The sequence below is a fragment of the Pelophylax lessonae genome (assembly GCF_965119305.1).
Source record: "Pelophylax lessonae genome assembly, chromosome: 12".
Lineage (NCBI taxonomy): Eukaryota > Metazoa > Chordata > Amphibia > Anura > Ranidae > Pelophylax > Pelophylax lessonae.
The window spans coordinates 139,888,220-140,032,398 of NC_138779.1; the positions used below are offsets into that span (position 1 = coordinate 139,888,220).

The following is a 144,179-nucleotide window of genomic DNA, read 5'->3' on the forward strand; positions in this document are numbered from 1 at the left end:
AGGATAGGCCAATGTTTGCTGAGGATCCTCCGTAAGAGATTGTCATGTGCAGAAAAGGTGGTAATAAATCTGACATTTTGATTGACCTGTTGGTTCTTGACTTTGTAGAGAAGTTGAGTTCTCGACCAGGACATAGCTCGATTATATGCTTTTCTAAGCAATTTTCTGGAGTAGCCCCTCACAAGTAGGCGCTCTTGCAAATGTTTAGCTTGTATTTTAAATTTGTGTTCCGTGGAAAAATTCCTGCGGAGTCTTAAATATTGGGCATAAGGAATGCTATTTATCAGGGGGGTGGGATGGGCACTTGCTGCGCATAGGATCGTATTGCCAGCACTAGGCTTGCAATAGAGATCGGTATCAATAGATCCATCTGGCAAAAGACTGATCTTCACGTCCAGAAAGGGAATTTCAAATTTATTGAAAGAATGGGTGAATTTTAGGTTCATGTTATTGTGATTTAGAGCTGCAAAAAAGAGCATCAGATCCTCTTGAGTTCCCGTCCAAATAATGAGCAGGTCATCAATGAATCTGTGCCAGATAAGTATATATGACAGCCATCTGTCCATATTTTCATCAGAGAAGACCAGTCTTTCCCAAGCGCCAAGGTAGAGATTGGCGTACGAGGGTGCGCAGCAAGTGCCCATCGCAACCCCCTGAATTTGCAGGTATATTTGATCAAGGAAGGTGAAATAATTTCTGGTGAGTATAAACCTAAGGAGTTTGAGAACAAACTCCATTAGGGGCCAGGTAGTGTGGTCCTGCTCTTTTAGGAAGGACTCCGCCATCCGGATGCCCTGGTCGTGCGGGATACTTGAGTACAAGGCCTCAATATCTATGGCAACGAGCAGGGCATCCGGAGGGACGTGAATCTCTTCCAGATGTTTGAGCAAGTCCGTGGTATCTCGAATATAAGACGGAAGTCTCAGAACATGTGGTAACAGAAAAGAGTCCACATACCTACTGGCATTCTCAGTGAGTGATTGATTTCCCGAAACAATTGGCCTACCGGGGGGGCGCTCAAGGTTCTTGTGTACCTTAGGCAAGGTATAAAAGATCGGGGTCTTGGGATGTTTGGTATTCAAAAAATTATAAGTGTCTCTGTCAATCAAACCATCGGTGAAGGCATTTGAACATATCAATTTAAATTCATGGATGAAGTCCTGAATGTTATCGGGGGAGATAGGAAGGTACCAATCTCGATTATTCAAGACCTCAAGGCACATGGTTTCATACTGAGAAGGGGACAGAACAACAATGTTACCACCCTTGTCAGCTGGTTTTATCAGAATATCTTTATTGGCTTGAAGTTGTTTAAGAGCCTCTGTCTGCTCAGAACTTAAATTGCTGGGTATGGAGGGCCACGTCGTTTGTTTGATTTCTGATGATACTCTTTGGACAAATGCCCAAATATTAGGGTTGGTCGTCAAGTCGGGGAATTTCTCCGACTTGGGCTTGAACTTACCGATCTTGGAAGAATGAACCAAGGTCGATGAGTTCGTTACCTGAGAATCGATGGAATCTATAAAGGAGCAAACTTCGGTGTTGCCCTCTTCATAAAGGAGAACCAAGTCTCTAAGTACTCGGCTTTCTGCCATAGTGAGGTGCTTGGTCTGCTCCGCTAGCTGTTTCTCCAGCATTTTTTGTTTTCTGTCATCGTCATAAAGGTATTTGAAGGTTAGATTGCAAGCAAATAAATGCAAATCTTTAATGGTTTCAGATGAATCCAAAGGCCTGGAGGGACAGAACCCTAGACCGAGGCCAAGCACCTCCCTATGAGCAGTAGATAATGCAAAGTCAGTCAAGTTGATGATATTGAAATCATTGGAAGCAGTGGACTGGTTGTTCAATGAGTTATGGGCTTTATATAGATGTCCAAATTTCCCTGTTTTACATTTCTCGGAGTTTGAGGGTTGGGTAGCCCTAAAAAACCGTCATCTGTGGATGTGGATGCCGAATCATCAGAGGGTGTAGTGGGTGTCAAACCTTTGTTTAAGATTTTTTGTAAAGTGGGTGCTAAATTGGTCATGTGAGTAGGTGTTTTTAATTGTACGTTAGTGTCCGGTTTTTTCTTGCTATTGCCCTGAGATTGTGTAGGTGAAGGGCCTGTACTACCTCGACCTCTTTTTTGTGATTTAGTGCGTTTATTTGGGATAGACTGACCTTGTCTAGAGAGTTGTGAAATATGTGAAGTGGAACTGGAAAGTGAAGAATCGGATTCCAAAACTTCATCTGTGCGGTTAGAGTGGTGTTTCGTGTGTGTTTTGGCATTCCGTGAAGTGCGTATTTTACTGTTCCATCTGTAAGCATAGCCTTCAGCGAAGGCTTGCTTGTCCTTTTGGAACTTGTTTTGCTTTTTCACAATAATTTCCTTATTCATAACTTCCAATTTATTTTTCACTTCCAACCAATTGGTGGAAAAGGTTGGCAGTTCAAAAATATGTTCAAACTGGGTATTCATTGCATCAACTTCCTTATCCAATGATGTCATATCCAACTTGTACTGGACCACGAGTGATTTCATTAGATCTGTACTGCATTTATTGAGAATTTCTTCCCACTCCTTTTTGAAACTTTCAGAGGGATCTCTGAGGGTAGGGAGGGTATGGATTCTCAAGCCTTGAGGGCTAATATTTTCATCTATATATTTTTGGAAATACTCGATGTGCCAGTACAAGTGTGATTTACGCTTGAGCAGACTTTGCATTTTGTTCAAATATATTCGGAGGTCTTCCTCCGCTTTGGTCCAAGATCCACATGTGGATTGAATACCTGACATAAACCCCGTCCAAGCCACACCAAGCAGGTCCATGATTCCCAACAGCACTAGGTCCAGAGACACCCGCGGACAAGAGATGGCAACGACTCAAAAAAATTGAGAAAAAAGAAGGGAAAAGATTATGGGTAGTTAGATAACCGCTACATAGGAGAGTTCATGAGAAGAGAGACCAATAACCTTAACAATTTAGACTCTAAATAGAACAAATATTGCACAATATGTTATTTCAAACACTTCTGGCACTGGGCCAGAGAAAAGAAAACGCCCTCGGGTGTGTTATCCACCCTGAATTAACAATAAAGGATTAAAGTGTTTGATATACAAAAAATTAATTAACAAAGTACCGACATCCCAGTTGAATAATCAATTTGTGGTAGACAAAGACTACCATAAAAGATGGATGAGGGCTCGAGGTGTCCGAGCCTTCATCCAGAAAACGCATGGAAAACCATGAGTGAGCTTAGAGGGAAAAAAAGATATAGAGAAGAGGAAAAACAAAAAATGGGTAGGAAAAAAGGGGAAAAAAGAAATGGAAAGGAAGGGAAGGGGAGGGGGAGGGAGGGGGGACAGAAGGAGAGGAAGGAAGGAATAAAGAAAAAAGGGGAGAAAAAAAGAAGGGAGAGGAAAACAAGGAAGCAAGAAGAGAAAAAAAGAAAAAAAGAACAGAATAAAGATCAAAGGAAAAATAGTGAGGGCTGGTGGGATTTTAATGGTACCGTAGAAAAAATCATAGAAAAAGTGATAAAATCAAGTATTATATTTATACATCATTAAAAACCAGGTAGGGGGAAACATTTGTATATGTATAAAAACATATCATTGAGTACATACAATACAGTATCAGAGGTACAGATAATAAGCGATGATAATTATACAGCTCATCCGATGTGCAGGACCTCGGAGAATTAACCCAACATGTTTCGCAGCCTATTAGGGGCTGCTTCTTCAGGGGTCTGTAACATGCTATATAAGAAGAGAGTCATAATAGACCTATGTAGAAAAAAACAGGTAATAAACAAACAAACAAGGTACAACTTAATGGTTAAACATGCACATGCGGCTCCTGTGTATTCTTGCTTCCTTGTTTTCCTCTCCCTTCTTTTTTTCTCCCCTTTTTTCTTTATTCCTTCCTTCCTCTCCTTCTGTCCCCCCTCCCTCCCCCTCCCTCCCCCTCCCCTTCCCTTCCTTTCCATTTCTTTTTTCCCCTTTTTTCCTACCCATTTTTTGTTTTTCCTCTTCTCTATATCTTTTTTTCCCTCTAAGCTCACTCATGGTTTTCCATGCGTTTTCTGGATGAAGGCTCGGACACCTCGAGCCCTCATCCATCTTTTATGGTAGTCTTTGTCTACCACAGATTGATTATTCAACTGGGATGTCGGTACTTTGTTAATTAATTTTTTGTATATCAAACACTTTAATCCTTTATAGGTAAAAGAAGAATACACATGCATTGTATGTCATTGCTATATTATCCTAAACAAAATAGTAAGAATAGGTTGAAGAATAAAAGTGCAGAGATCAGTTTTCCAGGAGATGCCTAATTGTTGTAAGGATTATTAAGATGGACTAACTTTGAAGTTATCACTTCATCAACATTTTGGGGAAATCTGCATCCTTTCAATAACATGTTTCTTAGTTTTCTTATTAGGTTGAATGTATTGAAGTCAATATGTAAGGCAAAATCAAGGTTTTGGTTATCTGCTGTGGCAGCACAGTGAATGATCAGTGCAAAACCCACCCATAACATTAAGTATATGTTCTCCCAATGCTTGTGTGGGTTTACTCCCACGTTCCATAGACACATTGGTCATTTATTTGCTCCTGATTAAAATGGCCCTAGAACGTATGCATGTTGAACTGGATGGACCGGATGGTGTCTTTTTCGAACCAAATTAACTATGTAACTATGTGACGTAGTTACTTTTCATTGTAAGCTTTATGAGAACAGAGACTGATGTGAATGTACAATACATATAAGTTGTCTGTGCTATATAAATAAAAAAAACATTTGGTTGAATGTTAAAATGACAATTTTTCCTCTAAATCAAGTGCAATAAAATCCTCACCAGTAAGAATCACACTATTGCAATTTTTCTTAGTTTTTCCTATTTTCTTCTCTTAAAAGGCTACTGATACAAACATGTGTTTTAAGGGAAAATATAATGGTTAAGGGACAATTTTGAGTTATTCTTTACCCAACAAACATTTAAACATTTAGGTACTGTGTGCATTTATGTATATTTGCTATATACAAATTCTATGTTTTATGAAAACATTTAATATATAACAAGCATTATGGGTTAGTTAAAGAGACAAAGCAAAAAGGCAGCTGAACACTCAAATATGTTCTGATCATCTTCCAGGTTGTCTCTGCGGTTCATTTTTTTATGCTATGTGGAGTGGAAACAACTGTAAAACATTTCTTGCATCTCTGCTCATCAAAGGGGAGACACAATAGATTGTTGCAGCAGGAATGGACATCATTTCCCATGGAAATTCTCTAAGGGTTTGCTTGGAACTGCCCATGGAGAGGGTATTGCCATCTGATTCAACCAAAAACATCTGGATAGGGTGACTGTCATCTCTTGTCTATAGGAACTTTTAATGTCTCTAAGTAACTTTGGTAAATAATCTTCATAGCTTGTTCATGCACATCTTGCAGAGACATCTGGTGTTAATAATCATTTAATTGCTGTTAAATAGAATCAAATTGCTTTGAGAACCTCTTCTTGTTTGTCCTTTCCTAAGTGATGTGCTTTAGCATATGTCAAGAAGATGTACCTCTGTGCCTCTTTGAGAATATATAAATTACATACATACAGGAAACACAATTTCAGTATTTTCATTTGCAGCTAATAGTTACTTTTCATGTAACTATATCTATAAGCCATATATTGTATTTTAACCACTTGCTGACCAGTCACCGTAGTTTTACTGCAGCAGGTCGGCTCCATTACGCGAAATGATGTGCCTGATTTTTGCTTTGTGCAACAGATAGTGGGCCGCTGCCGGCTCACACACGCGCCGATTGGCCAGAGGGGGAGCCAATCAGCAGGTATGGCAGACGTGATATCCACTGGCTACCCACGATCACTCCCCATGGAGACAGAGCGGCAGTCTGCCTATGTAAACAAGGCAGACCGCTGTTTTGTCAGAGATAAACACAGGGTTCCAGTGTTCCTCCTATTTAGGTGTTCATCCAGTGAGTACAACCCCCATACAGTTAGAAAGCACTCCATAGGAGCACACTTAACCCTTTGGTCACCCCTGAGGTTAACCCCTTCCCTGCCAGTGTCATTAGTACAGTAACAGTGCATATTTTTAGCACGGATTACTGTATTAGTGTCACTGGTCCCCTAAAAGTGTCAAAAGTGTCAGGTGTCCGATCAGTCAGCCGCACTGTTGCAGTCCCTCTAAAAATCTCTGATCACCGCCGCCATTACTAGTAAAAAATAAATAAAAATGACATAAATCTATCCCCTAGTTTGTAGACGTGATAACTTTTGCGCAAATCAATCAATATACACTTATTGGGATTTCTTTTACCAAAAAAATGTGGCAGAATACATATTGGCCTAAATTTATGAAAAAAAAATGATTTTTGAATTATTTTTATTAGGTATTTTTTATGGCAGAAAGTAAAAAATATTGTTTTTTTTCGAAATTGTCGCTCTTTTTTTGCTTATAGCGCAAAATCTAAAAACCGCAGAGGTGATCAAATACCACCAAGAGAAAGCTCTATCTGTGGGAAAAAAAGACATCAATTTTATTTTGGTACAGCACTGTACGACCGCACAATTGTCATGGCAATGCAACATTGTTTGTACCTGTAGGAGGGCTGGGAAGCAACAGTGCACATTTTGCTTTTTTCTTCTACATACACTGACACTAGCTAAAAAAAAGATTGTGACCTTTGACACTGATCTTGACCTTTGACCCTAATCATGATCCTGACGCTTCAACTCATATCATGGCCTGATCTAACCATTTTATGTATCTTTGATGTTTTTTTTATGATTACTTTATTTATTTGGTTATTTTACGCACACATTTTTTTGTTTACACTCTTCTCCTTTGACTCTTAGTAAATGATACATCATATAATTTTTCTCAAAAACAGCACTGTCAGGGCACATCTCAGCACAGAGGTACACGTGCGTGTTCCAAGAAGTGAGCAGCCATGAGAGGTTGCTGGTTCATCTTTAGCTCCAATGTGCTCCTTGTCTCTTTGATCTTTGCCCTAATTCCTGTCACCAACTTAGCGGTGTTTTGGATTTCCTTTCTGCTTGACTTCCCATTGTGACCCCAGCTTGTTTTAGGGACTCTGCTTCACCAGTCACCTGTGTATACCGTTGGCCTGCCTTCTGACTATGCTTCTGCTTTGTCCTCCTGACTTCAATGTATGGCCTTGGCTCTGACTCCTGACCTCCCTTCTTTCTTTTTCTCTGTGTATGACCTCAGTTTGAACCTAGACCACGCTCTCCTGCTTCCAGTACCTCCATACCCACGTGATCCTGCACCTGCCACAGATGTCAACACACTGCTGCTGTTGTATATCACCTGCTCCTCCGCTTGGCTCTCCTGTTTATCTGATATCTGATTGGCATACCTACCGGTCAAGCGCTACCAGAAGCTTCACCAGCAAACCAGCCTAACCAGCACTAGTGCTTCTTTGGTTCTTGCACCCCCTATCACCAACTGAGGTGCTTGGACCTCAGCCCCAAGGAAGCCCCTACCATTACTCTGGTTTCCAACCAATCTATGTAACAAGCACAGGGCAGGGTTTATTTTAATCAAAGGCTATCATGTGATGATTTGATCAAAAGCCGGTTCCCCCAGAAGAATGCTAACTTTTGCCAATAAATTTGGCACCTCATAAGAAGTCCAACTTCCATGATGCCACATATATGTGTGAGCTCAGTGTAAACAAGTTAAACTGAGCTAACATTTTTACAAACAAACATTACATACACTGTTTACTGGTTTAACAAAGTGTGCTGGGTTTTCTAAAGAGCAAGTAAAAGAAGTAAATTCTATAATTGAATCTTGATGTGAGCAGTATTGAGCTTGAAGTGAAGTCGGCCGCTCCCGTTATCATTCAGTTGTATATATGTTTTGTTTATATGATGCAGGAAGGACTAAAAACAACTATTCAGCCTGCTAACTATGTATTTCTACAATAGAGACCTCTGTAGTTCTCCCAATACAAGAAGTACATTTATGACCTGATCTTTTGATTGTTCCTACAAAGGGTTTTAGGTCTACTGCCACGTTTTATCCCAAGATTCCCACTCTACCAAGTCTATTTTCTTCCATTAACGCCAGGCTGTGATTGGCATTTGAGGTTTTTTTTCCAATTTTCTCAGACCAGTATAAAGCATGGAATCAGGATCACTCTTGGTACACATTCAACCTTGTGTAATTTTACCTTCAGCTATTTGGCTATGTAACAGGCTTTTTTGAGCAGATGCCAACCTAAACATGTAAAAAAAGAGGTTGCCCCTTCTGTCTGGAAATGTTCATATGCATTATTACATATTTTTTTAAACTTAAAAATAGCAATGCAAGTAAAGAAAATAAATATAAAAGTTTACATTCTCTTCACCCAAAAACTATACAGAGAGAGAGAGATCAAGGCTGACATTAGTAACCTCTTTTTGATATATTAGTTGCCTGACTGTTTCTGAGTTTTGTAAGTATTTTATGAGTCACAAATCAGGATGCAATAAGTGATGTAAGAGCAAAATCAGAGCTGTACAGTATGTATGTTTTGTTTATGTGAATCAGAAAGTACTGAAAACAACTATTGTGAAAATGAACTAGGTCTACTCCGGAGACCACGATAGTTCTCCCAGTAGAAGCAGTACATTTATGCCCTCATCTTTGAAGTGTTCCCACAAAGGGCTGCAGCTCTACTGATTGACTTTATACCAAGATCCCCACTCTAACAATTTTATTTTCTTGATTTTCTTGATAATGATAGATTTTTTTTCCATCTTCTCACTTTCTTTTGAATAATAAACATACTGTACAATATTTTTTGAAAGTATGCTACCAGGCAACATAGTGTAAACACACAAGCAAACATTATTAGTAGGGTTGAGCGAACACGGACTGTTTTATTCGTGTTCGTACCGAATAATTGGATTTTTGTTACCCGAACACGGACCCGAAAACTTTACTGTATGTTCGGGTAAAAATCCGTGTTCGGTCATTTTATTTCCGGGTTTTGCATGCATTGGCGCGCTTTTCATGGCGGGCTTTCAACAGCCAATCAACAAGCGTTTAACTGGTGTGCCTAAGCCATCCCAGCCATGCCTACAAATGTATTAGTAGCTGTGATTGGCCGTCTGAAGCATGTGACCAAGTCTTTATAAGTTCGAGGCAGCGCCGCTGCAGCGTCATTCTGCTGTGTACTAGTTCAGGGACAGAGCACACATATACGTGCTGGCTGCTGATTAGGGACAGACAGGCAGGCAAAACTCATTTGTGTCCGCATAGAATTGAGGGACAGGTGGGAGTGTGTTAGGCAGGGCGAGTTGTAGGCATTTTAGGGAGAGAGTCTGCTGATTTTTAGGGTCAGTTTTCTACGATCGATTTTGCTGTGTGGGAGGGGTTTGCAGTGACCGATCTACGATCTTATCAATCCTTTTAGGGAGAGAGTCTGCTGATTTTTAGGGTCAGTGTGTTCTACAAACTACAATCGATATTGCTGTGTGGGGTGGGGTTTGCAGTGACCGATCTACGATCTTATCAATCCTTTTAGGGAGAGAGTCTGCTGATTTTTAGGGTCAGTGTGTTCTACAAACTACAATCGATATTGCTGTGTGGGGTGGGGTTTGCAGTGACCGATCTACGATCTTATCAATCCTTTAAGGGAGAGAGTCTGCTGATTTTTAGGGTCAGTGTGTTCTACAAACTACAATCAATATTGCTGTGTGGGGTGGGGTTTGCAGTGATCGATCTACGATCTTATCAATCCTTTTAGGGAGAGAGTCTGCTGATTTTTAGGGTCAGTGTGTTCTACAAACTACAATCGATATTGCTGTGTGGGGTTTGCAGTGACCGATCTACGATCTTATCAATCCTTTTAGGGAGAGAGTCTGCTGATTTTTAGGGTCAGTGTGTTCTACAAACTACAATCGATATGGCTGTGTGGGGTGGGATTTGCAGTCACCCGATCTACGATCTTATCAATCCTTTTAGGGAGAGAGTCTGCTGATTTTTAGGGTCAGTGTGTTCTACAAACTACAATCGATATTGCTGTGTGGGGTGGGGTTTGCAGTGACCGATCTACGATCTTATCAATCCTTTTAGGGAGAGAGTCTGCTGATTTTTAGGGTCAGTGTGTTCTACAAACTACAATCGATATTGCTGTGTGGGGTGGGGTTTGCAGTGACCTATCTACGATCTTATCAATCCTTTTAGGGAGAGAGTCTGCTGATTTTTAGGGTCAGTGTGTTCTACAAACTACAATCGATATTGCTGTGTGGGGTGGCATAGGAGATAGGCAGGTGTCAGTGGTCCACATCCATTTTGCTGTTTGTGGGGTGCAGTGAACACAATCTTTTTGGGGTGCAGTGAACACAATCTTTTTGGGGTGCAGTGAACACAATCTTTTTTGCCCACTGAGGAGGAGGGAGAAAAGTATTTTTCTATCAGGCACTGTGTGCAGCCTTTTTCCTTCAGCTGTGCTGTGCTGACTGATCATACACTGCTGTGTTCAGTTCACATGTGCTATTATTGAGTGGTTTCAAAAATCATACACTTTTTTTCTATTCCACTATTCAATATACAGCCTTGGGTTAAAAAAAATTAAATTGTGGCCTGCAGCAGTGCTGAATGATATTTGGGGTTTTTGGGGTTCATCTCATACTTCTGAAGATTTGAGGGTGCTGCCTGTTCCAAACTCCTCCTACTCCTCATCAAGCCTTTTAGGGGTACAAACAATAGTAATTGGGGCCTAGTGTGCTTCTGTACGTGTGAGATACATACACTTTTTTTGATCATATTTTCTATTCCGCTATTCAATAAAAACCTTTGGGGATCAGTTAAATTGCGGGATAGTCTGTGTTGGTACGTGTGAGATCCACCTTTCCAAGTTTTTGGGGTTCATCTCATACTTCTTAAGATTTGAGGGTGCTGCCTGTTCCATACTCCTCCTACTCCTCATCCAGCCTTTTAGGGGTACAAAAAATAGTAATTGGGGCCTAGTGTGCTTCTGTACGTGTGAGATAAATACACTTTTTTGGATCATATTTCCTATTCCGCTATTCAATAAAAACCTTTGGGGATCAATTAAATTGCGGGATAGTCTGTGTTGGTACGTGTGAGATCCACCTTTCCACGTTTTTGGGGTTCATCTCATACTTCTGAAGATTTGAGGGTGCTGCCTGGTCCATACTCCTCCTACTCCTCATCCAGCCTTTTAGGGGTACAAACAATAGTGATTGGGGCCTAGTGTGCTTCTGTACGTATTGAGATACATACACTTTTTTGATCATATTTTCTATTCCGCTATTCAATAAAAACCTTTGGGGATCAGTTAAATTGCGGGATAGTCTGCGTTGGTACGTGTGAGATCCACCTTTCCAAGTTTTTGGGGTTCATCTCATACTTCTGAAGATTTGAGGGTGCTGCCTGTTCCATACTCCTCCTACTCCTCATCCAGCCTTTTAGGGGTACAAACAATAGTAATTGGGGCCTAGTGTGCTTCTGTACGTGTGAGATACATACACTTTTTTTGATCATATTTTCTATTCCGCTATTCAATAAAAACCTTTGGGGATCAGTTAAATTGTGGGATAGTCTGTGTTGGTACGTGTAAGATCCACCTTTCCAAGTTTTTGGGGTTCATCTCATACTTCTGAAGATTTGAGAGTGCTGCCTGTTCCATACTCCTCCTACTCCTCATCCAGCCTTTTAGAGGTACAAACAATAGTAATTGGGGCCTAGTGTGCTTCTGTACGTGTGAGATACATACACTTTTTTTGATCATATTTTCTATTCCGCTATTCAATAAAAACCTTTGGGGATCAGTTAAATTGCGGGATAGTCTGTGTTGGTACGTGTGAGATCCACCTTTCCAAGTTTTTGGGGTTCATCTCATACTTCTGAAGATTTGAGGGTGCTGCCTGTTCCATACTCCTCCTACTCCTCATCCAGCCTTTTAGGGGTACAAACAATAGTAATTGGGGCCTAGTGTGCTTCTGTACGTGTGAGATACATACACTTTTTTGGATCATATTTCCTATTCCGCTATTCAATAAAAACCTTTGGGGATCAGTTAAATTGCGGGATAGTCTGCGTTGGTACGTGTGAGATCCACCTTTCCAAGTTTTTGGGGTTCATCTCATACTTCTGAAGATTTGAGGGTGCTGCCTGTTCCATACTCCTCCTACTCCTCATCCAGCCTTTTAGGGGTACAAACAATAGTAATTGGGGCCTAGTGTGCTTCTGTACGTGTGAGATACATACACTTTTTTTGATCATATTTTCTATTCCGCTATTCAATAAAAACCTTTGGGGATCAGTTAAATTGTGGGATAGTCTGTGTTGGTACGTGTAAGATCCACCTTTCCAAGTTTTTGGGGTTCATCTCATACTTCTGAAGATTTGAGGGTGCTGCATGTTCCATACTCCTCCTACTCCTCATCCAGCCTTTTAGGGGTACAAACAATAGTAATTAAGGCCTAGTGTGCTTCTGTACGTGTGAGATACATACACTTTTTTTGATCATATTTCCTATTCCGCTATTCAATAAAAACCTTTGGGGATCAATTAAATTGTGGGATAGTCTGTGTTGGTACGTGTGAGATCCACCTTTCCAGGTTTTTGGGGTTCATCTCATACTTCTGAAGATTTGAGGGTGCTGCCTGTTCCATACTCCTCCTACTCCTCATCCAGCCTTTTAGGTGTACAAACAATAGTAATTGGGGCCTAGTGTGCTTCTGTACGTGTAAGATACATACACTTTTTTGGATCATATTTCCTATTCTGCTATTCAATAAAAACCTTTGGGGATCAATTCCATTGCGGCATAGTCTGTGTTGGTACGTGTGAGATCCACCTTTCCAAGTTTTTGGGGTTCAACTCATACTTCTGAAGATTTGAGGGTGCTGCCTTTTCCATACTCCTCCTACTCCTTATCCAGCCTTTTAGGGGTACAAACAATAGTAATTGGGGCCTAGTGTGCTTCTGTACGTGTGAGATACATACACTTTTTTTGTTCTTATTTTCTATTCCGCTATTCAATAAAAACCTTTGGGGATCAGTTAAATTGTGGGATAGTCTGTGCTGGTACGTGTGAGATCCACCTTTCCAAGTTTTTGGGGTTCATCTCATACTTTTGAAGATTTGAGAGTGCTGCCTGTTCCATACTCCTCCTACTCCTCATCCAGCCTTTTAGGGGTACAAACAATAGTAATTGGGGCCTAGTGTGCTTCTGTACGTGTGAGATACATACACTTTTTTTGATCATATTTTCTATTCCGCTATTCAATAAAAACCTTTGGGGATAAGTTAAATTGCGGGATAGTCTGCGTTGGTACGTGTGAGATCCACCTTTCCAAGTTTTTGGGGTTCATCTCATACTTCTGAAGATTTGAGGGTGCTGCCTGTTCCAAACTCCTCCTACTCCTCATCCTGCCTTTAGGGGTACAAACAATAGTAATTGGGGCCTAGTGTTCTTCTGTACGTGTGAGATACATACACTTTTTTTGATCATATTTCCTATTCCGCTATTCAATAAAAACCTTTGGGGATCAATTAAATTGCGGGATAGTCTGTGTTGGTACGTGTGAGATCCAACTTTCCAAGTTTTTGGGGTTCATCTCATACTTCTGAAGATTTGAGGGTGCTGCCTGTTCCATACTCCTCCTACTCCTCATCCAGCCTTTTAGGGGTACACACAATAGTAATTGGGGCCTAGTGTGCTTCTGAACGTGTGAGATACATACACTTTTTTTGATCATATTTCCTATTCCGCTATTCAATAAAAACGTTTGGGGATCAATTAAATTGCAGGATAGTCTGTGTTGGTACGTGTGAGATCCACCTTTCCAAGTTTTTGGGGTTCATCTCATACTTCTGAAGATTTGAGGGTGCTGCCTGTTCCATACTCCTCCTACTCCTCATCCAGCCTTTTAGGGGTACAAACAATAGTAATTGGGGCCTAGTGTGCTTCCGTACGTGTGAGATACATACACTTTTTTATCATATTTTCTATTCCGCTATTCAATAAAAACCTTTGGGGATAAGTTAAATTGCGGGATAGTCTGCGTTGGTACGTGTGAGATCCACCTTTCCAAGTTTTTGGGGTTCATCTCATACTTCTGAAGATTTGAGGGTGCTGCCTGTTCCATACTCCTCCTACTCCTCATCCAGCCTTTTAGGGGTACAAACAATAGTAATTGGGGCCTAGTGTGCTTCCGTACGTGTGAGATACATACACTTTTTTTATCATATTTTCTATTCCGCTATTCAATAAAAACCTTTGGGGATCAGTTAAATTATGGGATAGTCTGCTTTGGTACGTGTGAGATCCACCTTTCCAAGTTTTTGGGGTTCATCTCATACTTCTGAAGATTTGAGGGTGCTGCCTGTTCCAAACTCCTCCTACTCCTCATCCAGCCTTTTAGGGGTACAAACAATAGTAATTGGGGCCTAGTGTGCTTCTGTACGTGTGAGATACATACACTTTTTTGGATCATATTTCCTATTCCGCTATTCAATAAAAACCTTTGGGGATCAATTAAATTGCGGGATAGTCTGTGTTGGTACGTGTGAGATCCACCTTTCCAAGTTTTTGGGGTTCATCTCATACTTCTGAAGATTTGAGGGTGCTGCCTGTTCCATACTCCTCCTACTTCTCATCCAGCCTTTTAGGGGTACAAACAATAGTAATTGGGGCCTAGTGTGCTTCTGTACGTGTGAGATACATACACTTTTTTGGATCATATTTTCTATTCCGCTATTCAATAAAAACCTTTGGGGATCAGTTAAATTATGGGATAGTCTGCTTTGGTACGTGTGAGATCCACCTTTCCAAGTTTTTGGGGTTCATCTCATACTTCTGAAGATTTGAGAGTGCTGCCTGTTCCAAACTCCTCCTACTCCTCATCCAGCCTTTTAGGGGTACAAACAATAGTAATTGGGGCCTAGTGTGCTTCTGTACGTGTGAGATACATACACTTTTTTGGATCATATTTCCTATTCCGCTATTCAATAAAAACCTTTGGGGATCAATTAAATTGCGGGATAGTCTGTGTTGGTACGTATGAGATCCACCTTTCCAAGTTTTTGGGGTTCATCTCATACTTCTGAAGATTTGAGGGTGCTGCCTGTTCCATACTCCTCCTACTTCTCATCCAGCCTTTTAGGGGTACAAACAATAGTAATTGGGGCCTAGTGTGCTTCTGTACGTGTGAGATACATACACTTTTTTGGATCATATTTCCTATTCCGCTATTCAATAAAAACCTTGGGGGATCAATTAAATTGCGGGATAGTCTGTGTTGGTACGTGTGAGATCCACCTTTCCAAGTTTTTGGGGTTCATCTCATACTTCTGAAGATTTGAGGGTGCTGCCTGTTCCATACTCCTCCTACTCCTCATCCAGCCTTTTAGGGGTACAAACAATAGTAATTGGGACCTAGTATGCTTCTGTACGTGTGAGATACATACACTTTTTGGATCATATTTCCTATTTCGCTATTCAATAAAAACCTTTGGGGATCAAATAAATTGCGGGATAGTCTGTGTTGGTACGTGTGAGATACACTTTTCCAATTTTTGGGGCGCATCTCATACTGCCAAGGATTTGAGGGTGCTTCAGTCTGCCTCCTGCCTGTTCCGAACTCCTCCTACTCCTCATCCTGCCTTTAGGGTACAAAAAATTGTAATCGGGGCCTAGATTGTGTTTGTACGTTTGAGGTACACCGTTTTGTAAAATTTCTCCTATTTCGCTATTCAATATACACCCTGTTTGAGTGTAAAAAATAAATTGCGGGATAGTCTGTACCGGTACATGTGAGATACACCCTTTTAAATTTGTTTGGCCCATCTCCTTCTACCGCCGAAGATTGCAGGGCGCTTCAGTTTTTGCCCCTGTTCCCAACTCCTCCTACTCCTCTTCCTCATCCTGCCTTTAGGGTACAAAAAATTGTAATCGGGGCCTAGATTGTGTTTGTACGAGTGAGATACACCGTTTTGTAAAATTTCTCCTATTCCGCTATTCAATATACACCCTGTTTGAGTGTAAAAAATTAAATTGCGGGATAGTCTGTACCGGTACATGTGAGACACACCTTTTTAAATTTGTTTGGCACATCTCCTTCTACCGCCGAGGATTGCAGGGCGCTTCAGTTTTTGCTCCTGTTCCCAACTCCTCCTACTCCTCTTCCTAATCCTGCCTTTAGGGTACAAAAAATTGTAATCGGGGCCTAGTCTGTGTTTGTACGTGTGAGATACACCGTATTATAACATTTTTCCTATTCCGCTATTCAATATACACCCTTTTGGAGTGTAAGAAAATTAAATTACGGCATAGTCTGTATCGGTACGTGTGAGATACACCTTTTAAATTTGTTTGGCGCATCTCCTTCCACCGCCAAGGATTGCAGGGCGCTTCAGTTTGCCTCCTGTTCCCAACTCCTCCTACTCCTCTTCCTCATGCTCCCTTTAGGGTACAAAAAATTTTAGTCGGGGCCTAGTCTGTGTTTGTACGTGTGAGATACACCGTTTTTTTTATCCTTTTTCCTATTCCGCTATTCAATATACACCCTTTTGGGGTAAAAAACATTAAATTGCGGCATAGTTTGCATATTTGACTGTCAGATACACCCGTGCGATACTGTTGTTGTTTTGTTCCGCTATTCAATAAACACCTTTCTAGGGCAAGATCATAAATTACAGAAATATGAGGAGACCGCCAAATAGGGGCCGTGGCCTGGGTCGTGGTGCTTCTGGTAGAGCTCCTTTTGCAAGGAGAGGACGTGGTCGATCTGTGCCAGCTACACGCACAAGTGAAACACCTTCCACAAGTGTGAGTAGGCGACAGAACCTGCAGCAGTATTTGGTAGGGCATAATGCGCCTCTAGACGTGATGAGGCTTAAAGAAGTACAGGCGATAGTAGATTGGGTTGCTGACAGTTCCTCCAGTTCCTTCACATTGTCTCCCACCCAGTCTACTGCAGAAAGGTCAGAGTTGGCACCTGCAGCCAATGTCCAACCGTCTTTCACCTCACCCCCTTGGAAATCAGGCAAGCAGTCTGAGCCCCAATCCATACAGCAGTCTCTTGTTCTTTTTGAGGACTCTGTCAGCAGGGTTTCCCAGGGCCATCCACCTAGCCCTGCCCCAGAAGTGGAAGAGATTGAGTGCAGCGATGCCCAACCACTTATTTCTCAAGATGAGTACATGCAAGGACCATCGCAGCACGTCTCTGATGATGACGAAACGCAGGTGCCAACTGCTGCGGCGTTCAGAATTGTGGAGACCGACAAGGAGGGCAGGGGTGAAGACTGGGTGGAAGATGATGTGGAGGACGATGAGGTCCTCGACCCCACATGGAATGAACGTCATGCAGGTGACCTGAGTAGTTTGGAGGAAGAGGCGGTGGTCGCACAGAGCCACCAGCACAGCAGAAGAGGGAGCAGGGTGCAGAAGCGGAGCGGCCGTGCCCTAGACACTACGCCCGCTACTGCCCAACGCAGCAAGGGAACGAGCGCACCAAAGTCCGCTCTAAGGAGTTCTCTAGCGTGGAAGTTCTTTATAAAATGTGCTGATGACAGGACACGAGTGGTTTGCACCCTGTGCAATCAGAGCCTGAAGCGAGGTATAAACCTTCTCAACCTGAGCACAACCTGCATGATCAGGCATCTAAGTGCAAAGCATTAGCTGCAGTGGAGTAGACACCTTCAAAACCAAGAAACGTCTCTGGCTCATCCTGCTTCCTCTTCTGCTGCAGTCTCGGCCACTCCAGCCACATCTGTAGTGATACCGGCACCTGCCACCCCGCAAACAGAGGATCTGTCAGCAACACCACCACCTGGGTCACCAACCGTCTCCACAATGTCTCGTGGAAGCGTTCAGCTTTCCATCTCCCAAACACTTGAGAGGAAGAGGAAGTACCCCCCTACCCACCCGCGATCCCTGGCTCTGAATGCCAGCATTTCAAAATTCTTGGCCTTTGAAATGCTGTCATTCCGTCTGGTGGAGACGCACAGTTTTAAAAACCTTATGTCGGTGGCTGTCCCACAGTACGTCGTGCAAAGCCGCCACTGCTTTTCCAGGCAAGCCATCCCTTCCCTGCACAACCAAGTGGGGGAAAAAATCAGGTGTGCACTGCGCAACGCCATCTGTGGCAAGGTCCACCTAACTAACGATATGTGGACCAGTAAGCACGGTCAGGGGCGTTATATCTCCCTAACGGCACACTGGGTAAATGCAGTGGCGGATGGGCCTGAGGCGGATAGCAATTTGGTGCATGTCCTTCCACCACCGAGGATTGCAGGGCGCTTCAGTTTGCCTCCTGTTCCTAACTCCTCCTACTCCGCTTCCTCATCCTCTACCGCCTCCTCATCCGGACAGCGTAACACCTTCACCACCAACTTCAGCACGGCCAGGGGTAAACGACAGCAGGCAGTTTTAAAACTTGCCTGTTTGGGGGACAAACCACACACCGCACAGGAGTTGTGGAGGAGCATGGAACAGCAGACAAATGAGTGGTTGCTGCCAGTGAGCCTCAAGCCCGGCCTGGTGGTGTGCGATAACGGGCGAAATCTCATAGCAGCTCTGGGCCTAGCCAGTTTGACGCACATCCCTTGCCTGGCGCATGTGCTGAATTTGGTGGTGCAGAGGTTCCTTAAAAACGACCCCGATATGTCAGAGCTGCTGCAGAAAGTGTGGGCCGTCTGTGCGCACTTTTGGCGTTCTCACCCTGCTGCTGCTCGCCTGTCAGCGCTGCAGCGTAACTTCGGCCTTCCCGCTCACCGCCTCATATGTGACGTGCCCACAAGGTGGAACTCTACCTTGCACATGCTGCAAAGACTGTGCGAGCAGCAGCAGGCCATAGTGGAGTTTCAGCTGCAGCACGCACGCGTGAGTCGCTCTGCGGAACAGCACCACTTCACCACCAATAACTGGGCCTCCATGCGAGACCTGTGTGCCTTGTTGCGCTGTTTTGAGTACTCCACCAACATGGCCAGTGCCGATGACGCCGTTCTCAGCTTAACTATCCCACTTCTATGCCCCCTTGAAAAAACAATTCGGGCGATGATGGAAGAGGATGTGGCACAGGATAAGGAGGAGGAGGAGGAGGATGAGGATGAGGAGGTAACATTTCCAAGGCTTTCAGGGCAGTCATTCGCAAGGGGCTCCGAGGGTGGGTTCCTGCACACACAAACGCCACGGACACAATTGTCCAGCAGGGGCACAGTTCTGGAGGATGAGGAGGAGGAGCTTGAGGAGGCGATGGAACCATGTTCACAGCAGGGTGGCACCCAGGCCAGCTCATGGCCATCACTGGTGCGTGGCTGGGGGGATACAGAGGACATGGACAATACACCTCCCACAGAGGACAGCCTTTCGTTGCCTCTGGGCAGCCTGGCACACATGAGCGATTACATGCTGGAGTGTCTCCACAACGACCGCCGAGTTGCCCACATTCTAACTTGTGCTGATTACTGGGTGGCCACGCTGCTGGATCCCCGTTACAAGGACAACGTACCGTCCTTAATTCACTCACTGGAGCGCGATCGCAAGATGCGCGAGTACAAGCGCACGCTGGTAGACGCGATGCTGTTGGCATTCCCACCTGACAGCGGGGCCACAGTGGAAGCACAAGGCAGAGGAGGAGGAGGAGGAAGAGGTCGCCAACGCAACCAGGGCACCGCCAGCACCTCAGAAGGCAGGGTTAGCATGGCCGAAATGTGGAAAAGCTTTGTCAGCACGCCACAACAAACAGCAGCACCAGCAGCTCATATGGAACGTCTTAGCAGGAGGCAGCATTTCACCAACATGGTGGAGCAGTATGTGTGCACACGCCTAGACGTACTGAATGAGGGGTCTGCCCCCTTCAACTTCTGGGTCTCCAAGTTGGGCACATGGCCTGAGCTTGCCCTTTACGCCTTGGAGGTGCTGGCGTGCCCAGCAGCCAGTGTATTATCTGAACGGGTATTTAGCACGGCTGGGGGCGTTATCACAGACAAGCGCAGCCGCCTGTCCAGAGACAATGTGGACAAGCTCACGTTCATTAAAATGAACCAGGCATGGATCCCACGGGACTTTTCCGTACCTTGTGCAGAATAGCGATGGATACCGACCTTACCCAGCCATTGTTCCATTTTTGCTCTTTCTCACTCTTTTGGGGTGTACCCTCATTTAAAATTTGTGAAAGAAGCAGTGTTGGCTACCTCGTCCTCCTCAGGGCCAGATTAACGTAGGGGCTATTGGAGCTGCAGCTACCTTTATATAGGCCCCGGGTTGGCCATATTCACTGTTACCGCTCTTCTGTCACTTGTAAACACAGAAGTCTGGCTTCTATGCTCGCTTCCCCAGGCAGCTCCCTCAGAACCTCCCCACACAGCACGAAGGCCAGACAAGGAGGGACAGTTGCCGATGCATGGATGTGTTTATGGGCTTCAGAGACAGCATCCCATGTGGAATTAGGCATGCATGGCTGCACCCTTCCTCCTCTGGGCGCATGCCAAGGCACGGCCCTTAAGGCCCTTCAAAATCCTCAGCACCAAGCCCATGATGCTCTTAATCCGGCCCTGGTCCTCCTCCACCGCCGCTTCCACCTACACCGCCCATAGGTGTGCGCAGCCTATTGCATTATATTATAATAAATACACATGCATGTGTTTGCCTACATGTACATGGCCCCGATACATTACTCTCCCTGCTGGCAAAGAGAAATAGAGCAGAGCAGGTCCGAGGAAGATCTTTCCCATCTCCTCACTGGCAAAAAGAGTGATAATGCTATGTGCCCTAGGTGATTAGGGTGTGCCCAGGTACACCCCCGGCACACCCTGTGCACACGCCTATGACACCGCCACATCCACCACTACCTCAACCTCCCTCCTACTCCATATGGGCCTCGTCCTTCAGAGATGAAGAACATTGTTTTATTTTTCTGTTTTTTTTTGTTGTTCTAAGTTATTTCCCTATCTATATTTGTTTGCAGAGCACTTGCCATGCTCTTAACTACGTTTTGCTGCCATTTGCAGCAGTCTAGCCCTTTCCATTGGTGTTTTAGAGCAATTTTAGTGCCTGAAAGTTCGGGTCCCCATTGACTTCAATGGGGTTCGGTGTCCGGGAAAAGTTCGGCAAAAGTCCGGGAAAAGTTCAGCGAAAGTCCGAACCCGCCGAACACGGAGATCCAGGTGTCTGCTCAACTCTAATTATTAGTAATTGAATAAAAGAAGAAGTATCACTTTCTTACAGTATTCACTTCCAAATAGGCCAAAGTACATATAGTGTTTTGTCCCATCTTGCTAGGTGTCTTGTGATGAAAGCGTGATGAAAGCAGTAATGTCATACAGGACACATCCCTTAGTGCATAGCCACCCAACACCACAGCTAGCAAGTAGGGATGATCGAACGGTTCGGGTCGACCATCGGTTCGACCCGAACATTGGGTGTTCGAAATTGGCCGAATTCCGAACTTTTTGCTGAAAAAGTTTGGAATTCGGCAACCAGAACCGACCAAAATGCAATGGGACAGGAAATGGGCTTTAAAAGCCCGTGATTGGACCAGAACCATCAGTAAAAGCCAATTGAGGGGGCAGGAGAATGCTAGGAATGTGATTGGAGTGACTAGGGGGTCCAGAGGCCAATCATTAGTGAATACGCCCCCCAGTATATAAGATAGCCCCGCCAAATTCCTAGCATTGTAATACAGGGACGTGGAAGAGAGTGGAAGCAGTTTTGTTACTCCTGCTTCAAAGTGTCATTTAGCAATTATTAGTGTGAGGAAAGGGATATCTAGTGTAGTTAGGGTGCTATTTTTCGCTTTAGTTAGATTCAAAAATCTAGTTTCTGTAGGGAAAGTGTTAAGGGCCAGGGTGACCGTAGTGTAGTGTAGGGTGAACTGACTCTGACTGCTATGGCAGGGTGACCAAACCCTTCCATTTCAGGGTGATCGCTATAGAGAAAAGATTGTTTCTCTTAGGTCACTTATAGAACAGCGATATGGCTTCTCGCCTGTCACCCTGCTTTTTGCTGCAGGCGTTTATAGGGCTTTTTTGAGGACATGTTTGGAGTCAGGCATGACATCTGAACTTCTGTATAGGGGTATATATATATACACACACATGTATGTATATATACACATACACATATATAGGTGTGAAAGTAGCAGAAACCTATGCTTGCGCTAATGAAATAATTAACAGGCATATGGCTCCGCTCCTATCACACCTATATATGTGTATGTGTATAAATACATATAAGTGTGTGTGTATATATACCCCTATACAGAAGTTCAGATGTTTTGCCTTCCTCCAAAGACCCCAAAAAAATGCCCCAAAAAAACGCCTGCTGCAAAAACACACCTGGGCGTTTTTGTAGCTGGCGTTTTTTTTGGCATTTTTTTGGGGTCTTTGGAGGCAGGCAAAACATCTGAACTTCTGTATAGGGGTATATATAAACACACACTTATATGTATTTATACACATACACACATATAGGTGTGAAAGGAGAGAAGCCATACGGGTGTTAATTATTTCATTAGCGCAAGCATAGTGTTCTGCTACTTTCACACCTATATATGTGTATGTGTATATATACATATATGTGTATGTGTATATATACATATAAGTGTGTGTGTGTATATATACCCCTACACAGAAGTTCTGATGTTATGCCTGCCTCCAATAACCCCCAAAAAATGCCCAAAAAATCGCTTGCTACAAAACCGGCAAGGTGTGAAAATAGCGGAGCCACATCCCTGTTCTATATTAATTCTAATACAAACAATCTTTTTTTTTCTGGTTCTGGACATGCTACGGAGCTGAAACTTCACAGGTACACTTTTTAGACCTCCCCAGACACTAAATCCAATTTTTTCAATAATTTTTTCAATAATTGGCTCTCTATCAAAAATGACAATTTTTAAGAACTTTTTTTTGTGCGATTAATAGTCTCTGGGGCATGACCCAGAACCCTAGGCACTTTTTAGGGGCATTTATTGGGTTTTAGGGTTTCAAAATGGGGTTTTTTGATTACCGAAGTTCGGGTCCCATTGATTTCAATGGGGTTCTGAAATCCGGGCCGAACTTTCTGGAAATTCGGGTGTTCTGGTCGAACCAAACTTTTCAAAAGTTCGATCATCCCTACTAGCAAGGAGACAATGACTTTGTTGGCAAGCACCTGTCTCTGGCTCCCAACACTTGCCTGAGGCAGGGCCGTTACAAGGGTTGGGCAGGAGGGGCGGTTGCCCTGGGTGCAATGGCTTATTGCAGGGATGGGGGGGCGCCTTGACCCTAACCCTAAGGGAAGAGGGGCGCAGTTTGGCATCCTTGCCCTGGGCGCTGGATGACCTTGTCCCGGCACTGGCCTGAGGTAAGCACCAAAAAGAGGAAGCAAAGGGGTGAGACTGCCTGTCGCTGGTTCTCAGTAAAAAAAATAATTATAATGCAAAACATAGTATTATAATAGAATTTAAATAATTGTATACAAAATTTATTGAACAAAAGTAATACCCATGCCCTCTGTGGTGTAATATGATGTAGCATTTTGGAGAAAAGATACAAAAATCCCTTAGTGTATAGTATAAATTTTTATGTACAGTATACATAGGAAACAAAAAAAAAAAAAGAAAAACACTTTTTTTCCACACAACACAGACACTAAACATAAGAACAAAAGAACGCATGCGGATCACAGGAATGACCCACTTTCTCAAGAATGATACACATTAACAAAATGCATGAGTCACATAGGCAGCCCTGTTACCTGGGCTTGTGATCAATGGGTTGTCTCACTCTCATGCCCTAAAAGTGGCCATACGTGGATCAAAATTCAGCTGGTTCAGCAGGGAACTGGACGAATTTCGATCCATGCTTGGGCATGCTGATTGCCCAGTTAATGCCGATTAACAAAAGTTAATCTACCGATCGGATTCTGTACGACCAGCCTGTTGGGTTTTTCCCAAACAATAAGTGCCACCAGCTATAGCCAACACTGATCAGTGTGTTCTGATGGAGGGGAAGGCTGTCCACTTTGAGAATGCAATAGAACAGCAGGAGTGATTCCCCCACCCACCTCCAAGGTGTGGATGGGGAAATCAGATCTTTTTTTTTTTTCATTCAACCTGCTGGTTGAACAAAAAAAGAAAAATGATTAATACATGGGCAGCTTTAGGGTAGGACCATACTATATATAAAGGCATACATTATATGGCAAAATGTTTGCAGACACCAGACCATCAGCTTGATGGACATCCCTTTAAAATACCAAGGGCATTTTAAAGCTATACCAGCTATACACTTTTGATAAGGCTTTTCACAAGATTTGGGAGTGTGTCTTTTGGATTTCTGTGCATGTGCATAAATGCTGCCAGCTTCTGGCAGATTCTAACTTTACCATACGGCAGCGTTTTTTTGTGCACGTGCACAAATGCACCATGTAGGAATGTGTTCCTTAAGGCCTACCTAAGGCAGTTTAAAGAAAATTCACTGACTTGAGTAAACCAGAATCTGGAGCATCTGTGCATGGCAACCAAGCAGCTTCTATCCTTCATATTCAAAGCTTAAAGAGGAAGTAAACTTCCTCTGCAAGCATTTACCTATAGGTAAGCCTATAATAAGGCTTACCTATAGGTAGTGTAAATATCTCCTAAACGTGTATCGTTTAGGAGATATTTACATGAAATGCAGCCGGTGACATCACTGGCGCATGCGTTCTGAAGGAACAGCCACGGGTACCGTTTCTTTCGAGCTCCGTACAATGAATGACAGCTGTGACAGTGGGAGTGACGTCATTGCGGCTCTGGCAAATCACAGCGGCAGAGCCCGCGAACCCAGATAAAACTCCAGAGGAAATTTCAGCGCTGACACCGGTGTGTGGGCGCCGCTGTGGGGGCTTTGTTCTAAGGTAAATATTACATAATGAGCTAGTATTCTATGCATACTAGCTCATTATGCCTTTGTCTTACAGGGTTTTACTTATTTTTTTTTTTCAGTCATTTACAACCTCTTTAACTAAACAAGCTGAAACTTTTTACATAGGTACATAGTTGGTGAGGTTGAATAAAGACACCATTACACAAGTTTGACCTGTGTTAGTGTTTTGTGTGTGTGCGCGCGTGTGCTTGTTTTACTACTGTTTCCTATATCCCTTTATATTGTGTTCACTGAGATACTCTTCTAAAAGTTTTTTTTTTTTTTAAGATTTATGACACTCCTTGCTGATACCACCAGGTGAGGAAGGGGGTGCTACATCTTTGTTATTCTAACAGTAAAAAACCCATTATGCAGTTTAAGATTAGACTGCTTCCCAACCAACTTCATTGAGTGACCACGTGTCTTCTCAAGAGACACAAAACTGAATTTCTTTATCTCTATGCTAGAATCATTGTTTAGATATTTGCATTTTGTGATCATATCGCCTCCAGTCCTCTTTATTCATTTTTTGTACTTCTCTAGACTCTCTTCAGTTTCACCACATCCTTCCTGAGAACTGGAGACCAGAAATGTATGGCATACTTGAGATGTGACCTGACCAGAGTTGTGTAAAATGGTAGAATTATAATCCTAGCTTTTGATTAGATACTGTACCCATTTGATGCATGCTAAAAATCTACTAGCCTTGTTTGCTGCAGCTTTACATGCATGCTATTGCTGAGCCTGTGATCTACTAGGACAAGGACTAGCCTATTTGGTTGTCATGCACAGCTGATACAGATTCTGGCTGCTTCAGTCTTAGTAAATTTCAGTATTCTGTGCTAGGTGTGTGGAATACTGAATTTGAATCTGCCTAATCACTGAGAACTCTTATCCCAGTGGGATGGGCCATGTTTCAATATAAAATATTTGGATCATGCTTCTGAAAGGGTGTTTGACTTTGTCTTTAGGCTTTTGCTTAAGTTGCTTAAGTTTGGAGTCCTGGGTAGCAACCCAGACGTTGAGGGTATTATCTGATTCTAACCCAAGCTGGAAACAATGGAGCATACATGGGAGTCCCCACTGGTCTGAATCCTGCAGTTATCTGCCTAGTGCACAGAGAACACTGGATTCTTTGTTTTGTGTGAAGCTACTACCAGTCTGCTTTGTTTCCACTTAGTACGTTAGAGCACCCACCCATTCATTCTGAGAAGCTGTTTTACCTTTTGGGTTTTCCACTGAGTTTCCAAGTTTCACAATAAAGCCTTGACATGTATTAAGGATTTGGGCTGTCTATCTTTCCTGGAACTAGGTGAATGCAATGTCTAAGGATAAAGTTATCTCAATTAAGGGATCCGCTTTACCATTTAAGACCCAGCTAAATGGAGGCAGTGCCACAGGAATGTATATGGTTAAGGTTCAGTTGCTATACAGAAAATGAGTAGTAAAAAAAAGGTTAAGGTTCAGTTGCTATACAGAAAATGAGTAGTAAAAAAAGGTATTATACCCATTTACCTAATATTGGGGCTTAAGTAAGTATTAGGAAGAATAGATCAAGTTAATGCCAATGTTTAGCATTTACTCTTATCCCAGTTCTATATCTTGCTCGTATTCAAAGATGTCTTCCATGTCTTCAACTAACAGCATATTTAGTTCAGTTAAAATAACATCCAAAGCCTGGAAAAAAATGCATAAATATTAATTTCAGTAAATATTAGAATTCTAGTAAGTAAAAGCTTTTTCTGCTAGAAGTCTGAAAGTAGGAATTGTGTAGTAGATGGTGAAATTTAGGAGGACATGAGAAGCATTTCCTAGTACCTCTCAGCCTTCAGCTACACCTGTTTCTGCACACTATGATAAGCAGTGCAGTGATAAGGATTGCTTCCGTGCTGTTTACAGAGTATTACTAAAGCTGTAACGGGCTAGAAGATGGCAACAAAAAAAGCTACCCTTAGCAAAAGAAATCTTGTGTACATTTCTAACATGGCAATTGGATTTCTACTTTGATTTTTTTCAAATGTCTATAAACTATACAGAGGCAATGGTTACTAAGCTACTGGAGTAATAAGCATTTTTTTTTTTTTAGATGTCGCAATAAATGTAAAGCATAACTTATATAGAATAATGTAGAGTATGTGTTCCCCTTGTTTCACAATAGAATAATTCTTTAAGCTCTGATAATATTTATAATTATGTGTAATATCTACAAATGTACAATACCTGACATACGTATGTTTATTATCAACCTCACTCATCATTCATCTTAAACTGACCAGTGGAACTAAACGAAAAAAACAACAAAACAAATAGATTACTTCATTCACACAAATTATGTGGATAGAAGAATTCCCCCTACTGGGATATTGTATTCTGACAGTGACACCCGCTAGTTGTATAGTTCAGGTCTGGTGTCCTGGTGTTTATTGTTCTAACAATTTTTGTTCTTCTTTAAGGTAGGTTCAGATGAAATAACAGTTTTCTGTGTGCAAAAAAGTATATGTAATGGAAAAGGTTATTCTTTAAAATATGATCCTTTGTCCTGAAGTTTATGTTTGCTTGTGAGACCTGTGGCATAACAATTAGGAATATTTTGTGGGTATAAGTAACGTAACACATGTGTGTAGCTTTACAGCATTAAGTCACAGGTTTTATTTAATCATCTCCTTTAAACGATTCCCACTATAGGGTTTTGCATATGGGGTTGGTGCCTCAGTTCAAAATTGGGACTTTATGGGCTTAATATGTGTGAGTTCATAAGAAAATATTCATTTTACTTAAAAGATAATTTATTATATGTTAACCATATAATGTAACAATATTCAATAAGGTTTTTCAAAGAATTCATGTATATTATATATACTGTGTGGGTTACAGACCCATAGGTGATTGTGAGTAGAAGAGAAAGAAGGAAGTAGTGACAATGTGCTTAGGGTGACAATCACTAGCTCTCTATTGTTCCACGCTTGGGTGAAGCGTCGGATCCATAGGGAGGATGTTTCAAAGTCCTACGCGTTTCGGCCGTTAGGCCTTTATCAAGGGAGGTGTGTCACCACATCTGGAATATATTAAATGAAATATTTAAGTATGTATTTTTTAAGCCAGTCGGAATATTTTTCCTTTGGTCATATAATAAAAAAAAAAAAAAAAAAAAAAAAAGGACGTACTTTGTTAGGAAAAAGATTCTGCCTCTGGTTTCTGTCTCAGGTCCTTATCTATCACATATGAATCGTGTAGTCACTGCTGCTAGAGTATAATTTGAAGAGTGTAAGTTTGTTTTCAAGATATATATTTTGATAAATTTTAAATTTTGGTATCTGTTTAGGTACTCACTTGGTTGGTTCATATATTTATTTTTGGCCAGGGAGCATCTAATAATGTCCTTGTTCTGATCCAATCTGGATTAAGATGTGAATATGTTAACATTTTAGTAATATGATTATTTTGGCATTATGTATCTTTGGTTTTGTACTTACTTGTATTTCCTAAAAGGAATCACTAGGTGGCACTGTGGTGTTTACAAAGTCCCCTCCTATTCTATCTGTATAGATAGAAGGGGGAAAGTATAATTATACTTGCATATATTTTAAGAACCATCAATGCTTAAAATAGCATTGTGGTTACTTACTTTTCGTGTTTTCCAAGGAAGGTTTTTCTCTTGAGCAGCAGGTCCGGGCGTCCTCACTCTCCCTCTGGTCCGAGGGAAGTGGCGCCCTATTCGATTCCCGGCCTATTTATGTCCGCTGTGCGCATGCGCAGATAGGCGCAATGACGTTGCTTCCGGGTTTTGTATGACGCGGCGCGGGTGCGCGCGCATCCTGTCATAGAGATTGCGGGTCTGATCTCAGAGCGGCCGCCGACACAGGAGAGAAGGCTAAAACCCTGGAGAGGGATTTTGCAGTTTGATGGAATATACTGCTAGCCTCTTGTAGCCCCGATTATTAGCAATATCGGGGTTACCTGTGCCGGATGTGATCGATAAGGAGTCGGAGATTGCCAGAGTATCTAAATTTTCTGAACAAAGGCGTGATGCAATATTTTAAGTGCAATATAGTATCTTAAATATATAAATAATAAACAATTATTTACAACAACTTTTTTTTGACAAATCCAATGATTGTCTTAACAGTGGTACATGTTATTTGTTTTTTTACACAGCAATTAGATATTTAAGACAGGTCAGTATTGGATCAATTAGGGGGGGCCTGGTATGGCATATATGTGGGGCCCAGATTTTAATTGGGTATTATGTGCCAGCATAAAGGATTGTCACCTTTAGAAAAAAATCGCACAAATTCCCACCATTAAATACAAACCCCACAATTGCCTTATTTGTTAGACAAACATCCAAAGAAATCGAGCAAATATCGAAAAAAACCAAAACCAACAATATAAATCAACAACAAAGAAAGGCCCTGAGGGAACTCCAAGAGAACAATGAAATCACAATAAAACCCTCGGATAAAGGGGGTAATGTCGTAATAATGAATACAGAACATTACAAACAAATGTGTCTAAAGATACTGGAGAACAAAAAATGTTACCAGATCATCTCACCTGTAATGATAGAAAAATACAACCAGGAATTCTACCGGCTTGTAGACAGAGCATTCAACCAGAAGATAATATCTCAAACATTATGGGAATTCATTAGAACACAGCACCCCAGGACCCCCACGTTCTACTCATTACCAAAGATCCATAAAAACGCAATTGATCCACCAGGACGTCCAATAATCTCTGGCAATGGTAACATCACAGAGAAAGTAAGCCAGGTCATTGATGCCTACCTTAAACCATATGTGACACAACTGACCTCCCACACTAAAGATACACTTCACTTATTACAAATATTGGAAGGTCTAACAGTACCAAAAGATGCCTTACTTGTTACAATTGATGTGGAGAGCCTATATAACAACATACCCCACTCCAAGGGGTTAAAGGCGGTAGAAAAGATACTCACCCAACAAAGCGATTACGATAGAAACTTCAGTGAATTTATCCTCAACATGCTGTCATTTATTCTAAGACATAATACATTCTCTTTTTGTGGAACATACTATGTACAGGTCTGCGGGGTTGCGATGGGTACAAGCTGTGCACCCTCGTATGCCAACCTATACCTGGGCGACTGGGAACACGAATTCCTAACGTCAGAGGAAAACATAACGTATACCCAGAATATCATGCTATGGCAGAGATACCTGGACGATGTCTTCATGATATGGAATGGACCAGAAAATCAAATCAAAAAATGCCTAGATCAAATGAACAGGAACAGCCACAATATGTATTTCACCATGACACAGGATAAAAACAAAATCGCATTCCTCGATACATACATTTACAAAGATGACAGAGGAAACATAATGACCACATTATACAGGAAAGAAACCGCCGGCAACACCATACTCCACGCCAGTAGCTTTCATCCAGAACCATTAAAAAACTCTATTCCATTCAGCCAATTTCTCTGATTAAAAAGGAATTGTACAAAAGAATTTGAATTCCAACAAGAAGCGAACAAACTAAACCAAAGACTACGAGATCGAGGCTATACCAAAACCTGCCTGAGAAAAGCCTTCAATAAAGTCAAAAAAATGGACAGACAAGAGATCCTATACAAAAAAGATTCCTCGAAGACTGACACCACCACCCAACCAACGAGAATAATCATGAGATATTCAAACGAACATCAATCCATCAGAAAAATCTTACAAAAAAATTGGTCGATCCTTACCGAGGATCCTACAATAAAAGACCTAATCTCAGAAAACCCCATGATTACCTATAGAAAAACTCAGTCGCTACAACAATCCTTGGTACACAGTGAACTAAAGAACAGAAGAGACCCATGTAAAACTAAGGGTACTTACCCATGTGGATCATGCGCACAGTGTAGCGTCATAAAAAAATCCACACATAAAATATTACCCAATGGTGAACTCTTCAACCCCAAACATTACGCCAACTGTAAAACCAAAGGCGTAGTGTACCTGATGGAATGCGAATGCGGCAGCTTTTATGTCGGTAAAACGCGACAAGAATTTGGCCTCAGGGTGAATCAGCACATGCATAGCATGCAAATAAGTAATTTTTACCTCCCATTAGGTCGTCATGTGGCTAATATCCACAAAAACAGGATGCCAAAAGTGACTTTTTCCACATTAGATAGAATACATATTCCAATAAGAGGGGGGGACTGGAATAAGACCCTCCTCCAGATGGAATTAAGATGGATTAAAAAATTGAACGCCGCTCAACCACCAGGATTAAACGAAAATACAAGCTATCGCCCATTCCTGGAAGGATTCTCATCCGGCAAAACAGATTAAAAAGGAAAAGGACAAAAAACTCTACGAAACCACTCCCCCCAATCCAATAAAATACAAAAAACCACAACAAAAAATCTGACTATCTCCAACTCTAAAATTGGCCCCCCATGGTCGCACATAATACCCAATTAAAATCTGGGCCCCACATATATGCCATACCAGGCCCCCCCTAATTGATCCAATACTGACCTGTCTTAAATATCTAATTGCTGTGTAAAAAAACAAATAACATGTACCACTGTTAAGACAATCATTGGATTTGTCAAAAAAAAGTTGTTGTAAATAATTGTTTATTATTTATATATTTAAGATACTATATTGCACTTAAAATATTGCATCACGCCTTTGTTCAGAAAATTTAGATACTCTGGCAATCTCCGACTCCTTATCGATCACATCCGGCACAGGTAACCCCGATATTGCTAATAATCGGGGCTACAAGAGGCTAGCAGTATATTCCATCAAACTGCAAAATCCCTCTCCAGGGTTTTAGCCTTCTCTCCTGTGTCGGCGGCCGCTCTGAGATCAGACCCGCAATCTCTATGACAGGATGCGCGCGCACCCGCGCCGCGTCATACAAAACCCGGAAGCAACGTCATTGCGCCTATCTGCGCATGCGCACAGCGGACATAAATAGGCCGGGAATCGAATAGGGCGCCACTTCCCTCGGACCAGAGGGAGAGTGAGGACGCCCGGACCTGCTGCTCAAGAGAAAAACCTTCCTTGGAAAACACGAAAAGTAAGTAACCACAATGCTATTTTAAGCATTGATGGTTCTTAAAATATATGCAAGTATAATTATACTTTCCCCCTTCTATCTATACAGATAGAATAGGAGGGGACTTTGTAAACACCACAGTGCCACCTAGTGATTCCTTTTAGGAAATACAAGTAAGTACAAAACCAAAGATACATAATGCCAAAATAATCATATTACTAAAATGTTAACATATTCACATCTTAATCCAGATTGGATCAGAACAAGGACATTATTAGATGCTCCCTGGCCAAAAATAAATATATGAACCAACCAAGTGAGTACCTAAACAGATACCAAAATTTAAAATTTATCAAAATATATATCTTGAAAACAAACTTACACTCTTCAAATTATACTCTAGCAGCAGTGACTACACGATTCATATGTGATAGATAAGGACCTGAGACAGAAACCAGAGGCAGAATCTTTTTCCTAACAAAGTACGTCTTTTTTTTTTTTTTTTTTTTTTTTATTATATGACCAAAGGAAAAATATTCCGACTGGCTTAAAAAATACATACTTAAATATTTCATTTAATATATTCCAGATGTGGTGACACACCTCCCTTGATAAAGGCCTAACGGCCGAAACGCGTAGGACTTTGAAACATCCTCCCTATGGATCCGACGCTTCACCCAAGCGTGGAACAATAGAGAGCTAGTGATTGTCACCCTAAGCACATTGTCACTACTTCCTTCTTTCTCTTCTACTCACAATCACCTATGGGTCTGTAACCCACACAGTATATATAATATACATGAATTCTTTGAAAAACCTTATTGAATATTGTTACATTATATGGTTAACATATAATAAATTATCTTTTAAGTAAAATGAATATTTTCTTATGAACTCACACATATTAAGCCCATAAAGTCCCAATTTTGAACTGAGGCACCAACCCCATATGCAAAATTTTACCCGGGATGATGGCTAAACCCAACTAAAAAGTTCTTTAGGAATCACACACCTACACAATCCCACTATAGGGTAGAATTTGGCCATGCCTATGTGTGTGTGTTCCAGAACATTTCTGGATTCTATTACAAGGTGCTCAATGTTTTGAAAAAAACTAGTAATGCTCACATTTTTACTTTTAACTGTAAGGCCAGGCAGATTACCCTTAATAATGTTTACATATTGTTTAAAAAGTTTAAATATATACATTCATTGAAAGGGGGTGTGATTTTGTGGGTGTGGTTGAAAGTGGCCATTATTAGTAGGGTGTCCCTGGATTTCATTTTGAAAATCTGGCCATCTTAATATTTACCTATATAGAAATGCACATGTGTCTGCTAGTTAGGGTCAATCTTAGGAGTTAGGTAAATGTTAGAGTTTGGGTAGGAGAAGGGTCATAGTCAGGAAGATCTTACAGAAATACACTGGCTGACAAAAGGTTAATATGGAAACTTGTATTATACTTGGAAATGTGTTGCTGGTAGTCAACAATATGATATGAGAGTGGCTTGAAGCCTTGTCTGATAGCCCTGCCATCCCAAACCACAGCCTTTGTTGGCTGTGCATTATTCTGGTCATACATGTATGGATATTTTTAGAGTAGGTAAAAATGATAAAGAGCTCTATCTCTATCACATGGAGCTTTCATCAAGGAGAAAGAAAAAAACAATAGAAACTAGAATACCTATTAAATGTAAACCTGTCATTGGAAAAATACAGGGACTACCATTGTTGATCTCCTGAAAGATATTCTAAGTGCCTGGCAATATTGAGGAGCGCCTGGTGTCATGACTTTAAATACCTGTCTTGGAACATTTATGCATTCTAGGAATGCTGGGAAAAGCCAGCAGAGTCCTGATTTGCCTGAGTTTTATGTGACTCATATTCTTGTTATAGTACAAGTGGTTCAGGATGACAACCAGTTTCTAGCTATTTTAAATGTTTCTTGTAATGATATCCTTTTTACATTTTACATCCTTTAATATATAGAAACATAGATGAGTGACAATAGAAGAAAGACCAAGTGGTCCATCGAGTCTTTCCATTTTTATTTTTTTATTTACAGCTTTTTGGTTAACTTTTTATCTTAGCATAGATATTAGGTTTGAATCCACTTACTGTTAAATGACTCACTACTACCTCTGTGGTCTGTGGAAGTCTATTTCAAGTATCAACTACTCTTTTGGTAATATATACCTTTCCAATAATATTTTTGCAATCATCTGAAATAGGTACTCCTAGATCTTTTTCCTTTGTAGTGCTGGCAAACACTGTACCCCCAATAATGTACTCTGCCAAGGGAATATTTTCCCTAGGTCCATTATTTTACATTTACAAACATTAACCTTCGATTTTCATTGCTTTGACCAATCTTGCAGCAATACCAAATCATGTTCCATGCTACAGACACCTCCAGGGATATCAACCCTATTGCACACCTTTGTGTCATCAGCAAAAAAACAAACATTACCCAACAAACCATTAGTTATATCACTTACATATAGATTACTTAGAACAGGGCCTAGTACATAGCCTTGTGGTACACTAGTGACTGGTCTCTGTTCTGACTGAACCCCATTTACAACCACACTTTGGTATCTATCTTTTAGTCAACTACATATCCACTGAACTATCCAAAGGTTAAGGGTACGTAATTATAACACATTTTTTGTGATTTATACTCTTGAACACATACCATTTCATTAAACATGTTTTGATGAAAATGCTTTGCTGGAAAATTTTCAAAAGTTGTCTGCTGTACTTTCTGTATGGTGACATATTCTTTCAGAAGAACATCAAGAATGATACCTGCAATGTAAAGTAGAGATTAAATCATCAGATTTTATATCATCTCAGAAATCTCAAATATCCTCTCACTGAAGTCCTAAGCTTTATGCCCATACTTTGCCATCAAAAAACCCAGCAACTTTAAGATAACCAGAAACATCTTAGTACCTGACTTTGCAAATGCTTCTTTGGTTGAATGGGCAAATATTTCCACAGACACACTCCAAAATCTTGTGATCTCAGATCTCAAAAGAGCAAAAGCTATTAAAGGCACAAAAGGAGGGCTAACCTCCATATTATATTATATGGTTTTGGAATGGGCAAGAAGCTCATATAAGTGTAACAGTCAAATGACAGATGAAGTCTCTTTGTAGATGATTGATGTATAAATTGATGTATAAATAAATGTGCTAGATTCTGTATTGGCCTATTTGTCTTCAAAGGCAATAGAATAGTTTAAGCCTAATTTCCCCAGAGTATTTGATAATAAAAAACTAAAGCTTACATTTGAGCTTATAAAAATATGTATTTGGCTATGTAATATTTTCTCCTTTAAAGCTGAACAGTTTATGTGAACTATTTTGTCAGAAAAGTTAATTGTGTAAAACTCAACATGCTGCCTAAATTTGTGGTATGTCACTAGTGTTGGGCGAGCAGTTAGTACTGAGCACTGCATGGTCAGAGCTGGTTGTTAAGGAGCGGGCTTGGAAGCTGGTCGCTGTGTCCTTAACCATGGATGAGTCATCAGCTGTCAACGGGCATCCCCGCTGACAGATGAATGAAAAAGAAGAATATTGCCGGCAAAAGAAACATTTTTTTAAAAAAAGTGTTGTCACTGACCCTAAGCACCCCCCATGTTGAGGGCATGTGGCCTGGTATGGTTTAAGGGGGGGGGGGGCACTCACTATTCCTCACCCTTTCTTGGCCTGCCAGGCTGCACGCTCAGATAAAGTCAATGATTAGATGGCACTCTCTGATGTTGGTGGGTGGTACACCATGAGGGAAAAAGGGAAAAATATAAAAAGTAAAAATGGGTAGAATATATATATAAAAGTAAGAGGTGGAAGGGGGGAGGGGGGGCACGAAAAGTGGCTGCCAGCTAGAGCAAGGAGAGGCTCTGAGGAGGATAAACAGAAAGAAAGCAGTGCCAGCTTAGTAAAGCATAAGGTTGATTGATACCAAAAACATGCAGTGACTTACTCTTAGGTAAGTAAAGGCTGGTACGGTAGGTGAATGGAATCATTCATCATCTTCTCCTGGATACCGTTGTGGAAAGGAGGGGTGCGGGGTGCTGGTGGCGCGTGGAGGCTGTTGTCTAGCAGCCTGTCTGATGGTGCTGTGGTGGTGGAGGACTCTCAGTGGGGCTCCACTTCCTACTTCCTGTCAGCCCGACATCACTTCCGATGAGGCGTAGGGAAAGATGGGCATTGGTAGCTTTCGGAGCAATCATGCTCCTTCATTAGGCATACCAGCCTTTACTTACCTAAGAGTAAGTCACTATATGTTTTTTATATCTGATAAAGGCCTGGTATAGATTTTAGGGGGGGGACCAGGTCACTTTTGTTTTTTTGTAATTTTGGTGTAGGGTTCACTTAAAATCCAGACCCAAAGGGTCTGGTATGGATTGGGGGGACCCCCATGCCTTTTTTTTTTTAACATTTTTGTATTGAGGGCAATGGTTTTCTAATTTAAATGTATTTTTTTTTCTTTACATATGTCCGTTTTGCTGCAGCAGGTTCTATACACGGTACAGATGGGCCACTTTACAGGTAGACTAAGGGGACCCCCCAGGCACTATATTTAAAATAATTTTTCATTTTTATTGTTTCACTTTAAGCATCCAATACCCTTTTTATGGTTAATAACTTGCATATAAGCCTTTAAAATAAGAAAATTGGGACTTTTCACTTTTCAATTTTGGGTCCTATAGACTTTAGTAGGTTTCGTGGCTCGGGTCCGAACTTTTTCCATGTTCCATGTTCAAGACTTCTGGTGCAAACCGAACAGGGGGGTGTTGGGCCCATCACTATAACTCACACACTCTCAATATTCAAAAGTTAAATACACAGGGAAGATGAACCTATCCTACCGCAAAATAAAGGTATACCCATTCATTAAAATTGATGAAGCAGTCACATGGTTTACTTATGTGCAGTTCTTGGGCATGTCAACGTCCTAAATTTATACAAAGTATCAAACATGCTGTGGTTGATTTACTAAGGGCAAATAGCTTGTTCCCTTTGCAAAGGAACTTCTTCTTAGTCTAGTGAATGAGGTACTTCCCTGACTTCAATCATCCAATCAAGAGAAAGCAACAATAATGTTTTATTTATTATCCTTGCACTTGATTGCTTGTTCTTTGAAAAGTACATTTTCTTCACATTCACTAAGCAAAGGGAATATTTCTTGGCACAGTGAAAATTCACTTTCAAAGATAACACACTATTTGATTTTAGTAAATAACCTCCCAAGATGTTTATACAAAATATATAAGGTTGTATGTACTATAAGGTTATTAAGGTTTAGTGTCCAGCTCTATATATATATATCCTGTTAACTAGGTTAAATGCCACCATATGGAGCACCCAATGTTCATTGTTAATATTCAAAAGAAGACCCTTCATTAGTGTGCCTTTGTAAATATTGCAACCACTTAAAATATTGCTAAAAGAGACTACCAAATGTGTGTAAAACGAGTGGTCACCAAGTATATATGTGAATACACATCAGACACTATAGGAGTATTTACATAAACACACCTAGATCTGAAGATTATTCAACAAAAGAAGTAGTTAGCAATATTTATTTACTGATAGGATTACATAATATATACAAATAACATACTTAACAGTATTTATATTGGGGTCTGCTGAAAGAAAGACCAGCTCTGAGGAAGGGAGCGTGACTCCCAAAACGTGTCAGTGGTACAATTACAGGGACATGTTCATTTCCATATGTGGTGGACTTTCTATATGCAAATTTTACTCTTCATGTTTGTGAGTATGTTTTTGGCATTTTAATAAACTTTTTAAAGGTGTCCACGGGTAATGCACCAGGTGTTTGCACCTCCTTTTCTCTTTCATGTGCTTATGTTTGGAGTTCCCTGCCTGAGGAGAGCGACATGCCTGTCATCCCCATTGGAATGAGCGCTTGGGTGATTTGGTTGTTTGGAGTATTTATTACATGATGCACAGTATAAAAGTGGCCATAGATAGATAGAATTTCAAATTATTTCTTAGTAGAAGAATGTTGTAAGAAAGTTTGTTCATTTTTCTAATTGTTAGTGGTGTCAAATCAATCTTCTTTTTCGACCGCAGTAACGAGAAAATGCGAAGGAGCAGGATGGAAAATAGTTTTTAAATTAATTTCTAACGATGTACCTACCATATATAGTTTTCATTCAGTAAAGCCCATTTGTTACAAAATCAATGTTAAAAGCAAACCAAATCTTTTGAACAATATTTGAATGTTCTGAAAATATTCTGAGAATTTTCATACAAATTTTAGTAGGACTTTTTTGTGGAAAAATCTACCAGACTCTTCTTATCAGCATTCACTCAACCCAGGCATTTTCATTTGAAAACTAAAAATTCATATAACTAGCAGAACTACTAGGATAGTCAATAAAGTTGATTTCCTAAAGGCAAATACAGGCAGTCACTGGGTTATGGACAAGATGGGCTCTGTAGGTTTGTTCTGAAGTTGAATTTGTTTGTAAGTTTTTTTTTTTTGAAGTGTAACTCCAGCAAAAAAATAAAAATAAAAAAAAATAAATGATGTTTTGGAAAGCATAGGGAAGGGTTACCAGGCCATGCAGTTATGTGGAATTGCTGACAGGTCCGCCGGACAGTAGGTGGCAGCATGGGGTGAGCAGCAAGATAGCCACCCCTGTGATAACCAGGACTATTGTAAAATCAAGCTGCCTCCATTCTTAAAGCGGAGTTCTGGCCTCTAAATCCACTTGGGCCATTGGCTTGCTCAGTGTCACCTAAAAAACAAATGGCTAGTCCCGATTTTTTTTTTTTAATTACTTACCTTGATATTGAAGAAAATATACTTACCTTTCTTCCACTTCCTCCGTCTGCGGCTGCTGCCCACGCCATCATTTCCGGTTTGCAATGATTCCTGGGAGCTGAACGTCATCGCTCTCAGGAATCAATGCGCCTGCACCGGCCCCGCTCGTCAGTTCCGTAAGGTAAGTATTTCTTCTAAAAGGTAAGTGCGACCTGGGGCAGTTTAGAAGCTATCCATTATGGAATGCACTAGCCCTGACTGTCCCAGGGGTATTTCTAGTGAAAGATAGTTTCCGAGGCCGGAACTCTGCTTTAAGTATAAGTTGTATGTAATTCTGATATTCAAATATTTTTAACTTGAGGAATGCCTGTAGGCTGTTCACTTTGAAAGAGAAGTTGCACTTTGCAAGGGAAATTTTCCCCAGGGCTTAGTGAATGTGGTAAAGCTCTGCTGACTACCATCATCTGACATGCACAAGCAAACATTTTTTTTTTTCCTTGCATGTGATGATTTGCAAAGTGAATCATCACCATATTCACTAGCTCTGCGGAAAATTCCCTTGCAAAGTGAACAGCCTATTTTCCTTTAGTAAAGGTGCAGACTAGAAGATTTTCAGTTGGTAAGTGAACATTTTCAATGTCTTTAGTACAGTAAATCAACTCTGAATGTAAATCATTAGGGAAAAATATCCCAATGCTTAAAGAAACAGATGAATTTGTGTATTATGTTTGACATACTTTCCAACAGACATCCTGATGAATCCTTTTCAAACATCAGTGGTTCATGTGTTCCAATCAGTCTAAGCAAGTCATCCAATATAAACATGTCCACTATATGTTTGTTTGCTGTTGCCAAAATCTATAAGAAAGCAAAAGTAGTCTTATTTTATTTGTACTATGGACATTTCCATTTTTCATTAGTATGATTACACATTAAAACCAAATAACACAAATATATCCCTGAAACGAATGCTATGGTTCATAGCCACTATAAAGTGACTGAATTAGGATTTCTGCAAACTAGCTAAAATGCTCAAAGATGCTCAGCGTCACCAGCAGAATGGAAATAGGCTCTCCCAAAAGTCTAGTCTATAAAAACAACATGTCTTCTTAATAGTCAAATCAAGACTTGTACAGTAAGCACATTCAGAGAGAGCTATGTTGGACTTGATTTACTAAAGGATTATAGACCATTCACTTAATGAAATTAATTTCCCTTAGCTTAGTGGCATATGGCACTATGTTGACTTCAATTATCCAATCACATGCAAGCAAAAATTCTGTTTTCCTAATTTTCCTTGTACGTGATTGGGTATTTATGGATACATGTTCACTGCATTCACTAAGCTAAATGAAATTTCCCTTTGCAAAGTTAAATTTGCACATAAATGAACAAGTCCTAATCCCTTTGTAAATCAACCCCATTGTGTTGAAGCTGTGAAGGTATTTATTAAAAGCAAAATAAATAGCATATGACAGTCTTCTAGCATAAACATTTAATGTTAGATGAGAAATGTCTTCAAAACACAAATTATTTGGACATAAAACTAGTGATGACCAATAGGTCTGTCTTGGGGGGATTTAAAAAATGATAATATGCCTTCAGTCATTCTGTCTACCTACAAGGGAGTCTCTGAACACGCTTATGTGTGTGTGTGTGGTCATCCTGACATGTTGTGATTGGTCTAGTTCCCATTTTTAAGGTGACTTGTCACATTTTTCAGTTTTGACAGTTTATGTGTATGCTTCCTAGAGCGTTGGATTGTTCTTGCTTGCTGACCATGTTTGTCCCAACATCACCTGAGCTCCCACTAAGTCTTCTGACTATTTGTTTCTCTGGTTTACACATTTTGCTCTGGTTATCCCAGTGATGACTTCTGGATACATTACCCAACTATGCTTCTGTTTTCACAAACAACCAAGAGATTTCCCAGCACACTTACAAGCCAGTCTGCAAAACAACCCAACTGGCCCTGTCTAACAGTTACAAATAGAGGGTTTTGTTTGCACACATTTTCACTTCCATATGCACCTTTCAGCAAAGGCCAGTAACATGCACACATATGGAATCACAGGCTACCCATGACAGGGCAGTTTTGCGGTGATACAGACGAGTAAGGGACTGCAGGAAGATATATAGATATCTCCATCCCCAATGTAGTGGCCTTCCTTTGTGACACATTTCTTTCCGCCATCCACCTTTTTGGGCTAGTACTATCTAAAATGTATATAAGTGGGGGCAGAGCCACCTGTTCTTGCCTCCCTCTCTGCGCTGTTTGGATATCTCTAGATGGTCCTCCCATGTTTGCTGTGAGTTTCTCTGGTCCACCTAGCCCCCAATGTCTTGGCCCAATTTGGCATCTAACCAGAGTGAGATGAGTACCTGTGATTTTTTTCCGAATTGCAATCTATTTTACAAATTAACCCACCTGTACCCCTGATACCCCTGAAGAAGTCTACAAAGGCGAAATGCGTTGGGATGAATCTTGCCTTCTCCACATGCCTGAGTTTACTGTTTCACGTATTGCAGTTTACTTATGGGGGGAGGAGTCTCAAGTTTTAGGGGTGCCTTTTTGGGTTGCAATATTGATGTGCAATATCATTTATTGTTTTTAGGGGAACTGTCTATTCCCACATTTGAATTTTTAAAAAAATAATGATTGTGCATGAATAAAGCAATTTTCTTTTATTAATGTCTCTTTATCTAGAATTATACTGGAAGGGAGTTCAACACTTTTAAAGTCCCATTTGTTTATTTTTTGTTTTTTATATTCGTTTCTGGGATGTGGTGTTGATGTGGTCAACCAGGACTTCAATTTCATTTGTTATACATCTGGAATATTGCTGCACTCCTTGGTATTCTTATTGAAGCATTAAAATCACATCACAGGTATGACAGGAACATAAAAGGTTTGAGTAAACGCGTTACCTTTTATGTTCCTGTCATGCCTGTGATGTGATTTTAATGCTTCAATTCAAGATACCAAGAAGTGCAGCAATATACCAGACTTGTGCATGTTACTGAATCTCACAGACGAGCTGTGCAGCACCCTGGGTTCCACAACATGTGTGAGTCGCTCACTCACCTAGAGCCTGCAAAGGCTAGTTATAGGTTGGGGGGTTGTCACTTTTTGTATAGCAAGTTGTACAGTTTGTTGAATTGGGTACAGGGGTGCGCAGCATGCCTTCACTGCCATTGTGTTCTTGCTGGGCGTCCCATTGCATTCCTGTGCCTTTAAGGAGGGGTGGGCTTCCTCCAGGCAAACCTGCCTTTAATCTATCCATTCTTATAAGTGCTCCTACTATGGAGGCTTTGAAAATTTAGAGTTAGGACCACAGTATTTACAGAGGACCCTAGATGTGGGCACTGTGGCTTACGCATATATTTGCAAATGTGTGCAAACAAAACCCTCTGTTTTTAATGTAAGCTGTTAGACAGGGCCAATTTGGTTGTTTTGCAGGCTGGCTGGTAATTATGCTGGGCAATCTTTTGTTTGTTTATGAGGCATGTTGCCCTTTCATGTGCATCTTGCTGCAAAGGCTAGTTAAAGTTTGGGGTGATTGCCACTTTTTTGTATGCTTCTGTTTTACCCTCTGTTTGGCTAAATATGACATTTGGCTTGACCCTTATGATGAACTCACCTTAGAATGTCTAGCTACTGGTTTCCACTATTGAGTCCATCCCAATATGTGTTTCTGTGCAGTTAGTGATTTGCTACCATGTAATGCACACATATCAAATATGCCATTGAAAACCATATACCCTACTTTCCATGTGTTCTTTTTGATGCAGAAAAAAGGCAATGGACTGCATGTGTGATGTGAACTGGCCATTACTATATACACACATTTTGCAAACACCATTTCTGAATAATTTAAATCATGCTTGAAAGGCTTAGTGATGAATCACTGCCAGCACTGGCAATTTAAACATTTCTAAACACAAAGTAAGCACCACACCAACTATCATAGAGTCCAAAAACAAATAGTATCACCCGCACAAAGGACCACCTCTAATTGTAAATATTGAAAATAATAAACCAATAAAAAATAGTTGCAAGTGATAATTTAATGTATATGGGGAGCAGCTGCTAGGCCCCCTCCTGCTACAGAAATAGACGAATGAAAAAAAATCGGGAAGGTGAAAACACGTACCCCCACAGGTCTGCTCTTGCTCAAATTAAACTAAGTATAGGAAATGGGCACCTAAAACCAAAAGTTTGTGGTGAAATACAAAGTATGTGCTATCGGACGGTGATTAATAAACGTTATGTGTTAGAGTATTTTTTAAATAATAGAAATATTAGTATTGTGTGGTAAGATCTTCAATAAAAACAAGTATACAATAATGAAATATAAATGTGTGTGCCAGATGCTTGGTACAACTAAGTGATAACGTGCATATACTCCGAATAACCAAAAACACAGACTAAGCTGGTATAACAAACAGAGTTATGTGTTTGTACAAAAGGAGACAGTCCAGAAGTCCTAGTAAGTCTAAAAGACCAGATCAAAATTCCAGACCAAATGGTCAAAGTGTTCTGTAAGTCCCAGGAGAAGAAGACTGCATTGCTACCTCATGCAAGGAATGAAGACCAAGGACACCACAAGTGCTGGGGGAATGTTAGAAAAACTCACCAGATGACGTGGATCCTCTCTTCTCTTACTACAGAGGGAATCAGCCGAGCTTAGGTGGTCTCCACCACCAGAGGATGTATCTGTGTCTCCTGGGTCCATTCCTGCCTTCTCTTCTCCTCCTTACTCCTGATTCCCAGAAAACTCAGCGTGTTTGGATGTTATGCTGCATGCGCTGCTATTTCTTGCACAGAAATCAAGATAGAAGACGGTAACATGGAGCTCTTGCCTCCACCTCCGTGATCCTTGATTATTTAAAAATACTCTAACACATAAAGTTTATTAATCACCGTCCGCACATATTTCACCACAAACTTTTGGTTTTAGGCGCCCATTTCCTACACTTAGCTTCATTTGAGCAAGCGCAGACCTGTGGGGGTACGTAGTTTCACCTTCCCCCCCTTTTTTTTCATAGAGTCCAAAAGTCTGACTGTATTAATCCTTAAAGTGGTTATTAAGACACTATAGTATATTCATGCCATCCCCTCTGTTAAATAACGATATGTGTCCCAGTGTCTGTGCTATATAAAACAGTTGCCAACTTTTACCTTATATCAGAGCGTTTCCCGGAGCTCACGTGAGGACGTAATACTACGAAATGCGTACAGCGTGTCGCATCATTTCCGGTTTTTGGAATCGAGGCTCGGACCGCATTGCGCTCCACCGCTCGTTATATGCTTTTAAACTACTGCATAAATGTGAGTACCTCTTCTATGTCTTAACATCAATAAACTTGTACAGACGGTATCACGCTATGTGCCTTTCCGTTATTCCATATACCCTGACACTTCAATACGAGTGACACCTCGTGGATACCAGGAATCCCACTTCCTATTTGGCAGGAGCCCACTAGATCCCGGCCACCTTCCCTGGGGAACTTCCTTTCCTTTTAGGACCCTTCCAGGATACCCCCACCTAGGATCCATAGAGGATTTCTGGCCGCAGGATACATCTATATACCCGCTCTATACCCCTGTGTGGGGTGGGTATTTCTGGTGATTGCACTTTTCACTAGAGGGGTTACCCAGCACCTCACCGCCCACCACGGGGTCACTCCTTGTATTTCTGGTATTAGAAAACCCTCACCTGCTATCAACACGGAACTGTGTTCACTAGATTTATATATATCATCACCTGCTATTAATACTGAACTGTATTCATTATATTTATATATTCTTTTTATGGTCACTGCACTTGCCTTATAGGCACTTATCACTTATATTGGACTTTTATATTTTTTGTCACTGCACCTTTATACCCCAGGGTGTGATTTTATTTGGGGTATTTTGCTACGCACAGAGCACTTTTTATCACTTACCAAGTTTTATATCATATCATGTATATTTTTACTTCACCAATTCATTTATAAGGTTCACTCATATGATCCAGGTTTTACCTTTTGTATATTTGATTTGATTTATACCTATTGTTCTTACTGTCTAAGGCCTACTGAATTCTGGTCCACTTATATCTGTACACATCACTTTATATACCTAATTAGCACATTTGCTCCTTTTAAATTTTCTCCTTTAGATTTTATCATACAGCTGTATTTTAGTGCTCTTTTTTCTATTACGTGTTTTTTTTTGTGCAATTTTACCCTTATTATTGATATTGTCCACCATCATAGTTTATTTTAGGCAGCGCCATCACCTTACCTCATTTTACATTTACTATATGGTCCTTTGGACTATAATTTAGGGAGGTTGCAGCCTAATTTTTTACCATCTATTTATTTATTTCTGTATCCACACCCAAATGGAGCATCAGCGCAGAGTTTTAATAGTCTCTACATAAAGTTTATTAATCACCGTCCGCACATATTTCACCACAAACTTTTGGTTTTAGGTGCCCATTTCCTACACTTAGCTTCATTTGAGCAAGCGCAGACCTGTGGGGGTACGTAGTTTCACCTTCCCCCCTTTTTTTTCATAGAGTCCAAAAGTCTGACTGTATTAATCCTTAAAGTGGTTATTAAGACACTATAGTATATTCATGCCATCCCCTCTGTTAAATAACGATATGTGTCCCAGTGTCTGTGCTATATAAAACAGTTGCCAACTTTTACCTTATATCAGAGCGTTTCCCGGAGCTCACGTGACTCCTCACCTCTCTCCTCTCCCAGGCTGACATCTACAGCGGGAGGGGCCGAGAACTCCCGCTGATGTCAGCCAGGGAGGAGGGGAGGAGAGAGGAGAGATAGCAGAGCGGTCCCGTGAGTGCTGGGAGATGCTCTGATATAAAGTAGAAATCTTTTTTTATATAGCACAGACACTGGAACACATATCGATATTTGAGGGGATGGCATGAAAAAACTATAGATATTATTTCAGCAGTAGGGGAGCAAGGCGGCAATGACATGAGCTGACAGGCAGGGAGGGGAGGGGGAGAAGACAGAGCAGGCCTGCGGATGATAGAGGCATGTAAACTGACCACGGTGTCAGAGCTCAGCAAGCATGATAAACTGTGGTCAGTCAGGGGGGACGGCAGAACCACACAGGATCAACCATGTGTTTCAGGTGATACAGGAGGCCAAATTACTAAGCACAAGCACTGTGCTGTATAACATTCTTGAAGGGAAGATAATCCATTTTTTTTAGGGTAACAAACCATTTTTATTGAGATAACACAAGATGTTAACGGAAATATGTTTCAGGGTCACAAATATCCGTTAGATATTTGTAGACAGGACTAGTAGACAGGACTAGTCCAGGCACTAAATAGCTTGTAAATAGTAGTGATGCATGGTTGTCAAGGGGAGTTTTTAAAGGTTAGAAATAAATGAAGCAACCTCAGCAATTTAGCTATTCACCTGATTCTTCAGCAGTGCAGAGAATTGATCATCAGATTCAGTGAGCACTGAGGTCACTATATTTCTCACTTCCATATCAGTTATGTTCTGTATGAAATTCTCTAGCCATTTGTCATATTCAGTTTCTTTGTTAATTTCTTCTACCTACAAAAAAAGACTGATCATTAATGTGATTAGTACTGAACAGATATTGTAAATACTACTACACTCCCATGGATTACCATAAATCAGTCATCCATGTTCATAGGTGTGCACAGCCCGTTGCATTAGGGTGTGCACCCCAAAGCACAAACACACATGTCTTTCTCTGCAGCCTCAGCTGTACTGGACAGAGAATGAATAGAAAGTACTCTGTGCTGAGTGGCTTCCTGTTCATTCACAAACTGAAGCATAGTAAGCACAGTTTACTATTCTTTAGTTATGAATGGATTCAGTGAGTTCACTGTGTTACATAGTTACATATAGTTACATAGTTAGTCAGGTTGAAAAAAGTCTATCTGGCTCAACCAATAAAAAACAAAAAACAAAAACAGTAATGATAACCCAACCATACAATCCCATATACACAATCCTATACCCACAGTTGATCCAGGGGAAGGCGAAAAAACCCCAGCAAAGTATGATCCAATTTGCTACAGCAGGGGAAAAAAATTCCTTCCTGATCCCCCGAGAGGCAATCAGATATTTCTTGGATCAACTTTACCTATAAATATTAGTACCCACTTATATTAAGTACACATTAAGTGTTCATTTAGAAAACGAAGGGGCTGGTAAGTTACATATTTCCTAGCCCCTTTCCCACTCTCCATCCTAGGACAACCCTCACAGCAGCCAGGGGGAGAGGAGAGGAGGTAAGTCAGTAGCACTGTGGGGCCAACATGGGGGGAAGCCCGAGCAGTAGGGGGAATCAGCACCGCAGGTGGGGTCTAGGGTGTGCCCGGGCACACCTGGCAACCCCCCCGCACACCTATGTCCATGTTACTAGCACTACATTTTTTACTTCTTTTCATACCTGTAAATATTTTTTTTAATTGGTGAAAGTGAATTACTCTATAATGAAATAAAATATATATTTATATATATATATATATATATATTTTTTTTTTTTTGTGACCAGTATCATTTTTTTGATAGATGCACAAAGGTATCAGTAATAGGAAAAGTGAACATTGGTTGCTTTTTTTCTTTATGCATCTTGATTCTACAAACGCGTTGTATGTCTGTGTTTGCACATACACATTTATGTATACCTACCTTTGGCTTTCACTTTACCCCATGGTAATTTTTGACTGCCTACTGCTAATCTGGCTTTTATCTGAACAAGTAAAATAGAGGGTGGGGGGGTAATCCACACCTAGAGATGGCACTTAGGAGCCAGGCCTGGATAAATGGGTACACTGCAGACCGCACTTCAGCAGATCACTATCCATAGCAAGTCAATCTGACTGTGAGTTGCTCTGTGCACACAGAGAAGCATATCAAGCCCATCCCTGTCTCTAAAGTTTTAAAGTTTTAAAGTGCTGACCACCATAAAGGGGGCCACCAAGGCACAAGCTGAGAACAATAAGGGAGACGCATGTTGGCTTCCATGAAGAAGCCCACCAACCATCATATAGCAGGAACACACAGACCACAGATAAAGGGGTCCATTGAACACAGTGTGGAGGATGATGCACATTGACATAGTTCTGACTGCTGTGCTCTATATGTTACAAAGTCCGGACTACTGTTTATTACCAGAATTTTAGCCCATTTAGTCCTGTCTCTCAAAGCCAGCCATAATTATGTCCATGTTTTGCAGTTGTTCACTACTATTCAATTCTTAAAATGTGTTTTATAGCACACAACTATTATCCCCATCTTTTGCTGCGACTTCCTGCATGCATAACTTACTGCATGCAAAACATTTGCGTTTTCTTTTTTGAGCCCCCTAATATCTGCATGTTTTACTGCAGTGCATTACATTTCCATTTTTTTATGCGCCTATTATTAACATTCATGATTATTACTGAAAATAATCAGGATGGGGGGGGGGGGGGTTAATAGATAAATCGCTCCTGGGTAGGGATGGGCTTGATGTTGCGTTCAACTCGAACTTCAGCTGTTCCTGTGTTCGCTGAACACACAAACAAATGGGGCGCTCGGCGGGAAGTTCGCCTGCTGATGAGCGCCCCATAATGCACTGCGCTGGTGCAGTGAATGCATTACTGATGATTGGCCAAAGCATGCACATGACCTGTATGCTTTGGCAACAATTGTTTTAAAAGAAAAATGTTTGCATTGATACATGTTCCCCCAGGGCAATACCCAGGTCCCCATACACTTATTATGGCAATAACTTGCATATAAGCCTATGAACCATTAATAACATACCAATTTTTTCTGTTCTGCACATGTCTACATTTTAGGTGTACTGTATGTGTGGAAAATTAAATATAAATACTCACCAGTGATGGAAGTTCTGTTTGGATGATACTGGTAACCAATTCATCCAAAAAATCATGAAGTGTGCTCTTTATAAGATGATCATCTACAAAATCGTGTACCTCCATTTTAAGTGCATGATTACAAAGTTCCTTCAATAATTCATTTATCAATTCATTTAGGAAAATTTGTGAAAAATATGTGAGAGATCCTCTGCCAAAAAAAAGTTTAAATGTTGGTGTTTGATGATCTAGTCAAAATGCAGATTGGGAACTAAAGCATTTAACATAATAGTAATTATTTTAGAGAGATCTTTTTTAAATTTGTTCATTTGTTTATACACACATGTAAAGCTATGGCACAGGTTTAAAAGAGTAGCAAAGATTTTCAAAGGAGACTTTGCTATCAGACACCATGGATATATTTTTTTAAAGCAGTAAATGTGACATTCACCAAACATTCACTTCATACGAATCTTCCTGGTGCATGTGTTTTACATTATAGTGATTGATTTACTTGCAGTGAATGCTTGGTGAATGCCACATTTGCTACTTTAGTTTGCTAGGGCACAGATAGCTTTTGCCACCTGGCATCCTGGGTTGCTAGGATGAAGGCAGCTCATAGTTGTTGGAAGACAGGCTGGTCCTGCTATCAGTGTCCTCAGTATTTAAGGACAAAAGTGTATATTTACACTATATGCTGTATGTACAAATATTTACATGCATAAACCACTTGGCCTCCCGAAGGACTAGGGCATTTTTTGCTATTCAGCACTGTGCTCCTTTACCTGGCTATTGCTCGGTCTTGCAACACTGTATGGAAATTCAATTTCTATCACTTTTTTCACACAAATAGAGCTTTCTTTTGGTGGTATTTGATCACCACTGGGTTTTTTTTTTTTATTATATAAATGAAAAAAGACATAACATTTTAAAGAAAAAAAAAATATTATGCTACATGTCTGTGGTTTAAAAAAAAAATAAAAATCCCAATAAGTTTATATTAATTAGTTTGCATCTACAAGCTATGGTATATATACTGGAATTTTTGCAACTATTGGCGCTATACTGTAATGGCAGTGATCAGCGACTTATAGTGGGACTGTGATAGTATGGCAGGCAATCTGCCGCTAATAGACCCTCGCTGGGAGGTACATTAACTGATTAACTGACACTGACTTTGCTAGTGTGTAATGTGTGCTGCTTTTACTTAAAGATCTGGCTGTTTTTTCTCCCTGCTTTGCAGGGAGAAGAAACAGCCAGGACACTGATCTGTGCTCAGAGCCCTCAGGACTGTGTGCTGTGATTGGCTACAGCCGATCAGCAGGTCTCAGCCATAGATCATTGACAGGGGCCTGTTGACAAACATTAGCCAGTGACAGCTTGCAATAGCCTGTGCCACCTGTCCGCCCACAGTAAATGTACTGTGGCTGGGCAGTAAGCAGTTAAATACAGTCCATACTCAGGACTGTGGATTCAGATTTTTCTTTTGTTTTCCTGACTACAGATCTGAGCCCATATCACAATATTCAGATGTGCTCAGATCCATACAAAAAGTATAAAATATGGATCTAAATGCAACATATTGTGTGCCTGTGTGTATAAGTCCATTATGACAACTGTGGATACAAAAGTATAAATTTATGTAGAGATATCTCATCACTGGACGTTATGAGATATAGAAGATCTACTAATGTTTTTCAGCATGGCACCATTTACAAACAACTGTATGATAAGTATTAGTGGGAGTCTGCTTTTAAACCCGTCCTTATTCTTAAAGCCAGACTCCAGTAAAATTCTCCCTTGCAACAAGGCTGCACCCACACTGCAAGGGTTAAGAGCTTCAATAGAAGGGTTAGAGACATAATCTCAATGTATTGATGCCACATCCCAAAAACGTAAACTAGAAAATTGGAGGGGGAAAGAAGAGGGAATCTTTATCCCCTTATGATAAATAGGACTTTATCGGCATCTATTTGGCTGATCTCAAAATGAATGTACACTAAAATATATATAAAAACAAGTTTATTTTATACAAAAGGTACACAGGTTTCACGAAAAACTAAACCATAATACAAGAATACAAAAGACAATCGTATGACAATATGCTCCCACATCAAAGGGAACAGAATATAACATTTGGTATGTGTAATTCAGACCATAAAGGTGGTAAAACTTAGCAATTTGTAGAATATGCAGGGTTCGCTAATGACGGAAACATGACCAGAGAATCGCTACGCGTTTCACTCCGTAGCTTCTTCAGGCATTTCTGTGGAGTTGTGGTGGCAGAAGCAGTGAATATCCTCTATCCCAGGGATATGCAAACTGTGGCCCTCCAGATGTTGCAGAACTACAAGTCCCATGAAGCATAGCAAGACTCTGACAGCCACAAGCATGACACCCAGAGGCAGAGGCATGATGGAACTTGTAGTTTTGTAACAGCTGGAGGGCCACAGTTTGCATATCCCTGCTCTATCCCCTCGTGAATGAACTCAAAGGTTCGCCCAGAGCTTGTAATTGTTTGAGAGGGACTAAAACTTGTATGTCTCCTCTTGTATCCAAGTGTAATATATGAAGTGCCGATCAGGGTAGCAGATTACCAGCCTCTTCGGGAGACGTCTGCATATATTACACTTGGATACAAGAGGAGACATACAAGTTTTAGTCCCTCTCAAACAATTACAAGCTCTGGGGGAACCTTTGAGTTCATTCATGAGGGGATAGAGGATACTCACTGCTTCTGCCACCACAACTCCACAGAATCGCCTGAAGAAGCTACGGAGCGAAACGCGTAGCAATTCTCTGGTCATGTTTCCGTCATTAGCGAACCCTGCATATTCTACAAATTGCTAAGTTTTTCCATCTTTATTGTCTGAATTTCACATACCAAATGTTATATTGTTATATTCTGTTTTGCAAAAGGGTTCCCTTTGATGAAGGAGCATATTGTCACATGATTGTCTTTTGTATTCCTGTACTATGGTTTAGTTTTTCATGAAACCTATGTACCTTTTGTATAAAATAAACTTGTTTTTTATATATATTTTAGTGTACATTCCTTTTGAGATCAGCCAAATAGATGCCGATAAAGTCCTATTTATCCTAAGGGGACGAAGATTCCCTCTTCTTTCCCCCTCCAATTTTCTAGTAAGGGTTAAGGTCCTGTTTCTGTCAAGGGGACAGTAAAAGCAGTTTACTTATGTGATCTTCTGCTCCCCCAGCAGAAAGTGCTCCCCCGTGCTTCACTGGTTGATTGTCCCTTGATGGCCTCACGTTCAATGCAGGACTATGGACCCTGCATCAGTCTTTATGACATCAGAGGCGGGTAGCACAAAGAAGTCTTCAGAGTGGAGGATCAGGTAAGTAAAAACTGCTTTTCCCAATTCCCTAGTACAGTTAACTCTTGCAGTGCAGGCACAACCCTACTGCCAGAGAGGAGTTTTAGCTTTCTTGGAGTTCAACCTTAACAAATGTTATTATATAAACAAACTCAGATCTGTACTGGACTGCCGAAGTGTCCTTACACACGGACTTTACGCCCGGCGGACTCCGTTTTGCTCAGTGAGGATCGATCCTCCGATCCCCGCTGAGCAGGAGGATGACAGCTCGGGCTCAGCTTACTTTGCAGAGACAGACCTGTCAGATCCCCGCTCTCCTCTATGGGAGATCAGATGAAAATGAACCGCCTGTCCGTTTTCATCCGATCCGATCCTCCAGACGGATGGAAAATAGGATTTTGCGGACCACAACAGATCGGATTGCAGCGGCTGTCAGCGGACATGTCACCACTGACATCCACTGCCCCATAGATGTGCATGGACCATCCGATCAGGTCCGCCTGAAAAAACTGACAGACGAACCTGATCGGAAAGCCCGTGTCAAAGGGGCCTAAACAAATTGTAGACTGCAGACACAAATGGACTCCTTTGTAGTCCAAATACGTTAGAAACATTTAAATAGTTTATACTTTAACTGACACAGATGTATTTTATTTCTGTATTGATTGGTTTTAAGAAAAATACAGTGACTTGTTATTCATAGATACTTGTTTCAGAAATAAATAATTATCTTTTTTATAAAAGTCTATCTAACTATTTTTATTTTTTTTAAACAGATTCTATCTATCTATCTATCTATCTATCTATCTATCTATCTATCTATCTATCTATCTATCTATCTATCTATCTATCTATCTATCTATCTATCTATCTATCTATCTATCTATCTATCTATCTATCTATCTATCTATCTATCTATCTATCTATCTATCTATCTATCTATCTATCTATCTATCTATCTATCTATCTATCTATCTATTTCTAACATAGAAAATGTAATAAACATTTTTTTTAATTCAGCATCACTATAATAACTGGCACTATATGTGAGGTATTGCCACTGATACACACTCTGATATCAATGATTTTGATAGTTCTGTGCCATGATGTTTTTTTGTTGGTATCCATGAGATCTGTAAAGAATAGAAATAATTTGCAATTATTTTCCAATTTCAACATTGTTATAAGGAAAAGATAAAATATACCTACAGTATCTGTAAAATATTTGTGCAATAATCCTTTATCATAAACATGAAAGAAAAATAAGTCAAAAACTGAAATAAATATATTTTTCTGCCTGCCACACAGCTGTCATAAAATATAAAAATCATTTTGCTGATTTTCCCTTTATAAATGCCACAAAATAAGAATGTCTTTACTCCAATATTCTGAAAAAAATAATCTGTAGCTACTAGAAAATAATGTAATAAGAGAAATGTACTAACACTGGAGCAGTAGGGATCTTCAGCAGCTGTCCACGGCAGCCACTCAGCTTATAGTTTAATATTTTTAAAGCTTTAAGTGATTGTAAAGTTTCTCTCTTTTTTTTAAAATAACAAACATGTTATATTTACCTGCTCTGTGCAGATGATCTTCCTCTTCTTGGGTCCCTCTTCTGTGCTCCTGGCCCCTCCCTCCTTTCGTGTGCCCTAACAGCAAGGGGCCATTCAGACACAGAGCCGTGGCCCGGGTCCGCCCACTCTCTCTACTGGTTGGCTGACTGATTGTGATTAACAGCAGCTAGAGCCAATGTCTCAGCCAAAGAGGAGGGGAGTCTCGGACAGCTGAGACACTCCTGCAACGTCGCTGGATAAAGATGGGCTCAGGTGAGTATTAGGGGGGCTGAAGGGGGCTTCTGCACACAGAGGGGTTTTTTTATTTTATTTTATTGCATATAATGCATTAAGATAAAAAAAAAAAAACCTTCTGCCTTTACATCTCCTTTAACTGAACAACCTGAAGTTAGAATCTGATTGGTTACTTTGCACAGCACAGATTCTGTCTGCTCCATTTTAAGAAATTCCCCCCAATCTGTGTATGCATAAACTACTAAATAGCAGACATGGGAGTAAGTCACACATGTGCAAGTCACAAGCAAGTCTCAAGTCTTAACCTTCAAGTCTCAAGCAAGTCCCAAGTTACTGTGGCAAAAAGCAAGCAAGTCAAGTCGAGTTCCTGCTAGAAGTCAAGCAAGTCAAGTCATTTGTTTTGTTCAAGTCACAAATTAAGTCAAAATACTGATCTACCCCAATTTTCACCTTTAAATCAGTTAAAAGTCAGTGGTCAGGAAAGGTTTTGTTATATTTTCAACATTAACAAAACTGCTTAGTGCTTTTTTCTTGGCATATTAAAGAAACACTTTGAATGCCCAAACAGCTCAAAATCCTTCATCTGGTCATGTTTCAACACCACAGTCACTAAAAACATATTAAGTATTTCCATTGTTAAACAGCCAGTGTCCTAAAAATCAGAACACACTGAGGTGTTTTAAGTGACTGTGGTGTCAGAAACATAACAGGCACATTAATTTTGCTTTAACACATCTTGAGAAAATGCAAATATTTAATAACTTAAAAAAGTAAAGTCATTTCGAGTCATATGTCTCAAGTCAAAGTCAAGTCTCAAGTCATGAATACCAAGTCAAAGTCAAGTCGAGTCTTTTATTAATTTTAGTCAAGCAAGTCTCAAGTCCTCAAACTGGTGACTTAAGTCTGACTTAAGTCAAGTCATGTGACTCGAGTCCCCCACCTCTGCTAAATAGTAAAACGAATGCAAATATCCTATTTCACAACAGTTAGAGTATAGTGGAGTGAGATGGTTGTAATGAATTAACCTTTAGTGCTGTTACCTTTCCATTTAAAGTTGTGCTTCTTAATCTTTCAGGACCCAACCACTTTTGCTTTTTTTGACTGAACACTGAAAAGCTTCAATAGACTTTTAGGGAACCGAAGGGAATGGGATACCCAAACCAAAATGTCTGAGGCTGTGCTGAGCAGGAATTGAATTAAGGGATTAACCACTTAAGCCCCAGAAGATTTTACCCCCTTCCTGACCAGGGCCTATTTTGTGATTCGGCACTGCGTGACTTTAACGGACAATTGCGCGGTCATTGCTACGCTGTACCTAAACGAATTTGGCGTCCTTTTTTTCCCACAAACAGAGCTTTCTTTTGGTGGTATTTGATCACCTGTGCGATTTTTTGATCATGCGCTATAAACAAAAAAAAGAGCGTCAATTTTGCAAAAATAACAATATTTTTCACATTTTTTATATGAAATTCCCCCCAAAAAATGTAAAAATCAAAATTTTTTAACATTTTCGGCCAATTTGTTTTATGCTACATATGTTTGGTAAAAAAATCGCAAAAAGCGTATTTTGATTGGTTTGCGCAAAAGTTATCGCGTTTACTAACAAAGGGAAAGATTGTTGTCATTTTTGTTGTTTTTTTTTTAACGCGTAATGGCGGCGATCTGTGTTTTTTTTTTTTGCGGTACTGCGACATTGCAGCGGACAGATCGGACCCTTGACTGACATTTTTGACACTTTTTGGGGTTACCAGTGACATTTCTACAGTAATCAGTGCTATAAATATGCACTGTTATTGTGCTGCTACGCAGCTTTAACTGTCTAGCAGTTGTTATTACATGTTATGTTATGCTATGATATTGGTATCTTTCTTAAACCCCTGCTGTTTCTGGCTAGTTGGTTGCTCCCACCTCCATTTTCCTGCTGTAACTCCCATTTTGTTTAGTTGTTATGAGGAGACTGCAGAGTGTGGAAGCTGTGTAACTTCATTGGAAATTTACCTATGGAAAAGCCTCTTTGTTTATGCCTTTGTTAACTTGAAGCATAAAGAAGCATTGGAGAACACCTCTGGAGTCTTTATTCATTGAGTAAACTATCTGTTAAAGCCATCATTCAACCTGATGCACACACTTTCAGACTGGGTCTACAAGGAGGTCACAGGTACAATCGATGCTGAGACAGAACAGCAATCTTAATCAACAGTGTCCTATTCATAATGCGCCACACTCTCTCTCCAAATGTCGTGCATTTAAGGACAAGCCTATTGAAGAACGCAAGTCATTTCTCAAAGAGCATAATATCTGTTTTAAGTGTTGTGCATCCTCCGATCATTTAGCTAGAGACTGTAAGATCGCCATCAGATGTTCTCTCTGTAACAGTGCCAAACATGTGGACGCTCTTCATTCAGACCTGTTCAAAAGGAAACCTTCACCCGGCAGCAACCCCAAGACTACATCAGATGATGGCGGGGAGAGAACTGAGCAATATGCCAACCCCGTAACCACAAGATGTACAGAGGTATGTGGAGAAGGGCTTCATAGCAAGTCTTGTAGCAAGATATGTCTTGTAAGAGTTTTTCCTGAAGGATGTCCACAAAATTCCATAAAAATGTATGCCATACTCGATGATCAGAGCACTCGCTCATTGGCCAGTACAGAATTCTTTGACCTATTCAACATTCAAGGAGAGACCTGGTCCTATACCTTGCAGACATGTGCAGGAAAGGTCAATACTTCTGGAAGAAGAGCCCATGGCTTCATAGTTGCATCAGAATATGAGGACACAGAGTTTCCTCTTCCAACGCTAATCGAATGTGATCAGCTACCGAACAACAGAGAAGAAATCTCCACACCAGAGGTTGCACGTCATCACCCTCATTTGAGTCACATTGCTAACAACATTCCACCACTTAACAAGGATGTTAAGATTTTGATTCTACTAGGGAGAGACATTCCTAGAGTTCATAAAATAAGAGAGTTATGTAACGGTCCAGATGATGCTCCTCAGGCCCAGAAACTCGATCTTGGATGGGTGATAATAGGAGAAGTCTGCTTAGACCAATCTCACAAGCTCTTGGATGTAGCTTCCTACAAAACTAATGTTACCTGTCAATTGATGAAACGTCACGCTATTATGTGAAGGAAAGACTTGATTTCAAAAATGAAGTTCCATATCAAGCACTTCAAAGTATTAACTGCAAGCTCACTTCTCAAAAGGACTTTGGTGATTCAGTGTACCAGACTATTCGTGATGATAACAAGATTGCCCCTTCAGTCGAAGACAAGGAGTTCATCAAGATTATGGATGAAGAGTTCTTCAAGGACAATTCCAACAGTTAGGTAGCTCCACTACCCTTCCGAGTACCAAGGCTTACTCTCCCTAACAATCGAGAACAAGCTTTAACCAGATTTGCTGCACTTAAGAAAACTCTCCGTAACAAACCTGAGAAGCAAGAACACTTTCTAGCATTCATGCAGAAGATTTTAGTGCCAGCAGTTGTCCTCACACAAACCATTTGATTTTCAGGACCCAAGTTTTTAATGGACCTGTCTTCTACAAACTCAGAAGAAGATATCGATTTCCACCTGGAGGATCCAGATACTGACCCAGAAATCCGGCCTGAAGTTGTAGCATTGAGTTCCAACATCTGCTCAAGAAGAAACTTGGAGGATGAAGATGACTCCACAGATATGGGGGATTGAGCTGATGAATGGATGCAGGCCAAGACTCTGGTTAAACCAGCTGGAACTCAGCGAGGCTGAACTTAAGGAGGAATTCACTCGTATCCAGACTGCAAACAACCCTCATGCCCCCCAGAACATTGTGAGGTACAGTTTTAAGGAACGGGCCGACAAACCCATTAGCATCGTGGGCCAGCTGGCCGTACACTTCTCCCTGGATGGAAACATGTTACACAAAGACTCTGATGAAGCGCGGCGACAGGGGGCGAAGTTGGGAGTCATTGAAGAGACTCAGACCAACGTCTCCACAGAGCCGGGAGACAAAGATACAGATGGGAAGTCTGACGCTCAGGCTAGTGAAGAATGGACAGAAAATACCATCCAGGAACAAGAAGGAGAGAAAACTGACCAACCAGTTCAATTATAGCGAGAGAGCGTCCCAGAGCATTAACAAACCCCTGCGGGAGCGAGCTTCTCAGACAGAGCCACCTCCAAGGGCCACCTTCTCTGCCACTGCAAACCAGTGGAAATTCAACCCACCACACGCTTCACACATGGGCGGAGCTTGGGAACGTATGATTGGGATGGCAAGGCGCATACTGGATTCTATGTTGCTTGATGTGAGTTCTTCACGTCTTACCCATGAAGTACTTACTACATTCCTTGCTGAGGTCGCAGCAATAATCAACTCAAAACCGCTGACAGCTGTATCCACAGACCCAGAATGTCCAACTGTTTTAACTCCAGCTGCATTATTGAGCCGGAAAATTGGACAGATCCCAGCGCCAAAGAGCATCTTTGATGAAAAGGACATATATAAACGTCAATGGAGATATGCTCAATACCTTGCAGATTGTTTCTGGGACAGATGGAGGAGGGAATACCTCACACTTCTTCAAGGACGTAAAAAGTGGCAAACCCAGAAGCCTAACTTAAAGGAAGGGGACCTGGTTCTTCTAAAAGACAAGCAAACCAATCAGATCCAGTGGCCAGTTGGAGTTATTACAAAGGCCATTGCTAGTGATGATGGAAAGGTCCGAAGTGTGGAAATCAGGATTGTAAAGGACGGGAGCCCAAAAACCTTCCTGAGACCAGTCACTGAGACAGTCCTAATTATGCCTGCTTCCAAAAATTCAGATTCAGTGTTATGTGAAGGAGTCACTTAGACCTCTAGCATAGTTAGCTTAGAGGAGAGGGCTACCTGGCATTCTACTGTATGCAATGTTAATTGTATGTTTATGGAAAATAATTGTGTAGTGGTATCTCACGATACCAGGCGGGGAGTGTGCTGCCACGCAGCTTTAACTGTCTAGCAGTTATTATTACATGTTATGTTATGCTATGTTATTGGTATCTTCCTTACACCCCTGCTGTTTCTGGCTAGTTGGTTGCTCCCACCTCCATTTTCCTGCTGTAACTCCCATTTTGTTTAGTTGTTATGAGGAGACTGCAGAGTGTGGAAGCTGTGTAACTTCATTGGAAATTTACCTATGGAAAAGCCTCTATGTTTATGCCTTTGCTAACTTGAAGCATAAAGAAGCATTGGAGAACACCTCTGGAGTCTTTATTCATTGAGTAAACTATCTGTTAAAGCCATCATTCAACCTGCTGCACACACTTTCAGAATGGGTCTACAAGGAGGTCACAGGTACAATCGATGCTGAGACAGAACAGTTATTGTAAAATTACACTGGCAGTGAAGGGGTTAACTTTTTTTGAGAGGGAGGGGTTATGTGTGTCCCTAGGGGCGTGATTCTAACTGTGATTGGCTGTGGCTTGAGGTGTAGGAACAGTGATCAACGGTTCTACATAGTAGAACCGTATGATCACCATTCCTAGACAGGGGAGAATGACAGGCGGCTTGTTTACATTAGCCGCCTGCCTTTCTCCCTCTCCACTGACGATCGCGAAGTGACCGGCGGACGATCTGGTCCGCTGGTCACGTGCGCGGGGGGGTCCGTGACCGCGTGGGAGCGCGCCTCTGGCGGTGCGCGCTCGCTCCTGAGACCCTCACAGGCTAGCGACGTAGATCTACGTCGCTTTGCCTGTGAGGGGCTGACTGCCGCAGTAAATATACTGTGAGCAGTCGGCAAGTGGTTAAGAACTGGGGTATATAGGTGGAGGTTTTATATACATTACAACCCCCAAACCAAACTATAGATAGACTGTTTTGGGCGGAGCTAGTGGTGTGACATCAACACGCATGGACAGGTCGACAGCCATGGCAGCTGTGCTTATTGGAATTGTTTGCTTGCTAAATCGTTATATTCTGTGCGTACAATACTTTTTATTAATGAATCTTTTAAATGCAGTATAGCACTGAGTTCTCTTCCTTTGTTTAATCCATACTTATGCTGGAGCTGGATGGTGGAATATACAGCGGCAAGTAGGGACTAGTTAAGAGCAAGTGTCGGTCCTCCAGAGGGGAATACTTTTAAGCACTTATGATCTTTTTTGTGAGATATGTTGGTCTGGTAAGCAGCCACTTTGCTCTAAGGAGAACAGTTGTGACACAGAAACACTTTCAAATAAACCCTCAGCACAAAGCACTTTTCTTGCACTTGGATGGATTTAATTCAGACTTTAGATTTTTAATCTTTTTGCTTATGAATTAATGGTTTAATATTCATATTTATTCACTTATGGATTTTTTTTTTTTTTTGCACTTTATGGGGAATATGTATTATGTACATTTTGATACATGAATTGCACTATACCGTATATTTTGCTAATAACTTGGTAGTGGATATATGATATTGGAAGGTATCAAATAATATTATTTAAAATTTTGGCTTACATGAGACAGCGCATTATTATTTTATTGACTGTTACTGCTGCTCTCCTCATGAAAGGTGTACATATCTGCCTATCAGGTAATTAAATCGTATATCATTAACATTTTAAAGAATATAGCTGTATATGCACTACAGCATTCTAGTGAATAAACATGAAATATGCATAAAGGCTTAGAGATTATAAATTAGTTGTTACCAAATCCTGATTCTTACCTTCGAAGGATTATTTGTTAATGCCTCGATAACCACATCTGGAAGTATCTCATCCCGCAAGATCTCAGACACTAGAGAATCCACAAAATCCCAAGCAAAATATTGGTTTTCTACAAAGTATTTATTTAAACCCCGATCCTAAAAACAGCAGTAGAAAAAAAAGAACACTCAAATACATTCCATTTGTTTTTGAAATTTTGTGTTCACTGATTCAAAAGGTCAAAGAGATAGATTAAGGCAATGACTGATATTCTTCATAGGAGCTAATATAACTTTACTAATAAATATGTATCATTGACCATTCATAATTCATGTTTCAAAACTGTCAATCAGCAAATGATAAAACAAATGCATGCAAAAGATAAAATAATTTATTCACAAAGTTTGAGAATTGACATGAATCAGGCAAATTTCTAGTCTGCAAATATTGAAATCTTCTGATCTACTGACAATTAATGCTGGAATTATTTTGCCTTTATTCCTTTCAACAGTTCCTTATACCAGAACATGGAGATAACAAATAACAGCATGATGTACCCCTGAAGGAACTTTATTAGCTCAGCACATCAAACCTTTAGGTTGGTTTTCCCATTGCTGGAGGGCTGGACACATAAAGGTTCTAGTTCCAGTTCATATCAAACCAAGCAGGATGGGGTAATCTTAAGAGCAATTTACCATCTCGCTGTGGGTAGTAAATAAATTGTGATTATTCCACTTCCAAGAGAGTCCTTTTTGAATAATGCATTTTAGGAAGGTAGAGGAAGCTATTATCAGAAGATAGGCCAACAATCAGGTACAGAAAGCCCAATAAGTCAAAGGTGGAGACACACAGACCTCAAAGAACAGGACGATAATAGGTCAGGACAGGCAAGGAGATGAAGTCAGAAATGTAAGAACATTGCAAGCATAGGGAGAAACAAATGAATGATAAATGCTCGGAAAGCAGGATGAACATTGCTGGAGGGCTAGGCACATAAAGGTTCTAGTTCCAGTTCATATCAACCCAAGCAGGAAGGGGGTAATCTTAAGAGCAAGTTACTGTCTTGCTGTGGGTAGTAAGTAAATTCTGATTATTCCACTTCCAAGAGAGTCCTTTTTGAATAATGCATTTTAGGAAGGTAGAGGAAGCTATTATCAGAAGATAAGCCAACAATCAAGTGCAGAAAGTCCAATAGGTCAAAGGTGGAAACACACAGACCTCAAAGAACAGGACGATAATAGGTCAGGACAGGCAAGGAGATGAAGCAAGAAATGTAAAAACATTGCAAGCATAGGGAGAAATAAATGAATGATAAACCCACGGAAAGCAGGATGAGCAGCAAAAGCAAAAAAAAAATAAGGCATAAGATCATAGAAAAACGCACTTTGGGACAGTAAGATAAATACAACAATATACAACCAGAGTGTTTATACCTTTTTCAAAGAAGAATTGACAAACGGGGAGGTGCACACTTGACTAAACTAGAATGTGTATGTACAGGGTTTATCTGAGATAATAAATACTGTAAATGAGCATTCATGAGCTAGGACACAGGAAGGGAGACTAACCCAGGGTGAGATGGGAAAAGAGCAGAAACAGTGGAGGATGCACCAAAAGATGGCTAGAAGAATGTAGGGAAGACAGCAGAATCAGAGAGGATAGCAGGAGGCCCAATAACAGAAGGTGCAAAAGCAAACAAGAAAGCCATACATGAGTCAACAGGGAGTAAATGTCCAACAGACAAAGGACCAGCATATTCAAGAATAACAGATTAATGACTAGATGATAAGCAATCAGATGACTGACTGCTTGACATATGAACAGCCAATGTGCAGCTGACTGCCCAAGAGACAAGCAGATGAGAAGCAAAGGCCTAACAATAAGGCCTCATGCACACAGGACATTTTTTTTTTTAACTCTCCTAGAAGCCAGCAGTGTTTTTACAGGTGTCAAGCGATTGGGCGTTAATTCATTTAATTGGCCAGAATAAAACGTTTGAAATTACCTATTGAAATTAATTAACGCTCAAGTACAAAATGCGCCTAGTGCTAACACACCTTTAGGCACAATTACAGGCATCAAGTGTTTTTTCTGCCTAAACTTTGCTGCTACTGGATGCACTGGCAGAGGTGTATTTTTTGTGCCTCTAAACCAGGGATCCTCAAACTACGGCCCTCCAGCTGCTGTGGAACTGCACATCCCATGAGGCATTGTAAAACTCTGACATTCACAGATATGACTAGGCATGATGGGAATTGTAGTTCCTGAACAACTGGAGGGCCATAGTTTGAAGACCCCTGCTCTAAACTATTCTGCCCCTAAACGCTGCTAAAATACTATGGGGTTGGTTTACTAAAGGCAAATAGACTGTGCACTTTGCAAAATGCAGTTGCATTCTGCAAGTGCAGCTGCTCCAGAGCTTAGTATATGAGCAGAAGCTCTGCCAAGTTCCATCATCCAATCATGTGCAAGTAAAAAAATGTTGTTGTTTTTATTTTCCTTGCATGTGATTAGCTACTCTTTATAAAGTGAAGATTTACCTCAATTACTAAGCTCTGGAGCAACTGCACTTTGCAAAGTGCACAGTCTATTTTCCTTTAGGAAATCAACCTCCTATGTGTGCATGAACACATAGGCTAAAACGCAGGGGAGTTTAGAGGCAGGAAAAAAAAAACTCCAGATGCCCGATAGGAGCAGCTGCAAAAACGTTAAGTGTGCATCGGGCCTTACATTTTACTTAAAGTGGTTGTAAACCCACTTTAATGACTTTTACCTACAGGTAAGCCTATAATAAGGCTTACCTATAGGTACTGTAAATATCTCCTAAACTTGCACTGTTTAGGAGATATTTACATTGCACGCAGCCGATGACGTCATTGGCGCATGCGCTCTGAAGAAACTGCCGCCCGTACCCTTTCTTCAGTTCCTGTGCCGTGACCGGTGGCTCCCAAGCACATGCGCAGGAGTGACGTCACGCGGTTACGGCCAGTAGCACAGCTGAAGTCAGCAGGCCCGGAAGGAAGACAGGCGAAGATGGATGCGGCCGGCAGCGGGGACAACACAGGCTTCATTGCAGGTAAGTGTCACATAACATGCTCGTATGGGATGCATACTAGCACATTATGCATTTACTTTGCCGGTAAAAAAAAAAGAAAAAAAAAAGGAAGAGTCTACTACCTCTTTAAATATTAAATAACTGATATAATAAATATAAACCTTTTTTTTAAAATAATTACATTAAAAGTGTCAATTTATATTATGTCCCAGCTAAACTATAGAATAACTATTTGAACAAGGAATGCTTTTTCTTCCTAGTGTCTTCATAGATATACATTACTTTACAAGTGTATGCAAGCTTTGAATCACTGCTTGGTTCCAAGTATTATTGTGTAGCAAAGATTCTATTTTAGGATTTCAAGGACACATGCCTATGTTGATTGCGTCCACAGTGAAATCTTTACTTACAGTTTTAGGTTTCGTTTTCTCCCATTCCAAATTCTTTTGTAAAACATTTTTACTGAAAAGTATATCACGCTTGGCAGTTCTCTTCCTAGAAAAAAAAAAAAATAATGTGATTAAAAAATAAACAAATACACTTTAATTTGACCAAATAAAGCTATTTAACTTAGGGTCATACTTTTTCAGTTTAGTCTGGGTAAACACTTTGCCACTACAGTGCTTAGCAGCAACTGCTCATTACCGCAGCCCGCATTACACGCATTAACATGTTGTTTTGCTATTCATTTTGAATGGCAACCCAATGCACCATCACTACAGTGCATGCTAGCTTACTACTGTGTGTTAAGGTGTGCTGCATTGCCAAAAATGGTGAATGTTTTGGCATATTGCAAGCCCATTTGAAGGATTTGCCTTAATACAACACGTTAGCATGCAAAAAAGCACATTTCCTGATTTACATTAATGCAACATACTAGAAAGTGTGAACTCAGCCTAAAAGCAAATCAAAAAATCAACATTTTTTTATTTTGCTTAGATGGAGGAAAGCATTCATATACCTGTTAGTATTTTGTTATCTTTTTCGCTGTCTGTGTTCATTTGTGGAGATTTACCTTCACCCCCTGTCTGTAGACACAACAGGAAGTGAGGGGAAATCTCTCCAAAATAAGGATCTTAGATAAGCTAAAACTGCAACAAAAGGCCCAAATGAGAGACTTCACTAGTTTACTAGCTGTGGAGTACAGGAAACTGTGAGCAAATATATTTACATGCAATTATCAACTGAAATGTTCATATTTTTTGGCTTCTACACAAATGCATTAGGCAAGTTATCTATAATCTATAATTATCTATAATTCATGATTGACAGGGACTATCCCAGGTTTAGAGAAAATATATACCTGTGCTCAAATCCCAATTGCTTGTACATGCATTTAAACTATTAGGTGCTAAAAGGGTGAGACCATATATTACCACCACAAGTTCTGGATGGGCCCTCTGCACACTGCTATACACCCTCTCCAGCAAACTATGCAATAAAAACAGGGATATTTAATTCACACATATTGCAATACATACTTAAAGTGGATGTAAACCCTCACATATACCCAGTGAAGTGAACAGCCTCAGATGATACACAGAGATGAAACAAATCCTCCCACATAAGTTTTACTTTTATATGTGCTGTCTTTAGCTTTCTAGACTGTTTAGAAAGTAAATGTCCTGTTCGAATTTTCTCTTCCTGATTCACATGTGGGAGGGAAGTTTGGACATACACTGTGAGACAGCTGATTGGAGGAAAGGCACACGCTCTCTTTCCACATAGGCAGAGGAAGGAAGACCGGTGCTGTAAATAGACCAGCTCTCTGCTAATCTATTTATCTATTTATAGCACCCACCCTGACACAAATTTCAGGCTGATTTTATCTCAGTTGATGGAGAACTTGTCAGAAGTTATCATGCTAATAACAGAATGGAGCAGGAGAAAGCTACGGGACTTAAGACTTTGAAGAGAGATAGGTAAACATTATAGATAGATGTCACATTTCATGAATCAGGTTTACATTCACTTTAAGCCAAAGTAATCCCTCTTATGGCCAGTCCTTTACTGCTAGTTTAAATACATGTACAAGCTATTGGGATCTGAGTACAGGTATATCTTTTCTCTGTTGTAATGCAGGACAGTGACCAGACCTGAATTTAGTCTTTCTCCCCCACCTTGTGTCTCTATGTCCTAGGTTGTCATGGTGTCCACTGTTGCATTTTCAATGGCAAAGCAGTGTAGGACTGGTCATAAGAAGGATGACTTTGACGCAGTTGGTAAGCTTAAACATGTATTGCTATATGTGTGAACTAAACATCCCTGTTTTTCATTGCATAGCTTGCTGGAGAGGTTGTATAGCAGCGTGCAGAGGATCCTTCCAGAATTTGTAGTATCCCAGGTTTATGACATTTGCTCTTGGAAGTGTATAATAACAAAAACGCAATCTGTGCAATTAACAAGTCCCCTCAAGCTTGCACTGAAAAAGTGATCTCTCCACTCCTTTCCAACAAAATAGTAACTTAATTGTACAGCGCTAACTATTCTGAACTTCTGTGCAAATGATAAATGTCTATAAACGCACGTGTTTTTAATCCCTGACTTTACCAATTAAAATATCAGTAAACACTATGAGGCTTTTCTTTTCCATGTTGTGACATATATATTGATGCAAGCCAAGCTGCCATTTCTATTTGGATAATTAAGGGGTATGACCAGACTATGATATTAACCCCTGCATGTAAAACAAGCTGTTTTGAGTGCATGCCATTTTAGAGCTCATATCACTAAGGTGAGCAGATTGGAGTGTCACTGGGTGAGGATTTTTGCCTTACACAGTTGGGGTTTATTTACTAAAACTGGAGTATGCAAAATCTAGTGCAGCTCTGCATAGAAACCAGCTTCCAGGTTTTAGGCCGGGTTCACACTACTCAGACATAGAAGTCAGACAGCTTCTGATCCGACTTTGTCCTACAACTTCATGTCTGACTTCAATGAATGGGATCCAATTTTGATCTGACGATACCAGGCCCTTTGAATCTGGTATGAATCTTGATGGGGATGCCTGAAATCTGACTTGTATCTTAGGCAGACTTCTGGAAAAATCAATCACACAAGCAGGAAATTATGTTTCTGGGGGGTGGTCAGTACACTTTCTGTGTACAGAACACCTCCAGGTAGCCATTTTGCATTGCATTTTCAGAAAATTACAGTGGCTGCAGATTGAAAAGGAAACTTTGTTTTAAATTTTAAAATTACAGTACAACTTGTGTTGCAATTGTATACACTATATTATTTTTTCTTTATTTGCATTTTTTTTTTCTTGGCTACCATGCACAGCTGCACCAGATGCTGAGTGTGCCAATTTTAGTAAATCTTTCTCAGTGAGAATTTTGGAGACTAGGGAAACCATTATATTCACTTGGAATGGGACTTGATCACTTTTGAATTGCGTTATATGCTCATTTTTGTTTGTTATTATAGCACTTTTATTATCATAATATGTATTTGTCATCACAGTTTTATATTAATGCTGTATTCATTTAAATGTTATTGTGATTTTGTTATACCCTTGCACATGTACAGTTGAATGTGGTTTGCAAATGTGTTTTTGACATGCATGTGTCTATAGACATTTATCATTTGCACTAGTTCAGATGGGTAGCGCTGCACTATTGGGTTACTACTATGTTTTTTGAAATGTACTTAACAAATAGGCATGGTTTGGACATGTGACTGTAAAGGAGGCGCCAACCTCTAAACACTCTACAAAAATGAAAAGTAAAAAAAACAATAACGTGATGTGGATGCCCCTTTAAGTGTATCACAACACTTGACAAGTGAACATTTAAAAAAATTAAGGTGCTACACCACTCTGGTAATATACACACAATGTCAACAAATTACCTACAGATCATCAAATGCATGTATAAAACGTTACAAAAATGTTTTATTTTGAAACAAGTATAAGTCCATAGCATCCAGACACATAGGTGAATGAATCACATCCCAACACTGTGCTAATAGGGAAGAAATAGTTATGTCTTTTTCTATATAAATACATGCAGCTATTAGTGGGGTAAAAAATTCAAGCCCACCAGACAAAAGTGACATAAAATATCCCAATCAGCATATGTCACAATGGTTTCTCTAGGGATCTTCAGCACCCTCCCACAAACCTCTCGCCATTATACCTATTGTACACAGCCTTTTTCAAACCATCATGGATTACATATGCTACATTATGCTTGCCACATTTGTTTATTATTCTAACTGCTCCTCCAATCAGATTTGAGTAAGGGGATATAAGTCTCCAGAAAGATAGCGGCAGCTGTGCTTCCTGAAGATGCTGGAGTGCGAAACACGTTGAAGTGGGACTGCTGTCATCATATTGTCCTTGTGACAACACTTCCGGTCTGCATTTTTTGGCCTGTGAAATGCAAGCCGACTCCACGTCTAGGAGAGGTGGTGCTTTCCTCTTCTGTGCTTCTGTGCTGTTTACATTGGTGCTGCTTATGATACCATAACATTTGAGTGCATTGTATTTCATTAGATGTGTTATTCAATAAACTTAATACACTATAAGGCCCTTTGTTTCTGGGGTATCTGTCATCTATCATTTATGTTGGAAAGCGGTTTCTGATGTTTGGGTACTGTTAGAGGGTGCTGAAGATCCTCTATTATATCCCTGGATGATCCATTGTGACGTATGCTCATTAGGCCATTTCTGGTCGCTTTCGTCTGTTGACTTTGCATTTTTTAACCCACCCTGTTGTGCACATATTGATATAGTAGACACAACTGTTTCTTCACTATTAGCACAGTGTTGGGATGTGATTTATTCACCTATGTGTATTGACACTATATGGTCTTCTATTTGGGGACTAAAAGCATAAAAGCACAATACATTTTAGGGGGGGAACCTTTGGGGTAATCAAAAATGGAGAAGGATCTGGGAGTCCTGGTAGAGGATAGACTAAGCAATAGTATGCAATGTCAAGCGGCAGCTGCCAAAGCCGGCAGAATATTAGCATGCATAAAGAAAGGGATGTATTCCAGAGATAAGACTATAATCCTTCCACTTTATAAAACTCTGGTTCGACCACATCTGGAGTATTCTGTCCAGTTCTGGTGGCCAGTCCTCAGAAGGGATGTGTTGGAGCTGGAAAGAGTCCAGAGAAGGGCAACTAAACTGATTAGGGGATTGGAGGCCCTTAATTATGAAGAGCGTCTGCAATCGCTTGATTTATTCTCCCTGGAGAAGAGACGCCTGAGAGGGGACATGATAGCAATTTATAAATATCTCAATGGTGATCTCAGCATAGAAAAAAAGCTATTTTGTCGGAAGGATTGCATGAGGACTAGAGGGCATACAATGCAATTAGAGGAGAAGCATTTTAACCTCAGGCAACGAGGGGGGTCTTTACTGTTAGGGCTACAAGATTGTGGAATTCTCTACCACAAGAGGTGGTTTCTGAGGGAAGTATGGTGGCTTTCAAAAGACTCTTAGACGTACATCTCAAGAATCAGAACATTCAGGGGTATGCGAGATGATTACGGCCACACACACCTACACAGGTTGAACTGGATGGACTATTGTCTTCATTCAACCTCACCTACTATGTAACTATGTCATTTGTTAAAAAAAAAAAAACATTTGTAAAGTTTTATATATATATATATATATATATATATATATATATATATATATATATATATATATATCTGATGATTTGTTGATAGTTAGTTGACATTATGCTTTTGAACATAATGACCAAATTAAAAATACTATCCTTACTCATGGAATTCTCAATTCAAATTTTAACAGCAAAGCCAGCTTGTTTTTTTTTTTTAAGTAGTCAACATTGAAAGTGTTTTTTTTTTAAATGGTGTATCATATTGATTCATAACAGCTTTTTGACATTGTGATTATGTGATCGCTATGTGATCACATAATCACCAAGCCCTGGGCACTAGGGTTCGCAGATACAGTGGTCGCGTGTGGGGGAGGAGGGTGGAAGCAAGTTACAAGTGGTTCATTTTCTTCTGGAAAGCATTGGCAGTTCATTGACTGATTTATTCTCTGTTGACTGTAGCTGTTTTTTAAGGCTCCATTCATACTTGCATGACTCCAAATTTGGATGGGTGCGACTTGGATATGAATGGTTGTCCCTCTGCAAAGTCAGACCCACTGTTGCATGTAAAACATTCAGCTATGACTTTCATGCAACTTTTGAGGGTTAACATTGAGGTCTATAGCCCTCAAGTTACATAAAAGTTGGACCAAAGTAGTGCATTAACTACTTTGAAGTTGCTGCAACTTTAAGTCGCACATACTGTATGTGAATGGATATCATTGGAAAACCTGGGTAAGACTTGTCATGCAACTTTGATGTCCAAAGTGGTAAGACAAGTCTCACAAGTGTGAATGGGGTGTAGAGGTACTTAAAGAAGAGTAGAATGCAAACAAATATAATGTGTAAACCAGTTATTAAGAAGATAAGACCATAGTATACCATGGTACTGGCATACCGTTTGCTGTATGATTAGCTTAAGCATATGATCTCAATAACAGCATCTCATGATGTTGATGAACTTTGCATCTACAGTATACAGTAAGCAGCCTTTTTTCGCGACCTTTCTATATTGAGTCATACAGTATATATTTCAAACTCATCTTGGGAGTTTCTTTGTGCTATCTCCTTTATGTGTTTATTAGGTTATTGGCATCCTTGCTTTCATAAAATAGAAAAAAAGGAATGCTACATTTTGCTTTGCTATCAAGAAATACATTTCTGCTGCTACAGCAGCTTCTCTACAAGCTGTTGTTTCAAACCAACATTATCTGTTACCGTGCTGGAATAATATGAGGCAGTGCTTTGTCCTTCTCATGTACTGTTGTAGAGCTGCTAATGGTTCTTTGCTGCTCCAGTAGGCTTTTCAGCATCTAGTCTGAGCAGATGTTGTTGCAGCTTATACGGATCTCGAAATTATGCAGCATTATGTATGCTTTTGGCTTTGCTCTCTAAACAAAAGATGTTATATTCTGTTTGGAGACAGTGCCCTAGGTTGACTCCATTTTCTGAAATTGTAAAGCCTGAAATCAGTTAAAGAGGCATGAGATGTGTTTCTGTTACAGTATGTGTTGCTGAAATAAGTGCATTGAATTTACTGGAGACTGATAACAAAAATATCATCATTTAAAGGGTAAGTAAAGGAATATACAGAAAGTCGAAGTTTTCTTGCTCTAAAGGTGGTATATACTTAGAAGTAGAGCTTCAGCCAAATCCTTCTTTTAGCTTTGGGTTAAGTGGTCATATATTATTCCCTTGTCAAGTTTTTACTGCTATCTGTAAACTTGATGGGAAAGCTACATCTACCACTAGTCCTATTATAGCAGCTTCTGATTCGCTGAGAACTCTCCCTCTGGAATGTAGGTGAACAAAACTATCTTAAAAAACACAACTTTAGCCCTGCATATGCCCCTATAAAAAATTCTAATATTTAAAAAATGATGGAAGAAATACAATATATATATATTTTTTTAAAATACTATGTTTATATATGCAAAAAATCTAAAACCATACACCAAGTTGTGCAAAATCATTGATAAATATAAATAAAAATTCAGTATATCATATACAAGAGATGTATATTATAACTGTGCAAAATTCACATATAAACAAAATGAAGGTAGTGAACACACACTGTGAACATATATTAAAAGTCCAAAAATGTGCTCAAAGCGATAACAATGCCTAAAAATAGGTAGAGAATCGCTATAAAGTATAATCCAAGTTCCAAACTAATCAGTCCAAGTTCCAAAGTAAATAACAAGAGCTCGAACTAGTGACAGATATTCCTGGAATGGTGATCCTTTCAATCATTAAAATCCTGTTTGGATTCTCCAGATGTGAAATAAACTAAAATCACCTCATTAGACCACCACCAATGTGCACACCAACTCCAATTGGATGGTTCCTAACCAGAGATAATGGCCCCCCATTCTCATGATGTGGGTAACAGCGTTTTGGGAATAGCGGTATCAGTACTTTTCTCCAAGTTGGAATGCGCTCAGAAGAACCTCTTGTGCACGGTTCCCATAGGATAAAAACATCTCTTATATGATGTACTGAATTTTTATTTATATTTATCAATGATTTTGCACAACTTGGTGTATGGTTTTAGATTTTTTGCACTAATTTGGTGATTTTATTTTGTTATAAGTTGCAACAGTTCTTATATTATTATTGCTAATTGTCACTTATTAGCACTTTATTAATTTCATTAGCGCAAGAGACTAACACTATTAATTTTTCACATTATATTATGCTTATATATGGTTGTCAAACTTCGCAGTAGAGGTGTCAGTAAAGTAACTTACCTATCATTCTGATTGTGCTCAGCAGGGATAGTGTATTGCTTGTCTCCATTTCTGTGCTCCACATTTACTCTAGAAATGTCATCTGTGAGGCTGTCAAGTAAAAAAAAATGTAAAAATCTGCTGATGACTACAGGCATCCTTGATATATGGTGACAATGTATTATTAAATACTACACGTTCTCTTTATGTGTGTGGGTCTCTTAGGAAGCAATACTGATGGAAGTTCTAAGATATCTAGAAACATGAAAAAAACATGAAAGCCTCACTGGATTTTCATGAGTGCACTCATTGTAACAAGCATAGCAAATCCAACCTATATCCGCTTACACACGACTAATTTTTAAAAAAAAAAAATGGGCCTTCATTTTTATTGTTAGTCCTCTTGAGCCTACACACCACGTAGGTAGGTAGATTTTGGATAAAACAAGACCCCGAATAGAAATCCCTAAAAACACCCATAAGGTATCCTGAGATCAACTAGAACAACCAAATAATGTATTTTGCTCAAAATTAGTGATAGAAATACTTTCCATACTTTTTGGGTAGAAAAACTGCAATTTTGCCGCCATCAAATTACAACGCCTTTTTTTTTTTTGTTTAAGAAAGTAGAAATAAAATTTTTTGTATCACACATTTAACACATTGAAAGCAATAGTGAATTTACAAAGCTGCTACAGATAAGGGTGATGTTGCCCCTAGTAATATAATTGTTTTTGAATAATAGTGTTAGCAGCAGTCACCAAATATATATGCGATAGACAGCATTGAAGATGCATGTTCAGTGTATCTCTTATTCCTCCATCTTCTTGATTTTAGGATGACAACTGCTAGTCTCCTGACCCCCACTCTTACTCATCCATCCTTTGTGCCCTTCATTGAGTGTAATCTGTATCATGAAAATGATGGGCATGGTGGTGTTCATGTTGCACTTGTCCTTGTCAAGATAATTATAAGAAGAAATAACTCCTCATCCAAGCTCTCTGCTTTTCTGTCCTGCTGAATTATATACTTATTGGTTGGCTGTCTCCAATTGTGCAAGCACAGGGTGGAATTCAATTTAGAAAGAAGGTCAAAGATCTGGTACCGCAAGCGTGGTATACAGTTTATTTTCAAAGCTTCTAGCTAATGTATCATTCTGTATGATCTGGGAATGTGTAAACTAAGTGGATGTGTAAAAAAGGGAGTGTGAACAAGTTTCCCTATCATTATAAAAGTGACAATTTCAAAACAATTGGTGCTGATTACATTGGCTAGTTTTACATGGTTAGTGATAGGTCCAGCTTGGTGTGCTGGTAGACAGTTTGCCTACTGTAGTTAGCTAGCTAGCTCAGCCACAAGTCAGGAAGAAGGGGTTATTTTCTTACTGCCTCCTCTGTTCATGTTTGCGGCATTTTGGGGTCTGGTCTGTCTTCCTTTGTATTACAAAAGGTAGAGGTTTTGGTCTTCAGAGAGCAGAGCAGGGCAGAGCAAGAACTATTGAAAAAGGAAGGTTACGAGGACTTGTCGGTTCCAAGAACACTGACTCGTTGGGACCCCATAATGATGGACACTACCACTTGGATTTCCCAAGTATGGACATTACCCAAAAGAACTGTAAGTGTGCAGGTATGCTGGGACAGATGCAATTAGTGCTAGTTAGAGAAAGGAGGTTTTACCCTGTTGCACCTGTTATGCTAAGTGTACAGTAAAGTGTTTTACCTGCTTTGAGTCTGGTCTGAAGTTATTCAAGGGGGTGCATGTTGGGTCTTGGCATATTCCTAAGAACCTGGGTCTGTAAAGCACTATGTGTATGTGTAACACAACTGCAAAAGGTTAACTTGTAAGACAAAGAAGAGGGGATAGGTGACAGCGGTAACCAAGGAATTTGACAGCTACAGCAACCAATCATTTGGAGTGGTACCTGGTTAGGTGACAGGTCCTTCAGTAGCGAGGGGTCAGTGCTCCGATTCTTTTCTAGCTGTATGTCTCCTCCAGTCATCAGGAGCAGACTAGCGTTATGGAGATCTAAGGTCTGGTCATGAGGTACAAAATAATGAGCATGCATGGGGCCCACTGTGTGCTCACATGGATGCAATTCTGTTACTGGGAGTGAGATAACAGAGGTATGCTGGACTGGTGGAGCAAACGAAGGCTCTGAAAGTCCATCCGAATGCAAACATATACTATATTGTCAATAGTATTGGGATACCAGCCTTTACATGCATGTGAACTTTAGCATCCCAGTCTTAGTCCATAGTGTTCAAGATTGAGTTGGCCCACCCTTTGCAGCTATAACAGCTTCAACTCTTCTGGGAAGGCTGTCCACAAGGTTTAGGAGTGTATCTATGGGAATGTTTGATCATTCTTCGAAAAGCAGATTTGTTGTGAGTTCAGGCACTGATGCTAGATGAGAAGGCCTGGCTCGCTCATCCAACATCAGTGCCTGACCTCACAAATGCGCTTCTGGAACTTTTGTTGCCAGTGGTTTAGACATTAATGGCTGTGTGTTGAGTTATTTTGAGGGGACAGCAAATTTACACTGTTATACAAGCTGTACACTCACTACTTTACATTGTAGCAAAGTGTCATTTCTTCAGTGTTGTCACATGAAAAGATATAATAGAATATTTACAAAAATGCGAGGGGTGTACTCACTTTGGGAGATATATATATATATATATATATATATATATATATATATATATATATATATATATATATATATATACACACTGTATTTTCTGGCGTATAAGACTACTTTTGAACCTCAAAAAAATCGCCCAAAAATGGGGGGTCGTCTTATACGCCGAGTATAATATCTCCAAGGTAACCTAAGTATAAGTATTACCAGTAGATGAAAATTAGGGGGGTCGTCTTATACGCCCAGTCGTCATATACGCCGGAAAATACGGTATATATATATATATATATATATATATATATCACTTTATTCATTGCCTTTCTGGGAGTAAACATTCTCTACTCTCTTGGTAAATAAAGCACCATAAGCATAATAAATAAAAGATTTAAGACTATCCATGATTTAACACAAGAGCACAGAAGACTTTATTTTACCATGTTTGACTGTAGTAGAGCTAGAGTGAAAAGCTAAACTAATCTGACGTGCAATATGATCCTATTCACTGCAATTTAAGAAAACAGTATCAGTTTCAGCTTTGGAAGATTTGATTTACTCATCTTTTCACAAAATGCAAAGCAAATGGACATTTGTTTTCATTAAACATCCATGAGACCTTCTAACTTTGGAATTAATAAGTAAGCTTTTCAAAGTGCAGAAGGTCAGAGACACTACGTTTTGACGTATATTTGAGAAATTGATTCATCTATTTTGGGTACAAATGTCAAGCGTCTTTGATGGATTTCTATTAGTAGTAACATTGCAGAAAGTACAGACTGACCCAACTTAATTTACCAGTGCTGTACTGAGAACATTCTCAAGACAGTATGGGTGTGATTTACTAAGTGGAAATGAACAAGAACTGGCATAAATCACTATGGTATGCTTGAAGTGTTAAATCCCCAAATCTATCTAGCAAATCGTGTTGTGTTCTTCAGTGTATACAATGTGGTTGGGGTCCTGGTTTGCCATGAGCATAACATATGCTGTTCCTGGATGTGCACATACAGTATATAGTAAGGAAAAGCTCAGTGTGTGATTATATATAATATATACTGTATATATCCCCAAAACAAATTAAATACAGTTAAAAGGTACTAAAAACTTTGCATTATTTACATTTTGGAATTGAATAGCATGTACATTTTTTCAAAACATAAAGCAATAATTAATTTTTACCTTGGCAGGAATGGTCTGGCCAGGTTTTTATTCCTCTGTTTTGCTGAAATAGCTTTTTCATAGGAGACCTTTGCAATCAGGTCATCCCAACCCGCTCTGGGCAGAAGGCCATATTGTTGTCGCACACGAGTTAGGCTGCGAGAATAAAAAACATTTTCTTTTTTTTCCTTTTTATTTTCATTGTGTTTTATAGTAGCAGTTTATTAGGATAACAGGGACACTTGAAAAGCTAACAACTGCTTTAGACTTTACCATATTCCCTGGTCTCTAAGTTAATTCTTTGTGTTTGTTAAAGCCCACACTGAACTTGGGATAAACATAAAAACATAAAACTTTCTCTTCTGGAGACAATGGCCTTGGTGTGCTGGGTGTGAGGAAGAATTTCCAATGGGAACCAAAAGAGCGATAACATTTAGTGGACATTTTACCCTTCACTCATCTTACTATTTTGTGCCATTGTTTTTCTGATTTTCCTTCACTTCCTATCCTGATGACAACTGGAATTAAAAAAAAAAAAATCCCAAACGAGGCGCCATGGACGGCAAAAAAAAAGTCAAGGATTCTAACTATTCCCTATTCCACCCAGGACTAATGAAAAAGTTACCAAAAATATATTTTAAATATCATTACTCCTAACTGCTGAAAGTGTACCTATTGGTAGTTGCCATGTGTCATTGCAAATCATTGCTTTTGCATTTTCCTTCCTAATGGAGGATTGTCTTTTATATATACACTGTGTGCAAAATTATTAGGCAAGTGGGTATTTTGACCAAATCATAATTTTTATGCATATTGTCCAAGTCCAAACTGTACAAACTTAAGCATATCAGGGGATGTGTATTTGTGTAATGAGGGAGGGTGTGGCCCAAGGAAATCAACACCCTATATTAAGATGTGCATAAATATTTGTTAGCTTCTTTTCCTCAGGCAAAATGAGCAAAAAAAGGGATTTAACTGACCCTGAAAAGCAAAAAATTGTAAAAAGTATTTCAGAGGGATGCAGCACTCTTGAAACTGCTTGGGTCGTGATCACAGAACCATCACACGTTTTGTTGCAAATAGTCAACAGGGTCACAAGAAACGTGTTGAGAAGAAAAAACGCAAAGGAATTGCCAAAGATTTGAGAAGAATCAAAAGTGAAGTTACAAGGAACCCATTAATCTCCAGGGCTGTCAAATTACAGAACTGCAACCTACCTGGAGTGCCAAGAAGTACAAGGTGTTCAGTGCTCAGAGACATGGCCAAGGTAAGGAAGGCTAAAACAGGACCAACACTGAACAAGACACATACTTTGAAACATCAAGACTGGGCCAAGAAATATCTGAACACAGATTTTGCAAAGGTGATGTGAGAGTGACTCTTGACAGACCAGATGGATGGGCCTGTGGCTGGATCAGTAGCAGAGCTACACTCAGACGCCAGCAAGGTGGAGGCGGGGTACTGGTATGGGCTGGTATTAATAAAGATGAGTTTTTCAGCTTATGTGGACTCAAAATCAACTCCGAAACCTACTAACAGTTTTTAGAAGACACTTTTTTCAAGCAGTGGTACAGGAAAATGTCTGCATATTTCAAGAAGACTGTGATATATATGCAGGACAATGCTCTATCGCATGCAATGAAGTTCTCCACTGCATGGCTAGCCAGAAAATGACCTAAAGATGGAAGAATAATGACATTTCCCCAGTCTTGCCTGATCTAAACCCTATAGAGAAGTTGTTGTGGGCCCTTCTTTAATGGGAGATTTACGGTGAAGAAAAACAGTACAACTCTTTGAACAGTGTCTGAGAGGCTGTGACTGCTACTGCACAAAAAAAGTTGATCATCAACAGATGAAGAAACTGACAGACTCTATGAATGGAAGGCTTGTGACTGTTATTGAAAAGTAGGGTGGCTATTTTGGTCACTCATTTTTTATTTTTTTATGTTATTTGTACATTTTTAGGAATTTGTTTATTATTCTCACTTTAACAGATGAAAATAAATGAGTGAGATGGGAAATTTCTCATTTTTTATTTAGTTGCATGATAATTCTGCACATTAGTTGCCCAATAATTGTGCACACATAGATATTCTTCTAAGACAGCCAAAACCTCACGTTTAACATTTTGGATTGACTGCCGTTGTTCAATATTAAAAGTCATCCTCAAAAATGCAACTTGCCTAATAATTGTGCACACAGTGTGTGTGTGTATATATATATATATATATATATATATATATATATATATATATATATTGCTAATATGGTTGGTAAATGTGCTTCCCAGTGCAATTCTATTAATAAAGCGACTGTAGTTATTCTTTCATATTTGTACAAAATGTGTCCCTTCCAATTCAGCCTCACCCTTTGGCCACTATGTCACTGTGGGTGCAAAAAGCTTTCCAATTTTAAAAAAAAATGTGCATTAAAATAACACATCTGGAGAAAGTATTTTTTATTATTAAAATCTTTATGTATCCCTTAAAATCAGTGTAATAATCATTAATGTAGGCAAATTGGCACTGCAAAGTTTGCCCTGGACATCTAGGCATTAAAGTGACACTCAATGATGTCTTTATTCTCCAACACATAACCCTTACCCATCCATTACTTAGTGGCCCTATTATCTGTTTTTCATGAAATAATTTCTTACTGTATTTTTCTAAATCCTTCTAACATCTTTTGTGGGCTTGCGGGCAACTTCTTTTCCCCTTCACTTCTGTTTGTTTGGAACAAGCAGTGAACCTTAGTTGGGGTCATGTGCTCTGTGCACTTTACAAATCCCATAGTCCATCCATAATCCTTTGAGCGCGCAAGGAAAAGGGTGGCTATGTTTCTACATACAGGGGGGCTATCTAGAGCAAATGTAGCCACCCTCTAACAGGAAGTTGGATGGCACAACTCTGGTTTAAAAATATGAAAAATTTATTCAAGCATGTTTTCAGAACACTGACCTGAGTGTTCTGGCGGGGGTACGGGGGGACTGGGGGACGTCCCCTTGTCAGAACACAATATCACAACAGGGGAGATCACTGTAGGGATGTCAGATTGTTAGTTCAGAGGCTCCTTCTGAGCTGTCAGTTTTTCTACTGGTGTGTACTAGGCTTTAGTAAAGACAGCACTGGCAAAAGAAGATTGAAAAAAACACTTTCCCTGAGCTGACCATGAAAAGGAACTTTACAGAAACAAACATTACTAACATCAATAACTGCACTGATTTAATTAGTGTTTTCCTAGTCCAACTTTCACACCAAAAATGTATTCTGCCCTTCAGTCCATGGGGTTTTGTGGAATCTTTGACATTCCTTTAGACTTACTTCAATTTGCAACAGAGAGTAATAGTGGTGAGAAGGGCATAAATAGGGTCCGTTTTTTGCAGACCCTTCCCTAGCATTCCTACTAGTTTCTCTATAACAGACAGAGTAACAAATATGGGAATTTCTTACAGGACTGTCACTATGTAAGGCTAATGTTGCTGATCCTGGCCACAAATTATTTAAACAAACAGTCTGGTAATCACTTTTCATGGACTGATTGATTTCTATTACAAACATTATGGATACATAATGTTATGCTTCAGATTCACTGACTGGCCATTAATAGAATAATCTATGGCAACTCAGGTTACAAAAAACCCTCTATTAACAATCTTTGGAGTTATACTTTATTTATACATTTACCTTTCCTGGAGATCTGCCCAGGTCCCAGCAGCTTTGCTTGATGCCATTAGCTAATTCTGCAAAATTACAGAACATTGGAAAAAATATTGTAATACTGAACATGGAAAGTGAAGGAAATATAGTAACATTTAATTTAACTGAAAATGTTAGCAGCATTACATTCGTCCACTGTGTATTGCTAATTCACTGTAGGATTTTGTGTACATCTTGCATATAATAAAATCTCTTCATGTCATATACAGTTAACTCTAAAAAACTGCAAAAAACATGATTTGCTCATAAAATAAAAAAGAGAAATACTTTGGAGGATGGAGGGTAGAAGAACAGAAGAAAAGAGGAAGAAGCCCCAGAAACTTGTGAGCATATCTTGAGTATATGGATACTTTCATCTGTAAGGTTACAAAATGTTCAGACAGGGATCAAGCAACTTATGTGTTAAGCATAAGGATATACCTGTCTCCATGCAGAGGACAGTCATACTCAATGCTTTTTGGGGTTCTAGAGATTCTTGCACTGGAAACAGTAAGATCCCAGTATACGTAATAACTGAGAAGCTGGACCCATAAATTGATAATGGAAGTGTGTAGAGGCAACTATTAAAAGAGAAAATGCTTAAAAGTATCTTGTGTCACAAAGGTGGGTCTTTATTGGTCATGAGATACACTTATGGCACTTTTCCACTGTAAGTACCGGCTAGGCTCTACTTGGCCCTGTTTGGCCCTGCTTGGCCCAGTTTGGTTTTCCACTGCATGGTACCGCATGGTACGGTATTGGAACAGTTCAGTACAGTTTGGTACTGTTTGCTTTTCCACTAAAGTAGTACTAAAGTAAGTGGGTGGGATAACAACAATTCTCTGACCAATCAGTGGCTAGTAGTGACAAACAGTCAAGGCTGCATGCAAAGGATTGTTGGATATGGTGCCGGTACAGCCCTCTTGGAACCACAACTGAGGTGGTACTGTTTAAGTGAGCCGTACCTTTCGGTTCCATGTAGTGGAAAAGCACCGCCGTACCGTACCGAACAGTTCCTACACCGTACCATGCGGTACCATGCAGTGGAAAAGCACAAAAGCGAGCCAAACCATTCGGTTCCATGCAATGGAAAAGCACCAATATAACCATAAAATCGCACACCTCCACTACATGTTTTTGGACTCAGCTCCTCAATAAAAGGAAAAAAAGTGCAACATGAGGAAAGATCACATTTTAGGAGTCCACCTTCCTCTAGTAGGTTGTCACTGAGGATGAACTTTGTGTTTTCTGGGATTGGAGTATAGAGGAGCTACTAGTAAATCAAGTCATGAGAGTCAACCAAGGGATCAGAACACATAGGTATACCACATAGATATACTACACTTTAAATAGAAAATAACCTACATTATAAACCTACCAAATCCAAAGCAGTTTTTTTCACTATCAGAGTCTTTTCAGTAGCTGCAGAGGATATGTTGGTAGGTTCAGAGGCTTCTTTGATTATTTCAAAAAATTGGACAGAATAACAGATGTGCTTGCATGCATAGGAAATGTTACCAATGTAAAAGTTAAAACTCAGCTCCTAGATTTTTCTAAATTTCCCTTGCAATTGAGCTATTTTGTTAGGGGAAAGACGAAGCACCTATACATACCCGATCTTCCGCTTCCGTAGCAAATGGTGATCCCCCATGCTTCGGAGGACTGCTGTCTATTCCCAGATAGCAAGCAGTTGTGCTGCAAGTTTGAAAATGACTTCACAAGTTTGTTACACAATTGCAGCAAGTCCTTATGGCATAACTCCATGAAATTCTGGCAGGAACTTTGAAAATGCTTCCAGAGCTGCAATGACCTGAACTGAGAATTTTGTGTAATTCCAAGACTCCATTCTTAGGGAGATTAAAAGATCTGCTTCCCAAGGAGTTGTATAAGTAGGGGGACTAGAATCAGGCTTAGTAAATAATTGCCGGTAGAGAAGGGAGATAAGACCAGAGGCCTAAGAGTCATGTTTATAAGTATGTTCAAACTGTGTCATTTGATTTAACCTCCCTGGCAGTATGATTCTTTTGGATTTTAGGTGCTGAAAGCGGTACCATTATTTTGCATGTAATTCTTGTGAATGAGCAGCCCAAACCAACTGTATACATTTATTATACAGTATATATATATATATATATATATATATATATATATATATACGTATATATATATATATATATATATATATACGTATATATATATATATATATATATATATATATATATATATATATATATATATATATATATATATATATATATATAATATGTATACAGTTGGTTTGGGCTGCTCATTCACAAAAATTATGTATATATATATATATGTGTATATATATATATATACTGTACATATATATATATGTATATATATATATATACATATATTTACATAAAAAGTACAGTAAAACTGCAGGAAAGGGCACTGGGGGGCAATATGATTTTTTTTTTATTTTTAACGGTATCAGTGTGTTTGGTGTGTTTTACATTCGAATTTGCCGCCGGTTCCACCCCCCGGCGGATGTCACGTCGCCGGAGACGGAAGCCGGGGCTCGCAGACGATCGGGAGGAAGCTCCGCCGCCGCACACCGCCCGCATTCTTCGCTGGATCCCGGAGGAAAGGTAAGTAAAACCTCTTCCAGCATCCAGCGATCTTCCTAGCGCTACCCCGAGTGTGACTCGGGGTTACCGCTTTTGGCTCTAAAATCTAACCCCGAGTCACACTCGGGAATACCGCTAGGAAGGTTAAGGATGTCCTGGAGCGGATATAAGGAGTAAGGAAGGACTTAAGTTGCAGGTCGCAGAAAATTTTGGAGTTGGATAGCCAGTATGATACCTGTAGGGATGAGAATGACTTAAAGATCGTGGAAGTTGTTAGTTTGTGGGTTCTAATTAATTTTGCTGCTATCCAAACTTGAAAAGATGACAAGGAAACCCATGCTGGGTAAAGCAACAGGTTCTTGAGAAAAGATAGTAATGGTACATGTGGGGAGATAAGGTCATTGTGTGATTTAAGTCTATCCTAAAGAATGAGGGAATGCTTTTTTTTTTTGGGGGGTTAGTAATTGTTCTGCATTTAGAAGGATTTATCCATAGGAGACTGAAAACAGGTTTCAAACAATTTCTTCAAGGCCTACCCAGAAAGGGGTTTCACAGAATGATAAATCGGTAGTTGTAAGGTGGGGCTGTATAGTAATATTTTGTAAAATTAGACATAAGTAGGCTGCTTCAAATTTTAGGGGTTTTAAGGTTCTTCCTGAAAGTCAAGGTTTCACTTGACCCCAATACATCGTGATACATGGTGCTGTAAAATCAACTAGTAGTGTGCAAGGAGAGGGATGGGTAACACCCTAGAGAGATACAAATAAGAAATAGGCAGGGAGGACCACTGAGTTACAAGAAATAAAAGATGGGTTAGTATGGAAGAATAATTAAATTTAGAGGTTGTCAAGGTTGTTTGATAATTTTATTTCTAAGTATGAGAGGTGATGCGAGGACCAGGAAAACAGAAGTACCTGTTGCATCTGGAGGTGTACAGATTAGGGCAATGTGATATTCCGAGCTTGGGACTCCTTTGGAATAGCTGGCAATTCCGATATGTTGTCAAAGAGATAAAAAATCTGTAGGAGGTTGGAGGCAGAAGTGAGAGGGGATGTACAGAAAAGAAGACCGTCATCCACAAAGAAACAGGGTTTATGCTGGTGTCCACCTACTTCTTATCCCCTAATATTAGGATTATAGCAGATAAATTGAGCAAGCAGATAGACAGACAGAGACAGACAGACAGACAGATAGATCACTTGATGACAGACAGACAAACAGATAGATCACTTGATGACTGCAGATGACAGACAGACAGACAGATCACTTGATGATTGCAGATGACAGACAGACAGACAGACAGACAGACAGAGAGACAGACAGACAGACAGACAGATAGAAAACTTGATGACTGCAGATGACAGACAGACAAACAGACCGATAGATCACTTGATGACTGCAGATGACAGACAGACAGATAGATCACTTGATGACTGCAGATGACAGGCAGACAGACAGACAGATAGATCAATATATAGAATAACGTGCAGCGCTAAAAAAATACTCAATAAAGAAGTACAATGACTAAAGTGAACAATGTGACTAACAGAGATGTATAGTAACTAAGTAGAACTACTTCACTACTGTACTTAAGTACCAAAAGGCGGTATCTGTACTTTCCTGGAGTAGAATTTTTTTCTCCTACGTCCACTTTTACTTCACTACATTTTTTCGATGATTTCAATACTTCTACTCCGATATTTTTTTTTTTGTGCTTCATAGTTACTCATTACTATTATAAAAATTACCACTGCCAGAACAGTAGATGGCAGGTTTCATGAAGCTCAAAACATGTGTATTATCAGCGCATACGAAAATAAATGCTACTGTATGTATAAATAAAAGCTGCATTTGAAATGATAAAAAACAATATGATGTTCAAACTTTTGACTTCTTTCTTTAATAACTACATAACACCGTACTTGTGTGTGGGGGGTGGGGAGGGCTGCTCAACCTCGATAGTCTGGTCAGACCGAAATTCCCCAAATTTTTTGCCTGTTTATTATGTATTCGGTCTGACCAGACTATCGAGGTTGAGCAGCCCTCCCCACCCCCCACACACACCTGTACTCAATCAGTGTCCACCATCAAGTGGATATAGGAGGAGTCCCCTGTAGTGCATTTGCACATCCTTCCCAGCAAGGAGTATTATCTCCAAGGGTTAGGCTGGATTCATCTCTTTTTCATGGATAGTGTAGGACCCACTGATAATGGGGTACTTTGACGCAGTAGTGGGCTTGAGCACGATATGGCCATATGGTGGGACCAAACCCCCATTTTTATTTATGGATTGTCTTCAGATTTGGTAGTTATTTCTTTTGCATTTGCGCGCTATTCTTTTTTAATGTACTTGTACTTTTACTTTCAGTACTTGAGTAGCAATTTTTTTTACAAAACTACTGGTACTTTTACTTTCAGTACTTGAGTAGCAAAATTTTTTAAAAAAACTACTTGCAATACTTAAGTACAAAAAATGTAGAATACTTTAGTACTTCTACTCAAGTCACTTTTTGATAGAGCACTTCCACTTCTACTCCAGTCCCTTTTTGATCGAGCACTTGTACTTTTACTCAAGTATGGGTTTCGAGTACTTTATACAACTCTGGTGACTAAAATATCATAAAAGTCCAAAGTGCAAAAACGTAAAAATCAATTCCAGGGTGATGTGCGTGATCCACGTAGGACAACAGATCCCAACACCAAGAGGAAAGACATATGATTACGCTCAACGGAACAAATGGACCCAACTTGTCATATGACAAAATGGTCAGATAGGCTCATAAGATATCCTGAGGGTCTTCAAACTGCAGTAGAGGATGTTCACATTTGCAGTCAAAGGGCCAGATGTTGTAAATCTCCTCTCTCCCCAGATTACATGGAAAGGATAATCCCAGACAAAGCAAACATAGTGTAATTCCACTTAAAATAAATGTATTAAAAGTAAAAAATAAACTTACAAACATCCAGGAATATTTGGCAGTGAATGACAGAGACATGAATACAGCAGGCTTTGGCATAATCCTGGCTGCATGAGGCAAAGGCATGACGCGTTTCATCAAAAATGATTTTATCAAAGGTAAATGCCAACTAGAATAATGAGCCAAACATTTATATATCACTTGATGATGACTGCAGATGACAGACGGACAGATCACTTGACAACTGCAGACGACAGACAGTCAGACAGACAGATAGATCACTTGATGACTGCAGATGACAGACAGACAGATAGATCACTTGATGACTGCAGATGACAGACAGACAGACAGATAGATCACTTGATGACTGCAGATGACAGACAGACAGACAGATAGATCACTTGATGACTGCAGATGACAGACAGACAGACAGATAGATCACTTGATGACTGCAGATGACAGACAGACAGACAGATAACTTGATGACTGCAGATGACAGACAGACAGACAGACAGGTAGATAGACAGACAGACAGACAGGTAGATAGACAGATAGATAGACAGACAGACAGACAGACAGACAGACAGACAGACAGACAGATAGACAGATAGACAGATAGACAGATAGACAGATAGACAGATAGACAGATAGATAGATAGATAGATAGATAGATAGATAGATAGATAGATAGATAGATAGATAGATAGATAGATAGATAGATAGATAGATAGATAGATAGATAGATAGATAGATAGATAGATAGATAGATAGATAGATAGATAGATAGATAGATAGATAGATAGATAGATAGATAGATAGATAGATAGATAGGTAGATAGATAGATATCACAGCATATTGTATATACCAAATAATACCTAGCTGTCAGAAGGGAGCACTATAATAAGAATTGGACTGTGCTGCAGGTAAACTGAAGTGAGTACTGACTCATCAGACAAAAGTGTAAACTAACCAGCTGGTAAGAAGGCACAAAGATTCCTATGCCAAGTCAAAGTGGAAAAGATAGCAACTTGCATGCTTAACAAAGCAAATACAAAACCAATAATTTGCACATAAGGCTATCTACATAAGCAATGCCTCTTCTCTGGAAGAGCCAACACTTTTATCTGCAAGGGTCTACTGTTTTTTGAGAGGTAAGTCCTTTATTTTGGATCCCCTTAATGAAGAAATTCCCTGAAGCTGAGAGATACTGATCTGTATATTTTTATCATGATACTATAAAAGTCTTCAGTGTAATTTTGCAAATACCATATTTTTTTGGATGGGGTACCCGAATAAGCCACCAAAAAGTCAGTAATCTGAAGATCTGAATAAACTGATTTCAGCATGACAGAGGTTATACATACTGTATATGTTCCCCTTTTAACTTGTATGCCTTGTAGACTGACTTGTATTCCGGTGTTTTTTTTTTTTTTTTTTTATATAATAGAAAATAAAACCTGTTAAATGAAATACCTAAGGAATGGTGGATTTGAATATGGAGCATTTGATTGTTAAAACTGCCAGCACAACAGTTTTGCTTCCAAACTATATTTAAAAATACTAACATATTTTTAGAACAAATACTAAAGTAAAGCCATTTTGCTTCAGTATTTAACTTTGCTTGACTTTGCTGAAATTTTAACTCAACTTCAATCATATTTTTTGGTCATTTATAAAACAGAAAAGCTGAAGACATCAAAGGGCCAGCAAAATGAAAAAGTAAAAAGTAAAAAAAAAAAAAAATTCTTCACATTGATTTTGGTTTTTAAAAGCTGACAGATTTCAAAGCCCTTTATTTTTACATCTTATATTTATTACACTTATTTCAGTTGTTTCTCTCTCTCTCTCTAATGTGAGCTAGCAGAGAGGTAATTGGGACTGTAGTCCTTACCAATATAATATTTTCTCTCTAATTGCAGTCTGTCAACATTGAAAAGCCATTAGTGCTTTTGTATGTGCATGTTTGAACATATTAGAATAAATACTTTTTTTAAGGTAGGCACACCTTTAGGCTTTATTCAACAATTCTTGGACATAGATAGGAATACGAATTTAAAAAAGCTCTTTCTGTGGTGCCGCATGCAGATAAGAAAGGGGTCAAATTCAGGTACCGGTATGTAATTTCCAATAATATTTTTCTTTCATAATATTTTTCTTTCATCAATAAAATGAGGCATGCAATAACTCCTTTCAGGAGTTTTCACTACACAATATAAATCATTTTATTTTGAAAAAAAAAATATTATTCCATACTGAAAAAAATATATTTTTGCAATGTCTCAGATACATTTAGAATTACAGTACATCATGCACAAATTTGTATTACAAAATAAGAAAAAAATGAAGACAGAAACATGAAAAATATGGTATCTTGCCTTTAAACAGGTAAACAATATCACCTGTGTCTTATGTGAAAATTATTATTAAATCCAGGTTGGCAAATTTGTGTGAAAATTTTTTTTAAAACCTTAATGCATTTCATTTACATTCTCACAGAATGTAAGAAGGGACTTTTAGATTAGCCAATTCCCTTATTATAAAAAGAAAGGGGGGCATTGAGCAGCCAAAGCATCAGTGAACTGAAGACTGTTGTTGGGAAAGCAGAAAAAAAAATGGCAAACTGCATAGTGGTAGATTATATTCAGTTAGGAAAATGTACCTACATTCTAATTGGGCAACGTCTTTGGGAAATCAGCCCTTTCCTGCCTTATTATTCTTGTTATTGGGAGCTTTTTGGCTTTCAATTTATTTTATGGTTGATTTGTATTCAGTGGTCACTATTAACTGCTGTCCTGTTCAACTTTTTTTTTTTTTTTTTTTGCTGCAAAGCTTACCTATGAAAAATGGGCTTTTGTTTCAAAGTATACTACCTTTGACATTTTCATTTATTTTTTTAGGGTTTATTTTTATCTAATTTTGATATGGTCTTTAACTTGGGTTAAGCTGCTTTTTTTGTTGTTGCAATTTTCCCTTTAATAAAAAAGGGGCCTTTTGTTTCAGGGTGACATTTTGGGGTTTTCTTTTCCCTAGAAGGTGTTTTGTTTTAATTTTAGGTTGGGGCCTTTTTTAACCACTTCTGGACCAGAAGATTTTCCCCCTTAATGGCCAGGCCATTTTTTGTGATTCGGCACTGCGTTAATTTAAAGGACAATTACACAGCCGTTCGATGCTGTACCTAAAAAAAAATAGATGTCCTTTTTTTCCCCACAAATAGAGCTTTATTTTACTGGTATTTGATCACCTGTGTGATCTTTATTTTTTTGCGATATAAACAAAAATATTGTGACAATTCTGAAAAAAAAAAATATTTTTCACATTCTGCTATATAACATTCCCCAAAAAAATGTATAAATCAAAATGTTTTTAACATTTTATACCAATTTATTGTCTGCTACATATTTTTTTGGTAAAAAATAGCAATAAGCGTATTTTGATTATGGCGTCTACAAACTAGGGGAAAGATTTATGTCATTTTTATTGTTTTTTTTTTTTTTACTAGTAATGGCGGCTATCTGCGATTTTTAGCGGGACTGCGACATTGCAGCAGACAGATCGGACCCCTAACTGACATTTTTGACACTTTTCGTTGGACCAGTGACATTACTACAGTAATCAGTGCTAAAAATATGCACTGTTACTGTAATAATGACACTGGCAGGTGTCACAGTGGGTGATCAAGGGGTTAAATGTGTACCTAGGGGCATCTTTCTAACTGTATGGGGGCGGGGTTTATGAAATGACCATAGATACCTGTGATCCTATATAGAGGGATCACAGGCACTCTGTGATCATTCCAGAGAGAAGAACAGTTAGCTGTGTTTACACCAACTGACCGTTCTCTCTCAGCGGGGAAGGATCGCGGGTGTCAGGCAGCAATTGGAGCTGCCTGCCCCATGCATCGGTGTCCCCGCGGCCGAGTGGGGGCGGGAGCACGCCGCCAGAGGCGCGTGTGCGCCCCCTAGCTGCAGGCACGCGACCGACATAGGTCTACATCGGTTCACGCAGGAGGGCCCAGCCTGCCGCAGTAAATCGGCAGCGGGCTGTCCGGAAGCGGTTAAGTTAGCCATGCTTTAAGCAGCATGTTCATTTGTTACTGCTTATGTGTTCTTTAAGATATCTTTTGTTCCCAGCAAGCTTCTACATCATTTAAAAGAAAAAAAAAATGTAGTGCAAGAACAGTGTGCAACTAAACCACTTCACATTATATCGCTGATATACAATGCACCCCCCATCCCGCTAAATAAAAGAAATGTCAGACATACACCAGTTAGGCCTATCATCCCTGATTAAAACTGCTGTTGACCAATTTTGCACTGCTGTGCCATCCGCAATCTCTAAAATCTTCTAGCAAAACACCTACCTATATGCTTTTCTCTAATATACAGTGCTTCGGCCAATTTTGCTTTTTAATATAAATGACTTGCTGCTGGCCAATTTTAAACTACTGTCTTAGCTGCAGTCACTTTATTCACAAAGAGGCATAAAAGGAACAGGCCAACCGCAGGACGGTTTTGCATCAACAAGAACAAGGACAACCACAGCACACTTTTCCCCAATTTTCATCTGTCAGTAAAAGTGAGCCTATTTACATTTGATGAAAATGGCATGGGTTGCTGCTGACAGTACCTAAAAAAGCCTTTTTTTTTTAAACTTGAATGAATCAAATTGGGGAGCTGCTGTCATATGTAAGCTAAGTTAGTTAAAGAATAAAATCAATTACTATTCCAAAACACATGTCTACCTTTAAAGGTATCTCCTAAATACCATATTGAAAGAAAAGGCCTGGAGTTGAATGGAACAGTAAGCGGAAAGGCCGGGCATGACTAGGTTAGCAGTTGGCTGTAGTACTTTAGGGGTTAAATAAACAAAAATTGTGTATGGGACTCAGGGTCAGTTTTGATTAGAGAAGGGCAGGGTGGGGCAGGACGGCACCATTGGGGGAAAAAGGGTGGTGCTGGGGGGTCCTGGGAGTCATTTGGAGCAGGACGGCGGAGAAATAACTTTCCCTCCCTAGTTTTGGCGGCTGTGGGGGTACGGGTTTTTATTGTGGTTTGGTTCTTGGCCATCTTGGGTTGGGGGCAGGCATCGGATGGTTGTAGAAGGGGATGGTGGTGTGGCCTGGGATGGTGGGCTAGTGTGTTTTTGTCATAGCAGGGGGCAGGGGTCTTAGGGTCTTGGAAGGCTGTAATGGTTTTACAAGGTGTAAATTGGAAGGGTGGGGCCCATCTCAGGTATGGGTGTACCTACCTTGGTAACACTTTAAGATGGTAATGGCTAAGAGTCATTTGGCGGTATCGAGGGTATCTTAATAGTAATAGTCCTCGAGCCGGTGCAGTGCGGCTGAGGGCCTCGGAGGCTATTATGATGGGAGATACAGCCAGTTGGTCAATAACTTGCCTTCCAAGATCCTAAACGTTGACAAGATTATTTGACAAGGTCAGTCATGGTACGGAATTTGGGTCATTACTGTTCAGTTAAATTAAACAATTTATTTTGTAACAAAATTTGATTTGTTTTTAATAAATGGCTGCTATGGCCTTTCTAACCCAAGAAGTTGTGGTGTCATTTGTATTAGGTAAATGGTGTGCTGGGTTCAGGTACAGCAGCTGCAATATCGGCTATACCTCAGTCAAGAGTTTGCCTTTTGTCAATGATGGTCTCAACTGCACAAATAGACCCTCTCCCACCTGTATGCTATTTTTAAAAAACTTCTGCATTGATACATGTCCCTCTTGACAGCTACCTATGTCTTATGTGGCAGTAGTTTGTCTATTAGGCCTTAAAAATGCCAGAGTTAAACAACAAGATTTATCCCCCTTTATACCTCAATGGGATTTGCCTCTAAGCCCTGGTTCACACTAAATGCGGCTTTAAAATCATATGACTTCACTTGAAATCTGACGATTTCAAAGCTGCATGTCAGTGTGACTTGGCTGACATCTGTGCGACTTCATGCACAGATGTCAATGCAAGTCACACCTGAAATCACCAAAAGTAGTGCAGGAAGTACTTTTTCAAATGGGTGCGGCACCACAAAGTCGGCGTCACACCGATTTGAACAGTTCTATTGCATGATAATTTGCACTGGTGGGAACGAGAACTATGTTTGGGTTTGAAAATTTTTCAACCAAGTTCTCTGAACACTTGGTGAACTGAACCTCTGCAGTTTCACCCATTACTAATGAGGAAGGACAACAAACCCCTGAAACAATAGCTTTTATCATTTTGTTCAGTAGTATTATTTATGATATGTGGGACTGTGTTTAACATGATAATGATGCTGGAAATGAGTTAGGGTAACATAAAAAAGGGGCATGCTGAAGATGATCTTTTTAAAGTATCATCAAAACAAGAAATCTATTTAGTAGTAGGGCCAATATTAAAATGAGACCTGAATGGTACACTATGGGGTCAATTCACAAAGCTTTACCACATGTGACAAAGGTATCAGGTTACTCATGTTTATTGGGGGACCCCATGCCGATTTTTTGTTATATTTTGGCATAGGGTTGCCCTTAAAATCCATGCCAGTCCCCCACCCCCAGGCTGTTTTTTGACAATACCCAGCCAATGCGGTAAGTTACCGCAATATACACTTCTGGCCCAGAAGATTGTACCCCCCTTTTGCGATACGGCATTGCGTTACTTTAACTGATAATTGCGGGGTCATGCAATGATGTACTCAAATAGAATTTACATACTGTACTTTTTTCCCCACAAATAGAGCTTTCTTTTGGTGGTAATTTATCACCTCTGCAATTTTTATTTTTTGCACTAGAAACACAAAAAGACAGACAACTTTGAAAAAAAAAAAAAAACTATATATTTTACTTTCTGCTATAAAACATATCCAATAAAAAAAATTTAAAAAATCGAATTTCTTCATCAATTTTGAACAATATGTATTCTGCTACATATTTTTGGTAAAAATTCCCAATAAGCGTATATTGATTGGTTTGCACAAAAGTTATTGTGTCTACAAACAATGGGATTTCTTTAAGGCATTTTTATTTATTTATTAATTTTTTACTTGTAATGGCAGTGATCAGGGATTTTTAACAGGGCTGCAATATTTCACAGATTTTTAGTGGTAACATTGCTACGACAAATTAGACACCTAATTGATACTTCTGATACTTTTTTGGGAATCAGTGACATTATTACAGTAATCAGTGCTAAAAATATGCACTGTTACTGTTCTAATGACACTGGCAGGGAAAGGGTTAACACCAGGGGCAATCAAAGGGTTAAGTGTGTCCCTAGGGGTTGCTTTATAACTAGCAAGGTCCATAAAAACATGGAAGAGGGAGTCCTAATCTCAACCCGATAGAACACTTTTGGGATGAATTAGAGTGGAGACTGTGAACCAAGCCTTCGCGTCCAAAATCAGTGCCTGACCTCACAAAATGCACTTCTGGAAGAATGGTTAAACATTCCTATAGACACATCCTTAGACCTTGTGGACAGCCTTTCCAGAAATGTTGAAGGTTTTATAGCTGCAAAGGGTGGGCCAACTCAATATTGAACCCCATGGACTAATAGGATGCTATTAAAGTTCATGTGCGTGTAAAGGCAGGTGTCCCAATGTGTTTGGTATTATAGTGTATATAAGCAAAGCCAGCACCATGTGAGGGGGGAAAGTGAAAATTTTACTTCATATTTAAATATATATAAATAGCATATACTTCCCGAAAGGAAACAATTCCTAAGAGAAACATGTAGAGAAACATGACTTCCTCTTCAAAAGTTAGTTGCTCAGCTGTCAAGCTGGCCTTTATGTTTTAATATTTTTAAAGTATACATCTGGCCAAAACCTTTTTCTTGGCTTTGGAAGCACTAAGGAAAGCTTTTTACTGCTATAGAACAAACAAAGTGCACACACATCATGATACATTCATGGAATATTTATCAAAAATAGTAAAATAGTAAAATCAAATCTAGTCCATACAGTGTTTAGGGCTTACAGATCCAATTCCCTTTTTCTTTTTTTTTTTTTTTTCGTTTTCCTGGTGGAAATCATTGTGACAGATAATGGCTGCACTAAAGAATTATTGTTATAGAGATTCACTTTTTTTGTGGTCGTGTTATGTGCTCTCTGATATGTGCTATTATTTTATGTTTATTTTATCTTTGGATGTTGGCACATTGTTTCCCCCTTATTCTACTATGAGTTTATTCTTTGTAATGTCTTTAAATGACCTGGTGCAATGCCTTTCTACTCATGCTTAATAAAAAGAGCTGTAAAAGTAGTAAAACCTGGTACTAATAAACATTCTTTAAAGCCTTGTTTTGTCAATTACTGTAAATTTCATCCAGGAAGAGTCCTATTCGACCCCCTCTGCACAGAAGTCCCTTTAGTAGATCCTGTTAGAGAGCATGCATTACTGCTGACCCATTCCAAAGGCTAACCCTCTTCATGAGATGTTGGTTTGCTTACAAGCTTGCTGTTTAGAAACAGGCAATTTTCTACTGCCTCCAACTATAAATTATTGGTGGTCATAACTGCAACAGGAAGTTTTATTTTTATTCAGTTTTTGAATAGTGCAATGGCTTTATGGTTAGCACTTTTTTTTTATGTAATCTTTATTTTAATTGAACAGACAAGGACTCACTGCTCAAGGTGGTGTAATTGCCTGATGACTCACACAGGTGCATGCCCCGGCTCGCCTCCGTGAAAACTTGATAAAAGAAAAGGAATTGGCAGCACTCCAGGTTGAGTCAAAATCCAGATTTATTGACTTGACATCCAAATATGACAATTGTGACAAGGTAGACGCGTTTCACACACTGACTGTGTGCTTAATCATTATATGCTTAATGATTAAGCACACAGTCAGTGTGTGAAACGCGTCTACCTTGTCACGATTGTCATATTTGGATGTCCAGTCAATAAATGTGGATTTTGACTCAACCTGGAGTGCTGCCAATTCCTTTTCTTTTATCAATCTTTATTTTAAACTTAAAATAAAATACAAATGAGAAAAGAACAGCAGTAAATTGCAAAAAAACACACAGCAATAAGTGCGAAACAAAAACATTGCCAAGAAACATAAAGCTAAGATCATAAAAGTACTATCAGGAAAGAGCATCGAAAACATGACCAAGAAATTCAGCCATAAACAGAGTAAGTGTCACATCCATAAGTTACAGTGCCTTCCCAACCTATATTAACCTTCTAGGCAAAGGTATAGCAAGGAATAGAACAAGGGGACAAGGGGAAGGGGACCGGAACTCCAGTCGCAGGAAGAGGGGGGGATAGGGGAAGAAAAGACAGAAATAAGAGGGGGACATTACCAGAGAAGTAATACCAAAACAGGTATGGTGTCTGTTGGGGTTGCACCAGTGAGTCATCACTCCACCGTCACGGATAAGTGTGTAAAAGGCAGAAGGGCACTGTTATGTTGGCCTGGAAGCAGTATAATGCATCCAAGTCGCCCATATCACATAGGATTTGTCATAGTGGTTCTGGCATCTGGCCATCCACTCTTCTGCGTCCATAATACCATTTACCATCTTGACCCAGGCCGCACGGTCTGGGACTGCCGCCTGCTTCCAATAAATCAGGATCAGGCGAAGAGCTGCATTCAGGAGATGTGGTAGGATGCTTTTCTTATATCGGCTAAGAGGAATGGCCGGAACGTGAAGCAGGAAGTGCCTCGGGTCATCCGGTACATCCATATCCAGGATCTCCAAGATCTGTGCCCGTATGTCCAGCCAGAAAGGCAGCAGGAGCGGACACTCCCACCACACATGAAAGTAGGTGCCCGTACTCCCACAACCCCTCCAACAGTGGTCCGGCTGGCCCAGGTAGATCTGTGCGAGCCGTGAAGGCACTCTATACCAGCGAGTCAGCACCTTGTACCCATTCTCTTGCATCCTGGTATCCACAGCGCTAGAATGAGTCACTTGAAACATATGGTCTATCTGTTGCTCCGTAAAGGTGCACTGTAGGTCTCTCTCCCACTCCCGTAGAAACAGAAGCCTCGGCGTGGGCTCCCCAGAAATGAGAAGCTGATATAGTAACATAATTTAGTGTGGTATCGGGTCCTTAGATATACACAGTCTCTCGTAGGGGGTCATTAAGGGCGGTGAGAACACCTCTCCCAAGAGAGGACGCAAAAAGTGAGTGAGCTGATGATACCTCCAAAAGTCCATGGGAAACCTCCCATAGCGTTCACGGAGCTCTTCTAGTGGTACAATGATCCCCTCCTGGACAAACCAGCCACAACGGATCTCCTTGCCCAGCGCCCACGTCCCGAAAAAGGACAAATCCTCCCCAGGAGGGAACCAGAGGAACCCCCCCAGGGGCACCAGTGGGGAGACCTGAGCGGACAATTGAAGTCACCCATTAACTTCGTCCAAAACCTGTAAGGTATGTACGGTAGCAGGGGAGACCAGGGGGGAAAGACCTCTATGTGCCCCGGGAAGCCTCAGGCATGAGACAGATTCCTGCCCGCCATTAATTTCCTCATGGGGACCCAGAGCTTGCCCCGCACATGGTGGTGCCAATCGAGTATCCTCTGTAGAGCTACCGCCTCATAGTATTTCCGAACAACCGGAATCCCCAAGCCACCCGTATGCTTGGAACGTTGCATAAGCCGGAAGGTCAGGCGAGGGTGTTTACCACTCCACACAAAGCGAATAAACAAACTGTTAAGGCTCAAAAAGAAGGATCTAGGCAAATGGAAAGTCAACATCTGTAAATAAAATAATACTCTGGCAGGATATTCACTTTCAATATGTTCACCCAGCCAATCCACGTAAACGTTGACTTATTCCAGTCAGTGAGGTCCCTACATATCACCATCAGTAAAGGGGCATAATTAAGAGTATTCACGTCCGTGGTGCAACCAGGTGGGAAAACCCCTAAGTATTTCAGTTTGGAATGGCACCATGTGAACGGGAAAGAAGACCGTAACAAAGCACCCATGTCCTGTGGGATATTGAGAGGTAAAATTTTTGACTTATCAAAATGAATCTTGAAATTCGAGAGCAGATTAAAATAATCTCGAAGCTTGGACATGAGAACAGGCATGGACGTCTGGGGCCTAGTCACATAGAATAACACGTCGTCCACGTACGCTGAAAGTTTATGTTCAGTGGGACCCACAGTGACACCCCAATATCCGGGTTCGCCCTAACTCTGGCCAACAAGGGTGCGAAGATGAGTGGTGAAAGGTGACACCCCTGGCGTGTGCCATTGCGGATCGGGAAGGGAGATGACAAAAAGCCCCCGGCCTTCACCCTGGCTTCCGGGGAGGCATACAGCACAGCCAGCCAGCTATACATATGGGGGCCTAGGCCCAAGCGCTCCAGTACAATCTCCATGTATACCCAATCCACCCTGTCAAATGCTTTTTCAGCGTCCGTAGACAGCAGGAGACAGGGTGGATGGAGCGGCTGGGATCTCACCCAGTGGATGACCTGTTGGAGTTATCCCTGGCCTCCCTGCCCGCAATGAAACCTGCTTTGTCTGGATGGACCACAGACGGTAAGAGGGGTTTCAGTCTATCAGCCAATATTCGGGCCAGGATTTTAATGTCCATGTTTAGCAAAGATATGGGCCGATAGTTGCTGGACAGATTAAGGTCCTTCCCCTCTTTAGGGAGAACCATGATATGGGCTAGGAGGGCGTCCCTTACATAGTTACATAGTTAGTGAGGTTGAAAAAAGACATGAGTCCATCCAGTTCAACCTATGATGTGTGTGTGTTTGCTTTTAGCCGTACATTGTATACCCCTGTATGTTGTGGTCTTTAAGGTGTCCATCTAATAGTTTTTTGAAACTATCAATGCTCCCTGCTGATACGACTGCTTGTGGAAGAGAATTCCACATCCTTACCGCTCTTACAGTGAAGAACCCCTTACGCACTTTAAGGTTAAACCGCCTTTCCTCTAGTTTTAGTGAGTGGCCCTTGATAGGGAGGAACCCATCGCCAGTGCATTAAAATAAGCAGACATCGGAGACAGGAGGGAAGAGCTAAATATGACATAGTAAGCATTCATATACCCCTCAGGGCTAGGGCGCTTGCCCGTCGGCAGAGCCTTAAGTGCCGCCGGAAATCCTCTGCGAATCGAGAGGGATGTTGTGTGAGTGAACCCCGGGACGTTTGTAGCTTAGGGATGCTAGTGGAGGCCCGCTGTCCTCGCAGTGGCCGCACCAGCATGCGTCCACATTTATTGCCAAGTTTGTAAAATTTGTGAGAAAGGTAATGCAGGCGCTTACGTATCTGGGCCTCGAGTAGCGTCGACAACTCCTCACGAAGGGATTGAAGTTTTAGAAGGGCCTCATCTGTCAGGAGTCTTTTATGAGTCAGCTCCGCCCCACGAAGCCTCTCCATTAGCTGTCTGAGTTCCACCGTACGCTCCCGGTGAAGATGTGCCCCATGCGAGATGAGCTTGCCTCTCACCACCACCTTGTGTCCCTCCAAAATGGAGGAGGGAGCGACATCATCCCCGGCATTCTCCCGGAAATAGTTTGTGATAGTCTCTGTCACCCAGCTGCGGTGGGGAGGGATAGTATGTGGGACCGCAAGTCTCTGTTCTTCGGCAGGTCTGCCGCATCATTGGGCTCGCTGCAGGTATTGGAGGAGCCATGAGACGCAGGAGACAGCGGGGCAGTGAGTTCCAGCCGCGGCAAGGGGATGGGAGAGGGCGAGCGGGAAGGCTTTTCACTGCGCTCCGGCGCCATCTTGGATAGGTTAGGCCTGGTCTGGCGGCCGCCGGAGAAAAAGGCACCTATAGAACTCGAGCAGGGCTGAGGGGTCCTCTCCACTTCAAGGGGCATCCTGATGGGTAGGAAAGATCATCCTGGTTCCGTAAAACATGTTGCTTGCCATTCTTAGTCACCGACAGGCTGAAAGGAAAGCCCCAGCGATAGGGTAAATCTGCATCTCGAATGGCGTCCAGAAGGGGCTTCAGGGCCTTCCTCTGCATCAGGGTGCGGCAGGAGATGTCAGGATAAAGGGGGATCTTTGCTCTATAAAAGTCCATGGAGGAAACCCCACGCATGTGGTACATTATGCAGTCTTTCTCGGTATACTTATGGAGTTTACATATTAAGTCCTGGGGTTTATCAGGGTCGTCAGAGGGGGGTCTCAAAGCTCTGTGTGCCCGATCTATCTCAATATGATCCGGGGCATCCCTGCCCAGGATTTGCTTAAAAATGCCCTGAAGAGTAGGAACAATGTCCCTGGGAGCCATGGCCTTCCTGCCTCAAGATGAACGTCTGTTGAGTTGAAGTAGACTGAATTTTTAGAGTCTGTTTCCACGCTCGCTCCACTCTGGTTAGCTTCCGCATCTCTGACTGGGAATCCACTATAAACTGGTAAGCCAGCATATAATTCAAGAAGTTAGCAAAGATGTCCATGTCAGGAAGTTTTCTGGTATGCTAGGGATTGTGCCACCTATACATGTTTTATGGGCTCTTGGTGGCTCCTCTTCGGACATAGGTATAGCTTTGGTGATGGACGCATGGTCCCTCAAGGCAGGCATTTCAGGCCATATTTGGGAGATCTTTTATTCTTTAAGTCCAAGATTGGGCAGCCGAAATCGCCTTTCTCCAGCAGGTCAGGTAGGATCAGCTGAACTCTTGCTCCCTTTCAAGTCGGGATTCTGGACCAGTGGCTGTCAGGGGGCCTCGGTCAGAAGATATGGATTACACTCTGTATGAAAATGAGCTTAAACTTCCCCTCTGATGACATAGTGGCTGCTGGTGCAGTCAGACACCAGAAAAGTAGTTGAGGACCCATATTTCAGGAACAATGGGCTCAGGGCCAAGGGCCTTTTTCAAGGGTCCAAGATGGTGTCCAACATCCCTGTGTTAAGACCAGCATTTTAGGCTATCCTAGCCTTCGGTCACCTCATCCAGGGTGGATCTGTCCTGATGAAGTTAGCACAATGACTGTGGCCTACATCCGGAAACAAGGGGGCACTCAGTCTCTCCTTTCTGAAGAAGGTTTCTCCAATTCTAGAGTCGGCCCAAGTCAATGATCCACTTCCTCTTTTGGTAAGATCAAATCTTTTCCAAAGTCCTATTTGTACAACACAGGATTTTGAAAGGCAGAGACTAATAGATCTTGGCTGCTCTGTAAAGCTTGGGAATACTCTTAGCAGCAAAGGACAGCACTAACAGTGCCTATAGTAGAATATGGGATAAAATTACAGGAGTGTATCGCTCCCTGTACAACCTTCCTCAGGATCCCTCCCGAAGCTCGTCTGTAGCATTCTGTCCTTTCTACAACAACACTCTCCTTCCCCGCTGGATGCTGCAGATCTTGAATCCTTAGATGCCCAATAACCACGGACGACATTTCATTAGCCCTTAAACAACTCAAACCTGGCAAGTGCCCGGGCCCTGATGGGCTTACGGTAGGATACTACAGGTCCTTTCCTGAGCTCTTGTTATCCCCGCTGACACATTTCTTTAATGCCTTCCCAGACTCTCCGACCCATGGCCCGAACCTCCTGGAGGCCCACATTGTTGTGATTCCCAAGCCAGGCAAGGATCCCTCCTTGGTGACCAATTATAGACCCATTTCCCTACTCAACGTGGACATTAAGATATACGCTAAAATTCTTGAAAACCGTCTCCTACATTTGATCCCCAACATCATCTCCCTCGATCAGGTGGGGTTTGTCCCGGGTCGTGAGGCCAGGGACAACACCATTAAGGCCCTTAACGTCCACCATTGGCTCACCTCTTCCCACACTTCAGGCTTTCTCCTGTCCCTTGACGCGGAGAAGGCATTCGACAGGGTGGCTTGGCACTACATGATCGCAACCCTGGAAGCTATTGGCATCTCTGGCAGAATGCTGGACTTCATTCGAGCCCTATACTCCGGCCCCTCTGCCAGGGTGCGGGTCAACGATCACCTGTTGGATCCCTTCTCCTTGTCGAATGGCACTCGTCAGGGTTGCCCCTTATCCCCCCTTATTTTTATCCTTACCTTGGAACCCCTACTTCGTAAGATTAATTCGAATCCGGACATTACTGGTGTGACTGTAGGTGCTAAGTCCTACAAACTCGCGGCATATGCCGATGATATTTTATTATTTCTTACGCAACCAGTAACCACTCTGCCAAACCTCCTGAGGGACCTGGATATGTTCCAAGCACTCTCTAATCTTAAAATAAATTACTCAAAGTCCGAGGCACTGAAGGGTTCCCTACCGGCGAGCCTTCAGTTCTTTTGCCAACACAACTTCCCTTTTCGGTGGGAACCTCAGGCCATCACTTACTTGGGTATTCAGATCCCGGCCAAGCTGTCCGACCTTTACACGAAAAACTTTACCCCCATTCTTACGGCAGTTAAGTCGGACCTGCGCAAATGGGAGCATGGGTCCTTCTCGTGGTTTGGCAGATTGGCCATCATTAAAATGAACATCCTCCCTAGACTGCTATATGTCCTTCAAACAGTTCCCATCAAAATTCCCCCTGCATTCTTCCAATCTTACCGGCGAATATGCTCCGATTTTATCTGGCGCTCTAAATGCCCTAGGCTGTCTTGGGATCTTCTAACCGCGGCAAAATCGTTCGGGGGCCTGGGCTTACCCCACCTTCGGAGGTATTACTGGGCCTGTCACATGTCCAGGATTGTTGATTGGCACAGTGGCCGCCTCACGAAGGATTGGGTGACTCTTGAGGATGCCATGTCCACCTCCCCAATACGCTTTCTACCATGGTCTAGCACCAATTCCACTCCGGCGCCTTGCGCGAAACACCCCCTCACGTACCCCACCCTACTTGTCTTTCATCAGCACTGTAAGACCTTAGACATATCCTCCAGACCGGGCCCCATGGTCCCCTATGTCATAATCCGGATTTCCTCCCTGGCTTGGTGCGCCTCGATCCACTTGTACCCTTGACTGACTTCCCACACAGGGCAGCTCATTTCTTCAGGGAGGGTTCCCTTCTCACTTACTCAGACCTTTCACGGAGATTTCCCAAAGGCAAGATCCCATTCTTTAACTACCTGCAAATCAGGAATTTCCTACTACATACCAATGATCTCACTGCATGGTATAGAGACGCCACCCCCTTTGAGGACCTGTGCGCTCGTAAGACCCCCCAACATCACTTAATCTCCACCTTGTACTCCATCCTCTCGCCGAGACTCCCTCCTAGGGTCGCTAGACTCTGCGATCGCTGGGAAGCAGACCTCGCCATCTCACTTAGTGGAGATGACTGGGATAGGATCTTCACCTACATGCACAAGGGCTCCAGAAATGTATATGTGCAAGAAAGTGGTTTTAAAATCTTCTCTAAATGGTACAGGACCCCTGATATTCTGCACAAATTTTCGTTGGACTCTTCTCCTATGTGCTGGAGGTGCAACACTCACACTGGTACTCTGCTTCACATATGGTGGGACTGTCCTCTTATTACACCATTCTGGAAGAAGGTCCACTCTCTTATTAAACACATTACCACTTACTCCCCTGCCTTTTCCCCAGCTCAGTACCTCCTCCACCATACGCCCATCCCACAAAAAGCATACAAGAAATCATTGACTCTCCATCTCATTAATGCTGCAAGAATGTGTGTCCCCTGTCGCTGGTTAATGCCCCATCCTCCCACGATTGCGGACTGGCTCCGCAGAGTGGGTAGGATAGCGGAGATGGAAGACCTGACTCATCAAGCTCACGATTCCCCTGACAAGTTTTACACCACTTGGGCCACGTGGCTGCATTTCTCCCTCTCTTCCGAATATAGCAAACTACTAGGCGTGATAGGCTAACCACTAGCGTTCTCCCTCTTTCAGTCACGGATGTGACGCATTCTTCCATTTTTATACCTTCCTCCCCCCCTCCCCCCTCCTTTTTTTTTTCCTCTTCTTCTCTCTCTCTTCTTCTCTTCGCTTTTTCCTCTCCTCCTTGTCTGCCCCTCATGTTCCTGTCTCATAGTCACCTTCCAATCCCTTTTGTTCTACCCCCTGATTTCTCCCCCCATCCCTTGAAATATTGTGGACGACCTGGTAGTCCACATGCACCTACTATTCTTCCGCCCCCTCTGCTTGCTCCCTCTATCTCCGAATATGGTCCTCTCGTAGCCCCCTCGGGAGCTCGTTCGGGGGTCGCGGACACAGTGTGTTCCCCTTGGGGGTGTCTGCCCCCCGTTCATATACCCGGGGGCCTTCTAAGTTTCTATCGCATGGACCGCATCTCTCTATACTGCGACCAAGGGATCCCACAGTGCCTTCTGCCTTTAGGGCACACATTCACCCCTCAGTTCGAGTCCATCTTGTTACTCAAACGCCCTCTGTGTGGCTCATACTGCCTTAACTTCCTGGACTAGCTCACGTGCCTTTTCTCCCTTGTACGCTTCAATAGGTTCTTTGTTATTGACTGTGTGCCGCTAGTCGCGTGTTATTGTTACAATTACTGAGGTTTGTTTAAACTGTATTTCGGTTTTCTCTACTTTTTATATGTGCATTCAACGTAACCCTACCTGTATGCCTATAAAATTTTCAATAAAATGTTTAAAAAAAAAAATTAAATTACAGGAGTGCTGCTGATCAAGGTTTTACACTGGGCTCTTCACAAGTCTGTAAGGTTCTGAAGTTTCTGCAAGTGGGGCTTGATTTATGATCTATGCTTAAGTACGCCCACATTTCAGCTACCTCTACCTTCACCGGCATACAATGGGCATCCAACATTTAATTATATTGTTCTTTAGGCTGAAATTTGTTTGAAACATTTTTAAGGGATTGTTGTTCCCAAAGTGGGATCTCCCATTGGTGGACTTTTTTTTGCATCAGATGCCTTCCATCGGAGAGGCCCCCTGTGGTACCTCTCGCCAAAAACTGCTTTCCTGGTGAAAATTACATTAACTAGAAGAGTGTCAATATTAGCGGCCTTCGGATTTAAAGAACCCTTTCTCACATTTATTCCCGGACAGGGTGCTACTCATTTCTATGCTCGAGACTGTGCCTAAGTGGCCTTCAGAGTCAGTATCACACAAGAGGTTGTCTTCCTACGTCTCTTTTGGTGAGTACCCAAGGAGTTAGCCCATTGAGTGTGGACTAAGCTTTAAAATTTTACATCGAGGCGACATCTGGTAACAGGAAGTTGGAGCACCTTTTTGTCAATCCAGATGGAGCGTGTAATGCTTTCATGGCTTCCAACAAGATTAATTCCTCTAGGTTGGTGAAACTCATTTCCTTGGCATACAAGTTGAAAGGGTTGGCTATGCCAGGGGGATCAGAGCAATCTCCACTAGAAGGGTCTTTTGACCTTGTGAGCGGCAGCAGACTAAGTGTTCCCAGTGATGATCTGCAAGGCAGCTAAATGGGCATCAATAGATATATAGATATATATATATATATATATATATATATATATATATATATATATATATATACGTTCATGGCTCTTTACTGCATAGAAACCTAAATGACAGCTGAGTTTGGCAGAAGCTTCCTGGTTTCTGCTTTTAGCCGTTAAAGAGTGTGTAGCATTATCCCTCCCCTGTGTGGCTAGTTAGTTCCCAGCTGTGCTGATATGGAGCCATCAGGGAAAACAGAAAATTGAATGACAGATACTTGCAATAATTTTCCTTTGCTGATGAGCTCCATGTCAGCACAACTCCCACCCAGATTGGTAGGACTAGTTACGGAATGCTAAGGCTGCAGGTGGGCTCAAATTTATGAATTAGGTCCTGGAAACATGGGAGGACAGGGCCTAAACCCATCTGTGCTATTGTGGAGCTCGTCAGGAAAGGAAAATTTCTGTAAGTATCTGTCATTCAATTCTCTGTTATCTGTGGATACACAAAGACCAATTTTCTATCAAATCTTTGAAGTATAAATCATACCTTGAATGCTGTGGTAGGTGAGTGCACTTACATTTTACTGTGGGAAATTAAAGTGCTGCACTAGTCATACAAAGGTTCTAAAATGACCATAAGTCAAGTACCACTTGAAAGAGATGGCACACAAAACTTTCCAAATGATCCCCAATGAATGAAATGTATGACAATGGTTAACATTTTAGTAAAAAAAATTCCAGAAAACGATGTACCTGCAGGCCAAAACAGTTCAACAGTATCAGAAAAAAAAAAAGAAATGGTGCTAAAAAGTTATCTTTGCAAATGTGGAATTAAATTAGCTAAATATCCTCTACAGTTGTTCTTAAAAAACTAGTTTATCATTGAAATTGTAGGTTTAGGATAGGTTCCCTTCACTATAAAACAATGTTGGTCAGTTTTACTCAAAGAAAGGACCATTGTTTATGTTTATAAAGCAAGAATAATCAGCAGCCAAATAATGTTTGCATGTTATAAGGCAAAAATAATTAGAATAATCAGTAGCTGAGCAATTTTGGTAGAACTAACAAAAACTCTTTTTGCCAACTGTTTATGCAAAAATGAAATTAACAATATCATCTATAATATTTTATTTGTTTTTTTTTTCTTTTTGTTTCTTTGTATTTGATCTTAATTTGTATACTGTCACTTCATTTTTTTACTTTTTTTTCTGTGAAAAAAAAAATGGAATAAAATAGGGTTAACAAGGGTCTATATCTGGGGACAAGGACAATGCTACAAAAAGCAAAAAAAACTTTAGTAACTTTAGTAACCATCATAAGCTATATAACACCCATGGTACCCTTAAAATCACCAAAATCACCTGAATTTTGCCTTATCAATTGACTTGCTAAAATGGCAAAAATCCAAGGAAACTGTTAATTTTGCTTATCTCTATTGGGGATCTTTAGAAAATTCAAGTTAGAAACAATGGCTGAAATAATAATGTAAGTTTTATTTAAAAAATATAAAGCATTTCTGTAAAACAGCTTAAGCCTATATGGGCATCTAGTCAGCAGGCAAGGAAAAACAGAAAATCTAAAATGAAGAGAGAAAAAAATAGAAATATTCAGCCGAGTTTTTTCTGACATGAAATCAGCATTACCATTTCTGTCACCCAGCCATCAAAGAAACAGCAGCTTCCATCAGCGTCTGTCAAAGGCAAAACAGTACACTATGTAGCCATTTAAACTTATAAATATCAACAAAAGTTACATTTTCATTTCTTCTTGATGACTGTTCTGTCTGTGCTTGACAGATACAAAATAGCTACTGTATTTCTGAAACATTTTCCTGCAATATAATTCTTCAACTGTAGGCTATTTGTCTTTTTTCAACATTATCCACTATGTAACCCAAAGCCCTAAACCTAAACTCAAATTGCCTTTATGTGACAGCATTGTATTATCAATTTTACCAAAACTTCTTGTGCATTTTTTTTCTACCAAAATCATACTTTAAATCATTTAAAGGGCTTTTAGAAAAAAAGATCTTTGAATGTGCACATTTACTAAACAGTGATGTAAATCATATTTCATACAGTGCCTTTGCGAAAGTATTCGGCCCCCTTGAACTTTTCGACCTTTTGCCACATTTCAGGCTTCAAACATAAAGATATAAAACTGTAATTTTTTTTGAAGAATCAACAACAAGTGGGGCACAATCATGAAGTGGAACAAAATTTATTGGCAAAAAACTGAAAAATTGGATGTGCAAAATTATTCAGCCCCTTTACTTTCAGTGCAGCAAACTCTCTCCAGAAGTTCAGTAAGGATCTCTGAATGATCCAATGTTGACCCAAATGACTAATGATGATAAATAGAATCCACCTGTGTGTAATCAAGTCTCCATATAAATGCACCTGGGATAGTCTCAGAGGTCCGTTTAAAGTGCAGAGAGCATCATGAAGAACAAGGAACACACCAGGCAAGTCCGAGATAATTTTGTGGAGAAGTTTAAAGCTGGATTTGGATACAAAAAGATTTCCAAAGCTTTAAACATCCCAAGGAGCACTGTGCAAGCGATAATATTGAAATAGAAGGAGTATCAGACCACTGCAAATCTACGAAGACCTGGCCGTCCCTCTAAACATTCAGCTCATACAAGGAGAAGACTGATCAGAGATGCAGCCAAGAGGCCCATGATCACTCTGGATGAACTGCAGAGATCTACAGCTGAGGTGGAAGACTCTGTCCATAGGACAACAATCAGTATACTGCACAAATCTGGCCTTTATGGAAGAGTGGCAAGAAGAAAGCCATTTCTTAAAGATATCCATAAAAAGTGTCATTTAAAGTTTGCCACAAGCCACCTGGGGAGACACACCAAACATGTGGAAGAAGGTGCTCTGGTCAGATGAAACCAAAATCGAACTTTTTGGCAACAATGCAAAACGTTTTGTTTGGCGTAAAAGCAACACAGCTCATCACCCTGAACACACCATCCCCACTGTCAAAAACATGGTGGTGGCAGCATCATGGTTTGGGCCTACTTTTCTTCAGCAGGGACAGGGAAGATGGTTAAAATTGATGGGAAGATGGATGGAGCCAAATACAGGACCATTCTGGAAGAAAACCTGATGGAGTCTGCAAAAGACCTGAGACTGGGATGGAGATTTGTCTTCCAACAAGACAATGATCCAAAACATAAAGCAAAATCTACAATGGAATGGCTCACAAATAAACATATCCAGGTGTTAGAATGGCCAAGTCAAAGTCCAGACCTGAATCCAATCGAGAATCTGTGGAAAGAACTGAAAACTGCTGTTCACAAACGCTCTCCATCCAACCTCACTGAGCTCGAACTGTTTTGTAAGGAGGAATAGGAAAAAATTTCAGTCTCTAGATGTGCAAAACTGATAGAGACATACCCCAAGCGACTTACAGCTGTAATCGCAGCAAAAGGTGGCGCTACAAAGTATTAACTTAAGGGGGCTGAATAATTTTGCACGCCAAATTTTTCAGTTTTTTATTTGTTAAAAAAGTTTGAAATATCCAATACATTTCGTTCCACTTTATGATTGTGTCCCAGTTGTTGTTGATTCTTCCAAAAAAATTACAGTTTTATATCTTTATGTTTGAAGCCTGAAATGTGGCAAAAGGACGAAAAGTTCCAGGGGGCCGAATACTTTCGCAAGGCACTGTATGTCTATAGCAGGGCAATTTAAGGGGTTAATGTAATGAACCAAAACCATTATTACCAGATATGCAACAGTGCAGTTAAAGTCATTGCAAGTAAAAGAGGATCTGTCTTTCTATCGCATCCTTCCTTTTGCTTACCCCTATTCCCGCTTGCTAACCTCTTTTACCTCTCTACAACCCCGCCCCCCCCATGTCTCTCCTTATCTTTCCGCTCTTTATTCTCTATTCCCCCCTGATCTCGGTACACCACATTTTACTACCTATTTTCTGGGACCTGTATTACCATGGCATCCACGGCATCAGTTTTTTCGCAGGGACACCCCCAAAGGGAAACGAGGAAAAAGCATAAATGAGGGATTAGAGGGGGGAGGAGGATCAGAAAGAAAAAGGAGGCGATTCTGAAAGATGCCAACCTTTTTAACCTGAGCTCCGCCCCCATATCTAACGAGGAGAAATATGTCCTGAATCATGGACTAAAGTACGCACCACCAAAATCTCTAAGCAAATTTGATACTTTCATTGCCCTGCACAAATTTGTTAGGAAAATGAATATCAAAAGGTATCTACTCACTAATCCCATTAATCCTAGAACAGATTATGTTATGGGTGTTAAAACCACATCCTTTTCCAATGCCTCGACTTTTAATCCTCCAGGCCCGGTGGCTCCATCTCTCACTGTGTTCAAAGAGTTGGTGGCCAGGAATATTGACTCTTTAAAAGTCAAGAATCCCGGGGCTAATCTCATGTTTAAAAAGGGTCTAAAATGCCTTAAGGAGAGAGATGATGGTGGTTTGCTTCAGACCAGTGTTCTTGATTGCCACATCCCTTTCATACACAAAAAATTGGGTGGATTCCCCTGATTGGGACTTTTTAGGCACAAGGATTATAACAGTATTGAATGTTCAGATTAAGTTTATTGAGTACAATTGATTTAAATCACTATTTTTTGTACTCAATAAACTTAATCTGAACATTCATTACTGTTATATCCCTTGTGCCTAAAAAGTCCCAATTAGGGGAATCCCCCCAATTTTTTAAGGAGAGAGATGATATCACTGTCAGGCCTGCAGACAGAGGCATTGTAATTCTGGATTAAACCGCCTATAATAAGGGGATGGGTAGATTGTTGGCTGACCGCAATACCTATGAAGTTTTGCCAGGGAATCCTACAATAAAATATAAAAAGGAATTAATTACCTTGATTGATTATGGGTTTCAAAAGAAATTGCTTACTAAGAAGGAGAAATTATTTTTGGTTCCTTCAGCACCAAGGATACCAGTGGCATATTATTTGCCAAAGGTCCATAAGGACCCGATTAACCAACCCGGGAGACCAATTATTAGTGGTATTGATTCCGTTACCTCCCGGGTGGGTAAGTATATAGATAATTTTTTACAGCCCTTGGTGGCCAGGGCTCCTTCTTTTCTGCGAGACTCCATGCAGGTCATAAATGAGTTAAATAATATTAGGTGGAAAGATTCATATATCTTGGCCACTGCGGACGTCTCATCGTTATATACGATCATTTCGCATCAAAATGGGAAGGATGCAGTGGAACATTATCTGAAACAAGATATAAGGTATGGCCTACAATGAGATTTTCGAATGGCCCTCCATGAATTTGAGATGGGTCACAACTATTTTTGGTTTGACAAGACTTTCTACCGTCAGAATCGAGGAGTGGCAATGGGTGCAAAATTTGCGCCCAGTATGGCCAACCTTTTTATGGCCAAGTGGGAGGAGGATGTCGTCGATGGTGTGCCTGGGCCGGAGCTTGTGCTCTGGCGTAGGTACATAGACGACATCCTCCTCCTTTGGGATGGTGATCAATCATCCTTGGAGTAATTTATGGCCTCTCTAAATGTAAATAACAAGGGTATTGTGCTCACCTTTGAGTGTAGCAGAGAAGAGATTCATTTTCTCGACCTCAGTATTAAAGTGGTTGATGGGCAATTAATCACCTCTACCTTTTTCAAGACTACTGACAGGAACAGATTTATTGACATCACCAGCTGTCATCATCCATCTTGGTTGAGATCCGTTCCTGTCAGTCAGTTCTTGAGACTAAGGCGAAACTGTTCTAGAAAAGATGATTTTCTCAAAGAAGCCTCTTCTTTGAAATTAAAATTTCTTGAGAAAGGCTATAATGAATCTGATTTAGAAGCAGTTTTATCGCGTGCAAGTTCACAAAATAGAGAGGATTTGCTGATACCTAAAGTAAGATCAAAAGATGACTCTTTCCAATTTGCATTTCTTTCCACCTATTCTACACAACACTTTTCAGTTAAAAACATTTTGCGCAGACACTGGCATGTGTTGAAGAACGATGGGGTTCTAGGCCCTGTCCTACCTGAATTGCCACCTGTGATCTTTAGGGGAGTTCCTCCTTTAAGGTTGCAGGTGGCACCAAATATTCAGAACCCTCCTAAGCGGGTTTCATTTTTCCAGGATATGAGCGGCTTCTTCCCGTGAAAATCCTGTAGGGTCTGTAAACTGAATGTTGTTGGTAGAAGAAAAAGTGAGGAATTTGTGACCGGTGTAACTAAGTGTACTTATAAAATCAAACCCTTCATCACCTGTACCTCCAGGTACGTTGTGTATCTTATTAGGTGCCCATGCGGGTTGGAGTACATGGGTCGTACCACGAGGATGTTGAGGGTACGTTTAAATGAGCACGTCACTAATATCCTAAATGGTTTCCCTAAGCACAGTGTCTCTCGTCATTATGACACTTGCCATAATAGGGATCCTGCAGGTACTCTCTTCTTAGGGATTGACAAGTACACAGGTAATTGGAGGGGCAATAACCTCACTAGGGGTGTGTCCAGGCTGGAGACAGCCTGGATCTATAAGCTAAAATCTTATACACCACATGGGTTGAATGTAGAGTGGGATATAAATGCGTTTATAGCGAATTCTTAGTCGCCCTCCCTCTCTCTTTCTCTGCATTTTTTTAATTGTTTCTTAATTTTATCTGTGTAAGCTATACCCTTATAATACTCCATTTTAAATTTTAAATGTTAAATGTTGTATTATATACTTGCATTTATATTGTTTTTTTAATATTGTTATGCATGTTATGTATTTTTAATATTTGGTTTAAGTTGATCAGCGATGATGTGGTTCCTGATTCCAAACACAAGATGGCGCTGTTGTAGTATACTGCGTATTCTTGTGTTCTTATATATATATATATATATATATATATATATATATATATATATATATTTAATCATTTAATGATTTTTTACATATGGTAGCCTTCTATAATAATGATATGCTGCATGGTTGTTGATTAATTTGCTAGCCGAGGTTTGCATTCGTGTCTGCGATGCGTGACACGAGCATTTCCGGTTAGTTAGTGGGCAATGCTCTGTCCTCTTCCGGTCTGTGGAGCGCATTTGGTTGCGGCTCTCAGTTCCGGGTTGTCTTGGCCAATCCGTTGTGTCCTCCTGCTATAAAAAGGCTCCTATCGGCCGCGAGGCCACGCCCCTGAAGACGTCATTTGCATATGACGAAACGCATTGGGCCGCTCCTGATTGGATGCCTGGACGCGCATGCGCAGTAGAGGACAAACGCGCCCATCTTGTCGGTTGGATCCGGAACCACGCCTATCAGCGTTTTTTCATGCTCAGATACCCCCTGCATAATGTGAGTTGTATTCCTATCTATTTCAATAAAAGTATAATGGTTACATACTACACTATGAGGGCTATTATCTTTTCTTTATGAGCGGTTCCCGATCTGATGAGACATTGACATTATATCTATGAGATTCCCTCTGAGAAGTGGATTGGGATGAAGATCCTATGACAGAGTTATGCAGTTTGCCATGATACAATTTGAATGCCTGTTTATCATTTCCATCTGGTAAGCGTATTTTGGCACTCTTTTTGGTGGCGGATCTCCTTCACTTGTCATTCAGTGCTGGTTGCTGTGCATTTCCTCACTGGGATATCTGGAAATTCTTTTATATGGACTATTTTTAGACCTTTTAATATTATGGTTTAGCGCTACATATTATAATTTTTATCTTGTCCACATATCTTCAGTATATGATCAGTGTAGCTGCTGTTTGATATATTTAAATTTTATATACGGTATATATATTTATACTTAGCGCAGCTATTTATTTACTAAATTACCATGGCATACTCTTCCCTCGGGTCTTGCCCCACTTTGATTTCACACAACGTGAGGGGCCTCAATATACCAGAGAAAAGAGTTTCGCTCTTACGAGAACTGAGGAAAACTAAACCTACTTTTGTATACCTCCAGGAAACTAATTTCCACTCAAAGTCTATCCCACACCTGTTTGATAGACGCTACCTGAGGGTGTATCCCGTGACTAACCCCCAACAGAAATCCAAAGGCGTATCCATTTAGATCCATAAAAATGGCAACTTTGAATTGCTACAAGAACTCCCGAACCCACAAGGTAGATTCCTACTTTTGAAAGGGTTGTGGAACAAACAGCCGATTACCTTGGCTAATGTTTATTTCCCCAACTCTGGTCACCTCTCCTTTTGTCATCATCTGGTAGACGAATTGAAAGGATTTGCCACTGGCAGTATCATACTTGAAGGGGACTTTAATGTCCCGCTCCAACCTCTCCAGGATACCTCCATGGGCAAATCCAGCCTTACCTACGAAATTCTTTAAAAAAATAAATTAATGCTGCACTCACTCTCCCTTGTAGACTCATGGCGCTTGATTCACCCGTCTGGTAGGGATTTTACATATTATTCTCCTTTGCACAAGAAATACTCCCGCATTGATTATGTGTTTGTCACCCAGAGAGACCTGCATATGCTTCGAGCAGCTAATATTTGGGTTCAGACGTTTTCGGACCACTGCCCTGTTTCGATTTCACTTAAAACACCTGACGGTATGCATAAAACTGGCACCTGGATGCTTAATCCTTCCTTGCTTGCGGACCCTGAATTTTGTCAACGTCTGAATCTTTCTATCCAATCCTACTTTTAACTAAATTCCACTGATGACATATCTCCACTCACAGTCTGGGAAGCACACAAATGTGTGATTAGGGGTGAGCTCATCATTCAAGGGTCACAAAAAAAGAAGCCGGCTGCCCCGGCTATCTTACAACTGGTGGACAAGATTACACTTTTGAAGGCCCAACATAAACAGTCTCTTGCCGTCTCGCTGGCTGATGAACTGTTTCAGGCTCAAACTGCATTGCAGGATTTGCTTAAACTTAAAGCTAAACATATTTTGTTCATCAGGTGAGGGTTTTACTATGAGCATAGGGACAAGTCAGGTAAATTTTTAGCTAAAGCGGTCAAGGCTTTACACCAATCCATGTCTATCTCCTCTATCAAATCCCATAATTGGGAATCCTTACAATAAACCCAAGAGATAGCGTCGGCCTTTCATGCTTACTACTCTAAACTGTATAATCTTCCCCCACCTCATTCGTCGCCAGAATGCTCTGGTGATAAGGACCACACGATACAAGAAAATCTGGCAAGCTGTGGTATGCCTACCCTGACACCTGAGGAGACAGCCTCTATGGAACATCCTCTAACAGAACATGAATATTTGATAAAAAACGTAAAAACTGGTAAAAGCCCTGGCCCGATGGCTTTTCGGCACATTATTATAAACAATTTGCTGACATCCTGAAATCCCCTCTTTTGGAGGCCCTTAATTACCTGTACTCTTCCAGTCCTTCTTCTGCAACCTTCACGACGGCACACGTAGCCTTGATCCCCAAACTTGACAAGGACCCTAGCGAATGCTCCAGCTACTGACCCATTTCATTACTAAACATTGATACAAAACTTCTGTCCAAAATTTGGGCCACCAGGCTTAGCGAATACTTGCCCAAACCTATTGGCCCTGAGCAGGCCGGCTTCATGCCTGGTAGGGAGGCCCATGATAAAGTCAACAAGGCTCTTAATTTAATTTACCTTGCACACGAGAGGAAGATCGAGGGCCTTCTCTCCACTGATGCGGAGAAGGCCTATGATCGCGTGGCCTGGGACTGTTTGCCACTGGTTTGCATGTAGGAATGGGACCACATATGCTGTCCTGGATATTAGCCCTCTATCACGACCCCAAAGCCCGACTCAAGGTAAATGGCACCCTCTCTGAGGCGGTGACGATTAAAAACGGCACGAGACAGGGCTTCCCCTTATCCCCGATCTTGTTTATACTCACACTGGAACCCTTTATCAGACATTTAATGGCTAATCCTAACATTCAAGGCTTCACAGTTGGCACATCTACCCATAAATTGGCTGCATATGCCGACGGTCTTCTTTTTTTCCTCACACAGCCACATGTCTCTATCCCAAACCTGGTCAAAACACTCACACACTTTCACTACATTGCCAATCTAAAAATTAATTACACCAAGTCAGAAGCCCTTAACTTGACCCTCTCACATGATTCTTATGAGTTAGAACGGGCCTCCTGCTCTTTCGGATGGGTTTCCCCTACTCTGAAATACCTAGGGATCAGACTTACAACCACCCTTTCAGACATGTATTTCCACAACTTTCAACCTTTGCTACACCATATTCATACTGACTTACTATCCTGGACGATTAAACCCTGGTTTGGCAGGGCAGCTCTATTGAAAATGATAGTTTTACCACATTTGCTCTACTATTTCAACTGTTTACCACTCTCCCTCCCTCATAAATTTTTCAAACAATTTAACTCCATTATTAGACAGTTTATTTGGAAAGGCCAAAAACCTTTCATCAGTCTCCAACTGCTTTCCAGATGAAACGAACAAGGTGGGATAGGCCTTCCCAACTTTGTTCTCTACCATGCCGCGGCACTTCTTGCAAAAGTCCTCGATTGGAACTGCCACGGCGCCGTTAAACCCTGGGTAGCCCTGGATAAAGCTCAGTCACCCTTCCCTTTGAGGTTCCTTCCATGTATCCCACTTCGGAAGCTCTATGTTGGGATCAATATTCAAACTTTTTGGAAGGATAAACTCCGACTATAGCCTTTGCTCGACTCCCGGCCCCCTTACCCCAATAGTACAGAACCCAGATTTCCCCCTAGGTATGCGATTGTGCTTTACCTCGCCCAAGGATACTGGTGTACCCCTACTACTGCCGCATTGCAGCCTTAACGATAAACTGAAATCCCTTGCAGCTTTGACTACTACGCTAGGACACTCACAAACCCTGTCCTTTTGGACCTACCTCCAACTACATCACTATGTGCACACTTCTCCGGATAAACTGAACATGCTCTGGGCCCCTTCTCCATTTGAAACTCTTTGCCTGACTGGAGATCCTGTACCCAGAGCAACTTCTTTACTCTACTCTTTGCTCACTACAGTACCACAAGACACGCCATACCATGCCCAAACTCATTGGGGCAAACTCCTACACTTAGACCTCACTGACATCCAATGACAACAAGCTTCTCTACTTGCACATACAAGCTCTGTCAGCACCAGAATTCAAGAAATGTCAAACAAGTTGCTGTCCTTTTGGTACGCAACACATACTAAGGTCAAGATGTGATACCCATTATCCTCTGACATCTGTTGGAGGTGTAACACAGCCCGTGGTGACATGTTGCACATTTGGTGGACTTGTCCTTCCCTAGCTTCCCTTTGGAACACGGTCTGCACAACTATTAAGAGTATAACTGGCTCTGACAAAACCTCTTCAGTGGCCTTTTGCCTGCTTCATATATCCACCCATCCGTCCAAACTACCCAAACCCTCTCTTACCGGGCACCTCTTGACTTCAGCCAAGCTTCTCATTCCCAGACACTGGAAATCCACACACTCTCCTACAATAGTCGAATGGCTATCTACAGTAGAGGAGATGTACAACATGGAAGAGCTGGCGGCCATTTGCAGGGACTCCATTGACAAATTCAACAAACTAAGGTCCCCCTGGCTGATTTTCCGATATTCTACTGCTTACACACAATTAACTACTGGTTGAATTTCTCTTGAGGCTGAGGTTGTAATGTATCTCCAACTTTGTTTAATTCTGTACTGAGACACCCCCCCCCTTTTTTTTTTTTTCTCCCGGGAATGCTTATATCTCTTTCTTTGGTTTCTGTCCTTTGAATTGACAATGTATATGATGTTTTGTTATACATTGTTGTTATCTTGATATGTGCTAATGTTACATGCAAGCTGTATTGTTTTCCATCTTATGTACCTGTTTATTTACTAATAAAATTCTTTCAATTGAGAAAAAAAAGTTACAGAGGATCCTCACCCAACATTAAAGCACTGTTAAACCTACAGAATAACATCATTGCCACTTTCTAATTCATAGATGGGATGGCTTTCTTTTATTTTCACCTGGTGATCCAGCCAGTATGTCTGGTACATACTGTAGTTACATAGTTAGCCAGGTTGAAAAAAGACACTAGTCCATCAAGTTCAACCAATTACATTTTAACCACTTGCCGAACAGCCGCTGTTCATATACTGCAGCAGGTCAGTTTGTTCCCACAAAATGACCAACCTGTGCGCGTGTGCCCATTTGCTACAGGGGAAGCTGATTTGCCTGTCGGGCAGCCGCGATTGCCTCCGGGCAATCGCTCCCAGTGGAGACAGAACGTTGGTTTGCTGTTGTAAGCACTGCAGACCACTGTTCTGTCAGCAATGAACACAGGGCTCCTGTGTTCCCCTTATTTAGGAACACAGGTCCCTGTGTTTATTCCATAAGCCCACCCCCCACATAGTTAGAAAGCACCCTCTAGGGACACATTTAACCCTTTGATCGCCCCTGGTGTTAACCCCTTCCCTGCCAGTGTCATTAGTACAGTAACAGTGCATATTTTTAGCACTAATTACTGTAGTAATGTCACTGGTCCCCCCATAAGTGTAAAAAATGTCAGTTAGGTGTCCGATCTGTCCGCCGCAATGCCGCAGTCCCACTCAAAATTGCTGATTGCCGCCATTACTAGTAAAAAATAAATAAATAAAATGTACAAATCTTTCCCCTAGTTTGTAGACGCAATAACTTTTGTGCAAACCAATCAAAATATGCTTATTGCGATTTTATTTACCAAAAATATGTAGCAGAATAGAAATTGGCCAAAAAGGATGAAAATTATTATTATTTTTTTTTTTGGGGGGGGGGGGGGTGTTAAATAGCAGAAAGTAAAAAATATTGTTTTTTTTTTGGTTTTTTTTTGTTTTTTTTTTTTCAGAAATGTTGCTCTTTTTTTGTTTATAGCGCAAAAAATAAAAAATCGCACAGATGATCAAATACCACCAAAAGAAAGCTCTATTTGTGGGAAAAAAAAAAACATAAATTTTATTTGGGTACATAATCGCACAGCCGCGCGATTGTCCGTTAAAGTAACACAGTGCTGAATCGCAAAATAAAATGGCCTGGTCATTCAGGGGGAAAACCATTCCGGTCCAGAAGTTGTTTATGAATACAGAACTGTGCTGATGTCTCTCTTTTATATCTGTCTGTAGCTCAGCTTTAACCTATCCCCATGAAAAAAAAGTCTAATTTACTTCACTACAGTATATTAACACAAAAGCATTTTCAAAGTCATTGCATACTGATAAAAGTCAAGTGTAAGAAGACAAAACATAAAACATTTCTTTGCAGGGAACAACCTACACACCACAATTGTGAACCGATTACATTACATATAGCTAAAAGTCAAGAGTAAAAACACAAACATAAAGCATTAATGTGAAGGAAACAACAACAACAACAACCCACACACTACAAATGTAAAGTGATTAGGACAGCAGGAAGCTGCACACAGTGTGTATGAAGAGTGCTTCCAAGTATTACAGACAGCATACAACATTTAAAAACTGTTGTTACAGACCTTTTATCGAATGACCACCTTGATTAGATCTTCATGTTCTTGGCATGTAGATTATGGAAGTGACTTCATTTCTAATAAAGTATTCAGAAAGACAAATCCAGTAACATTAAAATAGCAAGCAATATTTCTTTGTGTCGGTGACAAAGCTTTTGCTGCTTAGAAACACTCCACCCTCTAAACAAACATTCATACTGTGCTCTCCATGACTGTCACCTGCAGAAAAAAGAAAGTAAAAAGAATGCAATTCTTAAAGAGGTTGTAAACCTCCTAAAAAAAAAAAACCCTGAAAGACAAAGGCATAATGAGCTAGTACACATCACACACTAGCTTATTATAAAATACTTACCTTGGAATGAAGCCCCTGCAGTGCCTCCCGCTCAGCAGAAACACGGCCAACATGTTCAGCTGTCCTACTTCCTGGTTGGCGTCCTCCGGCCATCTGATTGGCCGGAGCCACGATGACATCACTTCGTTCACGGCACAGGGCTCTGAAGTAATGGCACGGGTGATGTCACTGGCTGCATGCAAAGTAAATATCTCCTAAACGGTGCAAGTTTGGGAGATATTGACAGTACCTATAGGTAAGCCTTATCATAGGCTTACCTATAGGTATAAGTTAGAGAGGAGGGTTAACAACCACTTTAGGTGACAGATCCTAATAGATGAAACAGAGCCTTAACCACTTAAGCCCCGGAGGATTTGGCTGCTCAAAGACCAGAGCCTATTTTGCGATTCGGCACTTTAACGGACAATTGCGCGGTCGTGCGACGCTGTACCCAAATAAAATTGATGACCTTTTTTTCCCACAAATAGAGCTTTCTTTTGGTGGTATTTGATCACCTGTGTGATTTTTACTTTTTGCGCTATAAACAAAAAAATAGCAAAAATTATGAAAAAATAACAATATTTTTCACATTTTTTTATATGAAATTCCCCCCAAAAAATGTAAAAATCTAAATTTTTTAACATTTTAGGCCAATTTGTTTTCTGCTACATATTTTTGGTAAAAAAAATCGCAATAAGCGTATTTTGATTGGTTTGCGCAAAAGTTATTGCATTTACTAACTAAGGGAAAGATTTATGTCATTTTTATTGTTGTTTTTTTTTTAACGAGTAATGGCGGCGATCTGCGATTTTTTTGCGGAACTGCGACATTGCGGTGGACAGATCTGACCCCTGACTGACATTTTTGACACTTTTGGGGGTACCAGTGACATTACTACAGTAATCAGTGCTATACATATGCACTGTTACTGTAAAAATGACACTGGCAGGGAAGGGTTTAATTTTTATTAGTGATCAAGGGGTTAAATGTGTCCCTAGGGGCGTGATTCTAACTGTAAAGGGGTGTGGCTTTTGATGTAACCACAGAGACATACGATCCTACATAGCAGGATCGTATGATCTCTGCTGTTACACCAGGGAGAATGACAGGCGGCTGTGTTTACATTAGCCGCCTGCCTTTCTCCCTCTCCACCGGGAGATCGCGAGTGACCGGCGACCATCATGTCTGCCAGTGACATGCGCAGGGATGCAGGGGAACGAGCGGGGGGCGGCGCGGGCTCGCCCCCTGCAGGCTCCTGGGCAAGCGATGTAGTACTACGTCACTTTGCTCAGGAGGGGCTGACTGCCGCAGTAAATATACTGTGGGCGGTCGGCAAGTGGTTAACATTCCATATATACAGTGCAAGAACATACATTTCACCTGTAGCACTGGCTCTTTAAAAGCAATATTAAACCCGATTCTTAGATGTGATGGTTGCATTAGTTTTCTTTTTTTATGGCTCTCTTTCTTCTGTTTTCATCTGGTGATCCAGACAGCAAGTCTGTTGTTTTTCACAAAACAAACTCTCCAGCAGAATGTATCAGTTTACATGGAAGAGACAAACCACTTACACTGATAGGGGGGATTAAAATGATCGCCTTTTATTTACTCATATAAAACCTTTATCCCAAAAGGAAAAAAAAAAAACTGTTCCTGTAGCCAAATATAAAGTGTGAGTTGAAGTTTTCCATTTAGTAGAGGTGTGTTACTGGCCAGATCACTACGTGAAAACAGAGGGAAAAAAGCAAAGAAAGGTAAACTAATGCAGCCACCACACCTATAATAATTGGTAAGCTGCAATATATTACATTTTAGGTTTTGGGGTGGATACCGCCTTAAAGTGTATCCAAACTCAAAAGCAAGCAAACAAAAAAGGAATGTATTGCAGCTTAAAAAATGTTGAATGTGGTAGCTGCATTAGTGAATTATATAGTGACAATATGAGAGGCGAGGTGATTGATGGATGCCATGTATCACCTTGTATGCATTCATATGCAGAAAACTAAGGTGGAATCCGGTCCAAGTTTTCCAGGCTACCTTAGCAGGGTTGATGCCGTATCAGATTTTGCAGTCCATTTTTGCAGTACCAGCAGGTGGTATATATAGGGAAGGACTGGAGGAAGAGATGGCTCATGGCCTGGGACTCAGGAGGCCATATCTGATAGAGCAACCAACGTGGAGATTGCTTTATGAGAGAAAGAAAACGGAAAATTTATATCAAATACTTACCGTAATTTTCCTTTCCTGATGGACTCCATGGCAGCATACGTATCGGGTTTGGCCCCGCCTCCAAACCTACCCATAGGACCTCACTCCCATAAATCTTTGCTCCTGTTCAGCACACGTGTTCTGTAACTATCCTCCACAGAAATCCGGGAGGGAACTCCTGCTGCCATGGAGTCCATCAGGAAAGGAAAATTACGGTAAGTATTTGATATAAATTTTCCGTTTTCCTGACAGACTCCATGGCAGCATACGTATCGGGAAATAACTCGCCGTACACACAGGGTGGGCAGGTGCTGAACAGAAAAGTTTTAATGCATTTTGTCAAACAGACAGGACTTGCAAACCAAAATTCACAAAAGAAAGAGCCGCTGGCTCAACACAGTAATGGGATAAGAAAGTGTTAATAGAGGACCACGACGCTGCTCTGCAAATGACTTCAGGAGCCACATGTCTGGATACTGCCCAGGAGGTAGAGATGCTCCGCGTCGAATGAGCTGTAACTACTGCTGGAGGGGTCAAGCCCTTAGCCCTATAAGCCCACTGGATGGTCTGGATGATCCAAGAGGAAATGGATCTCGTCGAGGCTCTTGAACCTTTGTTTTTTCCATAAAAGGTAACGAAAAGATGTTCTGATTTTCTGAAAGAGGAAGTGGCATTTAAATATTTCTTAATACACTCTCCAACATCCAGCGGATGAACCGAAGATTCTTCCTCTTCCTGTCTAAAGGTTGGTAATACTGTTTCTATGTTTTCATGGAAGACAGAGGTCCTTTTTGGTCTCACATCCAGCATGGGGATGAGCACCACTCTGTCAGGAAAAAAGGTTAAGAAAGGCTCTTGTGTCCCAAAGGACCCAATTTCCGACACTCTTTTTGCTGAGGTTATAGCTACCAGAAACACTGTTATCAGTGTAAGCTCTCTTATGGTCAAAGAATCAGACATGTCTTGAATCTGACTCGCCAGGAAATCCAGAACTAGTGGCAGATCCCACTTGGGAAACCTGGGTTTTCTCTGAGGTCTGATTCTCACTGCCCCTTGGAAGAACTGACGAATTAGGGCATGAGTGGCCCAGGAGATCCCTGTAAAAGCGGAAATAGCCGAGACCTGGACTCTGAGCGAACTCACTGATAGAGGCAAATCCAGTCCTGATTGGAGAAAGCTCAATACATCCTGGATCTTAATTGAAGATTGAGGATCAGGCCTTGTATTCAGTTGTGCAGAAAATTTTTCCCAGATTCTCTGATACACCCTGTTCGTTGAGCTTCTTCTAGCACTAAGTAATGTCGAGATTGCCGTTTCTGGACAGCCTAAAGCCTGTAACCTCCTCCTCTCAACATCCAGACCCTGAGATGTAAACGGTCTGGGCACGGATGGAGTACAGACCCCTGGGACAACAGATCCGGTCTGAAGGGTAGCGGGATTGGGTCTTGGACACTGAGTAGCGTCAGAAGGGGAAACCATGGCCTGTTCGGCCAGAAGGGAATCACCGCCACTACCTCCACTGGCTCCGACCTGAGTCTCCGAAGGAACTGCAACACAATCGGAATTGGTGGGAAGGCGTATGCCCTGTGGAATCTCCACTGATCCGAGAGTGCATCTATCCCTGATGCTTGTGGATCTCTGAATCTTGAGTAGTACTTCGGCAGTTTGTGATTGCAGGGGGAGGCGAAGAGGTCTACCTCTGGAGAAAGCCCCAATGTTAGGATCCAGTTGAACGTTTCCTTGTGAAGGGACCACTCGTTGTTGTCCAGATCCACTCTGGACAAGAAGTCTGCTTTGACATTCTGGACTCCTGGAACATAAACCGCTGAAAGATTCGAGAGATTTTTCTGTGCCCAGGACATAATCGGCTCCACTTCCCTCAATAGGGACCAGCTGCGTGTACCCCCTTGTTTCCTGATGTATGCCACTGCTGAGGTGTTGTCCAGGCGCAGCATGACAGGTTGGTCTTTTGTCAGGTGAGCAAATGCTCGAAGAGCTTGGAATGCTGCTCGGAGTTCTAGTATGTTGGATACTATTCCTCGAGTGGAAAACTCCCACCTGCCCTGTGCCACCTCCGACAGACAGTGGGCACCCCAGCCTATGTTGCTGGCGTCCGAGGTAACCACTACCCACGGAGCTGGCTTCAGAGAGTGGCAGTTCAGCAGGTGGTCTCTGCATAACCACCAGGGGAGACTCGCTCTCATTGAAGGGGTTAAGAAGATGCGTTGATCCAGATGCCACGTATCCCATTGCTGAAGGAATCCCTTCTGAAAGGGTCTCATCCTCCACAGGGCCCACTTCACCATGGGGACTACTGCGACCATAGTCCCGATCACCTTCAGGCATTGACGTGCCTGAAGATGAGAGGATGAGAGGGCAAAGCGAATCCTGTCTCGAAGAGTCCCTATCTTTTCCTCTGGAAGAGAGATAGTCGCCTTCTCTGTGTCGAACAGAGCGCCCAAGTAGATCAGGGACTGAGTTGGAATCAGGTGACTCTTCTCCTTGTTGAGTAACCAACCAAACTTCTGGAGAGTGGACACGACCTGCTCCAGATGAACTAATAGTTGGTCTCTGTCTTGGGACAACAGGAGTAGATCGTCCAAATAGTGGTGAAGACGGATACCTTTCAATCTCAGTAGGGCTACCACGGCCAATAAGATTTTTGAAAAGGTCCGTGGAGATGTTGAGAGCCCGAATGGGAGACAGATAAACTGAAGATGTAATCCTCCCACTTCGAACCGGAGAAACCTTTGAAAATCTTCGTCCACAGGGACATGAAAGTAGGCGTCTTTCAAGTCGATGGACACCATCCAATCTGCCGGCTGGACTGACTGCTGTATGGACAACAGGGTCTCCATTTTGAACCTTTCTTTTTTTATGAATTTGTTCAAGAAGGTCAAATCTATTACTGGTCTCCATGATCCGTTCTTCTTTTGGACCAGAAAGAGCGGAGAATATATTCCTTGGCCTCGCTCGGACTCTGGAACGGAGATGACAGCCCCTTGAGCAATGAGAGCTTCGACGTAAGAAAACAAAATCTGACGCCTTTCTTCTAGGCATGGTATGGCAGTAGGCAGGAACCTTGAGCCTGGCCTCTCCTTGAAGACCCACTTGTGGCCTGAAGACACCGTCCTGACGGCCCAGGGGTCCTGAATCGAAGCCGCCCAGACATGTCGGAAGGAGCGTAGACGCGCACCCACCCGACATGTCTGAGCGGGCCCACCTTCAAAAGGACTTAGTGGGCTCACGGTCCCCCGAGGAGACGTTCTTTGTCGTCTTCCTGGAAGACTGTCTGGATCTCCAGTTCCGGTTGAACTCCCGACCAGGTCTATAAGAACGAGCTTCCCTGGCCCGGTCAGGCACAAATTTTCTGGTAGGCTGTCCTTTCTTGACGTTGAACTGGCGCCGATCCTGGGGAAGAAACCCAGACTTACCGCCTGTAGCCCGGGTTATGGCCTCGTCAAGTTTATTCCCGAAAAGGGAGGACCCCTCAAAGGGAATACGGCACCAAACTTGCTTTGATGCCGGATCCGCCACCCAAGGGCGGAGCCAAAGAGCTCTCTTAGCTGTGACCGAGGACAGCATAACTCTTGCCAATAGACGGATCAAGTCTATGGAAGCCCCCCCAAGGAACGACGCGCCCAGCCTAAGCTCCTGGATTGGAGCGCTTCTGGCCACCTCCTCCGAAACCGATCTGACCGATTCGTCTACCACATCAGCCCAAGACTCCATGGCTTTGGATAGAGCAGCTAAAGCCAGGACTGGTTTACAGGCCATACCTGCTGTAAGGTAGATTCTCTTCAAATCAGAGTCCATCCTTCGGTCCAACGGGTCTTTAAATGAGACCGTATCCTCTAAGGGAAGGGTCACGTGCTTGACCAGTCTCATGACTGCTGCGTCAACTAGGGGAGGAGACTCAAGATGTTTCACATCATCCTCTTTGAAGGGGTAAAGTTTAGCCATCTTGGATACTAAGGAATTCTTTCGTTCCACCTTTTTCCACTCCTCCAAGATGATTTCACCCAACTCTCCCAGGAAGGGAAAATTAACACGCTCCTTATTGAGCTGTTTAAAGTACTTCTTCTGCTTGGGAGGGGGAACAGCTGACTCTTCCCAATTTAAGGTCTCTCTGACCGCTTTAACCAGGGAAGGCACCAAGGTATATTCAAAACCCAAGCAGGGATCCTCATCTTCAGAGTCGCTACCTGACAAGAGCATCGACTGATGGCTTGTGTGGGCCGACTCGAAATCTTCCTGTACCTGTAGTGCTACAGGGGAGGGGCTTGGGGAAGCCGTTGCAGTGTCTTGAGAACGACTGACACCCAACTCTGCCAAAGAGTCCTTAACCACTCTCTTGACCAAAGCCTCAATGCGCTGATCGGAAGTATCCCTTTCTCCCGCAGCCTGGGAGAAACATCTATCACAGAAAAGCTTCCTCTCCGGGACACTAGCGCCACAGCCTCTGCAACCTGCTTTGTCAGGTCTCCGTGCGTGGCTGGCTGAAGTAGATGATTTTTGATGATGTGAGCCCGAACGGGACTTTCCTGTAGAGTGCCGGTGGCGAGAGCTCGAGCGCCTTTCACTTCTTTGAGAAGAGTGCCTAGTCTCTGAACGAGGAGGGCTGTGAACAAGAGAAAAAAACAGAAAAAACAGACAGGAAGCTAGGAACACTTGAGTTCCTACCCCCACCCCCTATAACCCACAGCCCCACCAAGAAGCCCCAAATACCTGTTAGGGGCGGGCTGACCACCGGAGGGCAAAGTAGCTTCCATTCTGATGCTGACCTACAAGAATGAGCCGGACAGCAATGTCAGAAAACCAGCAAAAGAGGAGGGGGGGGGGCGCTCCCAAACTGGGGCCAGTACTCACCAAGAACCAGAGGTTAGCAGGCAGAGCGGCAGCGAACAGCAGGCGTCCAAAAACCGATCAGATGCGGAGTATAGAACACCCAGTATCAGCAGTGTGTATAAACACAACACTGCTGACAGTTCTGGGGTTTAAATATGGCGCCTGGTGACGTCATCAGCGATCGCCACCGACGCCAACTCACTGCGCATGCGCCGAGCTCCTACTGCGCACGCGCGAGAGCCAAGCCTCGTTCTCGAGGCGCCGCACATGCGCAGTAGCGTACCGCACCGGCGGCCGGTCAGGAAGTGAACCGCTGACCGGCCCCGGACCACTAGCCACCAGGGAAGGCAGGAAAGACCAGGTAAGAGACACATATATAAGCAAGGCAATATAAACATATAAAATAGCTGCCATGGAGTGTACTCACGAACCGCAGACCACCAGGGATGGATGCACACCGGACTTATCTCTTCAAGGGTACCGGCCACCCGCAGCAGCTGGGCTTTTTGGCCAAGGCTGCTACATCTTCGCCCCTACTCCATACCCCGCAGCAGCTGGGGCTTATTGGAGAGCTCCATACCCGACTGGTAGAGCCATCCATCACCCGGAATCCATCTTCAGGTAGGATATCAGGTAATCCTTTGGAGGACAAAAAAAGAACACGTGTGCTGAACAGGAGCAAAGATTTATGGGAGTGAGGTCCTATGGGTAGGTTTGGAGGCGGGGCCAAACCCGATACGTATGCTGCCATGGAGTCTGTCAGGAAAAAGGTTTCCATTAGGCTGGGTTCACACTGGTATGATGTTACACATCGCATGCGATTCAGACCACACTGCTGTGCAGATCACATGCAATGCCAATTCAGCTATACAGATTGTATGACTGAATTCACATTGCATTGGCACAAAAATGGTGCAGGACCCTTTTTATGGTCCACACTGGAATCGGATCGCATGAGTGTTCACACCCATGCTATCCAATTCCTGCAACACTTGGAAGTGCAGGAAAACATGCTGGAACCTGCACTGGAATCGCACTGGTTCCCACATCGCATATATGTGACCCAGGACTTATGTTTGTTTTGTTGGTGACTGGGAGAAGCCCTTCACCTATGAGTTGGGAACCTGAAGTGCTTCGTTAGTGCCTGGATGGCAAGGATTTATTTTCTGGTTTGTTTGTTTGATTTTGCAATTGTCAGTTAAAGTAACGCAGTGCCGAATTGCAAAATAGGGCCTGGTCATGAAGCGGGGTAAAATCTTTTGGGGCTGAAGAGGGTAGACATATTTGTTTGTTTTTTACCAATTTTACTCTTCACATATTGGTATTTTAGATCCCAGGCAGAATGTAAGGGATTCTGCCGGTGACCCTGAATCATTGCAAATCGCGGGACCCCGTGTAATTCCCGTGGCTTGCAATGGCAACCCAAACATGGCGCAATTTTGCCATGATTGTCACCCGACGAATCCCGGTAAAATCTCGCAAACAGAATCACGGGATGCCTGTCGCCCCCAAGAAGTTCTTGTACTTTTTTTGGGCGAGGGGCGTACTGCGATTCTGCTTGCACAATTTCTCCACAATGGCTCCTGTGAGAGGCTTCTCATAGGGCAGTGTGGGAAGCCCAATCAGAGGAAACATCCCAGCTTGTAATTACCCCAGAAGGCAGATTAGGCTGCAAAGGATTCTGGGAGTGGATATAAGTTTGGGGGGAAGTGCGTGGCATGGTGTCTTTGGCGAGAGCAGAGTCCCAGTAAGGAGAGAACGGCTGTCTCTCCTCCTGTCTGAGGAAGTGGATGTCTCGAGGTGTTGCCTGAGAATCCAGAGAGTGCTGAGTGAGCTGAGGGGATCCGGTGTGCCGAGAGCCTGCGGAGAGAGAGAGAGGTCCAGTCCCAGAAAAGCCTACACAGGTCATGAGTACTGAGGATTTCCCCTGGGGGTCTGCCAGAGTCAGAGGGGACCACTCCGGAAGAGGTTCTGGGATCAAGTGCCAGCTATAGTTTGAGGACCTGAAGTTACAGAGGGGGTACATGGTCAGTGGACCCTGAAGAGTTACAGTCAAGGGGGCACCTGCATCTGGGCCCTGAATTGTACAGAGTGTGTTAGTTGCAAGTACAGATTTGCTGAGTTCTACTTCATACTACCTCAAGCTGGCCAAAGCGGGGGACAGTAATCAGTGGATTGTACAGCATTACAGTGTCAGGAGTTCTACAGTTTCACAGTCCTGGATCTTCTGGACTTTCAGTCAAGGATTCAGCACTTCTATAAAGTTGCAGTGTGTGCTCAGTGTCAGTGAGCGTTGGCTGGCGTCAAGGTAGCGCCAACGAGCATTTTCAGGATCAAAGTCACAATTATTTGAGCCTAAAGAAGTATCCCACTCATTCCCTTCTCCCATCCCCTTTAACCACTTAAGCCCCGGAAGATTTTACCCCATTCCTGACCAGGGCCTATTTTGCGATTCGGCACTACGTGACTTTAACGGACAATTGCGCGGTCGTGTGACGCTGTACCTAAACTAATTTGATGTCCTTTTTTTCCCACAAACAGAGCTTTCTTTTGGTGGTATTTGATCACCTGTGCGATTTTTTTGATCATGCGCTATAACCAAAAAAAAGCGTCAATTTTGCAAAAATAACAATATTTTTCACATATTTTTATATGAAATTCCCCCCTAAAAAAATGTAAAAATCTAAATTTTTTAACATTTTAGGCCAATTTTTTATATGCTACATATGTTTGGAAAAAAAATCGCAATAAGCGTATTTTGATTGGTTTGCACAAAAGTTATTGCGTTTACTAACTAAGGGAAAGATTTTTGTAACTTTTGTTGTTTTTTTTTTTAACGAGTAATGGCGGCGATCTGCAATTTTTTTTTTTGGCGGGATTGCGGCGGACAGATCGGACCCTTGACTGACATTTTTGACACTTTTGGGGTTACCAGTGACATTACTGCAGTAATCAGTGCTATACATATGCACTGTTACTGTAAAAATGGCACTGGCAGTGAAGGAGTTAACTTTATTGGAGAGGGAGGGGTTAAGTGTGTCCCTAAGGGCGTGTTTCTAACTGTGATTGGCTTTGGCTACTAGTGTAAGAACAGTGATCAACAGTCCTAAATAGTAGAACCGTGTGATCTCCATTCTTACACAGGGACACAGGGAAGAAAGGCAGGCGGCTTTGTTTACATTAGTCGCCTGCCTTTCTTCCGGTGTAACGTAAGATCGCGAGTGCCCGGCGGACATCGGGTCCGCCGGGCACACGCGCGGGGGGGGTCTGTGACCGCGCGCCTCAGGCGGCGCTCGCTCGCTCCGTAGAGCCTCACAGGCTAGAGACGTAGAACTATGTCGCTTTGCCTGTGAGGGGCTGACCGCCGCAGTAAATAGTCGTGCGGCGGTCGGCAAGCGGTTAACTTATAATAAAAACCACAAACAAAGATGCCGGAGTTGTCGCTGCTTCAGTTGTCACACCCAGGGACTCAGCTCACATGGGCTGGAGAGAATTCCGGTACTAATGGCAGACCCACATCAGGCCATAGGCCTGGAAACCTTGCTACACTTCTTTTTAGGTTTTTTTCCTCTCTGTTTTCACCTGGTGATCTGGCCAGTAATACATCCCCTGTATTAGAGTGTCCCACTCTGGATGAAGGAGCACCTTAGGACAGCAGCATTGTTAGCCTAGGGGTAGGGGAGTGTTAAATATATTAGCAGATTTTAAAACACTAACACATTGAAGCCAAACTCCAACTCACACTTTATAATCAGTTACAGCAAGAACTTTTTTTTCCTTTTGGAATAAAGGCTGTACATAAATAAATAAAAGCTGATCATTGGAAGTCCTTCTGTCAGTGTTAAATGATTTGTCTCAAACCTCTAACTGCTACATTTGCACTAGGAAGAAAACGAATGCAGTCATCGCATCTCAGATTTGGTAAGCAATATAATAAATATTTGCTTTTGGTTTTAGCTGCAATATATAATTTTTTTCTTTTGGGTTTAGATACACTTTAAATATATAGCGTGTAACATTCAAAGCTGCTTCCATTTAGCATGTCATTTTATCTACAAAAGGTTTTTTATTACAAGGTTTTGCAGTTCACAGTGTAATAGAGAATATTATATATTCTGTAAAAAGTACATAACAGACAGTGGCGTAGCTACAGGGGTCACAATGGTGACCCTGCCACTGCTACGGTGGGCCATGCGGCTCATAGAAAGAGGTTGTCAGATTAAACTCCCCATCATGCATTGGCACTGGGAGATCCATCAAACAGTAAACACACACAGCAAAGTGAAAGCAAAGGAGGGAGAGGTGTCTTCCCAAGTGCTGTGCTCTCTGCCTCCCCCTACAGTGCAGTACCTGCCTGTGTGAGTGAAGGTACTGAACTGATGATTTTTTTTAACCACTTTAGAACCGCTCACAGTAATACTACTGCGGCAGAGTGGTTTGTTATCGTCCAGCGACGTAGTATTAACGTCGTTAGACACTCCCCCTTCTGGGCGGCGCGCCGCCGGAGGCTCGCTCCCGCTGTTTTCATTCACAGCGGGAGTCGGGCCAGGGGAGGAGCAGCGGCGATCGCCCCTGCTCTTACCCGATCGTCGGGGATCGAGTCTGGAGATCCGCCCGCTGTGTGTAAACACAGCGGGCGGATCTCCATAGTGACAGGGAGTGACAGATCGGACTGTTCAGCATAGCTGGACATCCGATCTGTCCATGACTCACTCAGTCACCTCCCCCCCTACACGTCAGTAAGCACCAGGCATACATTAACCCCTCCCTCTCCAATAAAATTAACCCCTTCCCTGCCAGTGTCATTTTTACAGTAACAGTGCATATATATAGCACTGATTACTGCAGTAATGTCACTGGTACCCCCAAAAGTGTCAAAAATGTCAGTCAAGGGTCCGATCTGTCTGCCGCAATGTCACAGTCCCGCAAAAAAAATCGCAGATCGCCGCCATTACGCGTTAAAAAAAAAACACCAAAAATGACAGAAATCTTTCCCTTTGTTAGTAAACGCAATAACTTTTGCGCAAACCAATCAAAATACGCTTATTGCGATTTTTTTTACCAAACATATGTAGCATAAAACAAATTGGCCAAAAATTTTTAAAAAAATTGGTTTTTACATCTTTTTTGGGGGGAATTTCATATAAAAAAATGTTAAAAATATTGTTATTTTTTCAAAATAAACGCTCTTTTTTTGTTTATAGCGCAAAAAGTAAAAATCGCACAGGTGATCAAATACCACCAAAAGAAAGCTCTGTTTGTGGGAAAAAAAGGACGTAAATTTCGTTTGGGTACGGCGTCGCACGACCGCGCAATTGTCAGTTGAAGTCGCACAGCGCCGAATCGCAAAAAGTGGCCTGGACGGAAGACAGCAAAATCCTCCGGTGGTAAAGTGGTTAAAGGCTGTGTATATCTGTATATTTATTGTGTGTGTGTGATTGTTTGTGTGATTGTGTGTGTTTGATTGTGTAAATGATTGTATGTGTGAGTGTGTGATTGTGTGTGTTTTTATATCTGTTTGTATTTGTGTATATGTGTGCAGAGCATTCCACCCATCACATGACACACTGCAGAATATTCCACCCATACCATTATACACTGCAGAGCATTCCTTCCATCCCATACCACACCGCAGAGTAGTCCACCCATCCCATACCACACCGCAGAGTAGTCCACCCATCCCATGATACACTATAGAGCATTCCATTCACTCCATGTTACTGCAGAGCATTCCATCCAGCCCATGTTACTGCAAAGCATTCCACCCATTTAATGACACACTGCAGAGCATTCCACTCATCCTATTACACACAGCAGAGCATTTCACCTATCCCATGGCACACTGCAGAGTATTCCACCCATCCCATGACACATTGAAGAGCATTCCATACATCCCATGATACACTGCAGAGTATTCCACCAATCCCATGATACACTGCAGAACATTACAACTAACCCATGATACAATTGCAGAGCATTCCACCCATCCCCTGATACTGCAGAGCATTTCACCCATCCCATGATACACTGCAGAGAATTACAACTATCCCGTGATACACTGCAGAGCATTCCATTCATCCCATGAAACTGCAGAGCGGACTCAAAGGGAAGGGCCTCAGGACCAGTGAGTCAGGGGGGCCCTTCACGTTTTTTTTTTTGCTCCGGGGGCCCTGAAGGTTCTAGTTACGCCTCTGACACAGAAGTGGGTAAAAAAAAAAAAATGCAGGGGTAAAAACACAATAGGAGAAGAGTGTAAAGGCCAATTTGGGTCTTAATTACCTGTATAGAACTATATTTGAAGTGTTTGTCAACATTATAGGGTATGTCCATAGGGTAGCCAAGGATCTCATTGGAAAAAAAAAATGATACTCTATATAATGGCACATAAGAGAGATGGTATGTGGCAACTTGAGTTACCAACACAAAGAAAACTAACTGATAAGCAAAAACTGCAGTACAGGGCCCAATGTGGATTTGGACCTGTTTAACTAGAAGGAAAAATGTTCTATGGAACATCTATATCCCTTTTTGTAACAGCCTCACAATCATCAGAAGTATTGCATCTTAAGGCCCGTACACACGTACCGATTGTCGGCCGAAACTGTTCGGCCGCCGAACGATCGGCCGATTTTCGGCTTGTTAGTATGATGCTTCCAACAGCCGACAGCGCACTTTCGGCCGAACAGAATCTGTCGTGCAAACATTAAAATTTTTGTATGCCGACACCAGAACGGCCGATTGTTCGCCAGTCAGTACAGAATTCGGCCGACAGACAGCAGATTTGCAAGACTGGGCATGCTCAGAAAAGACAAAAGACAAGGAAAGTTAACCATCACATGACATCACTGTTGGCCGACAAAATTCGTGTGCAGTCTTTTGCACTTTTCAACAGACAAGACAGCCCTCGGACAAAAGACGGCCGATAGTTCGGCCGACGATCGGTACGTGTGTACGGGGGTTTAGCCTTGTAGGGGCACTCAACTAGATGCAGCCAATAGTAAAACATATGTATAAATGGGCATCTGAAGAGGGATAACACCCATGTTCTCCAACACAGGGTGTGATGCTTTGGAAGAGTTCCTCATATTGTGTAAGCCTAATATTGATAAGGATAGAAGCTGGACTTAGGGGGTTTATATACTCCTTTTTCATTCACTGGGGTTAGAAGATTGGCACCACATCCCTTGTAAACAGGTTAAAGCATCATTTAGACCTATTGCCTTTTCACCACTATATGATCAGAGAAAAAACACCAACTCTTAAAAGTCTGTTCTGAAATTTAACAACCTACTAAGTCAGAGATGTTTCACACTGGGTCTATTCTTCTGACGGAACTTGGGTGGGGAAAAAAACAAAAGCAACACCACTTTTCTGCATTCATACTCCCAAGCTTCTGGATTAGAAATGGAGGGAACCTTACAGGAAATAGGTTAAAGCGCATCATTTTAAATCATTTAGGAATCCAATGAGTTGCACGGTTTAATTTACTTCACCTAAAGCTGAATTTCTTCTTTTGAAATAAAGAAAAGTTAAAATGTTTCTGTTGAAATTGGTTTGTTAATTATTCTAACTCATCCTTGCAATGAAAAAGACAGAATTGTAAATTCTTCAATCCATGAATGTGTTGCTGTTCTGACTGATTTCCCATTTTCTTCTCGCACTGGACATATTAAGGCCCTTTCATTTCACACCAACCTCATTTTTTGTTGCTAAGGAATAAATGGAAACAGCACTGATCTAGTGCCGTAAAAAGCTTGACCCAGTAATGCCACGTTATTCAAGGGTAGCCAAACAGGTCACATCATCTCAGTTTAGCAAATAAATTGCTGTGAAGGCACATCCAAATATTTCATGTATGTAATTGGATAAATATGAGTGCAGTATAAGAGTTCTTCAAGGTTTTTCCTTACATTTAGACAGATTTCATACGCTTTCAGTAATGTTAGAATGACCGCATTTTGATGCCATAAGTAGGAATTTGTTATTAGTTTATATTTTTCCTATTTACCCATGTTAAAGTGTTTTTAAAACATAACTGTTTTCTATTACATGATGGTCCATGGCAAAAAAAGAGCAGGACCGTTTTAACAAAGAAACAAATAAAGCAGTTGTCATAGGCTCACCCAGTCAAGGGACAGAATATAGACTTTAAAAACCAATGGAAACTGTACTGGTGAGGTTAGAAAGGCATTTATATCTAAGCTCCCCAATGTACTAGGTTTCTACTAAAAAGCCTTTCACGAAGAATTCTTGTGCAAGCAAATATGTCTTTATGCTTCTTTATGGCAAGGCTATTTTAAAGTGGCTTTAGGGGTTATTTACTAAAACGAAAGTGTGCAAAATCTAGTGCAGCCTTGCATAGAAATCAATCAGCTTCCAAGTTTTATTGCCATCGCTTAATTGAATCTGAGGTTAGAAGCTGATTGGACTGTGGTGCTCCAAAAACCTGCAAGCAGTGTATGTGGTGTCTCACTCCCCTCTGGGATCCTACTCACCAGTAGTGATGTCGCAAACCTAAAATTTGCCGTTCGCGAACGGCGAACGCGAACCTCCGCAAATGTTCGCGAACCGGCGAACCGGGCGAACCGCCATAGACTTCAATAGGCAGGCGAATTTTAAAACCCACAGGGACTCTTTCTGGCCACAATAGTGATGGAAAAGTTGTTTCAAGGGGACTAATACCTGGACTGTGGCATTCCGGAGGGGGATCCATGGCAAAACTCCCATGGAAAATTACGTAGTTGACGCAGAGTCGGGTTTTAATCCATAAAGGGCATAAATCACCTAACATTCCTAAATTGTTTGGAATAACGTGCTTTAAAACATCCAGTGTGTGTATACAATCATGTATGATGTTGTATCAATCAGGTAGTGTAAGGGTTACGCCCGCTTCACAGTGACAGACCAAACTCTGACAGACCCAACTCCCCGTTTAACGCACCGCAAACAACCGCAAACAGACCAGAACCGACCAAAATGGGACAGGAACTGGGCTTTAAGGGTTAGGGTTAGAGTTATGGCTTAGGGTTTAACATTAAGGTTAGGGTCAGACCTAGGGCTAGGGTTAGAGTTAGGGTTAGAATTAGGGTTAGGGTTAGGGTTATTTTTAGTGCTTAGGGTTAGAGGGTTAGGGTTAGAGGGTTAGGGGTAGGGGTAGGGTTAGAATTTAGGGTTAGGGATTTAGGGTTAGGGTTAGGGGGGTTAGGGTTAGATAGAGTTTGTTTTAAGGTTGGATAGGGTTTGGGGTTAGGGTTAGAGTTAAGGGTTTGGGTTAAAGGTTAGGGTTAAGGGTTAGGGTTAGTGTTAGGGTTATGGCTTAGGGTTATCGTTAGGGTTAGGGTCAGGCCTAGAGCTAGGGTTAGAGTTAGGATTAGCATTAGGGTTAGGGCTATGGTTTCAGCTAGGGTTAGGGTTTTTTTAGTGCTAGGTTTAGAGGGTTAGGGTTAGGGGGTTAGGGTTAGAGGGTTAGGGTTAAGGTTAGATACTTAGGGTTAGAGCGTTAGGATTAGGGTTAGGTTTAGCGTAAGGGTTAGGGTTATGGTTTGAGGGTTAGGGCTTAGGTTTAGGGATAGATACTTATGGTTAGGGTTAGGGTTAGATACTTATGGTTAGGGTTAGGGTTAGAGGGTTAGGGTTAGAATTAGGGCTAGGGTTATTTTTAGGGCTAGGGTTAGAGGGTTAGGGTTAGGGGGTTAGGGTTAGAGGGTTAGGGTTAAGGTTAGATACTTAGGGTTAGAGCGTTAGGATTAGGGTTAGGTTTAGGGTAAGGGTTAGGGTTATGGTTTGAGGGTTAGGGCTTAGGTTTAGGGATAGATACTTATGGTTAGGGTTAGGGTTAGATACTTATGGTTAGGGTTAGGGTTAGAGTTAGGGATAGGGTTAGATACTTAGGGTTAGAGTGTTAGGATTAGGGTTAGGGTTAGGGTTAGAGGGTTAGGGTGTTACAGTTAGGTTTATGGTTATAGTTAGAGGGTTAGGGTTGGGGTTAGAGGGTTAGGGTTATAGTTTAGGGTTAGAGTTAGGGTTAGGGTTGGGGTTAAGGTTAGGGTTAGTGGTTAGGATTAGGGGTTAAGGTTAGGGGTTAGTGGTTAGGGATAGGGTTGAGTGAGGTTTGGGTTAGGTTTAGGGCTTGTCTAGGGCTAGGATTGGGGGTTAGGGTTAGATACTTAGGGTTAGATACATAGGGTTAAGGTTAGATACCTAGGGTTAGCATTAGGGGGGTTAGGGAAAGTGTACCTGTGAAGTTTCAGCTCTGTAGCATGGTTCTGGACATGCTACAGAGCTGAAACTTCACAGGTACACTTTTTAGACCCCCCCCCCCCCCCAGACACTAAATCACACAAAAAAAGTTCTTAAAAATTTTAATTTTTGATAGAGAGACAATTATTGAAAAAATTAAAAAAAAAAAAAATCTTTGGATTTAGTGTCTGGGGGGTCTAAAAAGTGTACCTGTGGAGTTTCAGCTCTGTAGCATGTCCAGAACCAGAAAAAAAGATAATTATTCAGTAGAGCAGGGATGGTGGGACTCTCCTTTTACACCTATATGATCTTTTTTTTCTGGTTCTGGACATGCTACAGAGCTGAAACTTCACAGGTACACTTTTAGACCCCCCCAGACGCTAAATCCAAAGACATTTTTTTTTATTTATTTATTTTTTTTTTTCAATAATTGGTTCTCTATCAAAAATGACAATTTTTAAAAACTTCTTTTTTTGTGTGTGATTTAGTGTCTGGTGGGTCTAACAAGTGTACATGTGAAGTTTCAGCTCTGTAGCATGTCCAGAACCAGGAAAAAAGATCATTTTTCAGTAGAGCAGGGATGGTGGTACCCTCCTTTTACACCTATATGATCTTTTTTTCTGGTTCTGGGCATGCTACAGAGCTGAAACTTCACAGGTACACCTTTTAGACTCCCCCCCCAGACACTAAATCCAAAGACATTTTTTTTTTTAATTTTTTTTTTCTTAATTTTTCCAATAATTGGCTCTCTATCAAAAATGACAATTTTTAAATGACACTTTTTAGAGCCCCCCCCGACACTAATCCAAAAAAAGTCATGCCTGCCTCCAAAAATGCCTGATAAATATATATAAAAAAAATAAATAAAAGCAGACTGATATACCAGTCCTAAAAAGGGCTTTTTGGGGTGCTGTCAGGATGCTGTCCTTACAGCAGGAGTTGACACAGAACACTGGCCTAGCTAATGATTTCCCTATTAATTCAGCAGCAGCCCTCTCCCTGATCTTACTAACACTGCAGCTTCAGAATGAATCTAAGATGGATGCTGCCCTTGCTTTTTTATAGGAGGTGGGAGGGTCTGGGAGGGAGGGTATGCTGATTGGCTGGAATGTGTCTGCTGACTGTGAGGTACAGAGTCAAAGTTTGCCTCAATGATGAAGTATAGGGGGAGGACCGAACATCGCATATGTTCGCCCGCAGAGGCGAACGCGAACATGCGAAGTTTGCCGGGAACTGTTCGCCGGCGAACAGTTCGGGACATCTCTACTCACCAGAAGGGGGTCAACAAGACTTAAACAGAAATCCACAGGAGATCTCCTCCACATGAACACCTTGGGACCCTTGCATGTGTTATTCTCTGAGCGGCTCTAAGGAAAAGACGATCCACATAGTGAAGTCCGCATAAAATAATTGAATTACCACTCAATATTTTACTTACAAGATAAAAATGATAGGCTCTCATAAAGGAAAAAGTCCCGCAAACGTATACAGGAATGCTTTCGGGAACGACGCCGATGTCTGAATGGACACATGGAGCTATGACTCAGCTCGGGTGTCCTCATAGCAAGTTGCCACCCAACAGGAGGGAGGGGCCAGGAGAGCCGAAGAGGAACCTGAGAAGAGGAAGAGCTACTCTGTGCAAATTCACTGCAACAGAGGAGGTAAGTATAACATGTTTGTTACTTTTAATTAAGAAAAAAATGAGACTTTACAATAACTTTAAGAAGGTATTTTAGCAGAGAGTTTTTGTATTTTTTTTTGATAGATAAGGGAGTTACATGTAATGAGTAGGCTGCAGGATTTGCTAGCTATTTGCAGTACAAGGTGCATTAATTAAAGCCCAGCCTGCTGGTGCCTGCATGCCTTTTAGTAGACTTTGCAGGGTTCACTTTTTCTGCTAGGAATGTGAAAATGGGAAATGGGAATGGGGAAATGGTGGTTGTCCTTTCTCTAATTCAGGTTTTCTATAGAATCCACTAATGGTTGGCTGTAAATGGCAAATATCACAAATTCATATTTCGCAGAATTAAAATGAAAAATAAGTACATGTTTTAATGTCATCATGTTAGTTATTAACAGTTCATGTTAAAAAGTTGTGCCCATATATTTTAGTAGTAAGCCATAAATGGTCAGCAAACTGATCTAGATCTGCCTTGGATAACTTTAGTTCAGTTTGCCAGTCAACACTGTATGAATAGAGTGGATGCTTAAAGAGGAGCTCCAGCCACCTATAAAAAATAAAAGTCAGCAGCTAAAAAAAGTGAAGCTGCTGACTTTTATAAAATAGGCACTCACTTGTCCCACGGTCCAGCGTCAAGCTCACCCTAGCTGTCTTTATCCTCTGTTCTCCCCTGGCGGTGCCGGCATCTTTACTATGAGCATCCGGCTGTGACAGATTGCCGCTTCACAGCCCACTGCGAGTCGCATGGCGCATCCTGGATTGGTGGATGCAGTCTTCTGGGACCTGTCAGTGTTCCAGAAGACTGCAGGGGGAAGGGAGGGACTCAGAACAGAAGTGGGAGCAGGTACCTGTCAAAATTGGGTACCTGCTCCCCCACACTCCTTAACCACTTTACCACCGCCCACAGTAATATTACTGCGGCAGAGTGGCTCGTTATCGTCTGACGACGTAGTACTACGTCGTCAGACACTCCCCCTTCTGGGCGGCACTTGCGCGCTGCCGGAGGCTCGCTCCCGCTGTTTTCAGTCACAGCGGGAGTCGGGCCAGGGGAGGAGCAGCGGCGATCGCCGCCGCTCTTCCCCCGATCGTCGGGGATCTAGTGTGGAGATCCGCCCGCCTGTGTAAACACAAGCGGGCGGATCTCCATAGTGACAAGGAGTGACAGATCGGACTGTTCAGCATAGCTGGACATCCGATCTGTCCATGACTCACTCAGTCCCCTCCCCCCCCACACGTCAGTAAGCACCAGGCATACATTAACCCCTCCCTTTCCAATAAAATTAACCCCTTCCCTGCCAGTGTCATTTTTACAGTAACAGTGCATATGTATAGCACTGATTACTGCAGTAATGTCACTGGTACCCCCAAAAGTGTCAAAAATGTCAGTCAAGGGTCCGATCTGTCCGCCGCAATGTTGCAGTCCCGCAAAAAAAATCGCAGATCGCCGCCATTATGCGTTAAAAAAAAAACACCAAAAATGACAGAAATCTTTCCCTTAGTTAGTAAACGCAATAACTTTTGCGATTTTTTTTACCAAACATAGGTAGCAGAAAACAAATTGGCCAAAACATTTTTAAAAAATTGGTTTTTACATTTTTTTGGGGGGAATTTCATATAAAAAAATGTTAAAAATATTGTTATTTTTTCAAAATAAACACTATTTTTTTGTTTATAGCGCAAAAAGTAAAAATCGCACAGGTGATCAAATACCACCAAAAGAAAGCTCTGTTTGTGGGAAAAAAAAGGATATAAATTTAGTTTGGGTACGGCGTCGCACGACTGCGCAATTGTCAGTTAAAGTCGCACAGCGCCGAATCGCAAAAAGTGGCCTGGACGGAAGACAGCAAAATCCTCCGGTGGTAAAGTGGTTAAAAGTGGCAATTGTGCAAGAGGAGCAAGGGACGAGTCCTTAAAGCAGAACTTCCCCTTTTGGGTGGAGTTCCACTTTAAGCATAAACTTGTATCTATCCAGGAACACTAGAAGATATTCACTGACATTTGACAATTATATGTAAACCATTGTGAACATAATACCGATGCAACCATTCCTGGACATGGTGGTAGGTGGGAGGGTCTAATTTTGCTGAACATGATTTTGCAGTGAAATTAACAATTTCTCAATCATAAAAAAATATATTCAAAAACAATCCTAAAATCTGATGGTGTGAATCTGTCGGCCCTAGTTGTGGTGCCTTGCCACTGTGTGACAAAGCTTTATATATTATATATATATATATTTTTTATCAACAAAGCCATGTGATCCCCATGACAGTGTTGAAAAGGCAGTCGTCTGATTTCTTATAACCATACATTTAGCATAATCTTTAGGGTAAGAATTGTAGTTAGCATTAGGATTATACAACTTTATAGATCAGACCAAAATGAGGGACAAATGAGGGGGAAAGAGGGACAGAGGGATTTTGTTCCAAATCAGGGACAGTCCTTCGAAATCAGGGACAGTTGGGAGCTATGACCAGCAGAGTTTGTATTTGCCGCTGGTGACATCACAGTATTGCAATAAATAGACAGATGGAGGATCTGGATAATAGGCACAGAAGAAACAACATCAGAGTCAGGGGGATTCCTGAGACAGTAAATCCTGATCAAATTAAACCTGCCCTCAGATCCATCTTTAACAGCCTTCTGGAGAGGCCCAGCGAGTCGCCTATTGAGTTTGACAGAGCTCATAAGGACATAATATGTTGCCTCACCAGCTTCCCATTATAGGAAGAGATTTTGCAGAAAGCCAGACAAAATGAACAAATCCTTTTCAATGAACAACCTATACAACCCTTCCAAGACCCATTCTTGAAGTAATAAAGGTTAACCACTTGCCTACTGAGCACTTAAACCCCCCTCCTGCTCAGGCCAATTTTCAGCTTTCAGCGCTGTCGCACTTTGAATGACAATTGCGCGGTCATGCAACACTGTACCCAAATTACATTTTTATCATTTTTTTTCAAACAAATAGAGCTTTCTTTTGGTGGTATTCAATCATTACTGGGTTTTTTTATTTTTTGCTGAACAAACAAAAAAAGACAGACATTTTTGAAAAAAAAAAAAACAGTTTTTATAGTTTGTTATAAAATTTTGCAAACAGGTAATATTTCTCCTTCATTGATGTGCGCTGATGAGGCGGCACTGATCAGCCCTGATAGGCACTGGTAGGCTGCACTGTTGGGCACTGATAGGCTGCAATGATGGGCACTGATAGGCTGCAATGATGGGCACTGATAGGCTGCACTGATGGGCTTTGATAGGCGACACTTATGGGCACTGATAAGGCGGCACTCATGGGCACTGATAAGATGGCGCTGATAAGGCGGCACTGATAAGGCAGCTCTAATAGGTGGCACTGATGGGTGGCACTGATGGGCAATGATGGGTGGCACTGAAGGACACTGGTAGGTGGCGCTGAAGGACACTAATAGGCGGCACTCATGGGCACTGATGGGCACTAATAGGTGGCACTGATGGGTGGCACTGATGGGCATTGAAAGGCACTGGTAGGGGACCCTTATGATGTTTTGTCACCTGGGGGCATAAATGAGGAATTAGAATTGAATACGCTATTACAGAATATCTTTTTGGGTCTCTTTGAATATTACTTCGTGCTGGATGTGCGTTTTTTTTATTTTATTTATTTATATGTGTATGTATGTGTATGTATATATATATATATATATATATATATATATATGTATGTATATGTATGTGTGTATGTTTTAATATATATTTTTATACATTTTTAAATATTTTTAACATGGCAATGCAGTATTCACATGTGCGATAATTGTGCAATGGTTACCAGCTTTCAGGGGTATGCACATGCTGGTATCAATTTCCTATTCATTTATCTTCTGTCTGAATGCACCTGTCCCATTTAATAACGATTTCAGTTGCCTATATAAATGTCCTTTTACCTCCAGCGGGTGGAGGTCTGACGAAGGAGCTGAGCTCCTAAACATGTAACCGCCCACCACCCACTCTATTGGACACCAGCCGCTGCGTCCACACCCTGCCTTCAGGAAATCTCATGCCGACCAGGCTGAGACACAGACGAAAGGACGCATCTACAGGAAGCGGATCACCGGATGTCCTCATTCCAACCACTCCGCACAGCAAATAGGAAGACTCCAGACAGATCTTTGCTATGCCCATGTCACATTTACCAAATGTGAGTGCTTTTATACTTTTAACCTAATAAATACTCAGAGCCTACTGCACTTAGAGACGCCTTGTCTTTTTATCTTGACCCTTATGATGGGGCACTGAGAGGTGGGACTGGTGAGCACTGATAGGTGACACTGGTAGGTGGCGCTGGTGGGCACTGGTAGGTGGCACTAGTGGGTACTGGTAGGTGGTGCTGGTGGGCACTGGTAGGTGGCACTGGTGGGCACTGGTGAGTGGCACTGGTGGGCACTGGTAGGTGGCACTGGGGGCACAAATTATCCCTCTCCTCTTCGGGACCAATGTCCCTCTGACAGCAGCCGGCGATGGTTGTTTTTTTCTCCTCACACTGACAGTGTGAGGAGAAAAAAAACAGCTGAGCGCCAGCTGCTGTTTACTTTACATGATCAGCTGTCATTGACTGACAGCTGATCACGTGGTAAGGGAGCGGGATCGCCCCCAATCTCCGATCTGTGATTAGGCAAATCTCATGGACTCGCTAATCACAGAGCGAGTCAGGAGCGCGCAGGCCGCTTGTTGCCGAGGGGACGTCATTGTACGCCCTCCCAGCAATTCAGGTCCGCGATGTAGCCGTCATTCAGCTATAGCGCTGATGCCAAGTAGTTAAATTCATAAGCTACAGATGGCAATTTCAATTTGCAATTCAAGCAACTCATAATGGTAAACATCACCTCTTCTGCACACCAGAAGATTTACCCAACTTTTGTGAAAATCTACAAATGACCTGGTAAATATCCCAGAATGGTATCAGGAATTCAAACTCCCTCTATCAAGCTCACTGGCCTCGGCCTCCCCTAGGTAATTTCCTAACAAACTCCCATACCAAAAAGGGAAAAAACAAAAATCTGTGGATCCTACAAATTCTTTCTCACCGCCATATAAAAGCCCCAAAAACAGGGACTACGACTGAACAAGTCATGTTTTACCTGACAATTCCAAACAGGAATGTCCAGCACTAAAGATTGTCAAGTGAACATTACACATCATCACCTTAAAGATTTATGCCAACTTCACCTTGCCTCACAAGAGCAATTTACTCTTATTTACAGGCAATAAAGAAAAGTGGCCACTAGATGGCACTGCAGCATGACTTCTTTCAAGTTATTTTAAATCTTGTAATTCTCCAACTCCTCCTGTATAGACTGTATTGCAGAGGCCTTTGCTCACCCACTTAACGTGTTTTTTGTTTCTACAGTTGTCTCTTTTTTCAACTATTCTCATTGTGTTTGCTATATCATTCAATCGATGAAAAGCGTCATACCAAGTTTTCAACCACTTTCCAGTTCAACAATCAAGCGGAGCCTGCAGAGAGATGGATTTAAAGGTATTCCTATAACTCTATAATCTGCCATCATATTACACACTTTTTTTTTTATTGCCCCACAATATGAATTGTAAGTGACCTTTTGGACCGCAATTGGAGAATTGGGGAAGGAATACTTACCCCACCTGCCTATGGAAAACAGACTTTCATGACACTCATGACCACATTTGAACTGAGGGATAACCACGTGGGAATAACCAACATACTCTTAGACTTATGTACACATTCACATCTTCACCAGAAGATAATATAGAATTTAATCTCTCACTTATTTTAGCGAATACAACATACATTGACAAAACATATTTTTCCTGGATTTATGGAAGGAAAAAACTCCATTGCACTCACAAAATTGGTTGAAACCTTACTGTTTTTTAATGTTTGGTGTGCAGACCAATTGAGAGGAAGATAAGCACCCTTTTTTTTTTTTCCTTTAAATATTTTAATCACCTGAATAATGCGTTTAGAAGCTGCACGACATTACTTAAGTGGCACCCATTTGGCAGGATCCAATTGTTATGACCAACCCAAATTTTGAGGACAGCTTACAGAAAGTTAAATACAACTTCTATACTCCAGATCATACATGAAACCACACACTATTGACCCACAACTATTTCAAATAATCTAGCCATCTGGCTAAGACCGCCTTCAATTTAAAAATAGAACAATGTTATTACCCCCTACCCTCATATCACACAAGTGGACGTGCTGCCATTTGCGCGTCAGGTTATTCTCTTCTTATCTTGTTCATGTTATCTTTTTTTTTTTTTTTTGAAATTGTAATTTTTATTTAGAAAAAGAAAAGGACAAGATACAAAGAATAAAAACATACATGGGCAAAAAAGAAAAATTCAGTAATACAAAACCAGGGGCGGCGCCCCCATGTACAGAACAGATTTATTACAGCAATAGTGGAAAAAACCACATGAAACATTAGAAACTGTGTGAAAACATCAAAGAGAAAGACAAAGACAATAGACATGAAACCCAACCTAGCCAGAGCCCATAAGAACCTAAGTCAAAGCAGAGTGATAGAGTTCCCAATCATTCCACACAGCATTAAATTTAGTCACATCATCATGGACAAAAGTAGTAAGGTATTCCATCCCCCGGGCCTCCGAAATCAAGCGCAAAAGAAGAGTTTTATCCGGAAGGAATGCGGTTGAGCCATTGAAGCGGAATAGCCCGCCTGGCTGCTAGTAAAATGAAGGAAGCCAATTTGTTAGCTAACTTGGAGACACCGGGGAACGGGAGACCCAGCAAATAGTGCAATAGATCCAAGGGTAAATGTAGACCAGTAATATTACATAATACCGTCATGACCATAGCCCAAAAAGCTTGAATGTCAGCACATTGCCAAAAAATGTGAAACAAGGTGCCTACCTCTGCCCCGCATCGCCAACACAAGGCCGAGCTAGCCGGATTAATCCTGTGTAAACGAGATGGGGTACGATACCAAAAAATAATAATTTTTAAGATAGTCTCTCACTGCACCACACACCTAGATGCTTTAAAAGCGGCGGTCCAGATCTTACTCCAAAGAGGCAAGGGGATTGGACGTTGCAAGATCTTGGACCATTTGGACATATACTGTAAGGATGATAATCTTCAGTCAGGGGGGTAGCATCATTGAGGATGTTATAAATAGTGGACACTAAGTGACCCTGGTGCGGACCATAGGAACACATGTATTCAAATGCTGTCGGCCTCTCCAAAGACAGAGAGGGCGTGAGGGACTTAAAAAAGTGCGGGACTTGAAGATAATAATAAAAGGTCTGCTTGGGAAATGCAAATTTGGACCGCAACGTATCAAAGGAGAAGAGAGTGCGGGATACTGGGTGGACCAGGTTGCGGAGCTGGAAGAGAGGGGGATGGGTCCAGGACCAAATTCTACCCAGCTGGAGACCATCCGGGATCAAAGGATTTAACAATACACTGGTCAGAGGGGGGCAAGGCGAAGAGAGAGAAAACCTGTGAAAACACTGACGCCAAACTTCCATGGTAACTCTCATAGGAGCCAAACCCATCCCCCTCAGCACCTTATCAGCGTGTAAAACAGGTGACCAAAGAAGGGAGCAAGGGTGGACTGGGAAGATCGCACCCCGCTCAATCTCTGACCATCGGTTGGAAGCCACCAGGGAGGACCAGGAGGCCGCCACACGAAGGTGGGAAGCAAAATAATATTTAAAAATATTGGGCGCTCCCAGACCCCCCCTTCTCCTCGGGGAGAATACTACTGTTGCAGCCAACCGATGGGGGCCACCCTTCCAAATAAAATTTAGAAAGGATTGGTGCAAGGCTTTAATCTGTGCCCTAGGGATCGCCACCGGAAGGGTATCAAACAAGTAGAGTAACTTGGGTAAAATGGACATTTTCAATACATTTATGCACCCCAATAGTGACAACGGGAGACCCATCCATTGACTGAGAGACTTGGAGACTTCACCAAACAGAGGGATATAATTAGCGTGATATAGCATGGAGTGGGAAGGGGTCAGAAGGACCCCAAATATTTGAGGGCAGAGGGGCACCATCTATAAGGGTATGAACCCTGTAATTGAGTGAGTGAGTCAGTAGGCATATGCAAGGGCATGGCTTCAGTTTTGGAGGCGTTAATCTTATAACCCGAAATAGCACTAAAAGAGGATAACACAGAATGCAGGGAAGGCAGAGACACCAAAGGGTTAGTCAGGGTCAGCAGGATATCATCTGCAAACAATGAAAGCTTGTATTCTCTGTACAGTACATGTACATGTACTGTGTTCATCAGCACCCCCGAAATGTCCTGATTGGAATGAATGGCCTCAGCCAGAGGCTCCAAGCAC

At 41.4% G+C, this 144,179-nt stretch overlaps 1 protein-coding gene across 1 annotated transcript; it reads right to left on the reverse strand.

Moving 5' to 3' along the window:
• Positions 1 to 26,348: 26,348 nt before the first annotated feature.
• On the reverse strand, positions 26,349 to 116,599 carry LOC309568453 (uncharacterized protein). The gene is made up of 12 exons (XM_082274124.1): positions 116,536 to 116,599; positions 79,255 to 79,310; positions 75,593 to 75,727; positions 71,797 to 71,886; positions 63,881 to 63,965; positions 60,436 to 60,573; positions 53,013 to 53,074; positions 48,624 to 48,817; positions 46,181 to 46,320; positions 39,472 to 39,592; positions 34,629 to 34,741; positions 26,349 to 26,557 (listed from the first exon to the last, which is right to left on the reverse strand). Exons 2-12 carry the CDS (start codon positions 79,299 to 79,301, stop codon positions 26,465 to 26,467), a joined length of 1,218 nt encoding a protein of 405 aa, XP_082130250.1. The 5' UTR covers positions 79,302 to 79,310; positions 116,536 to 116,599; the 3' UTR covers positions 26,349 to 26,464.
• Between the last annotated feature and the right edge of the window lie 27,580 nt (positions 116,600 to 144,179).

Excerpts from the sequence above, each read along its gene's own strand:
- LOC309568453 (XM_082274124.1), bottom strand. The coding sequence starts at position 79,301 with ATGGCATCAAGCAAAGCTGCTGGGACCTGGGCAGATCTCCAGGAAAG. Across the intron at positions 48,818-53,012 it reads TCAAAATCATTGATATCAGA|AGGATCTCTCACATATTTTT; the intron begins GTGTGTATCAGT and ends TTTTTTTGGCAG. Across the intron at positions 26,558-34,628 it reads AAAACATGTTTAATGAAATG|GCTTTGGATGTTATTTTAAC; the intron begins GTATGTGTTCAA and ends ATTTTTTTCCAG.